Here is a 144,179-nt window from a genome sequence, read left to right as displayed (position 1 = left end):
GTTAATTGAGTCCCTCACCGCTAATCAGAGGCTTCCTGTTGAGTCTGCCAACTGTTGAGTCGCAAGCACCCACGCAACACACAAGCTATATTTGGAGGTTTTGTTTTTGCTAATTTTTTGCATTTTGCTTTGTGTGGCATTTTCGGTTTTTTGACTGTGACTTGACTTGTTCTTCATTTTATGGGACTGACTTGTGACTTCGCTTTTGTGACTGTGGCTTGTGACTTCATTTTTGTGACTTGTTTTTATGATTGTGTAGAACCCAGTTCAGCTACTGGTTGATTGTGTGACTGCAGAAATGGATAAAAGCCCCCCATCCAAACTGACTATCATCAGTGCACGTAAGAAAAAAATATGTTAATTTCATCTAATATACTGTCTTATTTATTTTATAGTACAGTACATTGATTATTGCCTTCATTTTATGGATCAATGGTCTTGTTTTACAGTAAAATTCGTGTTAAATTGCTGTTTTCGGGGGTGTTTTTCATCATCTGGAACGGATCAATACACTTTCCATTACTTTCAATGGGAAAGTCCGCTTCAGGTTAAGAACGCACTTCCGGAACCAATTAAGTACTTAACCTGAGGTACCACTGTATTCTTTTCTGAACTCCCAAGCCTGCTGGAACTCACAGCCATTCAGCTGCTCTTTGAAATGTTGAGCCAGCAACTCGACTGCTCCGTGGGGCTACCATTGTCAAATGGTGATAGACAATGGTGATTACCTGCCCGGGCTGAACAGCTTGGCTGATTTGCGTTTGTATCAACAGCAGGCTGCTGCTAGGCCCTGCCCCTTCAGAATGAGATCTTCAGATTTAATACTCCTTTCCAACTCCCAGAATCTCTGCAGCGTTCTTATCACAGTCCCCAAATTCTTTTCTTTCCAGCAAGAGATTTATGGTCTAATTAAACTTTATTACATTCCATCAGTAACACATACATATCTCAATCTCTTTTTTCTTGTCTGTTGTTTTTAAATGGAAGTGAGGGGAATTTCTCTGTCTTTCCAACACAGTCATACTTGAGCTTCCCCTCCCCATCCTTTCTTCATTTCATATCACACACAGTTTCCATTTTTGCTTGTTAATATGAATCTTACTCCAACGTCCCTTCCTCACTTGTAAATATCTTTTTATATTATATTCCAGAGAGGGTTGCTGAATCATAAATACATAAAAGAAGCTTAGAATAAACAAACCGTGGGTTTTCCTCTCCCCCACCAACTCTCAGGCCAAAGAAAAGCTTATCTCAATTCAAACCTTTGATCCATGTAGCCTGTATATTCAACAGTATGTTGTTGCAAGCCTTTTCCACCACACACTGGTATTTGAAAGCCAATTAAGGATCCAGTCAAATAGACAACCTCTGCTTCTTAATGGCAGCGTAGGAGGGTTTTCGGCAGACAAAGTGCTTTTGCACTCAGCGCCTCCGTGTCTCCCGCATTCCATGCTGAAGCATGCGAGTGAAGGCCCCCCCCCCATCCATGGGGGGAATCTGCAAGGATAATTTGCCCTCTATCATCCTTGTTTTTTGTTCGCCAACAATCCCCCGCTATTGTGGGGGCTGGCTCCATTAAGGCAGGCAGGACCGGAAACCCAGCTTGAAAAAGGTTAGTCACTTCTGACCCAGAGGCTCAATACATGAGATGAGTGATACATATACCACAGAGAAGCCTGTCTCGCCATCTGAGAAAATGCTGCCTCGTGCACTAATAGAAGGGAGTCTGATGACATTTGAAGAATGAACAGGTGTGACATGTGTATGGTGGTAGGTACTTATGAGTGGATGCCTCTTGCTCTATTCAGAATTGTCCTGTGCAAACCAAGCTTTTTCAGAAAAATAGTTTTAAGGAGGGGAAAACTCAGTTCCAAAATTCGAACCTTGTGCCACTCCCCACTCCAATGTTCTCTTTGCTTCCCACTTATGTGGCAGCAGTGGAGTTGGAGATGTCTCATTAGAAGTCTCTCTGAGATGCCCTTCTTAGTGTCTCCGTCCTTTCCTGGAATCTTAAACTTTGCTCCAGGCAGCAGCATCTCCTCTCCAGGAATCCTGAGAAAGCTAGTTTTGCAGGGAACTGGAGTTCTTCTTAGTACAAACATCTGGCATGTGCTGTGCCTCTGCTGAGCATGCTGAAGACAGAAGCATTCAAGGCACCAAGGAGTAAAAGGGGTGCTTTGTTTACATGTTGAGCATCAGTGAAAAAAATGCAAAGTAAGTTCTGCTAACTTCATAATGTAGCTGAGCTTTACGAGTTGAGCAGCTTCACATACCAAGCCAAGTAAATGCAAATTTCAGTGAGGCAAGGCACATTAACTGAGGTACGAAATGTTCAGACCCAATCATGAAAATGTATGCAATGCACATGTAGTTCCAGCCTGAATCTATTCCCATCTTTAAATTGCAAAAGCCTGCAGTCATGGTTTCAGTTTCATATTCTGCTGGCACCTAGCCCTTCTTTTTAGAAAATATGCATGTTTCTTTTACGGTCAGAATAAGGAAGAGTCCCAACTCAAAAGTTTGCATATATCTTACTTGGCCATCATAAAAGTACAGTGGTACCTCAGGTTACAAACGCTTTGAGTTACGTTTTTTTCGGGTTATGAATGATATTAACCCGGAAGTGAGTTTTCCGAGCTCTTGGAGGCCTCACCGCTGCCCAGAGCCAAGCCCAGACATCCGTGGGGCCTACGGAGGCTCCGCAAATGGCCTCCAGCTGCGTGAGCTCTCAGAGGCCTCTGTGAATGCCGGAAGCCAAGCCAATTGTGGAAGAGGACCCTGAGCCCCCATCCAAACAATGACTATCATCAGCACAGGTAAGGAAAAAAACACATTTCCATTTTGTACTGTTTTGCTAATTTCATTTTATGGATCAATGGCCTCTTTAGGTAGTAAAATTCATGTAAAATTGCTGTTTTAGGGGTCGCTTTTCATCGTCTGGTTCCTGTTGAGTGTGTTTCATTTGTTAATTGAGTCCCTCACCGCTAATCAGAGGCTTCCTGTTGAGTCTGCCAACTGTTGAGTCGCAAGCACCCACGCAACACACAAGCTATATTTGGAGGTTTTGTTTTTGCTAATTTTTTGCATTTTGCTTTGTGTGGCATTTTCGGTTTTTTGACTGTGACTTGACTTGTTCTTCATTTTATGGGACTGACTTGTGACTTCGCTTTTGTGACTGTGGCTTGTGACTTCATTTTTGTGACTTGTTTTTATGATTGTGTAGAACCCAGTTCAGCTACTGGTTGATTGTGTGACTGCAGAAATGGATAAAAGCCCCCCATCCAAACTGACTATCATCAGTGCACGTAAGAAAAAAATATGTTAATTTCATCTAATATACTGTCTTATTTATTTTATAGTACAGTACATTGATTATTGCCTTCATTTTATGGATCAATGGTCTTGTTTTACAGTAAAATTCGTGTTAAATTGCTGTTTTCGGGGGTGTTTTTCATCATCTGGAACGGATCAATACACTTTCCATTACTTTCAATGGGAAAGTCCGCTTCAGGTTAAGAACGCACTTCCGGAACCAATTAAGTACTTAACCTGAGGTACCACTGTATTCTTTTCTGAACTCCCAAGCCTGCTGGAACTCACAGCCATTCAGCTGCTCTTTGAAATGTTGAGCCAGCAACTCGACTGCTCCGTGGGGCTACCATTGTCAAATGGTGATAGACAATGGTGATTACCTGCCCGGGCTGAACAGCTTGGCTGATTTGCGTTTGTATCAACAGCAGGCTGCTGCTAGGCCCTGCCCCTTCAGAATGAGATCTTCAGATTTAATACTCCTTTCCAACTCCCAGAATCTCTGCAGCGTTCTTATCACAGTCCCCAAATTCTTTTCTTTCCAGCAAGAGATTTATGGTCTAATTAAACTGTATTACATTCCATCAGTAACACATACATATCTCAATCTCTTTTTTCTTGTCTGTTGTTTTTAAATGGAAGTGAGGGGAATTTCTCTGTCTTTCCAACACAGTCATACTTGAGCTTCCCCTCCCCATCCTTTCTTCATTTCATATCACACACAGTTTCCATTTTTGCTTGTTAATATGAATCTTACTCCAACGTCCCTTCCTCACTTGTAAATATCTTTTTATATTATATTCCAGAGAGGGTTGCTGAATCATAAATACATAAAAGAAGCTTAGAATAAACAAACCGTGGGTTTTCCTCTCCCCCACCAACTCTCAGGCCAAAGAAAAGCTTATCTCAATTCAAACCTTTGATCCATGTAGCCTGTATATTCAACAGTATGTTGTTGCAAGCCTTTTCCACCACACACTGGTAATTGAAAGCCAATTAAGGATCCAGTCAAATAGACAACCTCTGCTTCTTAATGGCAGCGTAGGAGGGTTTTCGGCAGACAAAGTGCTTTTGCACTCAGCGCCTCCGTGTCTCCCGCATTCCATGCTGAAGCATGCGAGTGAAGGCCCCCCCCCATCCATGGGGGGAATTTGCAAGGATAATTTGCCCTCTATCATCCTTGTTTTTTGTTCGCCAACAATCCCCCGCTATTGTGGGGGCTGGCTCCATTAATGCAGGCAGGACCGGAAACCCAGCTTGAAAAAGGTTAGTCGCTTCTGACCCAGAGGCTCAATACATGAGATGAGTGATACATATACCACAGAGAAGCCTATCTCGCCATCTGAGAAAATGCTACCTCGTGCACTAATAGAAGGGAGTCTGATGGCATTTGAAGAATGAACAGGTATGACATGTGTATGGTGGTAGGTACTTATGAGTGGATGCCTCTTGCTCTATTCAGAATTGTCCTGTGCAAACCAAGCTTTTTCAGAAAAATAGTTTTAAGGAGGGGAAAACTCAGTTCCAAAATTCGAACCTTGTGCCACTCCCCACTCCAATGTTCTCTTTGCTTCCCACTTATGTGGCAGCAGTGGAGTTGGAGATCTCTCATTAGAAGTCTCTCTGAGATGCCCTTCTTAGTGTCTCCTTCCTTTCCTGGAATCTTAAACTTTGCTCCAGGCAGCAGCATCTCCTCTCCAGGAATCCTGAGAAAGCTAGTTTTGCAGGGAACTGGAGTTCTTCTTATTACAAACATCTGGCATGTGCTGTGCCTCCGCTGAGCATGTTGAAGACAGAAGCATTCAAGGCACCAAGGAGTAAAAGGGGTGCTTTGTTTACATGTTGAGCATCGGTGAAAAAAATGCAAAGAAAGTTCTGCTAACTTCATAATGTAGCTGAGCATTAAGAGTTGAGGAGCTTCACATACCAAGCCAAGTAAATGCAAATTTCAGTGAGGCAAGGCACATTAACTGGGGTACGAAATGTTCAGACGCGATCATGAAAATGTATGCAATGCACATGTAGTTCCAGCCTGAATCTATTCCCATCTTTAAATTGCAAAAGCCTGCAGTCATGGTTTCAGTGTCATATTCTGCTGGCACCTAGCCCTTCTTTTTAGAAAGTATGCATCTTTCTTTTATGGTCAGAATAAGGAAGAGTCCCAACTCAAAAGTTTGCATATATCTTACTTGGCCATCATAAAAGTACAGTGGTACCTCAGGTTACAAACACTTTGAGTTACGTTTTTTTTGGGTTATGAATGATATTAACCCGGAAGTGAGTTTTCCAAGCTCTTGGAGGCCTCACCGCTGCCCAGAGCCAAGCCCAGACATCCGTGGGGCCTACGGAGGCTCCGCAAATGGCCTCCAGCTGCGTGAGCTCTCAGAGGCCTCCGTGAATGCCGGAAGCCAAGCCAATTGTGGAAGAGGACCCTGAGCCCCCATCCAAACAATGACTATCATCAGCGCAGGTAAGGGGGGGGAAATCACATTTCCATTTTGTACTGTTTTGTTAATTTCATTTTATGGATCAATGGCCTCTTTAGGTAGTAAAATTCATGTAAAATTGCTGTTTTAGGGGTCGCTTTTCATCGTCTGGTTCCTGTTGAGTAGTTTCATTTGTTAATTGAGTCCCTCACTGCTAATCAGAGGCTTCCTGTTGAGTCTGCCAACTGTTGAATCGCAAGCACCCACGCAACACACAAGTTATATTTGGAGGTTTTGTTTTTGCTAATTTTTTGCATTTTGCTTTGTGTGGCGTTTTCGGTTTTTTGACTGTGACTTGACTTGTTCTTCATTTTATGGGACTGACTTGTGACTTGGCTTTTGTGGCTGTGGCTTGTGACTTCATTTTTGTGACTTGTTTTTGTGACTGTGTAGAACCCAGTTCAGCTACTGGTTGATTGTGTGACTGCAGAAATGGATAAAAGCCCCCCATCCAAACTGACTATCATCAGTGCACGTAAGAAAAAAATATGTTAATTTCATCTAAGATACTGCCTTATTTATTTTATAGTACAGTACATTGATTATTGCCTTCATTTTATGGATCAATGGTCTTGTTTTACAGTAAAATTCGTGTTAAATTGCTGTTTTCAGGGGTGTTTTTCATCATCTGGAACGGATCAATACACTTTCCATTACTTTCAATGGGAAAGTCCGCTTCAGGTTAAGAACGCACTTCCGGAACCAATTAAGTACTTAACCTGAGGTACCACTGTATTCTTTTCTGAACTCCCAAGCTGCTGGAACTCACAGCCATTCAGCTGCTCTTTGAAATGCTGAGCCAGCAACTCTACTGCTCCGTGGGGCTACCACTGTCAAACAGTGATAGACAATGGTGATTACCTGCCAGGGCTGAACAGCTTGGCTGATTTGCGTTTGTATCAACAGCAGGCTGCTGCTAGGCCCTGCCCCTTCAGAATGAGCTCTTCAGATTTAATACTCCTTTCCAACTCCCAGAGTCTCTGCAGTGTTCTTATCACAGTCCCCAAATTCTTTTCTTTCCAGCAAGAGATTTATGGTCTAATTAAACTTTATTACAATCCATCAGTAACACATACAAATCTCAATCTCTTTTTTCTTGTCTGTTGTTTTTAAATGGAAGTGAGGGGAATTTCTGTCTTTCCAACACAATCATACTTGAGCTTCCCCTCCCCGTCCTTTCTTCATTTCATATCACACACAGTTTCCATTTTTGCTTGTCAATATGAATATTCCTCCAACGTCCCTTCCTCACTTGTAAATATATTTTTATCTTATATTCCAGAGAAGGTTGCTGAATCATAAATACATAAAAGAAGCTTAGAATAAACAAACCGTGGGTTTTCCTCCCCCCCACCGACTCTCAGGCCAAAGAAAAGCTTATCTCAATTCAAACCTTTGAGCCATGTAGCCTGTATATTCAGCAGTATGTTGTTGCAAGCCTTTTCCACCACACACTGGTAATTGAAAGCCAATTAAGGATCCAGTCAAATAGACAACCTCTGCTTCTTAATGGCAGCGTAGGAGGGTTTTCGGCAGACAAAGTGCTTTTGCACTCAGCGCCTCCGTGTCTCCCGCATTCCATGCTGAAGCATGCGAGTGAAGGCCCCCCCCCATCCATGGGGGGAATCTGCAAGGATAATTTGCCCTCTATCATCCTTGTTTTTTGTTCGCCAACAATCCCCCGCTATTGTGGGGGCTGGCTCCATTAAGGCAGGCAGGGCCGGAAACCCAGCTTGAAAAAGGTTAGTCGCTTCTGACCCAGAGGCTCAATACATGAGATGAGTGATACATATACCACAGAGAAGCCTATCTCGCCATCTGAGAAAATGCTACCTCGTGCACTAATAGAAGGGAGTCTGATGGCATTTGAAGAATGAACAGGTATGACATGTGTATGGTGGTAGGTACTTATGAGTGGATGCCTCTTGCTCTATTCAGAATTGTCCTGTGCAAACCAAGCTTTTTCAGAAAAATAGTTTTAAGGAGGGGAAAACTCAGTTCCAAAATTCGAACCTTGTGCCACTCCCCACTCCAATGTTCTCTTTGCTTCCCACTTATGTGGCAGCAGTGGAGTTGGAGATGTCTCATTAGAAGTCTCTCTGAGATGCCCTTCTTAGTGTCTCCTTCCTTTCCTGGAATCTTAAACTTTGCTCCAGGCAGCAGCATCTCCTCTCCAGGAATCCTGAGAAAGCTAGTTTTGCAGGGAACTGGAGTTCTTCTTAGTACAAACATCTGGCATGTGCTGTGCCTCCGCTGAGCATGTTGAAGACAGAAGCATTCAAGGCACCAAGGAGTAAAAGGGGTGCTTTGTTTAAATGTTGAGCATCGGTGAAAAAAATGCAAAGAAAGTTCTGCTAACTTCATAATGTAGCTGAGCATTAAGAGTTGAGGAGCTTCACATACCAAGCCAAGTAAATGCAAATTTCAGTGAGGCAAGGCACATTAACTGGGGTACGAAATGTTCAGACGCGATCATGAAAATGTATGCAATGCACATGTAGTTCCAGCCTGAATCTATTCCCATCTTTAAATTGCAAAAGCCTGCAGTCATGGTTTCAGTGTCATATTCTGCTGGCACCTAGCCCTTCTTTTTAGAAAGTATGCATCTTTCTTTTATGGTCAGAATAAGGAAGAGTCCCAACTCAAAAGTTTGCATATATCTTACTTGGCCATCATAAAAGTACAGTGGTACCTCAGGTTACAAACACTTTGAGTTACGTTTTTTTTTGGGTTATGAATGATATTAACCCGGAAGTGAGTTTTCCAAGCTCTTGGAGGCCTCACCGCTGCCCAGAGCCAAGCCCAGACATCCGTGGGGCCTACGGAGGCTCCGCAAATGGCCTCCAGCTGCGTGAGCTCTCAGAGGCCTCCGTGAATGCCGGAAGCCAAGCCAATTGTGGAAGAGGACCCTGAGCCCCCATCCAAACAATGACTATCATCAGCGCAGGTAAGGGGGGGAAAATCACATTTCCATTTTGTACTGTTTTGTTAATTTCATTTTATGGATCAATGGCCTCTTTAGGTAGTAAAATTCATGTAAAATTGCTGTTTTAGGGGTCGCTTTTCATCGTCTGGTTCCTGTTGAGTTGTTTCATTTGTTAATTGAGTCCCTCACTGCTAATCAGAGGCTTCCTGTTGAGTCTGCCAACTGTTGAATCGCAAGCACCCACGCAACACACAAGTTATATTTGGAGGTTTTGTTTTTGCTAATTTTTTGCATTTTGCTTTGTGTGGCGTTTTCGGTTTTTTGACTGTGACTTGACTTGTTCTTCATTTTATGGGACTGACTTGTGACTTGGCTTTTGTGGCTGTGGCTTGTGACTTCATTTTTGTGACTTGTTTTTGTGACTGTGTAGAACCCAGTTCAGCTACTGGTTGATTGTGTGACTGCAGAAATGGATAAAAGCCCCCCATCCAAACTGACTATCATCAGTGCACGTAAGAAAAAAATATGTTAATTTTATCTAAGATACTGTCTTATTTATTTTATAGTACAGTACATTGATTATTGCCTTCATTTTATGGATCAATGGTCTTGTTTTACAGTAAAATTCGTGTTAAATTGCTGTTTTCGGGGGTGTTTTTCATCATCTGGAACGGATCAATACACTTTCCATTACTTTCAATGGGAAAGTCCGCTTCAGGTTAAGAACGCACTTCCGGAACCAATTAAGTACTTAACCTGAGGTACCACTGTATTCTTTTCTGAACTCCCAAGCCTGCTGGAACTCACAGCCATTCAGCTGCTCTTTGAAATGTTGAGCCAGCAACTCTACTGCTCCGTGGGGCTACCATTGTCAAATGGTGATAGACAATGGTGATTACCTGCCAGGGCTGAATAGCTTGGCTGATTTGCGTTTGTATCAACAGCAGGCTGCTGCTAGGCCCTCCCCCTTCAGAATGAGATCTTCATGAGCCTGTATGTGGAAGGACAATAGTGGGATTGCAGCTGAGCTAGCAAGGTTTTAGAGGTGATCGCAAGTTGTGTCCCTTGACTTTTCTTATTCCAGACATGCACTGCATAGGAGTTTCTAAAGAGTATGGGAAGTTCTGAAGCATTAATTGCTTCAAAATACTTCCTCCAATCCTGCCAGCGAATGGGATAAAAGGCATCTCGTGGGACAGCAGTAACACCCTTACAGCTTTTGCTGCTTTGGAGGCTATGGATAGAGCACCACCTCATAAAAACGCGAGTCAGGAGCTCTGGGCCCTGGTGCCCCCAGATCCAGCGGTTGTAGTCCACCACAAAGTCCTGCATGCAAAGCTCTATAAACTTGTGTTTGGGCTCAAACGAGAGAAAGGCACCATTAAGTAAATATTTGGACTGCGTACCAAGCACATTGGTGAGGTTATTTAAGTTCTTGAGGACTATGAAGTCTGTGTCTAAATAGATGCCACCAAGTTTCCACATGATGGCGATTCGGCATGCATCAGAAAGGATGGGCAAGAAATATGGCTCCCACCTCTGCTGAGCCACTGAGTACCAGCCAGCGAGGGGGGTGTTAGAGAAAAGGTTAATCAAGTCCAAATGTTTGAATTCAATGTTGGGGAAACAGCTAAGCAAGGAGAAGGCCACATGTTTGGGCAAAGTCTTATTGTAGCTTGCTAAACCCTTCATAAGAACAATGATTCTGGACTCAGGGTGAACCCTGGCTGCTGATTCAACAGAACACATAAACAGGAAGTTTGGATTCATTCGTTCCGATGTCTCTACAAAGTATATGTCTTTGTGTGATGAAGGAGGCCATCTGGATGAAGGAGTGGGAAGAGGAGGACACTTAACCTCTGTAGGCAAACTGTAGTGCTGTCTCTTGTCTTGGGCATCCTGGGTGATTCTCCAGTAGAACATGATACAGATGAAGGACATGAACTTAAAGATGATGATGCACACAGCCCAGAGTTTGTAGTTTGAAGTCAACTTGATTAATTTCAGTATGCAGGTAGGCACTTTCCACATCGTCTACTCACTACAGAGTTTTGAACTTGAAAGAAAACCAAAATGAGCTGCAAGCAAACAAACAAACCAAATGAATTAATAACTTGATTAATAAATAAGGAGTGAAATAAATACAAAGTGGCAACATAAATTGCTGATCATGATTACAACTGAGGTGATCCCCCCCCCCGAAAATTAGCTACCCCTCCCAGTTTGGTGCCATCTGCAAATTTGATGAGCATACCCTCATTTCCTTCATCCAAGTTAGATAATGATGTTGGACAACAACAGGCCCAGGACAGAACCCTGAAGCACCTCACCTGACACTTTGCCCCAGGAAGACGAAGAACCATTCATGAGTACTCTTTGTTCGATCAGTCAACCAGCTACAAATCCACCTAACAGTTATAGAGCCCACATTTTACCAGCTTCCTCACAAGAATATCATGGGGGACTCTGTCAAAAACTTTACTGAAATCAAAATACACTATATCCACAGCATTCCCCTGATCCACCAAGATTGTAACTCAATAAAAAAAGAAAAGACCTTTATAGGACTATTATAGACTATTATAGGACCTTTCCTGGAATCAATGTCAAGCTCACCGGTTAGTAGTTACCTGGGTCTTCTTTTTTCCCTTTTTGAAGATTTTGGAGACAACGTTTGCCCACCTCCAGTCTTCAGGGGCTTCACCTGTTCTCCAAGGATTCTCAAAGATTAAAGGCAATCAACATATCATTGATTCCCATAATCTCTCATCACTAGTCATGCTGACTGGGGCTGAACCCAGCAATACTTGGAGGTGGGAAGATTCTTCTCCAGAGAAATAACCCAGAGATGCATTTTAAATAGGACACATTCTAATCATGTAAAAACACACTGTGGGCTGGATTTAGAAGGCGACTGGGCCAGATCCAGCCCCCAGGCCTTAGTTTGCCTACCTACCCATGCCCTAACCCCTGGAAGGGGATTGGACAGAAGCATCGTGAGCGCCTGGATTCCTTTAACGGAATACCCGATCGCACATTGGGAGGGGCAGGTGTGACAACCTCCCCTCCCCTCCACCTTGAACCAATGCCTAACCGCCAAACCTTACCAAGTTGTGATGATTTGCTACGTGGCAGGCGAAACCCAAGTGGCACCAGCCAATCCGCCAAATGGGAAAATTCCTACCGGGCCCCTGTCCCAAAAGCAGGCGACCCACGACGGCATAGCAAGGTCATAGCAAGACCTTAAATATAGGGAGGGTGGTGAACGAGGCGCTAAGAGGAAGCTCAAAGCTACGTGCAGCGGCATAAATAGGTCCCCCGGCTGCAAATTCTCTCAACCCCATTGGCCAGACTTCTCCCAGCAACCGAGGGACCCAATCGGGTTGTTGTGGCTATCCAATCGCTCCCCCCCAAAACGGTGAGGTCAGTCTTGGAGATCTCACCGGAAACACGTGCCCTCCGTCATGAGGACACGATTTCTAGAACCAGTGGAGGCAGACCACTTACTTTTTTCCTGTGCATGTTCAGACAGGAAAAGGGAAGAGTTATCAATGTGTATCAAGTAACTTCTCCCACCCTTGAGGACAGCAGGATCTAGAACCAATCTAGATTGAAAGTGGCGTGTCAAGGATAAGCGTAGATGATTCCAGATTGGGAAACTACATTTTTGTCCTCCAAATAGCTGTGTGTGTGTGCAGCCTCAATCTACTGGCAAGAGTAGATTATTTTTTCCATTTAACTTCTTTTTTTAAAAAAAAATCCATCCTGAGGAAGTGATCGGCACAACAAAAAAGCTTTCATATGCAACACTGACTAGTCAAAACAAAGGCATCATTTTGATGTGTCTTTTGTCTTTTCCAGCCATGTATTGTCAGGAACAAAAACAGGTTTATTTAGTTACAAGCATGGCTGCTGTTGACTTAGTGGGTCACAAGTTATGGAAATCTGCACCAGTTGCTTCCAGATCTCTTGATCCCAAGCAGAAAAGAAACTTTCTAAAGCATATTAAAAAGAAAAGGCCACAAACAATATTATTTTCTTTCTCATAAACATTTGAAAGAAGGAAATGGATAGATTTTTCATTGGCTCAACATACTATTTCTCAAAGGCAATTTGTCTGGAAATGGCAGTAGTGACTCTTAACCTAAACATTAGAATTTGAAGGCATGACTTTAAAAAATGACAGCACTGATATTAAAAAGTCTTCTCACTTTTCTGTGAGAATATCTGCCCCTGCCTAAACCACAGTGCTGTAATAATTCCTTCCATGCCACTCTCCTGAAAGGAGGGATCCCATGTTTGGAGCAGAGGTGATGAATGGGAGTCATTCCCTCAACATGGCTTTCATATCCAGCCTGAGTACCTGGGCCAGCCAAAGTGAGTACCTGCCTGTTGCCATAAACCATGGAAAGGACTTTAACGAAATACCGTATTTTTTGCTCTATAAGACTCACTTTTCCCCTCCCAAAAAGTAAGGGGAAATGTGTGTGCATCTTATGGAGCGAATGCAGGCTGCGCAGCTATCCCAGAAGCCAGAACAGCAAGAGGGACTGCTGCTTTCACTGCGCAGCGATCCCTCTTGCTGTTCTGGCTTCTGAGATTCAGAATATATTTTTTCTTGTTTTCCTCCTTCAAAAACTAGGTGCGTCTTGTGGTCTGGTGCGTCTTATAGAGCGAAAAATACGGTAATAATAAATGTGTAGGAGAGAATGACTACTTTCTGGAGGAGTTTTATGTATTTATGAAGTACAGAAGAAAGTAAGCATGATAAAAGAAGTCAAATGCAAAAAATCTGCTCTTTTTCCAAAGTTGTTTCTTGACTGCAATGATTGCAAACAGCTTGGAAAGAAGCCGCCAGCCAGCCAAACTGTTTTTCTTGTAAACTCAAAAGGAAAGAATGAGAACAACAGCTTTTAGCAAATAACCCTCACACTTGTTTCTCTGAATTTTTGTACCAAAAGGAGAGCTGGAATGTTTCCCCCAATCCCCTTAATGTTCTCTTTCTTTTAAAAACCATTTTGCTGTGGTTCATTTCCCCATCTCTGCTGCAGTGCCATTTGCAGGGGGGAATGGCCGGTTGTTTTAATTATTATTATTATTATTATTATTATTATTATTATTATTATTATTATTATTATATGTACCCCACCCATCTGCCTGACTGAGTTGCCCCAGCCACTCTGGGCAGCTTCCAGCATATATAAAAACATAGCAAAATGTTAAACCTTTAAAAAGCTTCACCAAACAGGACTGTCTTCAGGTTTAGAATATTCAGCATGGTTTCCACCCAGAAATTCTTCTCCCATGCAGAATGTTAAACAACATTTTATGCAGGCACAGGTTTAACATTCAGCTGGCCATGCATTCAAACCTTGCTCATGCTCAGTAACAACCACTACTAGGCTTTTATTCTTTGTTGGTTTTGCTGCAGCCAGCTAACAACGCGGCTACCCCTCTGGTATCCTCAAGGTGTTTGCTGTGGGATGATGTGAACCACAAAGCTAACCACGTCGTAGGTTCATGTGCAGAAGTTCTGAGATGTTAAGCCTTGCCCTTGATAAAACTCTCATTGGCTGCTGTGCACTACAAGGTCAGGCCACACAAAGCAGCTATTATTCAGTTGGCATCCTTTTCTATCTGGGCCAAATCTCTTGACTGTTTTTTTTATTTAAAAAAAAACCACACGGCTGTGTCCCCCATCCAGGTTTACAACTCACTCTTGGTTTCAGGCTCTTTGATTCTGGAAAGGGCTATTGAGCTTCCAAGCAGTTCTCCACCATGGATGAAAGGCAGCTGAAACCAGTCTGTATCTTCTAGACACGAGGCAGTATTGGCAAAAATGATGCCAACATTACAATAGAACGCTTGAGGCAGGGGTAAAACTAGGCGTAAAGGAGTGGAGAGGGAAAGCCTTGACTGAGTGAAGGGGAGGCTACACTCCTTTCCTTAAATGCAGTGGTTTTGAATAGCCCTATTCTATAGAACAGGGGTCTGCAACCTTTAAGACAAAAAGAGCCACTTGGACCCGTTTCCGAAGGAAAAAAAACTGGGAGCCGCAAAACTCGTCATTATAAAAATAACTTTTTTGTCACCTTTTTATTATTTCTTTGTTTGACCCCTTAGAATTACTCCTCCTCATAGAAATAAACGTTAAATTAACAAGTTACCTTTTTTGTTGTGTGTGTTCTTCACTCCCCTTCAAAACAGTGACCAGCGTACATGCCCCCTTTCAATGCAGTGACCAGCGTACATGCCCCTTACAATGTAGCGGGCGGGTGGGAAGGTGACGTCGGGACGGTGCGTGACTAACGCACGCACCGCCTCCATGCGACGTCACAGCCAGTACAGCGCCCGCCACAGTGGGGAGTGTCGGGGCGCACAATGCGCCTCCTCCCCTCGCTAGTATCTGCCCCGGAGCCGCAGCAAAGGTGTAAAAGAGCCACATGCGGCTCCGGAGCCGCAGGTTGCCGACCCCTGCTATAGAATCATAGAATTCTAGAGATTGTAGAGTCATCCAGTCCAACCCCATGCAGGAATCTCAGCTAAAGCATCCTTGACTGATGGCCATCCAACCTCTGCTTAAAAACTTCCAAGGATGAAGAGTCCACCACCTCCCGAGTATTCCACTGCCAAACAGCTCTGACTGTTAGAAAGTTCTTCCTGAAGTTTAGTTGGAATCTCTTTTCTTGTAACTTCAATCCATTGGTTTGGGTGCTATTCTCCAGAGCACAATATAGTCAAACCTTGGTTCCCGAATGCCTTAGTTGCCAAACAAATCGGCTCCCAAATGCCACAAACCTGGAAGTAAGTGTTCCGGTTTGTGAACATTTTTTGGAAGCCAAATGTCCGACATGGTTACTGCTTGAGTACAGCCAATTGGAAGCCACGCCTTGGTTTTCAAATGGTTTCAGGAGTCGAATGGACTCCTGGAATGGACTTTTTTTAAAAAACATATTTTTATTACATTTTTCAGATACAAACTCCAAAGATATAAGAAATAAGAAAAAAGAAAAGAAAAAAAATGAAAAAAAAACCCAACTTTCCAAACCTTTTTTGTACAACCTACCGGACTTCCCCACATCCTCCTCACCCTGCGTTCTTTACAATAAGAATATCAGCAAATTATTACCTTGTTTCATATCTTATTTTGTACCTTTCAGATATTATGTTTTTGGGTTTAAAATACTTTTTATCAGTTACTTATACCTTAAGTTAAACATAATATTACTTTAAATTTCAACCTTTTCTTACTTATAACTTAGTTTCCTGTTTCACCAAATCTAATTGCTGAAGCTAAAATTTCCAAATCGTGCAAATTCTTAACATTCATACAACTTATAAAATTTTTGTAAATAGTCCTTAAATTTTTTCCAGTTGAATGGGTTAAGTTTGAGAACCAAGGTACTACTGTAGTTGAAACTGACCAGGGAGCTTTTGGTCTAGTAACTACCGCTCCCCCTCTCTTTTCTCATTTCAAAATCTTCCCAAATTCCTCCTGCCGTTGCTCTCATCTTTCCTCCTAAGGTTGCCACTTCTTGAGAAAGAGAGAAATTAAAATACCAATTTTAATTGCACTTGGGTGCGAGTCAACAGATGCAGAAACTGTTTGCAGCTTAGAGAACTGAAGTCAAATCTGGCGACCAAGAATATCAAAAGCAAACTGGTATGCTTTAAACCAACCAACTTACAATCTTAAACTTTGCTCTTTTTTTCTTTGCTAAGCATCACGTTACTCTTTAAAGACATTCCACAATAGCAGAGCATCAGATAACAATAGTTATAGCAGATTCTAAGACCCTGGCGACATTGTAAAGCGGAAAGCTGAGCAGCTTCTTGAACACTGCCAAATCAGATATGGAAGCCCTACCTCCAAGAAGCCAAGTCTTCCTTCTGCCTTTTACTCCAGCTACCTGGTTGCGTTTGCAGTCAGTGCACCTGCAATTTATATGAGAACACTTCGCAGTACAGTTTACAGGAAACGCTTACGCAAGACAGATTTCAGCAATACCACTTAGGCTTAAGCATGCTTTATCTGCCTGTTAGAGTGTATAACTGAAAGAAAGACACACAGTTCAAATGCGCGTGGAGCAGGGTTTATAAACTGCAAGAAAATGGCCGTGTACCCAGTTCCAGAGTTGAGAGGAGTTGCGGCTGGTCACATCAGGCCCCCGGCCCCCAGGGAGCAATGTCTGACCAGGTGGCCAGCAGTTGGGAAATCCCGAAATGGTCGTGTGGAAAGGACTTTGCCTCCAGTCAGACTGGCCTCGTTTGCACATTTTGCCCTACCCATAATAATAGTCACAACTTTGGTGGATAAGGCATTGGGGGGGGGGATGGGAATAAGAAGTCCCAAGGAAAGAAGAATGGATACAAAAACTTATGGAATATGCAGAACTGGTGAAACTTACCCGAAAAATAAGAAATCAAGACAAACTTTTTACAAAAGAATGGGAATGTTTTATTGAATATTTAAAAATTAACTGTAAACAGATAAGAACATTGGCAGGATTGTTGTAATAACCTGCAGTTCCAAATTAACTTAATATAATAAATGAGAAAATTAAGTTACTTTGGAATATGCAGAAAATATTTTTAAAAATAATTTAAGGAACCGCAGACGGAGGGGGAGAGAAGTCAAGTTTTGAGATGTTAAAATGATTGTAAAATTATTGGTGAAACTGAAAATCATAAAAAGATAAGGCTTTAGGTGAAATCCCTTAGTCTAACATCTGGCAGGGTACCACCTCAACCCCACCTCGGAACAGTGTGATCACAGGGGTACCCCGTTGGAGGGGTCTAGTTGGAAGTGTCTGTCCAAAAGCCAAGGCCATCCGTGTAGACCTATGTCTCGTGATGGACACACAAATCCCGAGATCAGCCCTGCCAGGTTTCAGCCCTCCAGCGGGTGGCTGGAAGGGATACACACCCTAAGCCAAATCCTACCTACATCTGGAATCAATAAAGCTGTGGCTAATTTTAAACCCCAAAACATTGTCTTGTCCAGTTTGTTCTCCGTCTTAGGATGGGCCTTTCTCCCAGGGGAGGAGACACTGCTGCTATAAGAATTTTAAGGTCATATATATATATATATATATATATATATATATATATATATATACATACATTTTTATATATATATATGTACATATATATATATATGTACATTTATGATGTTCATAAATGTACCTAGCAAACACATACAAATATGTAAACCACATGTCTGAAACCCACAGAAAAGTCCTGAAACCATTTTCTCTTTCCCAAAATATTTCTCTGCAAGGTCAAAGGAAATGGGAAATCTCCCCATTCTCTCTTTCACAAATCCTGTCTTAAGGGCACATTTAAGATATGAATAGGGCGAGCCTGTGACCTGTGATCTGGATTCAGGAATTGAGTAGTTACCATAACAAAAGAGTGGCCAGGATGCCCAGGTAATCCAATCAGATAGCCTGGCAGACAGGAAGAAACAACACACCCAGATTTCTGCCCCTTTTCTGATGTATTAAGGGGGGTGCTCAAAGGCTACACCCCTTCTGTGATGTATGTATGATGTTTCTGGGGGGTGGTCTTGGACGCCAGGGCGGGCAATTTAAAATGTCTATATAAGGGCTTGCACCCATGGCTCAGGGTTCCTCCCCCCCTCCTGTGTGGGGCAGGGAGCACCCTGTTGCAACAGCTTTAATAAAGATCAGGCTTACTAGCTGCTTTGCTTCTCAATATTCTCTGGTTGGTCTCTGTTATTTTCTCCTACTGATAGAGAACCTACGGAAGGTCTCTGTATGGGCTCTTGGGTACCCCATAAGGGAAAAGGAGCAGTTTTTGTTTACAACACTGCAAGTGGGACTGCAATGCATTTACATTTGTAATCGAACCTACCTACTTTTTGGTGTCAGCTGTGAACAAGTACATTCCATCTGAAGAGCATTTACCGTATTTTTTGCCCTATAGGACGCACTTTTCCCCCTCCAAAAATGAAGGGGAAATGTGTGTGCGTCCTATGGGGCGAATGCAGGCTTTCGCTGAAGCCTGGAGAGCGAGAGGGGTCAGTGCGCACCGACCCCTCTCGTTCTCCAGGCTTCAGGAAGCTCTGCGCAACCCTCGGAAGACCGGCTCCGAGGGTTGTGCAGAGCTGCCTGCAGTCCAGGGATCAGCGCAGCTCTGCGCGGCCACCGGGAGCAGGGCGCGAAGTCCCGCCCCACTCTGCTGTCCACTCACCCCACTCTGCTGCTAGGCCCTGCCCCTTCAGAATGAGATCTTCAGATTTAATACTCCTTTCCAACTCCCAGAATCTCTGCAGCGTTCTTATCACAGTCCCAAAATTCTTTTCTTTCCAGCAAGAGATTTATGGTCTAATTAAACTTTATTACATTCCATCAGTAACACATACAAATCTCAGTCTCTTTTTTCTTGTCTGTTGTTTTTAAATGGAAGTGAGGGGAATTTCTCTGTCTTTCCAACACAGTCATACTTGAGCTTCCCCTCCCCATCCTTTCTTCATTTCATATCACACACAGTTTCCATTTTTGCTTGTTAATATGAATCTTACTCCAACGTCCCTTCCTCACTTGTAAATATCTTTTTATCTTATATTCCAGAGAGGGTTGCTGAATCATAAATACATAAAAGAAGCTTAGAATAAACAAACCGTGGGTTTTCCTCTCCCCCACCGACTCTCAGGCCAAAGAAAAGCTTATCTCAATTCAAACCTTTGATCCATGTAGCCTGTATATTCAGCAGTATGTTGTTGCAAGCCTTTTCCACCACACACTGGTAATTGAAAGCCAATTAAGGATCCAGTCAAACAGACAACCTCTGCTTCTTAATGGCAGCGTAGGAGGGTTTTCGGCAGACAAAGTGCTTTTGCACTCAGCGCCTCCGTGTCTCCCGCATTCCATGCTGAAGCAAGAGTCAGGTACCGAGATGAAATGCGAGTGAAGCCCCCTCCCGCCCATCCATGGGGGGAATCTGCAAGGATAATTTGCCCTCTATCATCCTTGTTTTTTGTTCGCCAACAATCCCCCGCTATTATGGAGGCTGCCTCCATTAAGGCAGGCAGGACCGGAAACCCAGCTTGAAAAAGGTTAGTCGCTTCTGACCCAGAGGCTCAATACATGAGATGAGTGATACATATACCACAGAGAAGCCTGTCTCGCCATCTGAGAAAATGCTACCTCGTGCACTCATAGAAGGGAGTCTGATGGCATTTGAAGAATGAACAGGTATGGCATGTGTATGGTGGTAGATACTTATGAGTGGATGCCTCTTGGTCTATTCAGAATTGTCCTGTGCAAACCAAGCTTTTTCAGAAAAATAGTTTTAAGGAGGGGAAAACTCAGTTCCAAAATTCGAACCTTGTGCCACTCCCCACTCCAATGTTCTCTTTGCTTCCCACTTCTGAGGCAGAAGTGGAGTTGGAGATGTCTCATTAGAAGTCTCTCTGAGATGCCCTTCTTAGTGTCTCCTTCCTTCCCTGGAATCTTAAACTTTGCTCCAGGCAGCAGCATCTCCTCTCCAGGAATCCTGAGAAAGGTAGTTTTGCAGGGAACTGGAGTTCTTCTTAGTACAAACATCTGGCATGTGCTGTGCCTCTGCTGAGCATGCAGAAGACAGAAGCATTCGAGGCACCAAGGAGTAAAAGGGGTGCTTTGTTTACATGTTGAGCATCGGTGAAAAAAATGCAAAGAAAGTTCTGCTAACTTCATAATGTAGCTGAGCATTACGAGTTGAGGAGCTTCACATACCAAGCCAAGTAAATGCAAATTTCAGTGAGGCAAGGCACATTAACTGAGGTACGAAATGTTCAGACGCAATCATGAAAATGTATGCAATGCACATGTAGTTCCAGCCTGAATCTATTCCCATCTTTAAATTGCAAAAGCCTGCAGTCATCGTCTGGTTCCTGTTGAGCGTGTTTCATTTGTTAATTGAGTCCCTCACCGCTAATCAGAGGCTTCCTGTTGAGTCTGCCAACTGTTGAGTCGCAAGCACCCACGCAACACACAAGTTATATTTGGAGGTTTTGTTTTTGCTAATTTTTTGCATTTTGCTTTGTGTGGCGTTTTCGGTTTTTTGACTGTGACTTGACTTGTTCTTCATTTTATGGGACTGACTTGTGACTTCGCTTTTGTGACTGTGGCTTGTGACTTCATTTTTGTGACTTGTTTTTGTGACTGTGTAGAACCCAGTTCAGCTACTGGTTGATTGTGTGACTGCAGAAATGGCTAAAAGCCCCCCATCCAAACTGACTATCATCAGTGCACGTAAGAAAAAAATATGTTAATTTCATCTAAGATACTGTCTTATTTATTTTATAATACAGTACATTGATTATTGCCTTCATTTTATGGATCAATGGTCTTGTTTTACAGTAAAATTCGTGTTAAATTGCTGTTTTGGGGGGCGTTTTTCATCATCTGGAACGGATCAATACACTTTCCATTACTTTCAATGGGAAAGTCCGCTTCAGGTTAAGAACGCACTTCAGGAACCAATTAAGTACTTAACCTGAGGTACCACTGTATTCTTTTCTGAACTCCCAAGCCTGCTGGAACTCACAGCCATTCAGCTGCTCTTTGAAATGTTGAGCCAGCAACTCTACTGCTCCGTGGGGCTACCATTGTCAAATGGTGATAGACAATGGTGATTACCTGCCAGGGCTGAATAGCTTGGCTGATTTGCGTTTGTATCAACAGCAGGCTGCTGCTAGGCCCTCCCCCTTCAGAATGAGATCTTCATGAGCCTGTATGTGGAAGGACAATAGTGGGATTGCAGCTGAGCTAGCAAGGTTTTAGAGGTGATCGCAAGTTGTGTCCCTTGACTTTTCTTATTCCAGACATGCACTGCATAGGAGTTTCTAAAGAGTATGGGAAGTTCTGAAGCATTAATTGCTTCAAAATACTTCCTCCAATCCTGCCAGCGAATGGGATAAAAGGCATCTCGTGGGACAGCAGTAACACCCTTACAGCTTTTGCTGCTTTGGAGGCTATGGATAGAGCACCACCTCATAAAAACGCGAGTCAGGAGCTCTGGGCCCTGGTGCCCCCAGATCCAGCGGTTGTAGTCCACCACAAAGTCCTGCATGCAAAGCTCTATAAACTTGTGTTTGGGCTCAAACGAGAGAAAGGCACCATTAAGCATATATTTGGACTGCGTACCAAGCACATTGGTGAGGTTATTTAAGTTCTTGAGGACTATGAAGTCTGTGTCTAAATAGATGCCACCAAGTTTCCACATGATGGCGATTCGGCATGCATCAGAAAGGATGGGCAAGAAATATGGCTCCCACCTCTGCTGAGCCACTGAGTACCAGCCAGCGAGGGGGGTGTTAGAGAAAAGGTTAATCAAGTCCAAATGTTTGAATTCAATGTTGGGGAAACAGCTAAGCAAGGAGAAGGCCACATGTTTGGGCAAAGTCTTATTGTAGCTTGCTAAACCCTTCATAAGAACAATGATTCTGGACTCAGGGTGAACCCTGGCTGCTGATTCAACAGAACACATAAACAGGAAGTTTGGATTCATTCGTTCCGATGTTTCTACAAAGTATATGTCTTTGTGTGATGAAGGAGGCCATCTGGATGAAGGAGTGGGAAGAGGAGGACACTTAACCTCTGTAGGCAAACTGTAGGGCTGTCTCTTGTCTTGGGCATCCTGGGTGATTCTCCAGTAGAACATGATACAGATGAAGGACATGAACTTAAAGATGATGATGCACACAGCCCAGAGTTTGTAGTTTGAAGTCAACTTGATTAATTTCAGTATGCAGGTAGGCACTTTCCACATCGTCTACTCACTACAGAGTTTTGAACTTGAAGGAAAACCAAAATGAGCTGCAAGCAAACAAACAAACCAAATGAATTAATAACTTGATTAATAAATAAGGAGTGAAATAAATACAAAGTGGCAACATAAATTGCTGATCATGATTACAACTGAGGTGATCCCCCCCCCCCCGAAAATTAGCTACCCCTCCCAGTTTGGTGCCATCTGCAAATTTGATGAGCATACCCTCATTTCCTTCATCCAAGTTAGATAATGATGTTGGACAACAACAGGCCCAGGATAGAACCCTGAAGCACCTCACCTGACACTTTGCCCCAGGAAGACGAAGAACCATTCATGAGTACTCTTTGTTCGATCAGTCAACCAGCTACAAATCCACCTAACAGTCATAGAGCCCACATTGATTCCCATAATCTCTCATCACTAGTCATGCTGACTGGGGCTGAACCCAGCAATACTTGGAGGTGGGAAGATTCTTCTCCAGAGAAATAACCCAGAGATGCATTTTAAATAGGACACATTCTAATCATGTAAAAACACACTGTGGGCTGGATTTAGAAGGCGATTGGGCCAGATCCAGCCCCCAGGCCTTAGTTTGCCTACCTACCCATGCCCTAACCCCTGGAAGGGGATTGGACAGAAGCATGGTGAGCGCCTGGATTCCTTTAACGGAATACCCGATCGCACATTGGGAGGGGCGGGTGTGACAACCTCCCCTCCCCTCCACCTTGAACCAATGCCTAACCGCCAAACCTTTCCAAGTTGTGATGATTTGCTACATGACAGGCGAAACCCAAGTGGCACCAGCCAATCCGCCAAATGGGAAAATTCCTACCGGGCCCCTGTCCCAAAAGCAGACGACCCACGACGGCATAGCAAGGTCATAGCAAGACCTTAAATATAGGGAGGGTGGTGAACGAGGCGCTAAGAGGAAGCTCAAAGCTACGTGCAGCGGCATAAATAGGTCCCCCGGCTGCAAATTCTCTCAACCCCATTGGCCAGACTTCTCCCAGCAACCGAGGGACCCAATCGGGTTGTTGTGGCTATCCAATCGCTCCCCCCCAAAACGGTGAGGTCAGTCTTGGAGATCTCACCGGAAACACGTGCCCTCCGTCATGAGGACACGATTTCTAGAACCAGTGGAGGCAGACCACTTACTTTTTTCCGGTGCATGTTCAGACAGGAAAAGGGAAGAGTTATCAATGTGTATCAAGTAACTTCTCCCACCCTTGAGGACAGCAGGATCTAGAACCAATCTAGATTGAAAGTGGCGTGTCAAGGATGAGCGTAGATGATTCCAGATTGGGAAACTACATTTTTGTCCTCCAAATAGCTGTGTGTGTGTGCAGCCTCAATCTACTGGCAAGAGTAGATTGTTTTTTCCATTTAACTTCTTTTTTTAAAAAAAAATCCATCCTGAGGAAGTGATCGGCACAACAAAAAAGCTTTCATATGCAACACTGACTAGTCAAAACAAAGGCATCATTTTGATGTGTCTTTTGTCTTTTCCAGCCATGTATTGTCGGGAACAAAAACAGGGTTTATTTAGTTACAAGCATGGCTGCTGTTGACTTAGTGGGTCACAAGTTATGGAAATCTGCACCAGTTGCTTCCAGATCTCTTGATCCCAAGCAGAAAAGAAACTTTCTAAAGCATATTGTTATGTACTGAGTTGAATAGGATCCAAACTGAAGCAGTCTGATTGGTCCTAGAACAATAGGATCCAAATTGCAGCAGTCTGATTAGTCCTAGAACAATAGGATTCAGAATGCAGCAGTCTGATTGGTCCTAGAACAATGCAGCAGTATGATTGGTTGGCAGGAACCGCCCAATCCTGCTCCAGATAGAAGTGAATCCACAACCTGATTGGCTTACAGTAGAATTCTGGAATTAGCCAATCATGTGCAGCCCATTGTGTAAATAATGTATATAAAGCAGATACTGTGAGGGGACTTTCATTCATTCCTCCTCACCACTATGAGCTGAATAAAGAGCATGAAATCACTTTGCGACTCTGAGTATATTTCACATATTAAAAAGAAAAGGCCACAGACAATATTATTTTCTTTCTCATAAACATTTGAAAGAAGGAAATGGATAGATTTTTCATTGGCTCAACATACTATTTCTCAAAGGCAATTTGTCTGGAAATGGCAGTAGTGACTGTTAACCTAAACATTAGAATTTGAAGGCATGACTTTAAAAAATGACAGCACTGATATTAAAAAGTCTTCTCACTTTTCTGTGAGAATATCTGCCCCTGCCTGAACCACAGTGCTGTAATAATACCTTCCATGCCACTCTCCTGAAAGGAGGGATCCCATGTTTGGAGCAGAGGTGATGAATGCGAGTCATTCCCTCAACATGGCTTTCATATCCAGCCTGAGCACCTGGGCCAGCCAAAGTGAGTACCTGCCTGTTGCCATAAACCATGGAAAGGACTTTAACAAAATACGGTAATAATAAATGTGTAGGAGAGAATGACTACTTTCTGGAGGAGTTTTATGTATTTATGAAGTACAGAAGAAAGTAAGCATGATAAAAGAAGTCAAATGCAAAAAATCTGCTCTTTTTCCAAAGTTGCTGCAATGATTGCAAACAGCTTGGAAAGAAGCCGCCAGCCAGCCAAACTGTTTTTCTTGTAAACTCAAAAGGAAAGAATGAGAACAACAGCTTTTAGCAAATAACCCTCACACTTGTTTCTCTGAATTTTTGTACCAAAAGGAGAGCTGGAATGTTTCCCCCAATCCCCTTAATGTTCTCTTTCTTTTAAAAACCATTTTGCTGTGGTTCATTTCCCCATCTCTGCTGCAGTGCCATTTGCAGGGGGGGATGGCCGGTTGTTGTTTTATTATTATTATTATTATTTATTATATGTACCCCACCCATCTGCCTGACTGAGTTGCCCCAGCCACTCTGGGCAGCTTCCAGCATATATAAAAACAGCAAAATGTTAAACCTTTAAAAAGCTTCACCAAACAGGTCTGTCTTCAGGTTTAGAATATTCAGCATGGTTTCCACCCAGAAATTCTTCTCCCATGCAGAATGTTAAACAACATTTTATGCAGGCACAGGTTTAACATTCAGCTGGCCATGCATTCAAACCTTGCTCATGCTCAGTAACAACCACTACTAGGCTTTTATTCTTTGCTGGTTTTGCTGCAGCCAGCTAACAACGCGGTTACCCCTCTGGTATCCTCAAGGTGTTTGCTGTGGGATGATGTGAACCACAAAGCTGACCACGTTGTAGGTTCATGTGCAGAAGTTCTGAGATGTTAAGTCCTGCCCTCGATAAAACTCTCATTGGCTTCTGTGCAGTACAAGGTCAGGCCACACAAAGCAGCTATTATTCAGTTGGCATCCTTTTCTATCTGGGCCAAATCTCTTGACTGTTTTTTTTATTTAAAAAAAAACCACACGGCTGTGTCCCCCATCCAGGTTTACAACTCTCTCTTAGTTTCAGGCTCTTTGATTCTGGAAAGGGCTATTGAGCTTCCAAGCAGTTCTCCACCATGGATGAAAGGCAGCTGAAACCAGTCTGTATCTTCTAGACACGAGGCAGTATTAGCAAAAATGATGCCAACATTACAATAGAACGCTTGAGGCAGGGGTAAAACTAGGGGTAAAGGAGTGGAGGGGGAAAGCCTTGACTGAGTAAAGGGGAGGCTACACTCCTTTCCTTAAATGCAGTGGTTTTGAATAGCCCTATTCTATAGAACAGGGGTCTGCAACCTTTAAGACAAAAAGAGCCACTTGGACCCGTTTCCGAAGAAAAAAAACCTGGGAGCCGCAAAACTCGTCATTATAAAAATAACTTTTTTGTCACCTTTTTATTATTTCTTTGTTTGACCCCTTAGAATTACTCCTCCTCATAGAAATAAACGTTAAATTAACAAGTTACCTTTTTTGTTGTGTGTGTTCTTCACTCCCCTTCAAAACAGTGACCAGCGTACATGCCCCGTTTCAATGCAGTGACCAGCGTACATGCCCCTTACAATGTAGCGGGCGGGCGGGAAGGTGGCGTCGGGACGGTGCGTGACTAACTTCAGAATGAGATCTTCATGAGCCTGTATGTGCCCCTTCAGAATGAGATCTTCATGAGCCTGTATGTGGAAGGACAATAGTGGGATTGCAGCTGAGCTAGCAAGGTTTTAGAGGTGATCGCAAGTTGTGTAGATTCCGGTCAGCGCCAGCGATCAATGGCGGATTTCCCTCCGAGCTCCGGAGGGAGTCTGCTCCGCGAGTTCAGGTCCTGCCGCTACGGCGAAGCGGGGACCCTTAAAAATCACAGGCGCGGAAGCCTGTGAACAAGGAGACTCGGCGGGCACCTTTGCGCCCCCACAAAACCGCGAAGGAGCCTTTTCAAAGGCTCCAGAACGGTAGCGGGTGCGTGGCGCGGTGCTGAGAGTCGTCACCCAAGCCCGTGGAGCGAAGCCACGTCGCCATTGTCGGAGAGCGCTGATTCCTTCCTGAAATTTGGATTGGAAATATCTACCCGTGAGTAGGACTTAAAAGAACTACTTGGATTTGAAATTTATTCTATACATTTTGGCCGGAAACGGGAGAGGCATAAAATAAGGAAGTCTGCCTGTAGAAAGATCAAAAGCAAAGAGAGTGTAAAGCTGCAATCGGAGAAGGATTATATAGAAGGCAAGTAAACGTAACATCAAAGCTGAAACCCCCCTCCTATTTGCAGGAATAGGGGGGGAGGAAAGTGTACTTTATAAACCTGCATGAAAAGGAACTTTTTGGGAAAATTTATCTGCCGTTTTAAACCCCTGGAACGGATTGCCTTGATAGGGAAGCCGAATAGAGGACTGTCATTCTGCTAAAGAAAATTTCTTTGAATAGACACTTTATTTAACTTTGGGAAAGATACAAAATTACTGGACTATTAAGACTTAAGTATAAATTTGGGAACTGTTGCAGTGGACCTTTTCGGGACATTGAGGATATTTTGGAGGAGACATTTTGTAGCAAAGACTCTGGAGATTTCCCCCCCCAGAGGACTTTGTTGAAACAGTTACAAACTGGACTTCTATGGCCAAGTTATTGGAACTCTCCACTTGAAAACAATCTACAGGCGTGGGAATGACCTTGGCTTGGTGTGAGAGTGTTATGGATGACGATAGAACTACTAGATCCGGTAAACATTACAAGACTGTCACTCCACATCAGCGAAGGGCTTCAGTTTCAAGTACAGTAACAGCTGCAGCTGGACAAACAAAAGCAAAAACTATGTCATCTGATGCTGTGGCACAAGCTCTTTGTAAAATAAATGAGTCCTTGGAATTTTTGACAAAACAAGGTGCGGAATCCAGTAAACAACTGGCTGAGGTTTCAGCAAAATTAGATTTGAATACAAAAAGCATTAATGAACTGGGAAAGAAGGTGAACTCAAACACACAATCTATTGAAAAGCTCCTAGAAGAATCAGCCACAACTCGTAAGATCGCAGAGGAAGCAAAGGGTATTGCAGTTGCTACCCAGGAAAAGATACCACCAGTCTATAAAAAATTAGAAGATCATGAGTTGGCTTTGTCTATGCTCGAATTGCAAAGAAAGGAGAGAAATTTGAGAATAAGAGCAGTGCCTGAAAGTGAAAAGGATAACCTGGTGGACTTTCTTACAAAAGAATTTTCGGACTTTTGGCAACAGGAGTTAGAGAAGGAAGAATTTAAGATTGTGACTGCTTTTAGATTGGGCAGAAGACAAAATAGAAAGAAACCGGGACTGTCTGATAACCTTAGGATCGAAAGAAGAAAGAGATAAAATATTGAATCTGCACTACCAAAGAACTCTGGAAATTGAAAATTCTTATGTGGAAATTTTTAAGGATATACCCAAGCATATTTTGGATGCAAGAACTTACTATAAAGATTTGGTTGACTTATTGAGAAAGAACAGAATACTCTTCAGGTGGGAATTTCCTCAAGGCCTATCTTTTAAGTACAAGGGAAGGAAAACAAGAATAAAATCAGTGAGCGACAAGGATCAATTTCTACGAGATAACGAAGAAGACCTTTTGAAAGAAGTGGCTGGAGTGGAACCAGGCTCATCAGTAGAAGAAATACCTGACATAGCTAATCTATCATATGGACTGAACCTACCGACAGAAGAAGAACAACAACTCGGGGCAGTAGGAGGGAAGAGTAAATAATCTCATCATGGCTCTGCAACTTCTAAGCTGGAATTGTAATGGTCTGAACCTTCCCTGAAAAAGGAGGAATGTCTGTCATATATTGAAAAAAGAGCAATTGGACTTGATTTGTTTACAAGAAACACATGTGACAAGGCTGCATAGGAAACTACTCATCAATAAAAGATTAGGACAGGAATTTATTTCATCTGATAAAGTTAAGAAAAGAGGAGTGGTAATCTATGCAAAGGAAAAATTATCTCCGAAATTGATGTTTAAGGATGAACAAGGAAGATTTTTGGCAATTGAAATTCAAGTTCAAGGAGAAAAATTTTTGATATTAGGAATTTATGTACCAAATGAAGGGAAGTCAGAATTCTTTAAGAAGTTGCATGAGATTTTACTGGACTATTTGGATTACAACTTAATTTTGATGGGAGACATGAATGGAGTAGTATCTACAAATATGGACAAGGCACAAAGACAGGTAGTCTCTAAAGATGGAAGACTACCAAAGACCTTCTTTGAAATGACTGAAAATATGGACTTGATTGACATTTGGAGAATAAAGAACCCTCTCGAGAGAGAGGGAACTTTCTTTTCTGAAGCAAAAATGACATGGACTAGAATTGACCAAATTTGGGTTACTAGTGGAATGGCACCGAGAATTAAGAAAGTGGAAATCTGCCCAAAAACGTGCTCCGACCATAATGCGGTGAAGATGGAGATGAAACTAACAACAGCTGGCTCTTTCAGATGGAGGATGAATGACACCTTATTCAGAGATGAGGAGGTTTACAGAAAGGCCCAAAAAACACTGAGAGACTATTTTGAAATAAACTTGAAAACAGAGGTCGAAAAGAGAGTAATATGGGACGCAAGTAAAGCTGTTATGCGAGGATTTTTGATACAACAAAATGCAATAAGGAAGAGAAGTCAAAATGAGAAAAAGGATATGATGATGGACAAGATAAAAGAAGGAGAAAAGAAATGAAGATCTAAACCAAAGTCCCAAGAGATCTTGAGAGAGATTAAGTTCTATCAGACACAATATATGGAATTGATGAACCAAGAAATAGAATGGAAAATTAAACAAATGAGACAAAAGACATTTGAATCTGCAGACAAATGTGGTAAACCTCTGGCCTGGCAATTGAAGAAAAGACAAAAATTAAATACGGTTACAAATTTAGAAGTTGAAGGAAGGAACATCTATAAGCCAAATGAGATTAGAAACTGTTTTCAGAGTTATTTTAAAAAACTATATTCACAAGGGCCGGAGAAAGAAAAAGACATAGACGATTTTCTTAAGAAACATGGATTACAAAAAATTTCTCTGCAAAGTAAAATAACTTTAAACCAGAAAATAACTGATCAGGAGATAGAAGATGCCATTCAAAATATGCAACAGGGCAAATCTCCAGGACCGGATGGGTTGATTTCCAGATATTATAAAGCTTTGAAGGAGTGGCTATTACAACCTTTGAAGGAAGTCTGTAATGAAATTTTGGAGGGGGAAAAAGCACCGGAATCGTGGAAAGAAGCTTACATTACACTCATACCGAAAACTGAGACTGAAAAGACTCAACTAAAGAACTACCGCCCTATATCGCTACTCAATGTGGATTACAAAATTTTTGCAGACATTTTGGCAAAAAGATTGAAAAAAGTATTGATGGAGGAGATTCATAAGGACCAAGCAGGCTTTCTCCCAGGAAGACATTTGTCAGACAACGTGAGGAATATAATAGACATTTTGGAATTACTAGAGGTGAATATAAACACTAAGGCAGTAATGATATTTGTGGATGCGGAGAAAGCTTTTGATAACATTTCTTGGAGTTTCATGAAGAAGAATCTACATGGGATGGGGGTAGGCCAAGGATTTGAGAATGGTATGGGTGCAATTTATTCTGAACAGAAGGCGAAGTTAATTGTAAATAATGTGGTAATGGAAGAATTTAAAATAGAAAAAGGGACACGACAGGGGTGCCCAATTTCCCCATTGCTATTTATATCAGTCCTGGAGGTTTTGCTAAATATGATCAGAAGAGACCAGCTGGTTAAAGGGGTACAGGTCGGAGCTAAACAGTACAAATTGAGGGCATTTGCAGATGACTTGGTACTTACTTTACAAGAGCCAGACACTAGTACGAAAAGAGTTTTAGAATTAATCCAAGAATTTGGTCAAGTTGCAGGGTTTAAACTGAACAAACAAAAAACTAAGGTATTGGAGAAAAATTTATCAGGTATAGAAAGGGAGAGGTTCCAGAATGAAACAGGTTTGACTGTGGTTAAGAAAGTGAAATACTTGGGGATTAACATGACATCTAAGAATGTGAATTTATTTAAAGACAATTATGAGAAATGCTGGACAGAAGTTAAAAAAGATCTAGAAATATGGTCAAATTTGAAGCTTTCCTTGTTAGGCTGAATTGCTGTTATTAAGATGAATGTATTGCCTAGAATGCTATTTTTATTTCAAGCATTGCAAATTGTGGACAAGATGGACTGTTTCAAGAGGTGGCAGAAAGACATTTCGAAATTTGTCTGGCAGGGCAAAAAACCCAGAATAAAATTTAAAATTTTAACAGATGCAAAAGAAAGAGGGGGATTTGCCCTGCCGGACTTTAAACTTTATTATGAATCAGCAGCTTTTTGCTGGATGAAAGATTGGCTGCTCCTCGAGAATACAGATATTTTGGATTTGGAAGGATTTAACAATGTATTTGGATGGCATGCATATCTATGGTATGACAAGGTTAAAGCGCATAAGGCTTTTAAAAATCATATCGTTAGGAAAGCACTATATAAGGTTTGGATTAGATATAAAGATTTGTTGGAAAATAAAACCCCAAGATGGTTGTCGCCAATGGAGGCAAAAACTGTGAAAAAGCTCAATATGGAGGCCAAATGGCCAAAATATTGGGAAATTTTGGAACAGGAGGGAGACAAACTGAAATTACAGAGTTTTGAGAAATTGAAAGATAAAGTGCGAGATTGGCTTCATTATTATCAAATAATGGAGGTTTACAAACAAGACAGGAAAATTGGCTTCCAGGTGGAGAAATCCAAATTAGAAACAGAACTGCTAGAACCCAACACTAAGAACTTGTCAAGAATGTATAACTTGCTGTTGAAATGGAATACACAAGATGAAGCAGTGAAATCAGCTATGATAAAGTGGGCACAGGATATTGGTCATAACATTATGTTTGCTGACTGGGAACAGTTGTGGACCACCGGTATGAAATTTACGGCATGTAATGCCTTAAAGGAAAATATTATGAAAATGATTTATAGGTGGTACATGACCCCAGTCAAGCTTGCCAAAATTTACCACTTGTCTGATAATAAATGTTGGATATGTAAAGAAACTGAAGGTACTTTTTTTCACCTTTGGTGGACATGCCCAAAGATTAAGGCCTTCTGGGAAATGATATATAATGAAATGAAAAAGGTACTTAAATGTACTTTCCCTAAGAAACCAGAAGCCTTTCTCCTGGGAATTGTCGGCCAATTGGTGTTAAAGAAAGATAGAACATTTTTCATGTACGCTACAACGGCAGCAAGAATAGTCATCGCAAAGTATTGGAAGACAGAAGACTTACCCACTCTGGAAGAATGGTAGATGAAGGTGACGGACTATATGGCTTTGGCTGAGATGACTGGCAGAATCCGAGACCAGGGGAAAGAGACGGCGGAAGAAGATTGGAAGAAATTTAAAATTTATCTTAAGAAATACTGTAAAATTAATGAGTGCTAAAATGTTATGGGTATAAAAAGTAAGTGGATTACAGCTGTAAAGATTAAGTAGAAGGAAAGAAAAGGAAATAATTAGACAATTAGATAAAATTAAGGGGGAGGATTTGCTGGAATAAATTTAGGAATTGGAATGCAGAAAGGGGAGGTATGGGGAGGTCGCTGAAATAAGTTTTAAGAAAAAAAGGATATGAAACTATACATGTTTGTTTTTGTGTTTGTATGTCTGTATTGTCTGTGTTTATATAAATTGTGAAAAACTAATAAAAAATTTATTTTTTAAAAAAACCAGAAGGTCTCTATATGGGCTCTTGGGTGCCCCATAAGGGAAAAGGAGCAGTTTTTGTTTACAACACTGCAATGCATTTACATTTGTAATCGAACCTACCTACTTTTTGGTGTCAGCTGTGAACAAGTACATTCCATCTGAAGAGCATTTATTTGCCTGTTGCTTTTCTTTCTTTCCCCCTTAAATAGAGTTGTAAGCATTAGGGAATGGCTTCCTGACATTTTAACTTATTGATATAAGGAAATGTCTCTTTGATTGTTATAACAGGCAACGGCCACTAATCCAGTTCTTCCTCCTTTTCCACAACCATGGCACTCGTTTTTATTCTCTTCTCCCTTTCTCAAGTCTCCAGTAAAACTGAAACGCTTGAGGCAAAGTCTTGCCTTTTTCGACAGATGCATTTGGGGAAATGTTGTAACTTTGCACTGGCCTGTTGCTTCTTTCTTCAAAATGCATGCAACCATCATGCAACAACAGGAATACTTCCTTCTCTTCTTCACCATGGCATTGCTTAAACTCAGAAGGCTTTCCCTTGACCATGCCTTTTCCATCAGAAATTGCAGAGGGGGGCATGGAGGAAATGGCAGTGTACACAAGTAATACAGAAAGGGGAATTACATATACACATAGCTGTCAACTTACAGATTTGAAAATAAGGGACGAGCAGCCTCGAAAATAAGGGATCAGCAGCCAAAATAAGGGATCAACAATTACTTTGATAAAATACATATTTTGTTGCATGCAAATGGCTTTAGATACCTATAAGGTCCATAAATTACCATATAGCATATATTCAACACAAAAAACAGCAACAATTTGTTGTTGACAAAGGACAGCTGGACATAGAAAGGGCCCCATTACCTTCAGTAGCTTATTTAAGGGACATAATCAATAAGGGACAGCAGCGGGAGATGGCGCTGGAATAAGGGACTGTCCCGCCAAAGAAGGGACGCTTGACAGCTATGCATATACAAAAATCAGAAAATGGTACTCGCTGTGAGATTGCCACCCTCATGTCATTCCGGGATTGCATCCAAGTTTCTGACATTGCCTAGAGCAGGAGAAACTAACCATGGTCCACAAGTCATGTCAACCCTCCAAAAGATATGGTTCTACCCCCGCAGCCACAGCCAAAACTTGTCATCCAAAATAATTAATTAGGTAAGTAAATGTATATTTTTTATTTTTAAAATATTTTAATGGCTTCTCCTATACTAGGTTCTCTTCAGCAATGCCATTTTTTGTGTGTGAACCTATCTTTGCCATGACCCTTCCAAAATTTGCAGTTTTCACCATGGGCACTTCTAAGCTTTGGTGACACCCACTTTTGCCTCTCAGCCACAGCCAGTTTGACATGTGGCCCAGGAACAGTTGATCATAAGCCCATGTGTGGTCCTCAGCTTGAAAAAAAAATGTATCTTTTTTTTAAAAAAAAACTTTTTAAGTTAGTTTTCCAATATGCCCCCAATAATAGCCAAATTATAACAATAACAATTAATTCCCAAATTATACAATTATCAAAGTGCCAATCAACTTCCAATTAATACATTTTAGTTAAAGTGGCTCCCCACATGATGGTTTGGGTGCATTTTCGATCTTATATCACTGCGTTCCATAATCTTAATTAATATCAGTTACATTTGAGTTATAATAATCCCTTAGTCAACAGCTACATAATTAATTATTGTTACAATATAAAAATTTATAAAATTTCAAGTGACGAACTCAAACCATTATCTTTATTCTGCCCTGCGTGTAAAAACTGTTACATCCATGGAGATTTCTTCTGTCCATATGGTGTTGTCTCTTTTACTTCCCAGCTGTTGTTTTCTCCCATCGTGGCTTCAGGTAGAACTGTTTCTCAGAAGTCTTATCTCTCCGGCCCTTGCTTCGATGTCTCGGAACAGGTGACAGGTTGCTAGAAAACAATCTGTCTCACTAGTAAAACATGTCACAGAATTCCGCCATTTCCCCCTAAGCCTAGGAAAAGGTGGGCAGTTTTTGAATGTGCTGAAAATTTAATACTCCTTTCCAACTCCCAGAATCTCTGCAGCGTTCTTATCACAGTCCCAAAATTCTTTTCTTTCCAGCAAGAGATTTATGGTCTAATTAAACTTTATTACATTCCATCAGTAACACATACAAATCTCAATCTCTTTTTTCTTCTCTGTTGTTTTTAAATGGAAGTGAGGGGAATTTCTCTGTCTTTCCAACACAGTCATACTTGAGCTTCCCCTCCCCATCCTTTCTTCATTTCATATCACACACAGTTTCCATTTTTGCTTGTTAATATGAATCTTACTCCAACGTCCCTTCCTCACTTGTAAATATCTTTTTATCTTATATTCCAGAGAGGGTTGCTGAATCATAAATACATAAAAGAAGCTTAGAATAAACAAACCATGGGTTTTCCTCTCCCCCACCGACTCTCAGGCCAAAGAAAAGCTTATCTCAATTCAAACCTTTGATCCATGTAGCCTGTATATTCAGCAGTATGTTGTTGCAAGCCTTTTCCACCACACACTGGTAATTGAAAGCCAATTAAGGATCCAGTCAAATAGACAACCTCTGCTTCTTAATGGCAGCGTAGGAGGGTTTTCAGCAGACAAAGTGCTTTTGCACTCAGCGCCTCCATGTCTCCCGCATTCCATGCTGAAGCAAGAGTCAGGTACCGAGATGAAATGCGAGTGAAGCCCCCCCCCCCGCCCATCCATGGGGGGAATCTGCAATGATAATTTGTCCTCTATCATCCTTGTTTTTTATTCACCAACAATCCCCCGCTATTGTGGGGGCTGGCTCCATTAAGGCAGGCAGGGCCGGAAACCCAGCTTGAAAAAGGTTAGTCGCTTCTGACCCAGAGGCTCAATACATGAGATGAGTGATACATATACCACAGAGAAGCCTGTCCCGCCATCTGAGAAAATGCTACCTCGTGCACTAATAGAAGGGAGTCTGATGGCATTTGAAGAATGAACAGGTATGACATGTGTATGGTGGTAGGTACTTATGAGTGGATGCCTCTTGCTCTATTCAGAATTGTCCTGTGCAAACCAAGCTTTTTCAGAAAAATAGTTTTAAGGAGGGGAAAACTCAGTTCCAAAATTCGAACCTTGTGCCACTCCCCACTCCAATGTTCTCTTTGCTTCCCACTTATGTGGCAGCAGTGGAGTTGGAGATGTCTCATTAGAAGTCTCTCTGAGATGCCCTTCTTAGTGTCTCCTTCCTTTCCTGGAATCTTAAACTTTGCTCCAGGCAGCAGCATCTCCTCTCCAGGAATCCTGAGAAAGCTAGTTTTGCAGGGAACTGGAGTTCTTCTTAGTACAAACATCTGGCATGTGCTGTGCCTCTGCTGAGCATGCTGAAGACAGAAGCATTCAAGGCACCAAGGAGTAAAAGGGGTGCTTTGTTTAAATGTTGAGCATCGGTGAAAAAAATGCAAAGAAAGTTCTGCTAACTTCATAATGTAGCTGAGCATTACGAGTTGAGCAGCTTCACATATCAAGCCAAGTAAATGTAAATGCAAATTTCAGTGAGGCAAGGCACCTTAACTGAGGTACGAAAGGTTCAGACGCGATCATGAAAATGTATGCAATGCACATGTAGTTCCAGCCTGAATCTATTCCCATCTTTAAATTGCAAAAGCCTGCAGTCATGGTTTCAGTGTCATATTCTGCTGGCACCTAGCCCTTCTTTTTAGAAAATATGCATGTTTCTTTTACGGTCAGAATAAGGAAGAGTCCCAACTCAAAAGTTTGCATATATCTTACTTGGCCATCATAAAAGTACAGTGGTACCTCAGGTTACAAACACTTTGAGTTACGTTTTTTCGGGTTATGAATGATATTAACCCGGAAGTGAGTTTTCGTGTTAAATTCGTGTTAAATTGCTGTTTTCGGGGGTGTTTTTCATCATCTGGAACGGATCAATCCACTTTCCATTGCTTTCAATGGGAAAGTCCGCTTCAGGTTAAGAACGCACTTCCGGAACCAATTAAGAACTTAACCTGAGGTACCACTGTATTCTTTTCTGAACTCCCAAGCCTGCTGGAACTCACAGCCATTCAGCTGCTCTTTGAAATGTTGAGCCAGCAACTCTACTGCTCCGTGGGGCTACCATTGTCAAATAGTGATAGACAATGGTGATTACCTGCCAGGGCTGAACAGCTTGGCTGATTTGCGTTTGTATCAACAGCAGGCTGTTGCTAGGCCCTGCCCCTTCAGAATGAGATCTTCATGAGCCTGTATGTGGAAGGACAATAGTGAGATTGCAGCTGAGCTAGCAAGGTTTTAGAGGTGATCGCAAGTTGTGTCCCTTGACTTTTCTTATTCCAGACATGCACTGCATAGGTGTTTCTAAACAGTATAGGAAGTTCTGAAGCATTAATTACTTCAAAATACTTCCTCCAATCCTGCCAGCGAATGGGATAAAAGGCATCTCGTGGGACAGCAGTAACACCCTTACAGCTTTTGCTGCTTTGGAGGCTATGGATAGAGCACCACCTCTTAAAAATGCGTGTCAGGAGCTGTGGGCCCTGGTGCCCCCAGATCCAGCGGTTGTAGTCCACCACAAAGTCCTGCATGCAAAGCTCTATAAACTTGTGTTTGGGCTCAAACGAGAGAAAGGCACCATTAAGTACATATTTGGACTGCGTACCAAGCACATTGGTGAGGTTATTTAAGTTCTTGAGGACTATGAAGTCTGTGTCTAAATAGATGCCACCAAGTTTCCACATGATGGCGATTCGGCATGCATCAGAAAGGATGGGCAAGAAATATGGCTCCCACCTCTGCTGAGCCACTGAGTACCAGCCAGCGAGGGGGGTGTTAGAGAAAAGGTTAATCAAGTCCAAATGTTTGAATTCAATGTTGGGGAAACAGCTAAGCAAGGAGAAGGCCACATGTTTGGGCAAAGTCTTATTGTAGCTTGCTAAACCCTTCATAAGAACAATGATTCTGGACTCAGGGTGAACCCTGGCTGCTGATTCAACAGAACACATAAACAGGAAGTTTGGATTCATTCGTTCCGATGTTTCTACAAAGTATATGTCTTTGTGTGATGAAGGAGGCCATCTGGATGAAGGAGTGGGAAGAGGAGGACACTTAACCTCTGTAGGCAAACTGTAGTGCTGTCTCTTGTCTTGGGCATCCTGGGTGATTCTCCAGTAGAACATGATACAGATGAAGGACATGAACTTAAAGATGATGATGCACACAGCCCAGAGTTTGTAGTTTGAAGTCAACTTGATTAATTTCAGTATGCAGGTAGGCACTTTCCACATCGTCTACTCACTACAGAGTTTTGAACTTGAAGGAAAACCAAAATGAGCTGCAAGCAAACAAACAAACCAAATGAATTAATAACTTGATTAATAAATAAGGAGTGAAATAAATACAAAGTGGCAACATAAATTGCTGATCATGATTACAACTGAGGTGATCCCCCCCCCCGAAAATTAGCTACCCCTCCCAGTTTGGTGCCATCTGCAAATTTGATGAGCATACCCTCATTTCCTTCATCCAAGTTGGATAATGATGTTGGACAACAACAGGCCCAGGACAGAACCCTGAAGCACCTCACCTGACACTTTGCCCCAGGAAGACGAAGAACCATTCATGAGTACTCTTTGTTCGATCAGTCAACCAGCTACAAATCCACCTAACAGTCATAGAGCCCACATTTTACCAGCTTCCTCACAAGAATATCATGGGGGACTCTGTCAAAAACTTTACTGAAATCAAAATACACTATATCCACAGCATTCCCCTGATCCACCAAGATTGTAACTCAATAAAAAAAGAAAAGAGATTCATCTGGCATGGCTTGTTTTTGAGAAACCCATGCTGGGTCCTGATAATCACAGCATCCTTTTCTAAGTGCTCACTATTACTCTTATAGGACCTTTCCTGGAATCAATGTCAAGCTCACCGGTTAGTAGTTACCTGGGTCTTCTTTTTCAACTTTTTGGAGATTTTGGAGACAACGTTTGCCCACCTCCAGTCTTCAGGGGCTTCACCTGTTCTCCAAGGATTCTCAAAGATTATAGGCAATCAATAGATCATTGATTCCCATAATCTCTCATCACTAGTCATGCTGACTGGGGCTGAACTCAACAATACAAAAAAACTGTCTGTGGACAAATGTCGGCTCCCTCGGCCATTAAAGCGAGATAAGCGCGCAACCCCAGAGTCATCCACGACTGGACTTAACTGTCAGGGATCCCTTCCCTTTTTTTTTTTTTAACCTGGGCAGCACTGGGGCGGGGCAGGGAGGTCAGGGCTGAGTGGAAACACCAGCAGGAGCCTCTGCCAATGTGTCTGTGCAGCCCTGACCTCCCTGCCCAGATCCAGCACTTTTCTGGTAAACCCCGTTCAGGAAAACCGTAGCAAAATTCTGCAACTCTACCCTATCCTGCCAGCTTCTCCTGAAAGCTACCTGGTGTGGAAAAAGAACAATTTGAAAACTACGTTCCAAGCATTTCTGAAGAAATCTCGTTTAGGGTCAAGGGTAATCAGCAGAGGCAGCGAACAATAGTGAGAAAGCATGTAGTTGCTAGTAAAAACTGTACAGGGAGTGCTGCCAAAATTCTTATCAGGAGTACCGGTAATAATGGTCTTAGTTTCCCTTGCAGAATAGTAAGGTATTTTTTAATCATTTTTCCTAACCCCAGACTAGCTCCATTTTCTGCTTCAAAGCCGTTTCCAACCCACTTGTTTCTCGGGGGCAGGGAAGGATTATTAAAATAGTTTTTAGTATGACTCTCTGCAGTTGGGCATAGGGTTGCCAATAGTTCCATTGACCCCTGACTCGATTCTTTTAGCAGCAGCTTTATCTGCCACTGTGATATCCCCCCAAGGCACAGCCCCCCATCATCTCCCAAGACAAACAGTACCACCCAGTATCTGGTGGGAAGGGTACTCACTGTGCAAAGAAACCTTGCAATGGGTCTGCCGTCATACCAGGAAGCAGGAGAACTCAAATAGCAATATTGATTTATGAATTAAAGCTCAACAGCCAGGACTTATCACTCAGGCAACACTAAGGTTCTGACTAGTTTGTGCACAGCTATAGAGCCACACCCAGACCACATACATCTTAAAGAAACAAACCACTCTCACTACCCCCACAACTAAAAAGACCACATTGGTTTCTGTGACAGGAAAAAGATAATTTGCTACTTCTATTGTTTTTATTAATTAAATTTGTACACTGCCCTGCTTTGCAAGCCTCACTGCTACAACTGGAGACTGAAGAGGGTTCCTGGATCCAATTCCCTATTTGACACTGCATCAGAACTCTGAATAAAGTTTATATATTTCTGTACCCCGCAAAAAAGTTTTGGGTCACCCAAAATACTTTTGGATTCCCCTTGAGTGGCTCTACTGCAAAGCGCTGTTTGTGGACATCATCTTTTCCAGCAGGCCCCCTGCTAGAAAAAGGAGGAAAGCAAATACATTCCCTTATCTTGAGTTTGTAGTTAATGCATATGTTTCTTTAAATCACTAGAGCATCTGTGTGTAGCAATCTAGCCAGCATTTGTTTGCCGTTGCCTGTAAAACTCCACTCCTAAAAGCAAAGCCAATTTTTTTGTTCTCTCCCAACTTGTTGAGAAACACACCTCCACACTCAAAAAAGGGTCTTCTTGTGTGTGTGTTTCTTTGTGGCTGATTAGCTGCTCTCCCTGTGCAAAGATCAGAGGGGGCAGGGTTTCTGTTGAGGAAGGTGATTAGCTGTGGGAGGAGCTTATCAGAGCTTGCAGGGCAGCGGCGCACGCAGTTTGATCCATCTTTTAGATTAAGGGAGCTAGTCTCAAACGTTTGTTGGGGGAGACCTAGGGTTTTTTTCTTCACTCTTTTAAGATGGAGGACCACTGTAGCCACCCCCAACGACACGTTTTCAAGATGGAGGGTGAGGGAACAGCTGCAGTCGCCTGCGGTTCCTGCGCAATGTTTGCCATCTTGCCAAAGGTTGCAGGCAGCTTTACCTGCAGCAATTGCATGTTGATTGCCCTCTTAAAAGACAAAGTCCAGCAACTGGAGGAATGTGTAGCTACGCTCCAAAGAATTAGAGAGCTGGAGCTCTTCTTGGAAGCAACAGAGCACACCGTCTCCACCAAGGAGGAGACAGGGGACTCCCCTGAGAAGGAGGCTAGTTCACCAACACAGGAGCCAGATATATGGAGAAATGTGATTCAAAGAAGTAGGAGGCTCAGGGTTCGCTCTGATTGTTTAGAAATACACAATCACTTTGAGGTCCTCTCCCCTAGCATGGAAGACGAAGAGCAGACTCCATTTGAGGATCTCTCCCTCATTACAGTTGATCAGATATGAAGACAATCAGCAAAGTCAGTCCTCAGGGAATGTGCAGGCGACCTTGGAACGGACAGCTCATGGAAGAACCCCAACCAGACCTAAGAGGAGGTGTGTAGTGGTGATAGGGGATTCCCTACTGAGGGGAACAGAAGCAGTGATCTGTGGGCCTGACAAGATGTCTCGGGAAGGGTGCTGTCTCCCGGGGCTAAGATCCAAGATGTAACTGAACGACTGCAAGGAATAATAAAACCCACTGACAAATACCCCTTCCTCTTGGTTCATGTGGGAACCAATGACACTGCAAGCAATAGCCTCCAGAAGATCAAAAGAGACTACGAGGCTCTGGGCAGGAAATTGAAGCAATTAAATGCACAAATTGTCATCTCATCTGTCCTCCCAGTTGAACGATGTGGCCCAGGGAGAGAGGGAAAAATAGTGGAAGTGAACAGCTGGCTTCGCAAATGGTGTAAACAGGAACGGTTTGGATTCTTAAATCACGGACTGCAGTTTCTTGAAGATGGACTTCTGGCAAGCGATGGGCTGCACCTCACAATGGTTGGGAGGAATATTTTTGCCAAAAATCTCAGAAACCTCATCAGGAGGGCTTTAAACTGACTAATGTGGGGGAGGGAGACAGTGCTCCTGAAGGTACTAGTCTATCAATTGATGAAGATGATCATCCAAATGTCATAGACCAAATGGAGCAAACAGTACGCAGACCTAGTGGTGGGAGGGGAAAATCCTTAAATAAGAGACACAGGGGAATGATTAATGGACTTCAATGTCTGTACACTAATGCGCAAAGCATGGGAAATAAACAAGATGAGCTTGAGATCTTGGTACAGCAAACTAAATATGACATAATAGGCATCACTGAAACCTGGTGGGATAAGTCCCATGATTGGAATGTAATAATGGAGGGATACAATCTATTTCAGAGAAACAGACCAGACAAGAAAGGAGGAGGAGTGGCGTTATATGTCAAGGATGTGTATACCTGTGAAGAGATCCAGGATTTAGAACCTCAAAGCCAAAGTGAGAGCATTTGGGTCAAAATTAAGGGAGAGAAGAATAACAGTGACCTCATTGCGGGAGTTTACTATAGATCTCCAAGTCAAACGGAGGACATAGATGATGCCTTCCTGGAACAGATGGCCAAGCATGCAAAAGGAAGGGAGATAGTAGTAATGGGGGACTTCAATTACCCGGATATTTGTTGGGTGTCAAACTCAGCCAAGAGCATAAGGTCAAACAGATTCCTCACTGGCCTTGCAGACAACTTCATTGTCCAGAAAGTGGGAGAAGCAACAAGAGGAACAGCCATTTTAGATCTGGTCCTAACCAATGTTGATGACCTGGTTAGTGGGGTAGAAGTGGAAGGATCATTAGGCGCGAGTGATCATGCTCTTCTGAAGTTTACTATACAGCGGAAAGGAGCAGCCAAGCATACTAGGACTCAATTTCTTGACTTTAAGAAAGCCGACTTCATAAAACTAAGGGAAATGCTGGGTGAGATCCCATGGACAGTAATACTAAAAGGAAAGGGAGTTCATGATGGCTGGGAGTTTGTTAAGAGGGAGATTGTAAAAGCACAACGTCAGGCAATACCAATGAGACGGAAACATGGAAGGTGCCTAAAGAAGCCAGGGTGGCTATCTAAAGAACTTTTAACTGAGTTAAGATTAAAAAAGGATGTGTACAAAAAATGGAAAAGGGGGGAAACCACCAAAGAGAAATTCAAACAAATAGCCAACACATGTAGACACAAAGTCAGAAAAGCTAAAGCACAGAATGAACTCAGGCTTGCTAGAGAGGTTAAAAGCAACAAAAAAGGCTTCTATGGGTATGTTCGTAGCAAAAGGAAGAACAAAGAAACAGTGGGGTCACTCAGAGGAGAAGATGGTGAAATGCAAACAGGGGACACAGAAAGGGCTGAACTCCTCAATGCCTTCTTTGCCTCAGTCTTCTCTGATAAAGAAAACAATGCCCAACCTGAAGAATTTGGAGCAAATGATTCAGCAGAGGAAACACAGCCCAGAATAACTAAGGAGATAGTACAAGAATACTTGGCTAGTTTAGATGTATTCAAGTCTCCAGGGCCAGATGAACTGCATCCAAGAGTATTAAAAGAACTGGCAGATGTGATCTCAGAACCACTGGCAGTCATCTTTGAGAATTCCTGGAGAACAGGCGAAGTCCCGGCAGACTGGAGGAGGGCAAATGTTGTCCCTATTTTCAAAAAGGGGAAAAGAGAGGACCCAAATAATTACCGCCCAGTCAGTCTGACATCAATACCAGGGAAGATTCTGGAGCAGATCATTAAGCAAACAGTCTGTGAGCACCTAGAAAGGAATGCTGTGTTCACCAATAGTCAGCATGGATTTCTGAAAAATAAGTCATGTCAGACTAACCTGATCTCGTTTTTTGACAGAATTACAAGCCTGGTAGATGAAGGGAACGCAGTGGATGTAGCCTACCTTGATTTCAGCAAGGCATTTGACAAGGTGCCCCATGATATTCTTGTAAAGAAGCTGGTAAAATGCGGTCTTGACTATGCTACCACTCAGTGGATTTGTAACTGGCTGGCTGACCGAACCCAAAGGGTGCTCATCAATGGTTCCTCTTCATCCTGGAGAAGAGTGACTAGTGGGGTGCCACAGGGTTCTGTCTTCGGCCCGGTCTTATTCAACATCTTTATCAACGACTTGGATGATGGACTCAAGGGCATCCTGATCAAATTTGCAGATGACACCAAACTGGGAGGGGTGGCTAACACCCCAGAGGACAGGATCACACTTCAAAATGACCTTGACAGATTAGAGAACTGGGCCAAAACAAACAAGATGAATTTTAACAGGGAGAAATGTAAAGTATTGCACTTGGGCAAAAAAAATTAGAGGCACAAATACAAGATGGGTGACACCTGGCTTGAGAGCAGTACATGTGAAAAGGATCTAGGAGTCTTGGTTGACCACAAACTTGACATGAGCCAATAGTGTGACGTGGCAGCTAAAAAAGCCAATGCAATTCTGGGCTGCATCAATAGGAGTATAGCATCTAGATCAAGGGAAGTAATAGTGCCACTGAATTCTGCTCTGGTCAGACCTCACCTGGAGTACTGTGTCCAGTTCTGGGCACCACAGTTCAAGAAGGACACTGACAAACTGGAAAGTGTCCAGAGGAGGGCAACCAAAATGGTCAAAGGCCTGGAAACGATGCCTTATGAGGAACGGCTAAGGGAGCTGGGCATGTTTAGCCTGGAGAAGAGGAGGTTAAGGGGTGATATGATAGCCATGTTCAAATATATAAAAGGATGTCACATAGAGGAGGGAGAAAGGTTGTTTTCTGCTGCTCCAGAGAAGCGGACACGGAGCAATGGATCCAAACTACAAGAAAGAAGATTCCACCTAAACATTAGGAAGAACTTCCTGACAGTAAGAGCTGTTTGACAGTGGAATTTGCTGCCAAGGAGTATGGTGGAGTCTCCTTCTTTGGAGGTCTTTAAGCAGAGGCTTGACAACCATATGTCAGGAGTGCTCTGATGGTGTTTCCTGCTTGGCAGGGGGTTGAACTCGATGGCCCTTGTGGTCTCTTCCAACTCTATGATTCTATTCTATGATTCTATGACTTCCTCTAAATAGTTACTGCATAAATAAAGCCTTTGAATTCCAGAAACTAAGTGATTATTCCAATCAGATTCACTCAGGCTCCAAGGTCTTCTAACATTTAGCTACTCCACAAGTTACACATCCTCTTCTGTGAGATTGTCCCTTCCAAATAACATGTTGAGTCCAACATTTGCTTTTTTACAAGTCACTTATAGAAGTTGGGTTGGTACTGAAGCCATAATGCTTACATTGGTCAAAAATTCACTTTTGTTATGTGATCTTAGAAGGGGTGTGGCTATGATGGCTGTCATGAAGACTTCCTGCTCTTCAGAATGTACTGCCATACCACTGCTCCTTATTGGAGAATCTCCTTGGTGGAGGGGATGCATGATCTGTGATGATCCAAAACTTATTTTGGAGTGCAGACCCTCTTCCTTAGTCATGAGGGCATCATGCCAAAAAACAAAAACAAAAATGAAGCTTTGGACCAGACATGATACCAGGTCATATTGTAGGGGAAAGTCTCCTTGTGGCTGGGCTGTACAATTTGGAGCATGCGAAAACCAAGTGTGGCTTTAGCAAGCAGAGACAGCCCCCTGGTAGTGAACATGTCCCAAGCTTATTTATGGGTACATATATCCCAGTTCCTTATTCACAGGGACACTGGCAATTCTTGATGTGGGACTATCCTGGTTGAAAGAGGCTGTTGGTTTTTTGTATCTTTATTTTAGATCTTGATATTTATGTGGAAATTGCTCGATTTCGTTCTGCATTTTTTAATGTTTCATTTATTGCTTACAACCAGTGCTCTTTTTCTAGGGAAAAACGGTGCCGGGTACTCACCATGAAGTTGTTAAGGAAGTAAGTGCCACATTTCAACATTTGGGAAAGAAATGTGCCAGTACTGAGACAAAGCCCAGGTTTAGGATTTCAGTGTTTGATTATGTGAGGGGGGAGGCTGCCAGTGTGATAGGGAAATAAAGCCCTGCGACCGCAGGAAATAATGTGTCCTTTGAAAACAGAGTTTTGGCGGAAGGCGGGGAGAAATTCCTGTGTGCTGGCTGGGAGAGGCTGCGTGAAGCAAGTAGGTTTCATGGCTGGATTCTTGCTGAAACTATGAGGGGAGCAACAAGAAACACGCTTGGGGTGTAATGCTCTGCCCTCCCTCCATCCATCAAACCTCAGGTGTAAATATGTGTACATCATCCACATTTCTTAAAGACACTACAGACAATGTCTCATTCCAGCGAAACACAAATCCTGGTTAAGTGCCGAGACCCCTGGAATCTTGCTACTGTTCGGCAGAGATTGGGGTGGCAGGGAACAGTATTTTTTCATGTTGCAAGCCACCTTGAGCGTGGTTTGAACTGTGGAAAGACAGCACATACATGTATGAACATATGAAAATGTGAGTTTTCTGAATGATGGGGGGAGAAAACTGGTGTGAGGACATGGGAGGAGAATTTTTATGCATGACTTCTATTTTTTTTTTTTAAGTGGCACTGCTTGCAACACCTGGACAAATTAACACCCTCTTCCAACTAGCAGTGTCCTCTCTCTCCTCACCACCACCACGTTTGTGCGTTTGAGAGTAAAGTAAAAAGAGACTCAATCATTATTCACCCCGCCTGAAAATGCCCCTCTAAATAATTTAGGAAATATAGGGAGCTGCCTCAAAATGAATTAGATCACCCAACCATCAGTTACAGATAGGTAGCCGTGTTGGTCTGCCATAGTCAAAACAAAAAAATTCCTTCCAGTAGCACCTTAAAGACCAACTAAGTTAGTTCTTGGTATGAGCTTTCATGTGCAAGCGAAAGTACGTGTGTGTATCTGAAGAAGTGTGCTTGCACACGAAAGCTCATACCAAGAACTAACTTAGTTGGTCTTTAAGGTGCTACTGGAAGGAATTTTTTTGTTCCAACCATCAGTGTCATCTACACTGACTGGTAGCAGCTCTCAAGGGTTTGAAGGAAGGTGCAGGGGATAGGGGGGGCAATGATATATTCCTTGCCAAGGGTGCAAGAGAGCCCAGGTATGCCTCAATGCTCCCCAGTGGGATCTGGGGAGTTCACTGCATCCCACTGTGCCGCTCAAGCCTGTGTCTGCCAACTTGAAAGGCAGAACGGGTGCCCCTGCCATGGACAATTTGTGCTTGGCTTTTTCTCCTTAATCTGGAAGATTGGCATTAATCAAGATGCGCTCCTGGACTGCCAATGGAATGCAATCAACCAGCTGCCAATAGGGCGGGAGGAAAATGCGGTCAGCTGCAAGAATGATGTAATGAAGATTGACTGTCAGGGACTGGAATGAAGAGGAAGAGGAAGGGTGGAGATCGCCGCCAGCCCCCACTTCTCCTGTAGCTGACAGGGAAGAGGGAGGCCGGGTTGAGTTACAGCCGAGCTGTGAGGGAGATAACAAGGCAGAGACAGGCAAGCAGCCAAGTTATGAGGAGTTAGGAGAAGCAGCGGGGGAGATAGAGCAGCCAGCGGACATGATCCGCCATCCCCTAGAATGCGACATTCATTAAGGGTGCAAGAGCAACGAATGCAGAGGTGTTTGTCCATGGGGGGGGTCTTTGTAGGGTCAGAGGCTGTTGGGAAAGAGGAAAGGGGGAGGAGCCAGAGCGAGCCACTCCATAATGGAGAAAGGACTGGATTCTCTGTCTGCCACCATAATGACTGAATAAATCATAAGCAAAAGCTTTCTTGTTTTCTCCCTGCTTCTTGAAACCATCAGGGGGAGGGAGAGAATTCCTCAAGCCTGACGTTGACGGATGACAACTGAACACTAAATAAGAAATGCTGCAGCTCAGGGAGAAAAGGATCAACGTGTATGTTTGCAACAGGAGCAGGAAACCCGATTTTAAGAAATTGTATTAAAGTAAAGTAATGTGGTTGGATTTGTAATAATTTGGAAAAAAATAATTGGAAAAAAGAGAACCCAGCTATGCCTCTGTCCTCATTCCAGATTTAGAAGATGTGGAACAGGGAGGGAGAACATTGAACGGAATTTAAGTATTTACAGTTCCAGCCTTCCCTTCTCATACGTAGTCACCCATTTCTGGTTAGCGTTTCTATTAATGTTGTTGCAGGATTGAGGGCATTTAAAAAAATCCTACTTTGATTGGCGAATGGTAACTCTCATTCAGCTTTGGGCAGACAACTTCACTTTATTTTCTCCTGTGAAGAGAGATGTTGTGGCAGTTCCATTTTAAAGCCATGAGATTTTTTTTGAAAATAAGAGCCAAGTGTGAACGCTTGACATTTGGACAGAAAATGGAAAAATATATATTTGACTCATTTCAGACTTTTAAGGCAAAGTGTAACATAACAAGAAAAACCAAAACACAGCCATTCTTCAAAATATGTGCTTGTCTGAACTTTGAAATGTAGTTCTCCAAACAACCGTTTACAAAAAATGCATATATATGGGGAAATTATTCATAAGCACAACTGTATTTATATTAATGACAATAACATATAAAAAATGCAGTGTGCTGGGATAAATTGCCTGAAAAAATGTGTACATTACTGCATACAAAAATGTCTTTATTGGGAAAATTTCACACTAAAGTACTGAGGATTTTTTAAATAAAAAAGACAACAATTTGCTGCAGAAATGTGGAGAGCTGAATTTAAGAACGGAAAAAATGAGGAATGGGGAGAATCAAAATTGGCAGCACCTTTCTACAAACGGGTTACTGGCAACAGGATTTCTAAAAAGTATTTTATTCTAAATATAAATGCATACACAAAGGCAAGAAAACAACAAAGTAATAATTACAACTAATTCTGTGTGTGTACAGCCTAATCTTTCTTATTGTTTCTCTCTCCCCAAAATTATATTTAGTCATGTAATGTTTTTTTTTTAAATCTTATTTATATTTTTTTAAAATGAAAATCCTTCAAATAGAACTACGTTTTATTTACTTTTCCTAGAACTGGTGACCACGAACTTTCAAACTGTTCTGACTTTTGATCTTACTTTCTCAATAAGCTCAGATACTCACTTTATCCTGCTATTCTTACAGTGTAGGCAATTCCAAAGTTCTCCATTGTTCAGCTAATAACATTTTTGCAGCTAGCTCTTGTTAAATTCCCAAACAGTGGTGCCTAGTTGGACTGATTCTAGTGCCAAGGACATCGTATGAATGCTGCAGAGCAAAAGAACAAAATAACTTGCATGCACGATATGAGGGGAGAAACCTCCTGGAAGGACTCACAGTTTGTCACTTAAGCTCGGCAGGGCCATTCTTTGTGACTTTCCATTGCTTTCTGTTAAGAAGGTAGGTACAGGTCTGATCCAGCAGGAAAAGATTCTGTTGAGGCATGAAAGCTTGATCTCAACCCTGGGTAGATGTGCGTTTCTTTGGAACTACGATTTGCATGTCTAAGTTCCTCTTTCTCTTGCTGGCTGTTCGTTCACTTTGCTGCCTCCCAATACTCTTCTTTCCCTTTCTCTTTCTGTAAGGGCTTTCAGAGGGAAATTTCTTCTCAGCATTCTCTAATGATTAGTGTGAAAAAGAACCCTCCACCTGGAAGCACCCACAGAACTTAATAACTACTTACGTGTTTAAAAGCATTTATAAACGACTTAATAAAATTTAAATAATTTGTAAGCATTGTACAACACAAAAGAGCAAACAATATCAAGAGAACAAAAATGCTGCATGAAAATGCTGCCAAAACTGTAGTATAAAAACCATACATAAACACACACACACAAGGAATTCAAACAAAGAAAATCAGCGTCCTTTCTTATGGGTCAGGGAATGTGTGCACACAGCAGTTTAGAGCGGATATGATGCACTACTGGTGTACATGCTTTTCATATCACCCACACAATGTTGTCCTAATCAAAATGGCAGCCCCCATGTCCCCCCCCCCCAACATTAAATCAGATTTTCCCAATCTGCAGATAATCCTCTAGAAGAAGAAAAAATAATCCAACATCAATTGGCATGTTACTCCAGTGTGGACACACTGAAGCACATTGCGTGGGTCTGGTTTTGCTTCCTGTGTGTGTAGCGAGGTTTTCACTCTTCCACTGCATGTTACTCCAGTTTCCATCTCTTGTTGCTGGAGTCATAAGCAGAGTCATAACTGAGTTACCTGCATACACATTGTATAATAAAGCAGAATATACAAAACAGATTTTTTTTTAAAGGTTGCATATGGAGGAATAGTATGAAATGGTTTAAACATACAACAAATGATGCGTGCAGCAATGTTTAAATGAAACATTTAATACTATTCCTCCATATATTTGTTTTTCATGGGTCCACTTAGTTTTTGTATGCTGTATAGGCCATACTGTTCCTTTAAGTATATCGTTATAGGAAACACCTGAGGCTTGCTTCATATGTCCTATGCAATTGTGTTGCAAGTATCAGCAGCTACACTATCTAGTGAGCACTGATCTTAGCGTGAATCTTACTTACATATTCTGTTAAAAAGTATCAGGTATGTAACCTTTTTTATATTCTGCTTTATATATTCTGCTTTATTATACAATGTATGCAGGTAGCTCAGTTCATCTGCTGTATGCCTTGTATCTTATTTCCAGCTGATGAAGACTATTACGAAATAGTAGTATCATTCAGGAGATACTGTCCTTTTGAGGCTTTTGAGACGTCTTCTGTTGAAACCTTTGAAAAACTATTGTGAGACTGTCCTTAGACATCTGTTCTGAACACACGGCTTGACGGTCCTTGCTACCACTCTGTTATATTGTACATATGAATCTTGATTGGCTTATTCCTATAATTTGAATGATATCATTATTCTATTAAATATTCTCTACTAACTATTAGGGACGTGGGTGGCGCTGTGGTCTAAACTACAGAGCCTAGGGCTTGCCGATCAGAAGGTCGGCGGTTCGAATCCCCACAACGGGGTGAGCTCCCGTTGTTCGGTCCCAGCTTCTGCACACCTAGCAGTTCAAAAGCATGTCAAGTGCAAGTAGATAAATAGGTACTGCTCCAGTGGGAAGGTAAACGGCGTTTCCGTGCACTGCTCTGGTTCGCCAGAAGTGGCTTAGTCATGCTGGCCACATGACCCAGAAGCTGTCTGCGGATAAACACCGGCTCCCTTGTCCTGTAGAGCGAAATGAGCGCGCAACCCCAGAGCCATTCGCGACTGGACCTAATGGTCAGGGGTACCTTTACCTTTACATACTAACTATTAGCCTACAGGTTGTGTTTGTGTAGTTGTTATTGGTTCTTATTGCAACACATGTGTTTGTTTTTGGTTCGGAGTCGTAAGTGTGGCAGTGCGCAAAACATACTGTTTCGCAGCAGCAGCAGTGCATTGTACAGCATCTTCTAAGAAAGCTGTTGCTACGGCAACGCACAAGGACAGGGTTTGGTCCTGATGCTGAATTCAGCTGGGAAGAGCCGCAGCAATGCTGCCACCACTGACTGGGATGGAGTGCAGGGAGCAAGGGTCACACAGCAGCAAGAGTCATAGACTATATCAATTAAAAATTATATATCTAGCCCTTAGGGCTGCAAAAGTAGTCTTTGAAGTATTTGAAGGCACTAAATTATATTTTACTCTATCAGACAATTGGTCCATTTAGTCCAGTATTACCGTATTTTTTGCACCATAACACTCACTTTTTTCCTCCTAGAAAGTAAGGGGAAATGTCTGTGCGTGTTATGGAGCGAATGCCTGCGGCTGGCGGGGGGAGGGTGTCTGCTGCAGTCATGAGCAGAGGATCCATGGTTCCCCTTCCTTCCCTCCTCCGTAGTTACAAAGCATGGATCCACATGGATCCTCAGGGTTTTTGCATTGGGCTCCTCCAAACTCACTGTCAGATCACATGTCTGTGGCCACAGCATGAACCACAAAAATCATATATCCACTATTTCGTTTAGAATATTTTTTTTTCTTGTTTTCCTCCTCTAAAAACTACGTGCGTGTTATGGTCTGGTGCGTGTTATAGAGCGAAAAATACGGTATTTTCTCCTCAAACCAAGTGACTCTAGCTACTAGAGAAAGTTCACCACTCCCTACCGGGATCAAGTGAATCACAAGATCAGAATACACCAAGGTTTGGAAAGACGATAGTGAATGCTCGTTAATTCGAATCCTTATTCGCCATCCTAATAACTGAAATGCCCCATTCTCACTTGCACAGGCCACCTAAGAAACCTGGGTTCGGTGAGTGGACTGATAACGAAATCAAAGACATTAAAGTAGAGGTTAGGAGAATCTACAGAGAGTCTAGAGAGACAGGCAACTCCCGATTGCCTGATACATATTTTGTTAGAACCAGGCAACTTAGGGAGTCTATCCAGTTTAGCCAGATAAGACACAACCAGGCTTGCTGGGTTTTGCTGCTTTCAGCCATCCTTACCAATGATCATAAGAAATTTTGGAAGGTTATTGCAGACCCCCTGCAGACTCAAGAGCACCCGCTGACATTGATTCCATGTATGCTTTGGGTAGAGCATTTTAAGGCGATCTTTTATGATGATTGTATTCCATCAGACAGCCAAGATCTTGCCCCTTCCTTGACCCTGGTTGAGTGGCCTCCTGTCTCCATTACGGAAGTCAAAAAATTAATTTCTCAGATAAAACTAGGCAAAGCCGCAGGCCCTGATGCCATCCCATCTTAACTACCATATTTTTCACTCTATAACACGCACCCGACCATAACACGCACGTAGTTTTTAGAGGAGGAAAATCCGTAGGCATGCCACCCATAGGCATTTCCTCCATAACACGCACAGACATTTCCCCTTACTTTCTAGGAGGAAAAAAGTGAGTGTTATGGTGCAAAAAATACGGTAATTAAAGCCAAGCCAGACTGGTGGGCTCTGATTCTAGCAGAACTATTCACTGTGGTGGACAGAACTGGAATCATGCCTAATTCATGGCAGAAATCCATAATTATCCCAGTCTTTAAAAAGGGGGACAAAAAGTTACCTTCCAACTATCGACCAATAAGCCTGTTGTCAAATATTGGGAAATTGTATGCAAAATATCTATTATCCAAATTAACTACATGGCTTGACATGAACAACATCATAGGCCCAGAGCAGGCAGGGTTTAGGGGAGGGAAATCCACTTTACGTAACTGTATAGTGTTATCCCATTTAGCCACCAAGTACATGCAGCACCATAAAGAAGGCCTTTAGGTGGCCTTTTTAGATCTTAAGGCTGCTTTTGACTCAGTCCACAGGGGGCTGTTATGGTCCAAACTGGAGTCACTGGGCTTAGACCCTAGGTTACTTTACCTTATTAAAAAGCTTTACTCTAATAATACCTGTCGTGTAAGAATAACTCCAGGGGACGAGGTGTCATACCCTGTTGTTATAAATCAAGGTGTGAAACAGGGTTGTGTTCTTGCTCCCTCTCTTTTTAATCTCTTCTTAAATGACCTTGCCCATTACTAAAACTGGTGGATGCTCACAGCCCAAAACTCAATGCATCAAAAATTCCCATTCTCCTATATGCAGATGATGATGATATGATTCTGCTCTCATGGACTAGAATTAGCTTAAAGCGTTTGTTAAATGCCTGTATCAACTACCTGTCTAGAATGAAAATGAGTATGAATTTCGATAAATGCAAAATAATGGTCTTTGGGAATTCTCGTTAGAGATATAGTTGGGTTTTTGGTGAGAAACACATCCAGCAGGTATTTGAATTCAACTATTTGGGGATCACTTTCCATCACAGGCTCCAGTGGTCTTCTCACTGCGCAGGAGCAGTAAACGCCAGCAAGGTGTCCATGCAGGCCATTTTGTGCTTCTTTGTAACAAGAGGTAACCAACACATCCCTTCTGCCCTCAAGGTTTTTAATGCTAAAGTTAGAGCTCAACTGCTCTATGGAATTCCAATCTGGAGGTTTACCCAGTCAGTGGAATGAGTGCAGGCAGCCTTTCTTTTTAAGATTTTCGCTGTCCCATGTTGCATACCTTACACAGCCCTGTGTTTAGAGGGAGGCCAATATAAGCTAGAGACAGTTGCCTGGACAAGTTTTCTTTTATGCTGGCTAAACATTTGTTTTTCAGCAAACAAAGATACTTTACTTAGCGAAGTTTGTTAGACACCTTCCCGTCCCCAGGGCTACAGCTGTTTTGCACAAAGATACTCCTGATAACCTAGCAGTTCGAAAACATGTCAAAGTACAAGTAGATAAATAGGTACCACTCCGGCAGGAAGGTAAGCGACGTTTCTGTGCAGTCCAGTCATGACCAACTCTGGGGTTGCGGCACTCATCTCGCTTTATTGGCCGAGGGAGCCGGTGTACAGCTTCTGGGTCATGTGGCCAGCATGACTAAGCCGCTTCTGGCGAACCAGAGCAGCGCATGGAAACACCGTTTACCTTCCCACCAGAGCGGTACCTATTTATCTACTTGCACTTTTTGGCATGCTTTCGAACTGCTAGGTTGGCAGGAGCAGGGACCGAGCAACGGGAGCTCACCCCGTCGCAGGGATTTGAACCGCCGACCTGATCGGCAAGTCCTAGGCTCTGTGGTTTAACCCACAGAGCCACCCCTCATAACAGGGGAGAGACCAGGAGCTCACCAAGACAGTAGCTAAGTTCCTCTGTTTGATTTTTTGTAGCTGAAGTACACCCCAGGATCCTGCCCTTGCTGGAGATCCACAGAGATGAAATAGATTGCTCGCCTCTTCTTCCCTCTGGCAAATGACTGTACTGTTGAAACGGTGATGTGATCGCACTGGCTTTTTTATTCTGAATGTTTGTAAGTGATGCCAATAAAGGTTTGATGATGATGGTGATATTATTTTCTTTCATTAGGAGCAGCTACTACACAGGGATCTATTGCTACCAAGGGGGGCTCATGCCTAGAAACCATGAGTCCATGCAGATTTCTACTTGTTCCATGCTTTCCAGGCACAGGTCCAAGCAGTTTTCAGTTTGTCCCCCCCCCCCTTTCCCTTGGAAAGCCCACTCTTTAGCACCACATCGGAACAAATATCAAGCCACATTAAACCTACTTGGTGTTTGCTCCAGTTCAGCAGTAAATATCAGGCATTCCTGGGGGAGAGCAATGGGACAAGCAAACATCTGAACAAGCACGAGGTCCAACTGAGACCTTACGCATGCAAAGTGCACCCTCTTCCACAAAAGTAGGTCCTTCCCTAGAGCTCTGTAGGCAATTCCATGCAGAATCTTCAAAGCCAGAGTAAGATTTCCATTTGTCGGGGTTGGGACTCACGGCTAGCAAAAACAGAACCAATTCTGCACCAGTTTTATACAGGATTGCCTATCTGGTAGCACAAAAAGGATTATTACTATTATTATTATTATTTCCTTCTCAGAGTGTTGCCATTGTTTAACTCCAAGGGACCTATGGCCTTTTCAAAATTAAAACAAGCAGTGGATCTGGTGGGGTTCTCCTCTCTATGCTCTGCCTCCACAATCCAAGGCAGTAAAAGGTAAAGGACCCCTGGACGATTAAGTCCAGTCAAAGGCTACTATGGGGTTGCGGAGCTCATCTCGCTTCAGGCCAAGGGAGCCAGCATTTGTCCACAGATAGCTTTCCAGGTCATGTGGTCATCAGGACTAAACTGCATCTGGTGCAACGGGACACTGTGACGGAAACGAAAGTGCACGGAAATGCCACTTACCTTCCTGCGGGAGTGTTACCTATTTATCTACTTGCACTGATGGGCTTTCGAACTGCTAGGTTGGCAGGAGCAGGGACCGAGCAACGGGAACTCACCCCATTGCTGGGATTCGAACCACTGACCTTCTGATCTGCAAGCCCAAGAGGCTCAGTGGTTTAGACCACATCACTTGTGGATACCAGCTGCTGAAAACCACAGGGCAGGGGAGAGGGCTCTTGTACTTGGTTCTTGAGACCTCTGGCTGGCCACTCTGAGAAGAGGAGGCTGGGCTAGAGGAGGCATTGGTCTGATCCAGAAGGCTCTTCTTATGTTCTCATCCATATTCAAGATAAATGCAGGGAAACTTGGTTGCGTTGTTAATTAGTACTGAAGACAGTACAATAAATTATTCAGTGTCCAATTTTGTATGTCATTATTAACAACGGCAGAATGAGTGATCCTTGAGAGCTTGGCAGGTGTACACGCATTCAATATTTATAAATATTTGTCACGCACTGAAAAATCTATGAACAATAAGGGCAAATGCCCCTACATAGCACTATTGTCAAGCTGTAGTCAATGAGAGTCACTTCTTTGACTTTGCCACTGAACTCCTGATACAGCTATCAATCTTTCGGGTTGATGCGGGCCTGTGATGTGGTCGCTTTAATAAAATTCCCCATGGCTTCTTCCCAAATTGCTCCAGTAAGATGAGTCTCCCAGAGCCCCATTGTTAGAACCACTCAGACATGAGAGGTGTGCGATGTATCATCACTGAAGCAGTCAGATACAATATTTCCTGTTGCTTGCCCAGAGTGGACACACAGGGAAATGTTGCCCCAGACAGGGAGGACATCCTGTCATACCTGCTCTGGAGCCTCCCCTCCCCCCACTGTGTGTGACCAGGTAGATGGGCGTGACCCTGGCAGACCCTATAAAAGGGCTAGTCACAAAGCCATCTTCCTCTCTTTTGCCTTTTTTTGCTCTCTTTTGCTCTCTGCTAGCTCTTAGCCAGCAGCACATGACTCTTCCTTACAGAGGATGGAAGCCCCAAGGTAGAAAGTCTGAGGCCTAGCTCAGACTTCTTTTCTCTACAAATGTTACTGTAACCACAAGATAAAACCAGCCTTGGACTGAATGTAAGTGAACTTTGCTCTCACTTTTAATCAAGACTGTCGCGTTATTAATATTATTTGAAGAGGAAAATAAAAGGGGAAACTGACAAGGAACAAGCCAGACTAGACTAGCCAGACTGGATTGCTCAACTTAAATGATTCTAACGAATTCATCAACTTGCTTCCAGCAATCTGCAAGGGAATGTGCTCTGCTGCTTGCTGACTAGTGTGAGAGAGGAGGGATAATATTTACTAATATATCCTCTCCTACTTTCCTAAACATTCCCACAAGAGATGGGTGGAACATCACTGGGCTCTGAGATGCATGTTACAGAGCAACACAGGAAGGTGTCCATAAAATGGAATCTGAATACGTGGAACTAATCTGCTAAAATGTAAGAACATCCCTCCATTAGTTACACCTACATCCCTTGGAAACCAAAGCAAAAAAAAAAAATTGTCATGAAATTTCCGTGGGGTCTGAATCATAGCTGTCAACTTTTCCCTTTTCTTGCGAGGAATCCTATTCGGAATAAGGGAATTTCCCTTTAAAAAAGCGAAACGTTGACAGCTTTGGTCTGAATGCAACTGATTTGGTCTCTGAATGTTCCTCCCTGAGTCTTATGCTGTGTTGAAATTACTAAGAAAGTGAGCCAGGCAAAATAGGCTAAATCTGTTCACAGCCAGATGGGCAGGGTATAAATTGTTATTGTTATTTTCCATGGTTCTGAAATGTTGGGCCATCTTCAGGTGGACCTCAGCACTACAGTCTGTGGAGTTCCCTCCTCACTCGCCCACCTTGACCTCTGGCGGCGCCGTAGACTTTTGAATGGACCACTGCCAGAACCAGCAACTCCCCACTTGCTAAGTAACGGTGGCCAGGAGACTGAAGTTTGAGGGTTTGCAAATTCATAGAAAAATATTCATGTTGGTTATTTTTAATAATGGGGTTTTTTAAAAGGAGAAATAGAAAGGAGGGGATGAGAGAAGAAAGTTGTAACAGGAAGAATGTAAAAGGAGCAGAGGAAAGGGAGGGTGAGGTATAAGTTATGTAGGAGAAAGGAATACGGAATAACGCGGATCGCTCTGCCCCCTGGGTGCATGGCACGTGCGCCACTCCGGGTGTCTGAGCGGCTAGCTCCACCACTGACCTTGAGGTGGAGGTGGTGTGGGCGAAGAGGAACTGAAAAGTCTTCTCAGCTAAATTTCTCTGGATCAGCAAGTTCTGCCTGAAACAGGGAATGAAAATCCCAGGACCTCCAGAGTAACTGCCTATATTCACTCCAACATTTCTCCTATGAAAATAGGGATGGCCCATTCCATGATGATATTTTTACTATTTATCCCCTCCACATCTTGCTTGGTTGCCCCAACCACTCTGGGCAGCTTCCAACATATATAATAACATAATAAAATACTTTAAACTTTGTTTAAAGACTTCGCTCTGCAGGATTGCCTTCAGACACCTCGGTGTTCAGATCCACACCCTTCAACATTTCTTCAATGAAAATAGGGACATCCTAAAGAAAAGAGGGACATTCCGGGATCAAATCAGAAATCGGGTCTGCTTCCAGTGTGGTGTGGTGTGGTGGTTAAGAGCGGTAGTCTCGTAATCTGGGGAACCGGGTTTGCGTCTCCGCTCCTCCACATGCAGCTGCTGGGTGACCTTGGGCCAGTCACACTTCTCTGAAGTCTCTCAGCCCCACTCACCTCACAGAGTGTTTGTTGTGGGGAGGAAGAAAAAGGAGAATGTTAGCTGCTTTGAGACTCCTTCGGGTAGTGATAAAGCGGGATATCAAATCCAAAACTCCTCTTCTTCTTCTCTAAATCAGGTATGTCCCTGGAAAATAGCGACACTTGGAGGGTCGGTATTCAGTGTGTGGAAAGCTAAACCATGAATTGCTATTTATTTATTCATTCATTCATTCATTCATTCCCCGCCCATCTGGCTGGGTTTCCCCAGTCACTCTGGGCGGCTCCCAACAGAATATTAAAAACAGAATAAAACTTCAAACTTTTACAACTTCCCTAAACAGGGCTGCCTTCAGATGTCTTCTAAAAGTCAGATAGTTGTTTACTTCCTTGACATCTGATGGGATGGCGTTCCACAGGGTGGGCGCCACTACTGAGAAGGCCCTCTGCCTGATTCCCTGTAGCTTTGCTTCTCGCACTGAGGGAACTGCCAGAAGCTCCTCAGATGGGGGTGGAGACGCTCCTTCAGGTCTACTGGGCCGAGGCCATTTAGGGCTTTAAAGATCAACACCAACACTTTGAATTGTGCTCAGAAATGTAGCAGGATTCAATGTAGGTCTTTCAGGACCGGTGTTATATGCAGAGGTGTAGCAAGGCCAGGTGGTACCCGGTGCGGAAATCCCCCCACCCCGCCCTCGACTCCAAAGCCTACAGTGAGCCGGGGGAAGGGGGGAGCTTTGCCACTTTGCCAGCAGCTCCAACAAGCCATCAGGGCCGCCGCTTGCTGTAAGCTTGGGAGTCGCAGGTGGGGGGGGTGCACTGAATGTTACTCCTGTCCTGTCCCCTGCCTGCCTCCTCCAGCTGGGAGCGGGGCAATGGCGGGCAGCATGCCGAATGTCACCGCCCCTCAGGATGACACGCAGGGCAGGCTGCCCCCACCGCACCCACATTGCTCTGCCTCTGGTTACATGGTCTTGATGGCCTCTCCCAGTCACCAGTCTAGCTGCCGCATTCTGGATTAGTTGTAGTTTCTGAGTCACCTTCAAAGGTAGCCCCACGTAGAGCGTATTGCAGTAGTCCAAGCGAGAGATAACCAGAGCATGCACCACTCTGGCAAGACAGTGTGTAGGCAGGTAGGGTGTAGACAGTGGTAGACAGCTGCCCTGGACACAGAATTGACCTGCGCCTCCATGGACAGTTGTGAGTCCAAAATGACTCCCAGGCTGCGCACCTGGTCCTTCAGGGGCACAGTTACCCCATTCAGGACCAGGGAGTCCTCCACACCTGCCTACCCCCTCTCCCCCCAAAACAGTACTTCTGTCTTATCAGGATTCAACCTCAATCTGTTGGCCGCCATCTATCTACAACAACCTCCACACACTCACACAGGACATTTACCGCCTTCACTGGTTCTGGTTTAAAAGAGAGGGAGAGCTTATCACTTTGGCAAAGAAATTTCCCAAGAGGGATAGGATGTCAATATAAAATGACTGTGCCAAACTCTGCCTTCCTCAATTACCATTTTGCCTCTGCCTCTGCACAGCCATGTTGTGACTGGGGGCCTCCGTATTTTCCAGCTCTCTCAAGGGAGACGGGGAGGTCAGATGTTTGAGGACCCCTGGTTAGATGACTGAGAGTCAGCGAACCTTCAAAAGCTTTTCAAGAATGGTTGCGGCAGGGGTGGGGTGGAATTTATAAGAGCCTCCTTAAGACAACAGAATTTTATTTCAAAATGTGCTGATTTGGGCTTGTCATCGAGAAAAATAACTTGATTTGTGGGTGGGGCTGCATATACTATGCATGAGATAATATTTTCCACCCAACCTTCCCATGAGTACAGAATTTCAATGATATTTTTAATACGTAGCAAGGCAGAACATTTTATTAAAATATCCTTTTGTTTTGGAAAAATTGCCAGTCGTTTCCCTTAACTGAAAAAAAATATCTTGACATGTATAGGTATAGATATGCTTCCCCAAGAAGAGCACAAATCTAGTTTACCCTGGTGGGCTCCCATTTTAGCCAAATTATTTCACATATATATTGATCAGTTGTGGAAGCAAAGCATAATAATCCCAATATTTTAAAATGGTTGCAAAACAGACCACACTCCAACATCCTAAGTGCAAATTTTAAAGTGTACAGTGGTGCCCCGCAAGACGAATGCCTCGCAAGACGGAAAACTCGGTAGACGAAAGAGTTTTCCGTTTTGACGGAAAACTCGCTAGACGAAAGAGTTTTCCGTTTTGGAGGTGCTTCACAAAACGAATTTCCTATGGGCTTGCTTCGCAAGACGACAATGTCTTGCGAGTTCCTGCTGGGTTTTTTCCCTTCCCCCCCCCTTTTTCTAAGCCGCTAAGCCGCTTATCAGCTGATCCGATCAGCAGATAAGCCGCTAAAAGCCGCTAATAGCGCTAATCCGCTAATCCGTCAATGGGCTTGCTTCGCAAGACAAAAAAAACGCTAGACGAAGAGAATCACAGAACGGATTCTTTTCGTCTTGTGAGGCACCACTGTATAGTCGATTTCTATTAGATAAATAGGAAGACTGAGCTGAACCACAGGAGCTAATAAAAGAAGAACTAGTCAGCTTCCAAACAAAGATTACAACACGATGGATCAGTCATCTACAGTGTTCATGCCTGCCACAACCTATGACCACAACCTGTCACGTGGGTCTGTTTTTGCTGTTTTAATACATGTCCGTGTCTCACTTTGCTGGCCCTTTGCCTTTAGCTCTCTCCACCCTCTTACCCCTCAGTCTTTCCACTTTTACCTTCTCCCATTCACCTTAAAAGGATGTAATTAATGCAAGCAAAAAAATGTGGTTGTGCCCCTGGTTTGACGCACATTAGTTTGGCTTTAAACCCAGTTTTAGTATCTCAACCCACCGACAGAAACCAAAGTCTATAAGACAAATGCCTTGCTTTATATTATTGTGAGTCTGGTGGGTGACTCCCCCAAACCCTAGAAATTAATAAATGGTAGTTATTTGGAGTATTGAAGGGAAGATTGCAGGTCAGTGGATAAATACAGGCTAAGTTTCCTTTCCAAGCCAGGGCTTCACCTGGAATAAAGGCATTAACATGACAAAAGGTGTTGATGGCCCATCTGACAGGAAACTTGGGTCTGGGCAGAGAGAGGTTGCCAAGTTGGCAGGAACAAGGAGTCTTTGGCAAGGTGTGCTGGGGAGAAGAAGGGGAGAGATCCATCTTGGGCAGGATGGCTGAAGGCTGGCTGACTTGGAGATGTCTTGGACTCCAGAGCTGCATTGCTGTGGGGAACCAATCCTGCCTGAGATGACCATGCTGTAAGATCTGGACTCCTGCCATGAGGACTGAAGGTGTAAACAGCTGAATAAGCCATATTTCTTAAAGCTACAACAGTCTCTGCCACGTTGTCAATTCTCCAAAGGAGAATTCTGGAACCCCCTAGAACCTTGCTACCACTCGGTGGTGCCCCCCCCCAAAAAAAATCACAGAAATGTCAGTGGCTTGTGGAAAGTTTTAATGTAGGAAAGCCATTTTGGTATACAAGTGGTATATAAATTAGTAAATAAGAATAATATTTTGGGGATTTGATACAATGAAAGCATATATGGTCAGGGACATAAATTCTAGATCCACCCCAGCAATTTTTAATATTTCAAGGGGAAAATGAGGAAATGTATTGACACACACAGCCAACATTTCTGTGTGTAAGATGACATAGGGAACACAATTGCAGGGTCAAGAAGCCTTGCGACAGTAGTGAGGAACCTACTTAGGCCTGCTGCCACACCCCTCAAAATGGCCCATGAGGCCATTTCTAGTAAACTCTGCCCAACTGCCAATCATGTGACATCATCTGATGTCACCTGTGAGTCATTTCAATCAACCCTGCCATTTTCTGTGATTTCTTAGCAATGGACTTTACATATCTTACATACATACAGTGGTACCTCAGGCTACAGATGCTTCAGGTTACAGACTCCACTAACCCAGAAATAGTACCTCGGGTTAAGAACTTTGCTTCAGGATGAGAACAGAAATCGTGCAGCGGTGGCACCGCGGCAGCAGCAGGAGGCCCCATTAGCTAAAGTGGTGCTTCAGGTTAAGAACAGTTTCAGGCTAAGAACGGACCTCCAAAACGAATTAAGTTCTTAACCCGAAGTACCACTGTATTATGATTCTATGTACATTTTACATACAATTCCCCCTGATATGTAGGTAAAATATGGGGGGGGTCATCAGACAATCATCCCCACTCATTTTTGCCTCTAGCTTCACCCGCGATTAGAATGCAGTCGCTGGAAGTTTTTCCAGCTTGAATCCAGCCCTCAGGTGGTGTGTTTTTCAAAATAACACCATGTTCAAGAACGGTCACCTAGAAACAGTGTTCAAAAGGAATTACAACCATGAACAGATGTTTCCTTATTATAAAAATCTTTAAAGAGGGTACATTTTCAGGCTGCAGTTGCTTGGAAGCTGGTATCCTGGAGTCTGAATCAGTCAATAATTGTGTGCAAATCTCTCTCTCTCTCTCTCTCTCTCTCTCTCTCTCTGTGTGTGTGTGTGTGTGTGTGTGTATCACCCACTTATTTTCAACTGCCCATTAAATGAGAGCTCTAAATAACACACTGTGTCTGGACTATTTACTGGACTGATGTGAAAAAAAATGTGGACAAAGTCTGGGTTTTGCTATGTGACTCAAATTAAATTGGTTGCCTACAAGGTAACTATTTGCTGCAGCTGCTGGGAAAACCAGGTGGTTAATTTAGCTTCTTTATTGTGTCAGGGAGATCATATGATATAAGTTGTCATGGATTCATCCAATGACCTCCTTCTTTGCTGTGGTCACCCCCACCCTCCATTTTTTGCAATGACAGTGATATCAGTTGTTACATTCATTTCATCATTCTTTTTTGTGGTTTTGTGGTTTTGCAACCTTTTGATTCATACACCTGACCAGAGACTTCTCAGTCTCCCTGCTGGACAATCAGCACAGTGTAGTGGATATTAGTAGACTTCAACCCGGTATATTGAGTTTAAAATCCATCTCCGTTGTCTTTGTCCTATTATCAGTGTTCATTTACAGCACTGATAGGCTTCCCGCTACCTGATAACAAGATAACACAGCTTGCAACATGAAATCAAACAGGTAAAAATGCAACAACTATGGCAAGTAATAATTGCAGAATAAAACTTGAAAAGCTAAGAATGAAAAGTGGATTGAAGAAGATTTAACAGGCTGAGATGGATGTAAAAGACCTGGGGAAATGAAAAGAACTTAGCATGGTACAGAGATCTAAAGTCACACAAGATGGTACAAAGCAAGTACCGTAGATTCCGGCATATTAGGCGACTGGGCGTATAAGACGCCCCCCAACTTTTGCTGTTCAATTTTAGAGTTTGAGAGTTTGAGTGCCGCCAGGGGCATCGTGCGCACCCCTCCGCTGCCTCTGCCATCGCAGCAGCAGCAGCCCAAGGCAAGGCGTTTGGCGGGTGGGCGGGCAGGTGAGCGCCATGCTCGGAAGGACTTCCCGCGTCCCTTTCTGTGGGGAGGGAGGAGGAGCGACGGCAGAAGGGGCGCCTCTGCTCACCGGCTCCCTCTCCTCCTTCCCAACATGTATACCCGGCGTATAAGACGACCCCCAACTTTGGGGGTGATTTTCCAGGGATAAAAAGTTGTCTTGTACTCCGGAACATACAGTACTAGACAAGACTGTGCGGGGGAAAGGGTAAAGGGGACCCCTGACCATTAGGTCCAGTCGTGACTGACTTTGGGGTTGCGGCGCTCATCTTGCTTTATTGGCCGAGGGAGCCGGCGTACAGCTTCTGGGTCATGTGGCCAGCATGACTAAGCTGCTTCTGGCGAACCAGAGCAGCGCTCGGAAACGCTGTTTACCTTCCCGCCGGAGCGGTATCTATTTATCTACTTGCACTTTGACGTGCTTTCGAACTGCTAGATGGGGAGGCTATGCCATAAACCCATTGCCATTACTACCAGCAGCCATCCTGCCAGGCCAGGCAGAAAAGAGCCTCTGGAGAAAATATCAAAGTCTGGTTGGAACATGTGGGAGGGGCAATTCCCACAGGTTAGGGGTGGCTGAATTTGTCTTACACCATACTGCAGAGCTTTCCAAACTTTTTATGTTGGTTGCACACTTTTTAGACATGCATCTTTTCGCAGCACATAATTCAGTTCTACTAGCAAACCAGAACAACTACCAGACTTTTAGAAGACATCTGAAGGCAGCCCAGTTTAGGGAAGCTTTTAATATCTGAAGGACTATTGTATTTTAATATTTTGTTGGAAGCTGCCCAGAGTGGCTGGGGAAACCCAGGCAGATGGGTGGGGTAGGAATAAAAAATCATCATTATTATTATTTGCACAACACATCTACACACTGCAGCCGACACACAGTTTGGAAAGGTTTTTTCCTTCAATCTGGATGCCAACAGTTTGGCAGAGTCCTTTGACAAGCTGAGGTCGCAAACTAGATCATTCAACTCCTTTTGGGAAAATGGATGTGGAGCATCATCTTCAAGAACCACTTCTTCTTCTTCATGTCCTTCAACACTGGAGGCGTCTTTGTCACTAATGTCAGCAAGTTCTCCGAAGATAGGCACTGAAATTTCATCACAACGAGCTACAGGAGGACGTGCTGATTGAAGATCAGGATACTTGAGGCTGCTCCGGTTCTTTCTGTTGATCCAGTCACATCAACAGTGCAGAAGTAGCAGTCAGTGACATGGTTTGCTGGCTCCCTCCAAACCATGGGAATTCCAAAGTTCAGACTCCTCTTGCCATTGGTCCACCCACGTAGAGTCTCGGTGCATGCCTTGCACACCATGTGTGGCGCCCAAGCTTTACACTCCGTGGGGTGGCTGCCCCATTAACTTAGTTTTGACCCCCCAACTTTATGCTTTGCAGCACCAATTTATGGAAGATTTCGAGGTTTTATGACTTCAAACTGATCCCTTTTCGACATAATCACCCTGAACTATCAGACCTGAATACTTCTTGTCATTAAAATAATCATTTCCAATCAAAACAATTATTCGACATGGCATTTTACCCCCACCAACTTCTTCTAAAATGCTCCACACAAGCATACATGTGAACAAAAACGTAACGAGACGACATGTGGCCATACCTCAAAAACTTGACCTGATTGAGCAAAACCAATGTGATTTTTGGATTCAGCACATCAGATTCATCCTAAATCAGCTGAAAAAATGCAGACAACAAGTTTGTTGTTGACCAGTGATGTGTTTCTGTTAAGCATTGTTGGCAGGGACATCCTAAAGGCCTTGAGGGAGGTATTCTGATATGCAACGGCCGCAGCTCGGACTCTGGTGGCAAAGGGGTGGAAGGAACAAGAAGCCCCAACAATAACGGACTGGCATTACAAGCTACAAGAATTTGCTGAAATGGCGCAGTTAACAAATACCCTGAGAGGCAATTCAAAACAAACATTTATGGAAAAGTTGGATAGGTATAAAACATATGTTCAAAAATACAGTAAAGGTTCGCTATCTATGCTAGCATTTGATTGATGTTGGAGTGAGTCTGAGTTGAGAAATAAGATTAAGAGCACATATTGATATAGGAATGTATTAGATAAAATGTAAAGAAATATGCAATAATAAGAGGACATTCATTTGTAAAAAAGGAATATACAACGGGATAGACAGGAACATACAGTGTGTTGGTATGTATATGATTTGGGAGGGGGTTTGTTTTTGTTTTATCTTTGTTCTTTCTTTTTTTGTTGTTGTTTCATTTTCTTTCTGGGTATATAAAATTTGTATATAATTTTTGTATACATGTTGGAAAATATATGATAGTAAGTCCTGTAATGTAATAGGACAATATTTACCGATGTAATATAAGAATGTTAAGAAATAAATAAAATGCAAATTCAAAAAGGAAGGGGGAAAAAGAAAAGTGATGCTGCATAAATCTAAGAGGACCCAGTACAGAGTACAAAGCTAGAATTACAGAATCGTGGAACTGGGGGCCACACCAAAGGCCATCTAGCCCAACCCCCCTGCAATGCAGGAATCACAGTTGAAGAGTCCCGGACAGATGCCGCCCCCCCAAAAAAAATTGCTCTGCTTCAGGACCCTTTGCCTATTGCAGACCAGAATTTTGCTTCCTCTCATATTCAAGATTTTTGTACTTGCATTATTGTATATAAAACAGGGACTTTCCGTATTGTCCTCTAAATGGAGAAATTGATTGGACTTCCGGGTTGACGCGATCTGGAAATGGCGGATTCCCTCCGAGCTCCGGAGGGAATCGGCTCCACTGAGGATGGGTCTTTGCCGCGCCGGCGACGCGGGGACCCTTAAAAACCGCAGGCGTGGAAGCCTGCGGACTGAAGACTCGGCGGGTGCCTTAAGCGCCCCCCCTGATTCGCAAAGAGCCTTTTTAAAGGCTGCGGAGGGGATACGGGGGTGGCGTGGCACTGAGAGTCGATCGCTACCTCGGTGGAGCGAAGCCGCGAGCCATGACCGGAGAGCGCTGACTTCCTTCCTTGAAAATTTGGACTGAAAGAATCACCCGTGAGTAAGACGGATTGGGACTTTATAAAAATTTTACCTTCAATTGGAGACGACCGGGGGGTGTGCTAAAAGGAAATCCGCACCCCCCCTCTTGCAGACCATCTAAGCAACGACACAAGAGATAAGCTGGAGAGTCTACCCTTGGCGGGGTGAGTTAAAAAGGACACTAACTTTCAAGATTTTACTAAAGGAAATTTGGTGCAGGAGAGTGGAGTTTTGGAAACCTTCCTTTTGTTTTAAACAACCCCCCCTCCCGGGCTCGGGAACGTCCTGCCTTTGTGCCTGCGTTAGAGCTGCGGAGTTTGACAGCTGTCAAAGCTGCCAAACGGGCGGTTTAAAGTGAGAAATTGCCATTTAAGATTCCTATGGACTAAGACGAGTCATAATTGAGCTGAAACTGTTGGAAACAAAGTAATAATAATCAGTTAAAGGATTGTTGGTGAAAAGGCAAATAAGTAACCAGATTCCCCCTAGGGGGAACTCTGTGAAACTACAATGGATACAATGGCTGTGGAAGGAAAGTTACTAGTGGAAATCGAAAGGATGTTTCAATTGGTGGGAATCTTACAGGAGCAGAGCTTGGCCATGAACAAACAACTTGAGACTATGACCTTGGGAACAGGCAACTCTGCTCTTTGTATTGAGGACCTTAATGAGAAAGAATCCACAGCTGATTGGGAAACAATATCTACAGAGCTGGAAGAGACTAAACAACAAGAAAAAGAAGAAGTAATCCTGGGAAGCAACAACCAAAAGTTGACATCTGTGGAATACAAGCAAGGAGACGCTGGGAACATATCCACCACAAGTCTGCGAGAGATACAGGAGAAGAAGGAGGAGGCCCCAAGACAAAATGGAGTACAGGAATTTAAAATAAAGAAATATGATTGGGGCCTCCGTTTGGACTTAGACTTGGAAGAAATAGACTTTGTGGAAATACTTCAGCAGCTACCTTTGAATCTTCTTGTCGGAAGAGGACATACTTTGATGGTGAAAGAACTTTTCCCAGATCTGACGACTGCTATAAAGGACTACCAACAGGACAGGCGGAGAGGAACGGAAATAGATTTGAAAGCCTCGGACGTGAGGAACCCAGGCTGAGAACTTCGAATTTGGGTTTTTTATTGGGAAGGGACAAAAACCGGGGATGGGAGGGAGGGAAGAAGAGACTCTTAAAAACTCTTAAGACTTTTAGGTTTGGTTAAGATGACTCTTAATTAAGATAAAATGAAAATCGATGGAAGAGAACTTAAGTCCAACTTATGAAAATTAATTTTTATTATAAAAAAGGAAATAAGATGAATAAGATTGTTAAGAGGAGAAATATCAACTTGCTGACATAATCTTGAAACTGGGATGCATGAGGGGGGGTGGGGGGAAGTCAGGGAACAAGGTTATGAAATGGGGATTTGCTGATTTTATACATGTTTTTGTCTTTTGTTTTTTCTTTGTGTATGTTTTGTCTTTATAAAAGCAGAAAACCAAATAAAAATTTTATAAAAAAAAAAAAACTAAATGGAGAAATTGATTGTTGGTCTTGTGGAGAAGTTAGCTTGCTTGTCTTCAGGGTAAATGATTTAAGAGGAATATTCATAGGAAGCTGCCTTGGATAGAGTCAGACATTGACCCATCCACCTCAGCATCGTCTAAACTGACCGGGTTTCGGACAGGGGACATTCTCTGCCCCAGCTGGAGATGTAATCCAGGATTATCTAGGAGGATGATGATGATAATGCAAAGCAGATTGTCTAATCCTGTGCTATGGACACCCCTAGACTTGGGAGTCTTCTACTGCATCTCAAGGGATGTTGGGATTGTCTCCCTTTGGAAATGGGGCTGAATGAAGAATGAAACATGTATAGAAACATGAACTCCAAAACAGAAGATTCATCTGCAGATAGAACAGCAGGTCTTCAAAGTTCTGAAGAAGCACGGGGGGGGGCAAGTTGGGCCCAGGGTCACAGTGGGTGGGTTGCCATGGTAACAATGGCCTGCCCTCCTTTGTGACATCTCCTGCTTCTCCCTTAAAAGCCACCAACTACAGGTGTCCATTGTGGGTTCGTGAGGAGAGACTGAGAGAGGTGTGTAGGTGCGTTAAGAGAGAAATCAGAGGATTTGGATTTTCTTCTGATTTTGAGGAAGGCGTCAACCATGCGATCAGTTCCAGAACTTCAGGAAGAAGGAAAGTTCAGAGGACTTGTCCTTTGTGGAACAGAGTGGCTCAGGAGACTGAGAAGCGTAATGCCGCTCAAAAAGAGCAGTAAAGTGGCCCCGCTCCAGCCCAAGGAGCAGCCTCCTCTGGCACCACTTGTGACAAAGCTCTTCAAGAACTGCCGAGAGCTTGAAAAGGCAACAGCCCGACACCAGGCCCGTATTAGGCCAGCACCTGAAGAAGAAGACATAATTGTAGAAGATCTCGAATGAGCTGCCTGCGTGACAAGTCAAGGGAAGGTGCTCCGCTTTGGAAGAATTAAAAGGGAGTAAAGGAAGAACGAGGGCAATGAGATCAAGATAACCCTCCAGCCTCTCCTGTGCTGCAGACGCTCAGGACAGAGAGGCGAAGGGAACTAAGTTCCCGCAGGAGGAGTGTTCGCCTCCAGACCAGGAGAGGCAAGTCACCAGAGGATTGTGGCCGCCCTATGCCACGGGGCAGATAAAAGCTGGCCAGCCCCAGTCCCAAGTTGCGGGAGCAACATTATTGGTTGCTAGTTTCTGCCTGAACCCTGTCCTGCTTTCCTGCCTGAGCTCCTGACCCGCCCTGGCTCCCTGCTTGCAAGCCTGTTCCTGACTTCACCCGACTCCCTGCCCTGCACCCAGCTTCAGCTACTACGGACTGCCTCCACGTTGCACCTTTGACCACGGACCGGACTTGGACCTCGCCTCTCGGGTAACCCACGGGACCAGCACAACGGGGAAGGAGGGAGAAAGGATTGAAGAGAAGTGAAAATGCTGGGGACAAAAGGCTGACTGCTGTCTCACCCTTACCGTGCGAGGAAGAAACCAAAAACAATGGAAAAAATTAGGCCCTTTGTGGATTATGTCTATTTCTTTTTGTGTATCTTGTTGGTGCGTAAGCATAAATAAAGCAAAAACAATATGTTTGTCGGGTTGTTGGTTTGTTTGTTTTTTGTATTCTCATTTTATATTGTTACGTTGTGATCTTTGGATGAAGGGTGGTATAGAAATTTAATAATGAATGAATGAATGAATGCTCTCCCCAGGGAAACATTCATGGCACATGATTATAATCAAATAATAGATCTTATTCTAATTGCCCCCACTAAAAGCCTTGCAGTTTTTGCTGTCACCTGTCACTTTCATCACAGTGTTTTTATATGGACATTTAATAAAGAACAATAATCTTTTATCTATACTTGAAGAGTTCAACTTATTCCACAGTCTTACTTGAGAGATTGAATCAAATGCAGCTTTCAGATCAATGAAAGCTAAGTATAGCACACCACCTGGTTTCTTAACATACTTATCTATAAAATGGGCTAGTACAAAGCAATGGTCTGTAGTGGATCTGCTTGTCAAAATCCCGCTTGCTCTTCGGCAAGAATAGCTTCATCAGTTATCCAATCAATTGTTTCAGACAGCTCAACTTGCAAACTTGATTCTGAGCTTCTAGCACATATTAACTATATTGTAGTTTTATTTGTTTGCTTGTTTGTTTTATTTAGTTTTGGTTTCTTTATATGCTATGGCCCACAGAGCAATGAAAAGCATATTAATAGAAAAATACATATGAATTTCTGTTAAGAAATTTAAATAACTTTTATTGTTTCAATATAGTGGTACTTCGGTTTACGAACTTAATCCGTTCTGGAAGTCCATTCTTAAACTGAAATCGTTCTTAAACTGAGGCCTTCTTTCCCTAATGAGGCCTCCCGCCACTGGTGCCCTTCCACCATTTGGATTCCATTCTTAGACCGAGGTAAAGTTCTCAATCCAAGACACTATTTCTGGTTTTGCGGAGTTTGTAAACCAAATCGTTCTTAAACCAGACTGTTCTTAAACCAAGGTACCACTGTATTGATGTATATTATTTATTTATTTATTTATTTATTTATTTATTATAACAGTATATATATCAATCAATTTTTATTACGATCCAGAGACCCAACAAATCATTACAAATCAATACACAATTCATACAGCCTACCTCCAGGTTAAGTATATATATACCACTGTATCATAGAGATAGATCACATCGATTTACGATATAAAAACATAAAACCAAGTTTAAAAACTAGTTAAAAACAAAAAGAAATTAAAAACAAACAACAACAGACCACTGTGGGGCTGTACTCTTAATTGCCTGCACATTAATTGTCTGGCAGAACATAAAAGTTTCCAGCAGATATTTAAAAGCTGGCACAGAAGTTGCCTGTTGGAACTCTGTTGGCAGGGTGTCCCTGGGCTGGGGAAACTAAAGGCTTGATTTGCCAAACAAGCCTCCCCAGTTTGGGGAGTGATGATGTCAGGGATGGAGGTGGAACATCAGGCAATCCCTGATGTATCCTGGACCCAGGTTGTTCAGGGCTTTGAAATCAATTCAAGGACATTGGACCCGGCTTGGTAGCAGATGAGCAGCCAGTACAGCTGTTTTAACATTTGTGCCACATGTTCTCAACCAGAAGCTCCCATCAGCAATCTAGCCAGAGGATTCTGGAGCATCTGAACCAGACCAAGGACAGTTCCACGTAGAGCTCATTTACAGTAATCTAGCCTCAAGGCTAAGGACGCGGGTGGCGCTGTGGGTTAAACCACAGATCCTAGGACTTGCCGATCAGAAGGTCGGTGGTTTGAATCCCTGCGACGGGGTGAGCTCCCGTTGCTCGGTCCCAGCTCCTGCCAACCTAGCAATTCGAAAGCACGTCAAAGTGCAAGTAGATAAATAGGTACCGCTCCGGCAGGAAGGTAAACGGTGTTTCCATGTGCTGCTCTGGTACACCAGAAGCGGCTTAGTCATGCTGGCCACATGACCCAGAAATTATACACCGGCTCCCTCGGCCAGTAAAGCGAGATGAGCACCACAACCCCAGAGTCGTCCGTGACTGGACCTAATGGTCAGGGGTCCCTTTACCTTTCTTTACCTAGCCTCAAGGTTGCCAATGCATGGACTGCAGTGGTCAGGCCATTCCTGTCCAGCAACAACTGTAGTTGGTGAACCAAACAAAGCTGGTCAAAGGCACTCCTAGCCTCAGAGAACACCTGAGCCTCGAGTGACAAATAGGTATCCAGGAATCCCCCCAAGTTATACACTTGCTCCTTCAGAGGGAGTGCAACCCCTTCCAACTTGCCAGTTTCCCAAACATGGGAACCTTTGTCTTCCTGGTCTACCACTGCATCTGGCCACCTGTTTCTCCCGATTCAGCCTCTCCCGATTCAGATATTATAGAGAACCAGAGCTGTGTGATATCAGCATCCTGGTGACACTTTGCTCCCTAATGACCGCACCCAGCAGCTTCATGTAAATAGTTTGAAAACTCACTGCTTTTCCTTGAGAGCATTTTACAAAATTATGCGTATTGTCTCTTGAAAGAGAACCACACATACACGAAGTATTACCACCCCAGCCTTCCTCCCTCCTCTCTGCCCCCTTCTTCTCGCCGATAGCATTTCTAAAGCGATGTTTACAGTTAACGCTAAGGAAAGTCAGGCTTTGTAGAAACTTCCTTCTTTGACATAAAGTTCCTCAATGTGCCTCGGAATGTGGCTTTTGTCTGTTCCATTTTGCACAGAACTTGGAACATTTGGAAAGCTGTATCAGAACAATAAAATCCTGAATGGACATGAACTGGCATGCTCCCAACACAAGGTGTTGTGCAGGGGGCGAGACTATCTTTGCATATGATGAAATGGTGCGTGGAAGCTTTTGCCAAAATACAATGGTTAGTCTTCAAGCGGCCACAAGGTTTTTTGTTGACTTTGCTGCAGCAGACTAACCCAGCTACCCAGTTCAGAGGGTGTTGGAATCCTAGAAGCTAAGATCCAAAGTTGGGACAAGCACTCTTTGGTGAGAAAAACCAAGCAGAGATTTAAAGTCACAGAATATGCAGCAAAGTAAAGAGTGGAGATATAGGCTGTTAGACCTTTAAAATATGCCCTTTCAGGGAGCCCCAAAATGTCCCATTTCCAAGCTATCCCACTTCCCTAGCACAGAGATAGACCAATTCTTATTTTTGCAGTATTAGTGAGGGTAGCTCAGGTAAGTGCTGTATCTCTGAATCATCCACCTTGACCAGAGGTCTGATTTGCCTGCTCCAAAAGCCAAAGGCAGGTTTATTGTTGATTCAGGTGTGAGGTTATTTCGCCCTAAAACCCCCCTTTTAAGGCTGAAATAGCTGGGGTTTCTCTCCCAGAGAGATCCCACGCTTGCATCGGGAATCGCGCTCCACCGGAAGTCAGAATTTTGCTTCCTTCTCATATTCAAGATTTTTGTACTTGCATTATTGTATATAAAACAGGGACTTTCCGTATTGTCCTCTAAATGGAGAAATTGATTGTTGGTCTTGTGGAGAAGTTAGCTTGCTTGTCTTCAGGGTAAATGACTTAAGAGGAATATTCATAGGAAGCTGCCTTGGATAGAGTCAGACATTGACCCATCCACCTCAGGATCGTCTAAACTGACCGGGTTTCGGACAGGGGACATTCTCTGCCCCAGCTGGAGATGTAATCCAGGATTATCTATGAGGATGATGATGATAATGCAAAGCAGATTGTCTAATCCTGTGCTATGGACACCCCTAGACTTGGGAGTCTTCTACTGCATCTCAAGGGATGTTGGGATTGTCTCCCTTTGGAAATGGGGCTGAATGAAGAATGAAACATGTATAGAAACATGAACTCCAAAACAGAAGATTCATCTGCAGATAGAACAGCAGGTCTTCAAAGTTCTGAAGAAACACGGGGGGGGCAAGCTGGGCCCAGGGTCACAGTGGGTGGGTTGCCATGGTAACAATGGCCTGCCCTCCTTTGTGACATCTCCTGCTTCTCCCTTAAAAGCCACCAACTACAGGTGTCCATTGTGGGTTCGTGAGGAGAGACTGAGAGAGGTGTGTAGGTGCGTTAAGAGAGAAATCAGAGGATTTGGATTTTCTTCTAATTTTGAGGAAGGCGTCAACCATGCGATCAGTTCCAGAACTTCAGGAAGAAGGAAAGTTCAGAGGACTTGTCCTTTGTGGAACAGAGTGGCTCAGGAGACTGAGAAGCGTAATGCCGCTCAAAAAGAGCAGTAAAGTGGCCCCGCTCCAGCCCAAGGAGCAGCCTCCTCTGGCGCCACTTGTGACAAAGCTCTTCAAGAACTGCCGAGAGCTTGAAAAGGCAACAGCCCGACACCAGGCCCGTATTAGGCCAGCACCTGAAGAAGAAGACATAATTGTAGAAGATCTCGAATGAGCTGCCTGCGTGACAAGTCAAGGGAAGGTGCTCCGCTTTGGAAGAATTAAAAGGGAGTAAAGGAAGAACGAGGGCAATGAGATCAAGATAACCCTCCAGCCTCTCCTGTGCTGCAGACGCTCAGGACAGAGAGGCGAAGGGAACTAAGTTCCCGCAGGAGGAGTGTTCGCCTCCAGACCAGGAGAGGCAAGTCACCAGAGGATTGTGGCTGCCCTATGCCTCGGGGCAGATAAAAGCTGGCCAGCCCCAGTCCCAAGTTGCGGGAGCAACATTATTGGTTGCTAGTTTCTGCCTGAACCCTGTCCTGCTTTCCTGCCTGAGCTCCTGACCCGCCCTGGCTCCCTGCTTGCAAGCCTGTTCCTGACTTCACCCGACTCCCTGCCCTGCACCCAGCTTCAGCTACTACGGACTGCCTCCACGTTGCACCTTTGACCACGGACCGGACTTGGACCTCGCCTCTCGGGTAACCCACGGGACCAGCACAATGGGGAAGGAGGGAGAAAGGATTGAAGAGAAGTGAAAATGCTGGGGACAAAAGGCTGACTGCCGTCTCACCCTTACCGTGCGAGGAAGAAACCAAAAACAATGGGAAAAAATTAGGCCCTTTGTGGATTATGTCTATTTCTTTTTGTGTATCTTGTTGGTGTATAAGCATAAATAAAGCAAAAACAATATGTTTGCCGGGTTGTTGGTTTGTTTGTTTTTTGTATTCTCATTTTATATTGTTACGTTGTGAACTGCCCTGTGATCTTTGGATGAAGGGTGGTATAGAAATTTAAGAATGAATGAATGAATGAATGAATGCTCTCCCCAGGGAACCATTCATGGCACATGATTATAATCAAATAATAGAACTTATTCTAATTGCCCCCACTAAAAGCCTTGCAGTTTTTGCTGTCACCTGTCACTTTCAGCACAGTGTTTTTATATGGACATTTAATAAAAAACAATAATCTTTTATCTATACTTGAGGAGTTCAACTTATTCCACAGTCTTACTTGAGAGATTGAATCAAATGCAGCTTTCAGATCAATGAAAGCTAAGTATAGCACACCACCTGGTTTCTTAACATACTTATCTATAAAATGGGCTAGTACAAAGCAATGGTCTGTAGTGGATCTGCTTGTGAAAATCCTGCTTGCTCTTCGGTAAGAATAGCTTCATCAGTTATCCAATCAATTGTTTCAGACAGCTCAACTTGCAAACTTGATTCTGAGCTTCTAGCACATATTAACTATATTGTAGTTTTATTTGTTTGCTTGTTTGTTTTATTTAGTTTTGGTTTCTTTATATGTTATGGCCCACAGAGTAATGAGAAGCATATTAATAGAAAAATACATATGAATTTCTGTTAAGAAATTTAAATAACTTTTATTGTTTGCAATATAGTGGTACCTTGGTTTACGAACTTAATCCGTTCTGGAAGTCCATTCTTAAACTGAAATCGTTCTTAAACTGAGGCCTTCTTTCCCTAATGAGGCCTCCCGCCACTGGTGCCCTTCCACCATTTGGATTCCGTTCTTAGACCGAGGTAAAGTTCTCAATCCAATACACTATTTCTGGTTTTGCGGAGTTTGTAAACCAAATTGTTCTTAAACCAGACTGTTCTTAAACCGAGGTACCACTGTATTGATGTATTTATTTATTTATTTATTATAACAGTATATATATCAATCAATCAATCTTTATTATGATCCAGAGACCCAACAAATCATTACAAATCAATACACAATTCATACAGCCTACCTCCAGGTTAAGTATATATATACCACTGTATCATAGAGATAGATCACATCGATTTACGATATAAAAACATAAAACCAAGTTTAAAAACTAGTTAAAAACAAAAGGAAATTAAAAACAAACAACAACAGACCACTGTGGGGCTGTACTCTTAATTGCCTGCACATTAATTGTCTGGCAGAACATAAAAGTTTCCAGCAGATATTTAAAAGCTGGCACAGAAGTTGCCTGTTGAATCTCTGTTGGCAGGGTGTCCCTGGGCTGGGGAAACTAAAGGCTTGATTTGCCAAACAAGCCTCCCCAGTTTGGGGAGTGATGATGTCAGGGATGGAGGTGGAACATCAGGCAATCCCTGATGTATCCTGGACCCAGGTTGTTCAGGGCTTTGAAATCAATTCAAGGACATTGGACCCGGCTTGGTAGCAGATGAGCAGCCAGTACAGCTGTTTTAACATTTGTGCCACATGTTCTCAACCAGAAGCTCCCATCAGCAATCTAGCCAGAGGATTCTGGAGCATCTGAAGCAGACCAAGGACAGTTCCACGTAGAGCTCATTTACAGTAATCTAGCCTCAAGGTTAAGGACGCGGGTGGCGCTGTGGGTTAAACCACAGAGCCTAGGACTTGCCGATCAGAAGGTTGGTGGTTTGAATCCCTGCGACGGGGTGAGCTCCCGTTGCTCGGTCCCAGCTCCTGCCAACCTAGCAGTTCGAAAGCACGTCAAGTGCAAGTAGATAAATAGGTACTGCTCCGGCAGGAAGGTAAACGGTGTTTCCATGTGCTGCTCTGGTTCGCCAGAAGCAGCTTAATCATGCTGGCCACATGACCCAGAAACTATACACCGGCTCCCTCGGCCAGTAAAGCGAGATGAGCACCACAACCCCAGAATCGTCCGTGACTGGACCTAATGGTCAGGGGTCCCTTTAACTTTCTTTACCCAGCCTCAAGGTTGCCAATGCATGGACTGCAGTGGTCAGGCCATTCCTGTCCAGCAACAACCATAGTTGGTGAACTAAACAAAGCTGGTCAAATGCACTCCTAGCCTCAGAGAACACCTGAGCCTCGAGTGACAAATAGGTATCCAGGAATCCCCCCAAGTTATACACTTGCTCCTTCAGAGGGAGTGCAACCCCTTCCAACTTGCCAGTTTCCCAAACATGGGAACCTTTGTCTTCCCGGTCTACCATTTCATCTGGCCACCTGTTTCTCCCGATTCAGCCTCTCCCGATTCAGATATTATAGAGAACCAGAGCTGTGTGATATCAGCATCCTGGTGACACTTTGCTCCCTAATGACCGCACCCAGCAGCTTCATGTAAATAGTTTGAAAACTCACTGCTTTTCCTTGAGAGCATTTTACAAAATTATGCGTATTGTCTCTTGAAAGAGAACCACACATACACGAAGTATTACCACCCCAGCCTTCCGCCCTCCTCTCTGCCCCCTTCTTCTCATCGATAGCATTTCTAAAGCGATGTTTACAGTTAACGCTAAGGAAAGTCAGGCTTTGTAGAAACTTCCTTCTTTGACATAAAGTTCCTCAATGTGCCTCGGAATGTGGCTTTTGTCTGTTCCATTTTGCACAGAACTTGGAACATTTGGAAAGCTGTATCAGAACAATAAAATCCTGAATGGACATGAACTGGCATGCTCCCAACACAAGGTGTTGTGCAGGGGGCGAGACTATCTTTGCATATGATGAAATGGTGCGTGGAAGCTTTTGCCAAAATACAATGGTTAATCTTCAAGCTGCCACAAGTATTTTTGTTGACTTTGCTGCAGCAGACTAACCCAGCTACCCAGTTCAGAGGGTGTTGGAATCCTAGAAGCTAAGATCCAAAGTTGGGACAAGCACTCTTTGGTGAGAAAAACCAAGCAGAGATTTAAAGTCACAGAATATGCAGCAAAGTAAAGAGTGGAGATATAGGCTGTTAGACCTTTAAAATATGCCCTTTCAGGGAGCCCCAAAATGTCCCATTTCCAAGCTATCCCACTTCCCTAGCACAGAGATAGACCAATTCTTATTTTTGCAGTATTAGTGAGGGTAGCTCAGGTAAGTGCTGTATCTCTGAATCATCCACCTTGACCAGAGGTCTGATTTGCCTGCTCCAAAAGCCAAAGGCAGGTTTATTGTTGATTCAGGTGTGAGGTTATTTCGCCCTAAAACCCCCCTTTTAAGGCTGAAATAGCTGGGGTTTCTCTCCCAGAGAGATCCCATCCTTGCATCGGGAATCGCGCTCCACCGGAAGTCAGAATTTTGCTTCCTTCTCATATTCAAGATTTTTGTACTTGCATTATTGTATATAAAACAGGGACTTTCGGTATTGTCCTCTAAATGGAGAAATTGATTGTTGGTCTTGTGGAGAAGTTAGCTTGCTTGTCTTCAGTGTAAATGACTTAAGAGGAATATTCATAGGAAGCTGCCTTGGATAGAGTCAGACATTGACCCATCCACCTCAGCATCGTCTAAACTGACCGGGTTTCGGACAGGGGACATTCTCTGCCCCAGCTGGAGATGTAATCCAGGATTATCTAGGAGGATGATGATGATAATGCAAAGCAGATTGTCTAATCCTGTGCTATGGACACCCCTAGACTTGGGAGTCTTCTACTGCATCTCAAGGGATGTTGGGATTGTCTCCCTTTGGAAATGGGGCTGAATGAAGAATGAAACATGTATAGAAACATGAACTCCAAAACAGAAGATTCATCTGCAGACGGAACAGCAGGTGCTTCAAAGTTCTGAAGAAACACGGGGGGGGGCAAGTTGGGCCCAGGGTCACGGTGGGTGGGTTGCCATGGTAACAATGGCCTGCCCTCCTTTGTGACATCTCCTGCTTCTCCCTTAAAAGCCACCAACTACAGGTGTCCATTGTGGGTTCGTGAGGAGAGACTGAGAGAGGTGTGTAGGTGCGTTAAGAGAGAAATCAGAGGATTTGGATTTTCTTCTGATTTTGAGGAAGGCGTCAACCATGCGATCAGTTCCAGAACTTCAGGAAGAAGGAAAGTTCAGAGGACTTGTCCTTCGTGGAACAGAGTGGCTCAGGAGACTGAGAAGCGTAATGCCGCTCAAAAAGAGCAGTAAAGTGGCCCCGCTCCAGCCCAAGGAGCAGCCTCCTCTGGCACCACTTGTGACAAAGCTCTTCAAGAACTGCCGAGAGCTTGAAAAGGCAACAGCCCGACACCAGGCCCGTATTAGGCCAGCACCTGAAGAAGAAGACATAATTGTAGAAGATCTCGAATGAGCTGCCTGCGTGACAAGTCAAGGGAAGGTGCTCCGCTTTGGAAGAATTAAAAGGGAGTAAAGGAAGAACGAGGGCGATGAGAGCCTCTCCTGTGCTGCAGACGCTCAGGACAGAGAGGCGAAGGGAACTAAGTTCCCGCAGGAGGAGTGTTCGCCTCCAGACCAGGAGAGGCAAGTCACCAGAGGATTGTGGCCGCCCTATGCCACGGGGCAGATAAAAGCTGGCCAGCCCCAGTCCCAAGTTGCGGGAGCAACATTATTGGTTGCTAGTTTCTGCCTGAACCCTGTCCTGCTTTCCTGCCTGAGCTCCTGACCCGCCCTGGCTCCCTGCTTGCAAGCCTGTTCCTGACTTCACCCGACTCCCTGCCCTGCACCCAGCTTCAGCTACTACGGACTGCCTCCACGTTGCACCTTTGACCACGGACCGGACTTGGACCTCGCCTCTCGGGTAACCCACGGGACCAGCACAACGGGGAAGGAGGGAGAAAGGATTGAAGAGAAGTGAAAATGCTGGGGACAAAAGGCTGACCGCTGTCTCACCCTTACCGTGCGAGGAAGAAACCAAAAACAATGGGGGGAAATTAGGCCCTTTGTGGATTATGTCTATTTCTTTTTGTGTATCTTGTTGGTGCGTAAGCATAAATAAAGCAAAAACAATATGTTTGCCGGGTTGTTGGTTTGTTTGTTTTTTGTATTCTCATTTTATATTGTTACGTTGTGAACTGCCCTGTGATCTTTGGATGAAGGGTGGTATAGAAATTTAATAATGAATGAATGAATGAATGAATGAATGAATGAATGAATGAATGAATGCTCTCCCCAGGGAAACATGCATGGCACATGATTATAATCAAATAATAGATCTTATTCTAATTGCCCCCACTAAAAGCCTTGCAGTTTTTGCTGTCACCTATCACTTTTAGCACAGTGTTTTTATATGGACATTTAATAAAGAACAATAATCTTTTATCTATACTTGAAGAGTTCAACTTATTCCACAGTCTTACTTCAGAGATTGAATCACATGCAGCTTTCAGATCAATGAAAGCTAAGTATAGCACACCACCTGGTTTCTTAACACACTTATCTATAAAATGGGCTAGTACAAAGCAATGGTCTATAGTGGATCTGCTTGTCAAAATCTTGCTTGCTCTTCGGCAAGAATAGCTTCATCAGTTATCCAATCAATTGTTTCAGACAGCTCAACTTGCAAACTTGATTCTGAGCTTCTAGCACATATTAACTATATTGTAGTTTTATTTGTTTGCTTGTTTGTTTTATTTAGTTTTGGTTTCTTTATATGTTATGGCCCACAGAGTAATGAGAAGCATATTAATAGAAAAATACATATGAATTTCTGTTAAGAAATTTAAATAACTTTTATTGTTTGCAATATAGTGGTACCTCGGTTTACGAACTTAATCCGTTCTGGAAGTCCATTCTTAAACTGAAATCGTTCTTAAACTGAGGCCTTCTTTCCCTAATGAGGCCTCCCGGCACTGGTGCCCTTCCACCATTTGGATTCCGTTCTTAGACCGAGGTAAAGCTCTCAATCCAAGACACTATTTCTGGTTTTGCGGAGTTTGTAAACCAAATCGTTCTTAAACCAGACTGTTCTTAAACCAAGGTACCACTGTATTGATGTATATTTTTTATTTATTTATTTATTTATTTATTATAACAGTATATATATCAATCAATTTTTATTACGATCCAGAGACCCAACAAATCATTACAAATCAATACACAATTCATACAGCCTACCTCCAGGTTAAGTATATATATACCACTGTATCATAGAGATAGATCACATCGATTTACGATATAAAAACATAAAACCAAGTTTAAAAACTAGTTAAAAACAAAAAGAAATTAAAAACAAACAACAACAGACCACTGTGGGTCTGTACTCTTAATCGCCTGCACATTAATTGTCTGGCAGAACATAAAAGTTTCCAGCAGATATTTAAAAGCTGGCACAGAAGTTGCCTGTTGAATCTCTGTTGGCAGGGTGTCCCTGGGCTGGGGAAACTAAAGGCTTGATTTGCCAAACAAGCCTCCCCAGTTTGGGGAGTGATGATGTCAGGGATGGAGGTGGAACATCAGGCAATCCCTGATGTATCCTGGACCCAGGTTGTTCAGGGCTTTGAAATCAATTCAAGGACATTGGACCCGGCTTGGTAGCAGATGAGCAGCCAGTACAGCTGTTTTAACATTTGTGCCACATGTTCTCAACCAGAAGCTCCCATCAGCAATCTAGCCAGAAGATTCTGGAGCATCTGAACCAGACCAAGGACAGTTCCACGTAGAGCTCATTTACAGTAATCTAGCCTCAAGGTTAAGGACGCGGGTGGCGCTGTGGGTTAAACCACAGAGCCTAGGACTTGCCGATCAGAAGGTCGGTGGTTTGAATCCCTGCGACGGGGTGAGCTCCTGTTGCTTGGTCCCAGCTCCTGCCAACCTAGCAATTTGAAACACGTCAAAGTGCAAGTAGATAAATAGGTACCGCTCCGGCAGGAAGGTAAACGGTGTTTCCATGTGCTGCTCTGGTTCGCCAGAAGCAGCTTAATCATGCTGGCCACATGACCCAGAAACTATACACCGGCTCCCTCAGCCAGTAAAGCGAGATGAGCACCACAACTCCAGAGTCGTCCGTGACTGGACCTAATGGTCAGGGGTCCCTTTACCTTTCTTTACCTAGCCTCAAGGTTGCCAATGCATGGACTGCAGTGGTCAAGCCATTCCTGTCCAGCAACAACTGTAGTTGGTGAACCAAACAAAGCTGGTCAAAGGCACTCCTAGCCTCAGAGAACACCTGAGCCTCGAGTGACAAATAGGTATCCAGGAATCCCCCCAAGTTATACACTTGCTCCTTCAGAGGGAGTGCAACCCCTTCCAACTTGCCAGTTTCCCAAACATGGGAACCTTTGTCTTCCTGGTCTACCACTGCATCTGGCCACCTATTTCTCCCGATTCAGCCTCTCCCGATTCAGATATTATAGAGAACCAGAGCTGTGTGATATCAGCATCCTGGTGACACTTTGCTCCCTAATGACCGCACCCAGCAGCTTCATGTAAATAGTTTGAAAACTCACTGCTTTTCCTTGAGAGCATTTTACAAAATTATGCGTACTGTCTCTTGAAAGAGAACCACACATACACAAAGTATTACCACCCCAGCCTTCCTCCCTCCTCTCTGCCCCCTTCTTCTCATCGATAGCATTTCTAAAGCGATGTTTACAGTTAACGCTAAGGAAAGTCAGGCTTTGTAGAAACTTCCTTCTTTGACATAAAGTTCCTCAATGTGCCTCGGAATGTGGCTTTTGTCTGTTCCATTTTGCACAGAACTTGGAACATTTGGAAAGCTGTATCAGAACAATAAAATCCTGAATGGACATGAACTGGCATGCTCCCAACACAAGGTGTTGTGCAGGGGGCGAGACTATCTTTGCATATGATGAAATGGTGCGTGGAAGCTTTTGCCAAAATACAATGGTTAGTCTTCAAGCTGCCACAAGTATTTTTGTTGACTTTGCTGCAGCAGACTAACCCAGCTACCCAGTTCAGAGGGTGTTGGAATCCTAGAAGCTAAGATCCAAAGTTGGGACAAGCACTCCTTGGTGAGAAAAACCAAGCAGAAATTTAAAGTCACATAATATGCAGCAAAGTAAAGAGTGGAAATATAGGCTGTTAGACCTTTAAAATATGCCCTTTCAGGGAGCCCCAAAATGTCCCGTTTCCAAGCTATCCCACTTCCCTAGCACAGAGATAGACCAATTCTTATTTTTGCAGTATTAGTGAGGGTAGCTCAGGTAAGTGCTGTACCTCTGAATCATCCACCTTGACCAGAGGACACCCGGACTCATCACCAATTGCAGCAACTATGATCACTCCTGGACAGGAATTGTCAAAGTGCATTGGTAACCTCAAGACTTCATTACTGCAATGTGTGCTGTAACGCCGGATCTAGGACAGTGCAGCAAGTTCCCCTGCAAAAAACAAACTATACATTCTAAAAAAACAGACTAACATTGCATTTCACGGGTGATATTATTTCCACTGTACTTTCTCTTAAGTGAAGGTGCACTTACATTACACTTCCTAAATAGGAACAGTTAGGCTGCACTCTTCAAATTATTCTTCCCCTTGACCTTTGCAGCCCTGATTTATTAGGTTATAAAAGTCTCACAGAATACAAACTACATTTCCCCAGATACTTTCCATACTGCAAGCAAGTGAACATAATTTACAATCCCTTGTACAAAGCTGATATTTAGATCCATCAGCACTGAAGCTGTGTACGTGCTGCTAAAATAGCACAAGACTTCCACAGTATACAATGCATAAGTTTTATAGGATGCCTCTGTCAATATAAATCATATTTTACTGTTGGAGGGATAGCCCTGCTTCATCGTGCATTCTTTGCATGGGTGTCGGGTGCCTTCTGAAAGCACAAAATTCTAGCCTGTTTCCGCTCAAGCTCTTCCACCTGTCAGCAGCTTTATACTCAACACATACGGAAGGCTCACATGTAAAAGACTTCTTCCAGTGAAGACTTAAAAAACAAAAAACAGTGCTCTTCTTCTGCATAAGTCCTCCCTATTTCTGACCTCTGGTGGGCTAAAAAGGACATGATAACATGCAGTAAAATAATTATACAAAAATTAAGTTGGCTGCCTGACTAATTGGGAGCACAGTTTTAGCCAACTACATTTTAAAATCTAACTTATTGCAGTCCTGCTTTAATTACTTAACGAGTGCCTTCTACTGTCAAAAGGTGGTCTTTAAAAACTTGTGAATTCATCTAAATGTAACAAAATGGTGCAAACAAAACCCTGAAGAGCTTCTGGCAGTTCCCTCAGTGTGAGAAGCAAAGCTACAGGGAACCAGGCAGAGGGCCTTCTCGGTAGTGGCGCCCGTCCTGTGGAACGCCCTCCCATCAGATGTGAAGGAAATAAGCAGCTGTCTTCTCTTTAAAAGACATCTGAAGGCAGCCCTGTTTAGGGAAGTTTTAAATATTTAATGCTGTATTGTTTTTAACACTCGATTGGAAGCCACCCAGAGTGGCTGGGGAGACTCAGCCAGATGGGCGGGGTAAAAATAATAAATCATTATCATTATCATCATCATCATCATCAAAGATCTCAGAAGGCAGGAAGGAATATGAGGGAATACAGTCTTTCAGATAGCTTGGACCTAAGCCATTTAGGGCTTTATAGGTCATAATCAGCACTTTGAATTGTGCCTGGAAACAGACCAATAGGCCAGTGAAGCTGTTGTAACAAGGGAGTCGTCTGCTCCCTATAACCAGCCCCAGTCAACAATCTGGCCACAGCTCTTTGAGCTAGCTGAAGTTTCTGGCAGCCCCACGCAGAGCACATTACGGTAATCCAAACAGGATGTAGCTAAGGCATATGTCACTTTGGCCAAATCAGACATCTCTGTATGAAATGAGTCTAGTTTTCAGTCATGAACCTCAGTCAGCCGCTCCTTGGCAAGCGACACAAGGCAAAGGCTCAAACCCCACCCCATATTAAGAAAAATTATCTGGGACTGAGCTCAGTATTTCCACACTTCTTCAGCTTTTCCTGGTGGAAAAACAGCATCAGAGTACAAATACCATCCCACCAAGAAAAACCCTTCGTGTTACTTTATGGTTCACTAGAGGCAGAATCATAATACCTCAGGTGTTTTGGAAAACGCCTTGGCGACTTACATTTTCTAATCCTCATAGAATTGCATTTAAATTGAACAAGTGAATGCTGAAATAAAGATTTTAACTGAATGTGAGATACAGACAATAATTCCCTTTTATATCGCTGTCATCTTTATTTATCGTTCTCTCTGCTGGTGAACTTGAGTGACTGGGTGCCAGCAAGTCTGGAAGTAAAACCAGGCCAAGAGTTTCTACTATGGAAGCTGAGCTAACAGAAGATGTAGTGAAACTGTTGGCCACAAACGTCTTCCTCCACACATGCCTGCACATGTGACTCACACCACCAACGTTTTCCTGTTAAACAGAACATCAGTGAAGAGAGGCTCTTTGCTTGGCTGGAGAGGGGGGGAAAGGAGAGAGATTATCACACTTCTGAAAAGTCTCATATCGGAAGCCAGACCGTTATGCATGGCTGATCAGATGCCATTGTGGATGCCACCACCCTCTGGGTATAGACACTGACATCCATGTCACCCTACGATCAGTAGCAGTGTGCATGCAAGCACTGTTATCTTCGTGCAGGTGTTGCCATGGGGGGGGATCATGTGAGCTGCCTCAGTTAACACAGGAAGATAAGAAGAACCTGCTAGATCAGGCCATTGGAGCATCAATGAAGCATGCCGTTCTCGCAGATGACAACCAGCTGCCTGTGGGAATCCTTCGAGCAGGATCCAAGCACACAAGCACGCTCTCCTCCTGGGGTCCACAGCAAATGGTGTTTGGAAGCATTTCTACCCCCATCCATAGTTCTCTCTTCCATTAATTTTTCCTATCCTGTTCGAAAGCCATCCACGTTGGCCATCACTGCACCGCTTGAAGAATTACTTTATTTCTTGGGATATCCACAAGTTTTATTATGAGAGGGAGAAAAACATTTCTTTATCTGCTTTCTCCATGCCATTCATAATTTTATAAATTATTTTACTTGCATTCTCTATAGATTAAAAAGTCTGAAAAGCTGGGGGGAGGGTTCCTGTTGTCATTCTGTCTCTCACAGCTACAATAAACCTACCATTAAAATTACGGACTGGTCATTTCTTCGTCAGGGAGCAAACGGGCAAATTTAGCAGGGGATCAAATACTTTCCCCCCTCACTGTATTTACCACACCTTCCAGCTGTTGATTGGAGAGACAGTGGAATTTGCTGCCAAGGAGTGTGGTGGAGTCTCCTTCTTTGGAGGTCTTTAAGCAGAGGCTTGACAACCATATGTCAGGAGTGCTCTGATGGTGTTTCCTGCTTGGCAGGGGGTTGGACTCGATGGCCCTTGTGGTCTCTTCCAACTCTATCATTCTATGATTCTATGACCTCAGCATTGACACGGAAGTCACCTCCAAACTGAGGAGATCTCAACCCCCAGACTACCTTGGTCAAGCAGTCAGCAGGGCAGTAGGATATCCCTTATGATCAGACACTCAGTAAATGTTGACTGTGACAGAAAGCCCATTTCTCTTCCTAGCTTCCGTAAAAACAAAACTTCTCCTCCTCTCCCAGATGCACATCAGTCATGCCTTGTTCGGAGCTGGACCATCCATGAGGTGGACTCAGGCAACAGAATCCAAGGGGGGCTGCCATGGGGGCTGCCACTGCCACCGCAGAAGTGGGGGAAGCAGTGGTGGCTTCTAGCTTCTGAAGAGGTCCTGTAAGAGCCCCACAAGATTTAGCCAGAACCTGGAAGCTGTTTCTGCCACACAACCCTAGTAAGCAAGGCTTTGGCAGGGCCCCTTCCTGTTTCATCACAGGATGCCACCTCTGGCATGAACGCTGCACAGAGAAACCAGCTGGACCAGAGCTGGGCTCTCTGACTCATCCAAATTTGTCTCTTATAATCAGGTCTCCTTCTTCCAGGATCAAGTCCCGGATTATTGTTGTTTTGTTAGTTGCCAGCAAAATAGGGGGATGTAGGGAAGGAAGGGGCAAGTGAAGCAGTTGCAGTTTGGGGAAGCCGTCCGTTTCCCCTCTCTCCTGCGTGGTTTGACCCACAACAGTTCCCCTTGTCAGGACGTATTTCCTATGCTGAGAAACTGTGCCATCCCCCACCTTCCCTGCCAATTATAGGCTTTGCCAGCGTATACCATCCCTCTCTGCAGCCATTCTGGGACACCTTTCTCAGATTGTGGGCTGCTTCCTTGACACCCCTAAAGACAACAGGTTGTTTGCCTGGCTGAATAAGTTTGGCCAGTACCAATACTGGCAATGTACACAGTCCAACTGAGTGCAGTTCCCTTTTGCCTACACTAACTGGCAGCAGCCACCAAACCGACTGGGAGCAACCACCAGATGAAAATAGTTCAGTATTGACTACACTAACTGGGAACAACCTCTATACAAAAAAAACACAGAGACAGTTCAGCCTCAGAATCCTCTGATTTATCAATGAAATAAACCTCAACATGACACCTGTGTAATTGTCTCTTTGCCTGACTAAATAGCTCTAAAGTGAATCAATTCTAAGCAATTCCTCTACCAAAAACTGACCTCAGTATATGCCAACACCAAACACAAGGAATCGGAAGGTCCCCACAACAGCAGCCAGACCCAAATAACGCTCGGCACCTTTCCACCACTATCAGTACAATGAATGGGCTGGATCACTCGCTCCTCCGCACGGCCTTTAACTATTCATGTAGCGTATTAAAATATGAGTTATCTGCTTCTCTGTCTGCTAACTACCTAGCTAAGCCACAAGTTAAAATCCCTTGGCCCCCAATAAAATCAGCACTCGCCAGCCAAGCCAAGACTCTGGGAGGGGCGGAAAGGGGGTGTTGATGTGCCAGAAAGCCAGGCCCGGGGGGCCTCTAGCTCCCACCAAGTGGTCCAACAGAATGGTGGAGAGGAAGAAGGAGATCGAGGAAGAATGAACCGAGCCCCCGACCCGGAATCAAGCCTCGCCCAAAGCGCAAACAAACGCGGAGCGAAATGGCACTCTAAACTCTTCACTCGCGCGCGCGCAAAAAGAGGTGCGGCGGGGGGCAAAGTGCCTTCAAACACTCGGCGTGGAGCAGGCAAAGGCCAAGATGAGCAAGTTGCCCGGACCTTCTGAAGCGCACACGCACAACCACCAGGCAGAGAGAAAACCGGGACCTTAAGCTCAGGCGCAGCAAGCCGGCGCGAGGAGAAGCGATGCGAGGAGGAAGAAGGCGCAAAACAGCAAGCGCACTCGCGCGCGCCGAGCATCGCAGGTTCTCCGGGACCCAAGTCAGAGAGTCACCGCCAAGCAGCAAAAGACCCGCGACCCCAGGGACGGGGTGGGACGGAGGACGCGCGGAGGAAGGGGCCGGGGAGCCGCCCGGGCGCACGAAGAAGGCGCCTCTGAATTCGTCCTTTTCAAGCCCAGGACCCAACCCGGCCGGCACAAGGACACCTCGCCAGCCCGCACCAAGTTCGCGGGTCACTGAGGGTCACTCACCCACCGCAGGAACTTCAGCTGCGCGCTCCTGCCTGGATTGTAGGCTGGACTCGACGCGCGTGGATGCGCCAAGCGGGGGACGGAGGGGAGAGGCTGCGCAGGCAGGGAACTCCGGGCTGCTGGATCCGACGCAAAGCCAAAAGGCTCGATCCAAAGGTTGCAAGAGAAGATCACCGCGCAGGATCCAGCGATGAAGGGCAAGAATCCAGCGTCGCCCTGCGGCCGCGCCAAAGTTAAATTTCCCACGGTCACGCCCCCTACCGGCGCAGATTAGCCTCCTGCCGGGAGGCAGGAGGGGGTCGCCAACTCCCCACGCCGGATCACTGCAGGGTCCCGGACGCCTGGCCCACCGAAAAAGGGGAGCGGACTTTGGGGGAGTCGTCCGTTTCCCCTTCCTCCTGCGTGGTTTGACCTACAACAGTTCCTCTTGTCGGGAAGTATTTCCTATGCTGAGAAACTGTGCCATCCTCCACTTTCCCTCCCAATTCTATACTAGGCTTTGCCAGCATCTGCCAGCCCTCTCTGCAACCGTTCTCTCCCACCTTTCTCAGATTGTGGGCTGCTTCCTTGACACCCCAAAGGCAGCGCTTTGGTCACTTGCTGAGCAACTCTGGCCAGGACCCATGCTGGCAAGGTACACAGTCCAACTATCCTACAGTCAGATCTCTTGGTTTTAACATAATTCCTTAATCTCAACACAGCAGGCACCAGCGAGTACAGAGAGAAGAATTTTTGCTTTAAGACGAATTCAAAATGTTTTCTTATGCTGTGCCTTTAACCGTTGAGCATAGGAAAATACGACATTCTGAGGGCAGCTATTAATAGTTTGATTTTTTCCCCTGGGGAGAAATATTTATTTAATAAACTAAGTCCAGCTGACATCAACCATATTTAGACCTTAACTCTCACGATGGGGAGGAAGCAAAAAAAGAAGCACACACTCAACAATACTGCCCAAATTATGAACATTAAGTTGTAAACAGCACCTGCCATTCAGAGCTTTCTTCTGCCTGTAATGATGAGACTTTGATACAGTACAAAGGAAGGTGCTGCCTCCAGCCACTATGTGTGTTGTTGTTGTTTAGTCGTTTAGTCGTGTCCGCCTCTTCATGACACCCTGGACCAGAGCACACCAGGCACGCCTGTCTTCCACTGCCTCCCACAGTGTAATACAAACTCAATTCAGCTGAAGCCACTATGTAATACTACTCAATTCAGCTGAAGCCTTGTCAATCTCCAGCTTTATTAATACAAATACTACATTTTCCATGGACATAGCATTGTAGGATTTCTTTATTTCTGTTTCATCTTACAAGGAGCTTACAAGTTTCAACTAGTGCCAGAGACAGATTCAAGTAACTATGGGATTTTACATTTTCAACTTGTAGTAATATACTGTACAGTTACTGATTCTCACTTGCATGCATGAAAGGGTTAGCCAGAGCAGGAAATGATCTCAGTTGCCATGAGAGCAATTAAGCAGGCTCAATGAAATTAGAAGGGCCCCTGAGGGTAATCTAGTCCAACCCCCTGCAATGCAAGAATCTCAAAGCATCCATGACAGGTGGCCATCCAACTCTGCTTAAAAACTTCCAAGGAAGAAGATTCCTTTGACATTTAATACAAATCTCCTTGTCTCAACATAACGGAGAACAACTAGCTATACATATGAAGAGGTTATACTCCACAGTTGTCATTTATTACAGGCTACTTCACTTGGGGCAGAGATTTCTAAACCACAGGCTTAGTCTCTCAGGTTTGGGATGGTTAATTCCTAAATGATACTTTGGCATATTGTCCAACCACTCGCAAAGAATTCAGGAAACTCTTGCAGAGTTACAGTTCCCAGCGCCCTTAACAAATTGTGCTTTTAAATGTCTGGTGTTCTGTACTAGCAAACCCTCCGAGTGAAGTCCCTATGATGGTTGGACGGCGCCTGGTATGCCTCCTTGCGGCAACTCCTGCAGCCAAGATGGTGCCAGATGTATTACACTGGTACCTCGGGTTACAGACGCTTCAGGTTACAGACTCCGCTAACCCAGAAATACTACCTTGGGTTAAGAACTTTGCCTCAGGATGAGAACAGAAATCGCGCGATGGCAGTGGGAGCCCCATTAGCTAAAGTGGTACCTCAGGTTAAGAACAGTTTCAGGTTAAGAACGGACCTCCAGAACGAACTAAGTACGTAACCCAAAGCACCACTGTACTCTGCTTTCCTTTGGGCAACATCAGCCAGGCCAAGAGGGTGGTCTTGTCGTCTGGGCAGCCCAGGATCTCCAGACACCCTGCCCAGGCTTGCACTCCAGGGAGGTCACTTTCGTGCTGCTAACACACCGGTTTGACTCCTCCCCCCCCCCAGAGGGTCACTCCATTCTCTTTCGAGACAGATGGACATCAGCAGCAACAATATTTATAGACATCCTGGATTCTGCAAGTTATAAATCCAAGAACGGTACCAAAAGTGGTTGAGTGCAAGTTGGACTGACTGCACTAAGCAACAAGGAAGGTGGAAGAAGTACAAAAGACCAGGGAGAGAGGGAGATAAATAAATAAAAAGATGAAGCAACTCAGAACTCCAGAACAACTCACTCTCTCCAGAAATGTAGCAGAAAGGTAGAAATTCTTATAAATATTGCTAGGTATTAGATTTCTTGAACAGGTTACAACTGAGTGAAAAACACCAAGCTAATTATGAGATTGCATGACAGAGATTCCAGGCATATTGCCCTCCAAAATAAAATGGATGGATTTGAATACTTTATCAACAGATCTTGGACTGGGTGTGTCTATACCACCCAATGACAGTGTTGTAGTCAACGAGGGCACAATTACTGCTACCGTAATTGAAAACTTTTGGGTGTATAGCAAATAAGAAGAGGAGCTATGTGTCTTCCTGAGCCATGGCAAAACTGGCTGTTGTGTGATGAAATTTCATCTATCAAAGCAATTACTGCTGCTGTGGGCAGGACTTTTGATCAGTCTCATTGCCTTTCACTCCCATATCTATCCTATGATCTGTGATCACAATTAGACAGCTGGCACCAGTCAATGGAAGTGGTGCAGAACAGACCCCTCCCAAACAGCCCGCAGCTGCTCCATGCAGAAATTGGGGTGGTACTTGTGCCGTGCAAAGGAAAATATTGAGAATCCATTTTGAATCTTTCAATTGATTGGGGGGGGGCAGCAGTAGAAGATGCGGATGGCGCTGTGGGTTAAACCACAGAGCCTAGGGCTCGCCGATCAGAAGGTCGGCAGTTCGAATCCCCGTGACGGGGTGAGTTCCCGTTGCTCGGTTCCTGCTCCTGCCAACCTAGCAGTTCAAAAGCACGCCAAAGTGCAAGTAGATAAATAGGTACCACTCTGGCGGGAAGGTAAACGGCATTTCCGTGCGCTGCTCTGGTTTGCTGGCCACATCACCCAGAAGCTGTACGCCAGCTCCTTCGGCCAATAAAGCAAGATGAGCGCCGCAACCCCAGAGTCGGCCACAACTGGACCTAATGGTCAGGGGTCCCTTTACCTTTACCTAGAAGAAAATTGGAGGGTTTCTTTTAGCACATTATTCCAGAATACTAACTGAATAATGGACGATGACGTGTGGCAGCATGCAAAAAAACAACAACACACACACACACACACCTATATCACTCTAAACAGTTAGTGTGGAGAAAGGCCCATAGTCTGTGTCAGCCCAGCCTGGTCTCCTCTGTCTGGGAATTGACTCTCCAGCACAAGCTCTTCCTAGTTCCTGCTCCTTGAACCTCCTTTAAATAGAGATATCAGCAGCTGAGTCTGGGATTTGCAGCAGGCAATGTGTGTGCTCTGCTGCTGACCTATGGCAGGAGTACATTCCAGTCTCCCTTCCCAGGCGAGAATACATCCAGATTACAAAGAATTAAAAGGTACTTTCCAAGTTTCAGTAGAGAGATAATAGCATTGGGGAGAACGAGGGAGAAGGAGAAAGTCCCATGTTTTCCACACTTTTTTCTATACTCAGTTTCAATTACTTAAGATGGCTGTAAAGAAACTAATGTGAAGGTTGCACGAATAAGTTCAGGTACTTTGCATTGAGATAAAGAACCAATTTATTCTTCCCTTCCAATTAGTCAAGGTGGAGGAAATCTCATTTGCGGTGCTGTGGTATGAATTCGAAGAGTGAACCTGATTCACAGCAAAAAATAAAGATTAAAGCACAATATGACTTCATGGACCTGGAACGCAAGAATTCCACCAACATACTTTACTTGAGAATGCTGGCACAACTTCTTCCTGGAACTCAGACATTTGCCATTAAAGGCCCTTGACGTGCCCATCGAGTGTTTGTCTGGAAACCCAGCTTGCTCTCTCTCTTGCTCTCTCTCACAGTTCATATCCCAATTTTTACTCTTATCTTCCCTCTCACCTCTGCCCTAAATGCTTCAACTTCTTTCTTTAAATATTTAATCAGGATCAACTATGCAAATGAGTTCCAGAACAGCAGGAGTGGGGGAATCTCAACCACGTAAATCTGTTATAATAAAACAAAAGAGAATCCTGAAGCACCTTTCTAAGCCATGCTAATTAATGCCTAACCTACAGGTACATATAGAGTCTGGGGCACTTTTCAATCGAACATATAGCATATTTAATGCTCATAAATTTAAAACAAAATGAAAACGTTTTGGTTCTTTTGTTGCATAATTTACTAGCAAAGAGGTTGACTTGGCAATCTAGTCCCTTACGACACCCCTTGTGTGCATATCATCAGATGTGCCTTTATCTACTATGTTTATTCTGTACTTTCTATCAAAAACAGTCAAAAGGTTTAATAATACTGATGAGGAAGCACTCCCTGTTTGAACTGTAGCCAGAGACCAGGCCTGATGGGGAAATGAAGACCTAGCAATAAACCGTCTGTTCTCACATGAGTGTAAATGACAAGTTTCCTGGCCAGCTACATTTCGCCTCTCCTGATAAGAACATCAACGTTATCCTGCTTACTCAGACCAGCTAGTCTAGCTTTTTGTTTTCCAATGCTAGCCAGTCAAAAGTGCCTGGTTACTCACGAGCAGGACGCAACACAATCGTGTCCCTCTGTTGCTGAACCCCAGCCACCTGGAAGATTTACGGCCCCCGTACATGGAGCAGTGTTTAACTATCCTGCACCATGCATTTGTCTGCCTATGTGAGCATCATCAGAGAGAGGACATCTCCACATCTCATGGCAGTAACCCCCCTTGAGTTAGTTGCATGTTGCGCAAATTTGTACTCCTTGTGTTCTTATTCCCCATCCAATCATGACGAAGAAACGCAGTTTCACTGACTGTTCTCAGATCTTGCATGCAAAGCTTTTAACCCTCCAGAGAGCTTTCTCCAGCAGATGTGTGCCTCTTCCACAGTGCAGGAAAAGTCACTGAAGGCCACAACTTCTTCCCACTCCCACCCTCCTGCCCAGAAGGGACGGCATCTCAAAGGCTACACAGCAGCTAGGGCAGCCCCCCTCCTCTCCTCCTTGGTGAGCTTTTTCCAGCTTCAAGCCTTCAAGAAAAGTCTCACCAAAGCAACCCTTGCCAGCCACCTTCAGAAAATAAAGGCTTACCTTCCAAAGCGATGGGCTCTCTTGAGATGGGCACTTCTGGCAGGTGCCAGATGCTTTCGGAACAGACAGCAACTGTTTCTCTGAGTGGCCTCTTTGCCATTTCTCCAAAAAGGAAAAAGCTCCACTCCCAGATAGTGGAGTTGTCATCATTTCCAAGCCCCTTCTAGCCACACCTCTCCCTTTCTTTTTCTTTCCAGCTCAAGTCCTGCTTGCCAGAAAAAATAAATGATACAAGCTGGCCGCTAAGCTCACAGTTGTTATTGTTCTGCGCTTTGTAGGGGAGGCTCTGCACTAGCATCTCCTGCGCCTATGAAAGCAACACAGAGAGTTTTCCACTACTCACCAATGCTTTCAGCTCATCAGTCCAGCAGGTGATTAATTCATCAGCAAATACCGATTAGTGGGTTTTGTTGAGAGCGAGTCCCTGCAAAAAAAAAAAAAATGCTTTAAGGCCTCTCCCAATGCTTACAGACATTTACTAGGAAATTGTAATATGACACTCAAACAAAATCGCCAGCTGTTCCTTCCTCAATTCCTTGCAAATTAAGAGCACCACTGAAGGCAAAGAAAGCTTCATGAGAAATGATGAACTTGGAAACTAAGCCTGTTCTCCCAGCAGCAAAATATCAATTCTTGAGGGGGTATGACTCTTAATGCTCTCAGGAATCCCTGCCAGGTAACAGGTTAATTGGATCTGTTTACAGTAAACAGGTTAATTAGGAGCAGAGCTTTTTTTTTTTCCAGCTGGAGTTCAGCTCCAGCACCTCTCAGGTGTGTGCCATTGCCATTCTAAGAGAGCAAGGAAGAAGTCCGTGGTGGGCTCCAGCCTCTCTTTTTCTAGAAAAATAGCACTGATTAGGACTATTTACACAGATAGCTACTTTAAAGGTCTTCTCTGCCTTTGAAGTGTGGAGCTTACAGTGCTGAGAAAGAAATGTAATTCCTGCACAAACCTCTCACAGTATGGCTAATAATGCAGTCCATTTATCACCAAGTAATTAATAGTACCGCTTAGTGTTTTTGTTGCATATTTCAAGGGTTCAAAATGCTTCACATACTTAGGAATCTTGACAACAGCCCTGAAAGGCAGAGCAGTATTCTCCTCATACTGAAAATTGGGGTTGTGGTCCAGACCACCTCATGACCACCTTTAAAGCCCTAAACACCTTCAGCCCTGTATACCTGAAGGAATATCTGCACGGGGGTCCAGCTCCGAGGGCCTTCTGGTGGTTCTCTCACTGCGAGAAGTGAAGCCACAGAGAACCAGGCAGAGGGCATGCCAGAGGGGCCATGGCCTCGGGCGTGGATTTTTGAGGGGCGTCACTACGCATGGCCCAGCCGGTGCTCCTCATCTGGCGTCAGTGGAACCAATGCTCACAGAGAGGAGCAGCAGGCGAGGCCACTCTGTGTGCACTGACATGGGTGTGCCTGCGCAAATGGCTGGTGGGAAGGGGGCCTCGGCTTTGCTGGCAAGGAGTGTGTCAGGGACTGGGCAGAGGAGGAATGGTGGAGACTGCCTCCCCAGCTGGATCCTTCCAGGGAGGAGGAAGAGGAAGACAGAATTACAACAGGGGTTTGAGGGAGGTCACAGCTCAGAGGAAGATGAGGGGGAAAGTTGGGAAATAATGGCAGAGGAGGAGCAGGCAGAGCTGGAGCAGCAACTGGCTGACACATTGTCACTAGAAAGCATTCCAGACCCACCATCTCCCAGAACCCGGCGAGCTTTAAAAGTAGAAGAGCAAAGAGCTCAAAGACAGAGGGCACGTAGCAGCACCTGTAGAGGAGGTGATGATGACGACGACGAATGAGGAAGTGGGAGGAAAAGGGGGTGGAGATTCACTCAGGACAACACCATTATCCAAGAGGCTGTGTTCCAAAGCCTCTCTCTGTAAATACTGAATAAAAAGCAGATGGTAAGAAACTTTCCTTGTCTTTGTACATTCCTGGGCAACCAGCCATGGGAGTTACATTGCAAACAAAAACAAATTTCTTCCTCATCCCTTTATCTGTGAATCAGTGGATCAAACGAGACCTGACACTGAATCCCATGTTTGAGAGTGTCTTCTTCTTCCTCTTCCTCTTCCTCTTCTTCTTCTTCTTCTTCAAGCCATGACAGAGGTCAAGATCCAGATTAGGGCCACCAGGTAATGACTGAGGGGTTCTGGGCACCACAGTACAAGAAGGATGGATGACACCTGGCTTGTGAAAAGGATTTAGCATGTGAAAAGGATTTAGGAGTCTTGGTTGACCACAAACTTGACATGAGCCAACAGTGTGACGCGGCAGCTAAAAAAGCCAATGCAATTCTGGGCTGCATCAATAGGAGTATAGCATCTAGATCAAGGGAAGTAATAGTGCCACTGTATTCTGCTCTGGTCAGACCTCACCTGAAGTACTGTGTCCAGTTCTGGGCACCACAGTTCAAGAAGGACACTGACAAACTGGAACGTGTCCAGAGGAGGGCAACCAAAATGGTCAAAGGCCTGGAAACGATGCCTTATGAGGAACGGCTAAGGGAGCTGGGCATGTTTAGCCTGGAGAAGAGGAGGTTAAGGGGTGATATGATAGCCATGTTCAAATATATAAAAAGATGTCATATAGAGGAGAGAGAAAGGTTGTTTTCTGCTGCTCCAGAGAAGCGGACACGGAGCAATGGATCCAAACTACAAGAAAGAAGATTCCACCTAAACATTAGGAAAAACTTCCTGACAGTAAGAGCTGTTCGACAGTGGAATTTGCTGCCAAGGAGTGTGGTGGAGTCTCCTACTTTGGAGGTCTTTAAGCAGAGGCTTGACAACCATATGTCAGGAGTGCTCTGATGGTGTTTCCTGCTTGGCAGGGGGTTGGACTCAATGGCCCTTGTGGTCTCTTCCAACTCTATGATTCTATGATTCTATGGTTAAGCTTTTCGCCTGCACCATGTTCCTGAAGCTTATAGCTGCAGCAAATCCAGATCACCTCAGCACAAGGCAGCGTATTCCAAACACAGGATTCAAAGATACATTTAACTGCAACACACATAAAACAGACCGTGACTCCAGAGGGTATACATTGCTTCAAACAATTTGACAAAATCACATTGTCTGCATATATACATATGACTTTTATAATCTGTGCAGATCAAAACTCAGGTCCTCTATCCAGTATGTTTTCTGAGAAATGGGGGGGGGGCCTCAGATTCTCAGTTAAGAGGTAATAAAAGAAAGATAAGGGAGAATAGTCCTTCCTCAGTTACCTCCTCCCCACCCAAGCAAACCTGCAGTGAGGCACAACGGTATCAGCCAGAGCGAGCTGCCATACTCCACCACAGCATCTCAAGGCAAAATTATTCTCACTTTTCACGTAATGTCCAATCTCCATGCAATTTTCAATCTCCATTAGGAGATGAATGATTAATAAGTCATTGTGTGTTAGAGCTTCTCTGCCCTGAAAACAAGGGCAGCAAGAGCAGTCTTTAACCCAGATTATTCTCTATTTATTTAAACTTCGCCTTTAGTCCTGATTGATGATCATAAACACTAAAAATATAGGGGGGAATAATGCAAATTAAATATTTACAACTATATACATATATAAAATCTGCTTAAACCATACAAATAATTACAAATAATTGCATTACTCTAGCTATGACATCAAAGTCTGCCTACCAAAGCTACCCTTTGCTTGGGCAATCCTACTGTGGGTTAGTGATCCCTACACCAGTCCCTACTAACAGGATGTCAAGCTACAGGGGGTTGGGCACCATCCATGACTCTTGGAACTCTTTCCGTTTACTTCGCAGTCCTCCTCCAGATCAGTCTCCCACACCCTAGAATAACCTCCTCTCTTCCTATATTGCTGGCCAGTAAGCGTGTTGTAAACTGCTGCAACTCCACCAGGAGCTCTCCACAAACACTCCCCGCCACCAAACAAGGTAAGCACACATGCCCTTGTTCCAAGGAGAGTTGCTGCAGAAGATCCTCAGCTGAATTCTGAGGGCTGCAGTGGCAAAGGCTTGACTTTGATGAACAAGTCTTGCTCCTCATCCTCCCACCCTGTATATACCCAGAAATCTCAGAGAACCTAGGAAGGGAGGCTCTGGGGCGAACCAATGGGCCAGTTTGTTCCCTGCCATAAGCATGGTTCATAAGAATGGCTCCTCACTTTCACTCAGGGCCTTCAGGTGCTGCAACGGTGGGTGTTTACCTGCTATTCTCAATATCCACCCCTGGGACACTTGTCTCATTCTCAATCAGCAGAGTCCTTCGTAGGCTCTTCATGGTGGAACCAGCTGCTCTAACCACTCTGGAAAGAGTTGCTTTATTTGTTGGTGGCTCTGTAACTTCTCCACTAAAGTATTCTATAATTGCCTGCCCCCCTTGTTTTAAAAATCCAGTGGTATCTCTATGGGCATGGTTTGAAACAGAAATGAAAATGTAGCAAGCAGTATTGCTTTCAGCACTGCATTCCTCCCAAGCCATGTAAGCTGAAATTTATCCCTCCCCGATAAATCTTGTCTCACTGTTTGCAATAAAGGACTCGAAGTTTTTCTTACACATTCTTTCCTTTGGGAAAATGACACCTAGATATTTAAAACTACCAAATTTTAAACCGCCAATTTCAGATGGCATATATTTTGTAGTCTGCTCTGTTCCTTTGGGGGGAACATGAGTTCTGACTTTGTGTAGTTTATCTCTAAGCCAGCAACTTTCTGGAATTTATTCAAAGCCAGAGTTTGGAATTGAGAGTGAAGTGATGGGAGCTAGAGACAAAAGGAGCAAACTGCAGAGTGAGTGAGAGCAACATTTGAGAACCATGTTTGGATTCTCATAGCTGTGGCTATGAGAGAAACAAGACCCTTTTAGGGAACTAGCCTAGTCCCCCTAGTCCACTGACCACCACTACTGCTAAGCACAACACCAAGCTTCACATCAGATCTGATGTCAAAAGGCAGTTCTTGTTGAAATATCCAGTTAATGTCTAGCACTTGCATTCATGAAGAGGCAGACTGAACCCTGAACTCAAGTCTTCAGTGTGGGAGTGGCTTAGCAGGCTCTCAGCAGTCTTTGCCTCCCCCTTTCTCTTCTCTTTGAAGAAGGAGCCATGTGGAATGGCTCCCAGTTCAAGTGACTAAAATATCTCTAAAATGAGATTTCTATACCCTGCATCTTTGCCAACCAAAAGACTACATTATCCTTTTTGTAAGGAAACCAAGTACTTTTCTTATGAAGTCATTTGGAACTTTAATTCTTCTTTTTCATTCTACTGCCAATGAATGTAAAAAGTTTGCTGAGTCTGAAACTGAGTAAAATCTTCATTTATTTGCAAAGCCAAGCTTTTGTGACCTAAGCAGGAACATTTGTTTAAAGGTGGATGAGGACAGATGCAAAATCTAACCATGTTTAAATGTGCTTGGAGCAATCGCCATTGTGCTGAACTCTGCTACTGGAGAGTAGGAATCTTGCTTCCAAACTTGTCTTCCAAACAGTTTTAACATCATATCTAGTTTGACCTTTAGTTCTGGTTCTCCATCCATTATCTTGACTCTGTTCCTTTTCCTGTGTCAGATCATTACATTTTTGGCTTTCACAACTTCATCTGGTCCTTGTTCATTAAGCACAGGAACGCACTGCTCTGAGATAATTGGAGCCATGTGCTTTGTTTCCTTAATTATGATGTTATCATTTACGAAAAACAATTTAAAATGTTGCCATCGATGCACTACAATTAGCAGCCTAAGGCTGCAATCCTAAACATACAGACTCCCCAGACAATTTCCAAATGGCTGTGCAGAGGAAAAGTAAATCCCACCAAACTCATTGGTGCTTCCTCCTGAGTAGACATGGATAAGATGACCATGTAAGTCTGGGTAGCCATAAAGAAGACCTGTGACTGCCTATCCCCTAATAGTCAGTATTGCTGAGAAGTGCAGAGTTCTTTTCTTCTTCATTTTAGACAAATCTCTCATGGCCACAGCTTGGTTGTCATAAAAGGTGTCTGGCTGCAGATTTCAAAAGGTTTCTCATGGGACATGGTACTATTTTTATACTTTCACATCATGGCTACTGACCCAGCAGGCTGTTCTTATGTTCTTTTTGACACAGAGCAGTCATCTGTCACTGCTCTAAATCTTTCCAAAGTTCTTAAGATTCACAGCATTTCCTTTACAAATGCATGTGGAACTTGCATGCACCACAATGGCTGATCTCCTTTCTGTTGATTTGCCACTGTTTAGCATCAGCACGGATAAAAGATCACTGCAACATGCCTCATGTGTCAGCCAAATAAGTGGATGGTTACACAATTATCCATCATACTGTCACGGCCCCAGCCAAGTGACAGGAGGATAAGCAGGCTGAGGGAATCAGCCTCTGGAGAACAGCACCAGACTTCTGAGGCTGAGGCTGGTCAGGAGCCTGCAGAAGTTGAGGATGATACCCCAGCCAGTTCCCTCACCGATGCCTTCTCATGCCCCTGATTTGCTGGAGGAGACAAGACCCTCCAGGACTGCTGCAAGGATTCTGCTAGGCAGGAGGTCATGGAAACATGAAGAAGTTCATTTGCAGGCCAGTGGTTGCATTCTTTGGGGAAGGGGGATGAAGTAGGGGAGGATGGGGTGGAAGAAGAGACTTGTAAGGTCCTCAGTTCACCACTAGCGTTTGTCAGAGCATTTTGCTCACTGGGACTTGTCCATGGTGCTGCAACCACTGACCCACATTGCTTTGTGGGCAAGAGAAATTCTACAGAAGAATTTAAACACCAGAACACCAGGCAAGCCAAAAATACTTTCCACATGAAGGTAATGATAATAATAGTTTTATTATTTGCACCCCACCCATCTGACTGGGTTATCACAGGCACTCGGAGCGGCTTCCAGATTATATAAAAACATAATAAAGCATTTAACATTTTAAATGCTTCCCTATACATTGCTGCCTTCAGATGTCTTCTAAAGGTTATATAGTTACTCATCTCCTTGAATAATAATCATTTCAAGTGATCTTGATTGTTTCATATGTGGACCAGTGTCTCTTGTCTGCAATAAACTGCTAGGTTCATTTAGCTAAATGGCGCTGTCTTAGGAGTGTACTATCTGATTGCTGAATGCATCTAGGGTTGGAAAGAAAGAGTCATAGCAGGCCAGAGTGACTGACTAATGTTCTTAATGGTCAGAAATGGGCTCTTTGTGGATGCTGCGTGTTAGAAGATGACTTTGAGAAACAGCCAGTCCCTGAAATATATGGAAATGCTATTGGAAGGTGACTCATTCTCTCCACACCCACCAACAACTAAGGGGAATGGACTAAGCTCTGTCTGGCAGCAGAGAACCACAATTTAGAGAACAGAGAGACACAGAATGTAAGAGAGTGGGGGGGATGAGTTCTGGAAGCACCTTTGAGTCTATTTGGTCTAGAGCAGAGTTCTTGAACTGCTCGAGTCTGCCTGTAAATCTGCACACAGCACAGATGGCGCAAACACACACTATGTCTCCGGCAGTGTCCCTGGAACTTCTCACCCTGTGGGAGAGTGGGAAGGATGTAACTGTGTTCCAAAGACAAGCTGGAACAACATGTTAAATGGCAATGTTATCCTGACTCAATGCCCAGGAAGGTCAATTCATAAAATAATGGATCCCAAGAATGACCGCATGGATCTACTTGCACTGGCCTTCTCTGGCCACAGTGTACAATGCTGATATCTGTGAGTAATGGACCACCTCATCATTCAAAAGCAGCTGTTATTTTTCCCACTTGTGGAACAGAACATTTACAAACACAATGTTTTCAGAGCTACTTTTCCTTTTACTGTCCCATTTATTCTGTATATGGACTTAATTCTTGGATTAGTGATTCTTGATTTAGATTTGCATTTTATACACTCAATTATGTCTGAGCGGATTTTGATAGATCTAAAATGTGTCATTGCTCATGGCCATATGCTGTGCTTTCGGTGTTGCTACGTCACAATTCATTGTTCCCTCAATTTATAAATAATACACCCCACATTTAGGTGCAATTTTCACAAGGAGGCTCACAGATATAAAATATTGCTATACAGTGAAAGTGGATTGTCATCAGTTAGGTGATTTTAGCCTAAAGCTTGGATGCTACAAAAGGAACTGCGGGTTTTCTGTTGCAAAAGTTATGCCGTATAATTGCTGCTTTTCTCACATCTGAAGTGTTTGACACTTCAAATTGTTAAAATCAGAATTAGAGTATTATTTTCTGAATAATAATCTTCCTTAACTCCACTTGTTACTTTGTTTGTTGCATGGCCCTTACGAAGCTCTGGTTACGATGGCAACTTTCTGCTTTGCTTATTATTTCCTCCTCTTTTTATGGTGTGTTTCTGCCCTTGAAAGTTGTTGATTAACCAACATATGCAATGTCGGCCTGCCACCTGTATTTATGGTACTGTTATCACTAGATCAAAATATCCTGTATGGATTTGAAAAAATAACAGTGCGAGGGTGGACTTTGACAGGTGGGTGAATTTGCTGCTGTGTCTGGGGAGCAAGGTTAACATCCTTAAAATGAATGCCCTGCCCTGTAAAATTTTAGGGCCAGAGGGTGCAGCTTTTGGCCACGATGGTGTGGCTCTCCTTCTTCATTCCATTAAAGGGTTGTTTTATATTGCATTAAAAAAATTAAATAACAACAGTGAAATTGTCTCCGCAAAGCTGGGAATATGTCAGTGTCTAGAATCCAGCAATAGTAGTTTATTTGACTGAGCAGAAAAACAAAACTACAGTGCAGAATTCATGGATCTTACTGCCACATGACAGTCCCTAGGTCAACTGGCTTGAAAGGGGAATTAGGCAAATACATAGATAAGAGGTCTACACATGGCAGTCAGCCATGCTAGCTAAGTGGGTGATCCTTTTTCGGAGGCAGTAAACCAGTTAACTGGAGGAACTGTGGTCTTTAGGCAAGGCTTGTAAGCTTCCCAGAGACATTTGGCTTCTCCCTGTGGGAAACTGGGTCCTGCCCTGTATACGTAGGTCACTGGTCTGATCTGGCAGGGTTCGTCTTCTGTTTTTAACAGTCTTGGAGAGAATCTAGAAGCATATTTTCTTTCAGCCCAACCTGTGGTTTACATAACACCCCTGGAAAACCTCTCAGCACTTCTAAACATTCTTTTAACTTTTCTGAAAATTCATGCCAGTGTTCTGCCTGGGAAGAAACTTCCAGGTTTTGCATCAAATTTTTCTTCAGATCAAGGCCACCAGACATTACTCGTGGCTTGACAAGCTCATGCATGTGGCACACCTTGTGGCCACTATTCTTACTGCAGCTCATTGAGGACTCGATAAACTGCTTGTGTCCGGTCCTCCCTGTGCCACGTGCATGAGCCTGTCAAGCCACGAGCAATGGCTGGTGGGCAACGTTTGGCTTGTTGAGATCCAATTTGCACAAGGGTGCTGTTTTGTAGCCCTGTGTTACAATACATCTGTACATTCCACCCATGAAGAGGCAGTGTTGTGCCCACTCATGAGGCGGGGCAGGGGGGACTACTCTGGACCCTGAGGTATTTGATAACTACCACCCTGTTGGGAGAAGGTGCTTGAGAGGGTGGAAATTGGTTTCAAGCACTCTTGCAGGAAACCAGAAATCTGGATCTATTTCCTTCTGGCTTTGGCCTTGGTCATCCTAATGGATTACATTTATTGGGAGATGGGGAGAGGAATGCACAGAATCATAGAGTTGGAAGGGACCCTGAGTGTCATCTATTCCAGCCCCTGCAATGCAGGGATCTCCCTTAAAGCATCCGTGGCAGATGGCCACTCAACCTCTGTTTAAACCTCAAATGGTGTGTTTCTGCCCTTGAAAGTTGTTGATTAACTTGAAGTCATTGGTTCAAGTCCTATCCTCCAGCGCAGAAGAAAACAAGCTAGTTCCATCTTTCATGGGACAGCCCATCAGATATCTGAAGATGGTTATCGTATCTTCTCTCTGTCTCCTCTTTTCCAGGCTAAACACACCCAGCTCCTTCAACTGTTTCTTATAAAGCTTAGTTTCCAGTCCCTTGATCATCTTGGTTCCCCTCCTCTGCACACCTTCCAGCCTGTCAACATCCTTCATAAACCGTGGTACCCAGAATTGGACATAGTATTCCAGGTGTGGCCTGACCAAGGCAGAATACAGTGTGACTGTTACTTCCCTTGATCTGGACACTATATATCTGTTGATGCAGCCTAGAATAGCATTCGCTTTTTTTGCTGCTGCATCACACTGTCGACTCATGCATTACCATCTTACTTTTGCTCAATCTGTCCATAGCTTTTGCGGTCATGGAGCATGTTATCTTGCTGGACCAGCCTGGTGAGTTGGGAGCAACAGGGTCTATGTTAACATAGGTCTGCTGCTACTTACAGAGATGGTTTCAGAGAGCGGTGCTGGGCCACTATACCTCATCCCGTTGACAGCTGTTGATTTTGTAGGGCTGGAAAGAAAGGAGGGGTCTGTCACATACTCCAGAATCCATGGTTGGAGAAATCAGATGGAAGAATACACTGATACAACTTTGTGCAGTTTTTTAGCCAAGGTTTAATTCAAAGACAAAAATAATTTTGTTTTGCTAGCCTCTGTGAAAAACCACATAATGGCTTTATTGGCATACATTCACCAATGGAGATTTGAGAGTGTTTATGTGGTGCCAGACACTTTAGACCACGGGGAGGAGATATAGTTGAGACGCATTAGTTCTCAAACATCATAAAATCTGCTGTGCTCCCGGGGGCGAGACTGCCAATAAATGAAGAATAAAGTAGTTGTGGTATACGGGGAAACAATGAGGGCAGAAATTGCCAGGGAGTGGGCTCTGTGGGCCTTGGGAGATCTCAGATGATGCCAGACAAATGGGTGCCCGGCATTTGCAACAACATCCCAAATCTCCTGTCAGAGCTAGGCTGGGGACCAGAACTGGATCTGTGCTTAGTGTTCTCCATTCCTGAAGTCAGCTGTTGGAGCTAGCATACAACACAGCTGGGCGAAGCTTCTGCCCTGTTTACCAGCAAGGTAAACCAGGACTCAACTGGGGCTAATGGGAGTGAGAGTCCAACAACCCCCCACCCGGCTTCAAGGCTCTTTCTAAACCAATTCTGAATGTTGCTTTAAGTACAGAATGTGCAGAGCTCTCTTCATCTTTTGATTCTTTCTCTCCTCAGAGGAAATGGTTCCTCAAGGAGGCACAAAACACCCAGGACCCATCTAGCAGCTGTTTTATTTTGTTAAAAGGTGTGTTTGTTTTTAAAGAACAGTTCCTTGCTAAAACACACACACATCAAAACTGCAGGTCTTTTCACCAGGGAACAATATTCTTTTCTGTAAAAGGCTTCCCCGTGGAACTTCCTTCCGGTGCTGGGAAGATGCTCCAGGGCAAATGTTCTAACACTGGTTAACACTGGCGAGGAATTGGCCTAGGGTGTGGCTGTTTGTTTGTGATTGGCTGTGGTGATCTTTGTTTTCATGTGTGAGTGGGGTGGGTGGGTGCACAAGTAAACAGCAGAGTACAATTAAGGGATTCTTTGGTAGGGGAACAAACCTCTCCTGATGGTCACATACCCAATGGATGGAGAGGCATCTGAATTCTCCTCACCTATATACCAGGTGTCTGGCAGGCTTTGTATCCTTACATTTGATCTGAGGAGTGGTCTTAGTATTTTGGCTCTTTTATCATAGTGGAATTTCTGTTTTTGTTTTCCATCAATCCAGCCTGCTTTCAACTGGTGATGATCTGTTGCTCTTGGCTTCCAGAGGGAGCCTTTGGCAGGAATCCTGGAGTTGAGCCTTCTGCTCATTAGCCTTTGAGCAGGCGAGTCTTCCAATTCCAGGTGTGTGTTGCAGTAGTTCAGCAACCCAGTATATGGATCTTTTCCATCTTCCTTGGCCTTAGTCCGTATCTGTTTTGCTATTTGTATGTATTTCTCTGCAAGACCATTGGGTTGTGGGTAGTATGGCCTGCTGGTAGTATGAATGAAACCCCACTTTGTAAATTTGCAGAATTCTTCAGAGAACAATTCATCACAAATGCCATGCCGTGAAAGTGTTGCCTGTGCCTAGTTTATGAGATTATTTTATTTTAAAGAAATTCAGTCATTTCAATGTAGTGGCTGTAATAATAATAATCATCATCATCATCATTTATTATTTATACCCTGCCCATCTGGCTGGGTTTCCCCAGCCACTCTGGGTGGCGTCCAACAAAAGATTAAAATACAATAGTCCGTCAAACATTAAAAGCTTCCCTAAACAGGGCTGCCTTCAGATGTCTTCTAAAAGTTTGGTAGTTATTTTTCTCTTTGACATCTGGTGGGAGGGTGTTCCACAGGGCGGGTGCCACTCCCAAGAAGGCCCTCTGCCCGGTTCCCTGTAACTTGGCTTCTCGCAGTGAGGGAACCGCCAGAAGGCCCTCGGCGCTGGACCTCAGTGTCCGGGCAGAACGATGGGGGTGGAGACGCTCCTTCAGGTATACTGGACCGAGGCTGTTTAGGGCTTTAAAGGTCAGCACCAACACTTTGAATTGTGCTCGGAAACATACTGGGAGCCAATGTAGGTCTTTCAAGACCAGTGTTATGGCGTCTCGGCAGCCACTCCCAGTTAATAATCAGCCATCAGCAAAGTGATGCCTTCTTTCCAGTTCTGTAGCCAGAAGTGCTGCCAGGCTCTGCTAGGCCCCACCAAATTATCATGGTGTTAGGGAACTGACATCGGAGCCAGAGGCGGAGGCAAGGCTCCCAAGTGATGCTGGAGAAGGGCCCAGCAGGGAGAGAGGCAGCTCATCAGCTGGGGAAGGAAATCAGCGTAACACCAGGGATAAAGGGGGGGCAGATGGGGGAATCAGCGAGAGGGCTCCAGGACTCCTCGCCGGAGATCAGCGAGGAGAGCACGGGTCCTCCGATACCCACACCCTCCCTGCGCAGAAGACTTCCGCGCAGGGAGAGTAGGAGGAGACTTGGCGTCAAACAGCTTTTATGCTAGAATAGGTTTAAGAAACGCCCAATGACGGATTCTGCTAGCGACTGAAACAGCCACAAAGTGGAGGGCTGTCCAGACAGAAAAGGTTTAACCAGCCAACCTAGCCAGGAGTGGCGGCAACTTACGCACGAGTAACCCCAATCATTATTACACATGGGTTCTTGGCAAATCGGTTTTTGGTGCTTTGCGCAAGTGCCACAGCTTTTGACCATCTTCTGTGTTTGTGCATTCATGCCAGGGCAGTAGCAGATGCCCTCTCCTCTTTCGAAGGCAGACCATTTTCTACTGTTAGTTCCATCTTATCATTCCAGAAATCGCTTATGGTTGAGGGAACATGATGCCCGTGGACAGGCCATCCTGCACTTGTGGTTTCTTTCAATACAGACGTTGCCTCATGATTGTCTGGTTTCTTCCAATTGGTTTGCGGTTGCAAGAGATGCTGTAACATCAGGCGCAGCTTTTCTTCTAAGTCTTTCTCCTCTTTGGCAGTTTGTCCTTCTACACAGCAGATCGTCTGGAGGGACGGCTTTCCCAGGCTTGTATGTTACTTTTAAATTGTACCATTGAAAAGTTACGTTTGTGCTCTGTAGCGTTGGTGGAGCAGAGAGGCTCAAGGTTACCCTAGGATGCTTTTCGGGATTTATGGTCAGTTTCTGCAGTTACAAAACGTCCACAGAAGTACTGATGAAACTTCTGACTCCCAGCAAAAATAGCAATTAGTTCATTTTCCATTTGGCCCTGATTCTCCTGAGGATGTTGGTGCTTTGGAAGCGTATGCCCCCCCCCCGGGGGGGGGCCTTCCTGGGGTAGGGCTGTCCCAACTGCTTCTTGTGAGGCATCTACCTGCAGTGTTAATTCCATATTTTAATCATAATAATTCAGTTTTGTTTCTTGGGCAATGGCTTCTTTCATGTTCGAAAGTGTCATCTTGACACTGTTGTCCCAGTACCATTCACTGCTTTTTTCCCCCTTTTGTTCTGTTAAGGGGACTGTGATTTTTGTGAGCCTCAGAATGAACTTTGATAGGCATGACACCATCCCAAACACAGCTGCTAGTTCTTTTAGGGATTTTGGCGCTCATAGCTGTATTATGGCTTCCACTTTGTTTGGGTCTGGCTCCCTTTTCAATAATGTGACCAAATTACCATATTTGCTCTTGATCATGGCCACTGGGCCCATCACCTCCTGGCAAATAGAAGGGGAAGAAATGGAGGCAGTGAGAGACTTTACTTTCTTGGGTTCCATGATCACTGCAGATGGTGACAGCAGCCACGAAATTAAAAGACGCCTGCTTCTTGGGAGAAAAGCAATGACAAACCTAGACAGCATCTTAAAAAGCAGAGACATCACCTTGCCGACAAAGGTCCGTATGGTTAAAGCTATGGTTTTCCCAGTAGTGATGTATGGAAGTGAGAGCTGGACCATAAAGAAGGCTGATCGCCAAAGAATTGATGTTTTTGAATTCTGGTGCTGGAGGAGACTCTTGAGAGTCCCATGGACTGCAAGAAGATCAAACCTATCCATTCTTAAGGAAATCAGCCCTGAGTGCTCACTGGAAGGACAGATCCTGAAGCTGAGACTCCAATACCTTGGCCACCTCATGAGAAGAGAAGACTCCCTGGAAAAGACCCTGATGTTGGGAAAGATGGAGGGCACAAGAAGGGGACGACAGAGGATGAGATGGTTGGACAGTGTTCTTGAAGATACGAACATGAGTTTGACCAAACTGCGGGAGCCAGTGGAAGACAGGAGTGCCTGGCGTGCTCTGGTCCATGGGGTCACAAAGAGTCGGACACGACTAAATGACTAAACAACAACAACACAGTCTGCAGTTTGCAGTGGTTTAATGGCGTGAGTAGTTCTATTATGACCAAAGAGTCCTAAATGGCAACTCAACTCCTGACATGTCTTCATCTTTCATGTTTCTGGATATTCTCCTTTCCTCTCAGTTTTTGCATTAAACAGCTTTTGATTTCAGCTGGTGATAAAGCAGACAGCCTGTGCTTTATTATTAAGAGTTATTACAATTGTCTGTCACTCTGGAAAGTTAAGCAATGAATGGTAGGGATGAAGGCGGCTCTTAATGTGGGGCGCACAAAGGCACTGATTTCTGTTCTGCCCCATATTCGTCACATGCAGATCCATTTCTGTTCCACTGCAGTTCAGCTTCTGACAAAAACTACTGATTTCCATTCCAGGCAAATATGTGAACACCAGCCATTTCTGCTGCTGTTTTCTTCAGATTTCTCTTTTAATCCTGGCAGAGAGCCTCTCGCTTCTCGCTCAAAAAACATATTGCCCTGCTGGCAGCATTAAGATAAATTCAACAGTGTAAATAAGTTTTGATGGATGTAATAATGGAAAATTGATTGGTATAGTTTTTCTAAAATATGCAGGGATACAAGATATGTAAAACGAACCATGGAAAGAGGAGAAGGGAAGTCACTGATATCTTATGTAAAATGTTTATTTGAAATTGTAAAACAGGAAATTTAATAAAAATCATATTAAAAAACAACAACAAACAACAAAACAAATTAAAAATTAAAAAAATTGTCCAGTAGCACCTTAGAGACCAACTAAGTTTGTTATGGGTATAAGCTTTCATGTGCATGGTAACTGAAGAAACGGGCATGCACACGAAAGCTTATACCCAGAACAAACTTAGTTGGTCTCTAAGGTGCTACTGGACAATGATTTAATTTGTTTATTTACAGTGGTGCCTCACAAGACGAAAAGAATCCGTTCTGTGATTCTCTTCGTCTAGCGGTTTTTTCATCTTGCGAAGCAAGCCCATTGATGGATTAGCGGATTAGCGCTATTAGCGCTATTAGCGGCTTTTAGTGGCTTATCTGCTGATCGTATCAGCTGATAAGCGGCTTAGCGGCTTAGAAAAGGGGGGGAGGGGGAAAACCAGCAGGAACTCGCAAGACATTGTCGTCTTGCGAAGCAAGCCTGTAGGAGATTTGTTTTGCGAAACACCTCCAAAATGGAAAACTCTTTCGTCTAGCGAGTTTTTCGTCTTGCGAGGCATTCATCTTGTGGGGCACCACTGTATTTCGACTGTGTCAGACCAACACAGCTACCTACCTGAATCAACGAACAACAACACCTTGCCCCAAACACTTCATCAGGACTGTGTGGCTGCATCCAGACATAACATCTTGGTCTTATGTTGCATTTTGTGTTTGTGCCACTCATGTATTGATAGTTTGGGTTGATTGTATTGATCTTAATTTGTAAACCACCCAGAGGGCACAGATGATCGGGTGGCACAGAATAATTAACAATAGCCAACAATAATTAACACAGTTTACTTGAAGGATCATCTTACCACATCTGTACCCAACCGACCACTTCCATCGGCAGAGCTGGCATTTTTACTAGTGCCACGTTATGTTCATTCCACACTTGCAAGAAATTGCCGCACCTGCACTCTGGAACCCGATGCCTATTGACATCAGGAAGGGATCTTCATTGTACCCTTTTCAACATCTGCTTTACAAAAAAAAAAGTTTAGACAAGCCTACCAAGACATGGAGGGATTAAACCACAGAGCCTAGGGCTTGCCGATCAGAAGGTCGACAGTTCGAATCCCTGCGACATTGCTTGGTCCCAGCTCCTGCCAACCTAGCAGTTTGAAAGCACGTCAAAGTGCAAGTAGATAAATAGGTACCGCTCCAGCGGGAAGGTAAATGGCGTTTCTGTGCGCTGCTCTGGTTTACCAGAAGCGGCTTAGTCATGCTGGCCACATGACCCGGAACCTGTACGCCGGCTCCCTCGGCCAGTAAAGCGAGATGAGCACCGCAACCCCAGAGTCGGCCACGACTGGACCTAATGGTCAGGGGTCTCTTTACCTTTACCTTTACCTTTACCAAGACATGCAATTCCACTACATATATTGTTTTTTAAACTTTTTGTTTTATCTGTATTTTGATCATTTTAGTTTATGACCTGCTTTTGAAGTTTTGCTGAATTTATCAGTATTTCCTTATGAATATTTTATATCATTTTATGTTATCTGCTTAGAATGTTGTTCTTATTACGTGGTGTATCCATCTTGTTAATTGATTTCGGGCATCACATGTCCAGGAAGTTTCTCAAAGATGTGATCTCTCAAGCCCACATTCCCAACATGTTCGCACTCCTGTCTCATCAACATCTACAGTGGTTGGCCATGCCCACAGAATGGAAGCTGGCAGGATCCACAAGGACGTGTTCTGCAGAAAGCCGGCTTCAGGCACCAGGCTACTGGCAGACCAACTCCACTTTACAAAGGTGTCTGCTAACATGCCATGAAGACATCCCTGGAAGACGTCTGCAGCACCTGGAGACAGTCAGGTCATGAGTTCATAGTGGTGTTCAGAGGAAGAATTACAGCTGGGCAGAGCCTAGGTCAGGGGTCAGCAACCTTTTTTAGCCATGGGCCAGTCCACCGTCCCTCAGACCATGTGGTGGGCCGGACTATATTTTGAAGGGGGGGGAATGAATGAATTTCTATGCTCCACAAATAACCCAGAGATGCATTTTAAATAAAAGGACACATTCTACTCATGTAAAAACACGCTGATTCCCGGACCATCCGCGGGCCGGATTTAGAAGGCGATTGGGCTGGGTCCAGCACCTGGGCCTTAGGTTTTCTACCCCTGGCCTAGAGCGAAGAAACTCCATGGTGCAGCTGCACAACCAGACATCTTCATCTGCCCCAGCTGCAACAAAACACGTCTCTCCCATATCGGTCTCTACAGCCCCAATAGGGGCTGTAACTCTCTAACAGTTTGACTTCACCCCAAAGGTTGCACCCTTCCATTGTCTCACGAGACAGGCAGATGCCAACAGCAAATCTGAAATGGAAGCAAGCTTCATAACTTCCCATTGAAGCCTTGCTGGAGAAAGAGAGGATTGGGTAATTCAGGTGGGAACCTTCAGCACAGGGGTCTTCATTTGGCCTGCAAGGCCATTTCCTCGAAACCACAATTTGGAGAAATCGCTGTGTCGTCTGCCATGTCTACCCACTATTCAACACTGGCGATGAAGGTGGGATCGGTGGACATCAGAGCACAGCCAGATGCAGCCATCCTCTGAACTGAGCTGAATCACAGAGCGAAATCACTGGACAGAACCAATTCAGAGCTGACTGTTCTGGCTGGAGCACAGTGTTCCATCCATCGCCCTTCACGCCGGCATCGGAATCATGGCTTTGCTCGTGCCTCTACCGCCGTTTGCACCAGCCTCTGAATCATGGGACTCCTACCTCGCTCGGTTCGATTGCTACCTCCAAGCCAACGAGCTGACAGCAGTATCAAAGGAACGGAAGCGAGGCCTGTTTGCGACGCATGGGTGTCCTGATGTCCTTGTCTCCGACAACGGACCGCAGTTCACGTCAGGCACTTTTGAGCGGTATCTTTTGGGACTGGGCATCCGCCATGCCCTAACGGCACCCTTTCATCCATCCAGCAACGGGCAAGCGGAGAGAATGGTGCGCTCGGCAAAAGAGGCACTGGCGCGCCTGGACCGGGGAGACTGGCACAAGCGTGTCGCCGAATACTTGTTCGTGCAACACATCACCCCTCATGCGGCCACAGGGCGGAGTCCTGCTGAACTGCTTATGGGCCTCAGGTCACCGCTCGTCCGGCTGCACCCAGACTTTGCCGTGGCCGAACCCCCAGGCTGTGCCAACGCGCCACGGTCATTTGTTCCAGAAAACCAGGTCTTTTCCCGGAACTATGTGGGGGACATTCCTTGGGTGCCAGCCACAGTAGTGGGAGTCACTGGACCTCGCTCATACCAGGTGGCACTCGAGGACAGACGCTTGTGGCGCTGGCACATAGACCAGCTTAGGCGCAGGGTTGGGGACTTGGACACTACCGTGGTGCCCCCAACTGCGCTTGTGGCTCCAGAAGAGACACTTACAGATGGCGAGGCTCCACCTACACCTCCCTCGCAAACTGCCAGCGTGGAGCCGAACCAAGCCGCTTCAGAGGGTCTGCCAGACGTACCACAGACTCAGACCACTCCACTTGCGGAGGCTCCACCCACAGCAGCGGATCCAGGGGATTTGGTTTCAATGCCACCTAGGGTTGCACCACAGCTTCAGCAAGAATTGTGTGGCCCCCCGGACTTGGCTACCAGTCCCCGGCGGTTTGGCAGAGTTCTCAAGCGCCCAACGTATTTAAAGGACTATGTTGTTGGACATGTATCACTGTTGGTCTAAGTGTGGGAAATGTAACCGATATGCTTTTGTGCCTAATTGAACCATTACGTGTAGTGCTGTGTATAAGGAAACCATTACGATTGTAACTAACGCCTTATCTCGGTGGGGAGGGGTGTTATGTGCTGAAGTTCTCACCCTGGGCCAGCAGGGGGATACTGTAGATAGTTTTCACTCAGGTCCACGTCAGTTATTTTAGGCGGAAAACCCTGGGTTGTTGTTGCTACAATGTTGACAGCCGGCTGCCTATAAAAGCAGGCCGGCTGAGCTGTTTGCTGTTCAGTTCTGTTCCAGCTTACAAAATAAAGAGCTGCTTTGGAGAAATCGCTGTGTAGTCTGCCATGTCTACCCACTATTCAACACCACACACACCTGTCACATCAGGTGGGAGGCAGGTGAAGTTGCGGCTGTCTGTCAACACTACACTCCATTTGCAAATAGCTTGTATTAAACCACCACAAAGAAGGTCCTGTCCTGTATACCAGGCTACTGCATCTCAGGTGCTGGGGTACAAGACCTTCCCCAGATTAAATTAAGCATTTATGATAGATGAAGGGAACGCAGTGGATTTAGCCTACCTTGATTTCAGCAAGGCATTTGACAAGGTGCCCCATGATATTCTTGTAAAGAAGCTGGTAAAATGCGGTCTTGACTATGCTACCACTCAGTGGATTTGTAACTGGCTGACTGACCGAACCCAAAGGGTGCTTATCAATGGTTCCTCTTCATCCTGGAGAAGAGTGACTAGTGGGGTGCCACAGGGTTCTGTCTTGGGCCTGGTCTTATTCAACATCTTTATCAACGACTTGGATGATGGACTCAAGGGCATCCTGATCAAATTTGCAGATGACACCAAACTGGGAGGGGTGGCTAACACCCCAGAGGACAGGATCACACTTCAAAACGACCTTGACAGATGAGAGAACTGGGCAAAAACAAACATGATGAATTTTAACAGGGAGAAATGTAAAGTATTGCACTTGGGCAAAAAAAATGAGAGGCACAAATACAAGATGGGTGACACCTGGCTTGAGAGCAGTGCATGTGAAAAGGATCTAGGAGTCTTGGTTAACCACAAACTTGACATGAGCCAACAGTGTGACGCGGCAGCTAAAAAAGCCAATGCAATTCTGGGCTGCATCAATAGGAGTATAGCATCTAGATCAAGGGAAGTAATAGTGCCACTGTATTCTGCTCTGGTCAGACCTCACCTGGAGTACTGTGTCCAGTTCTGGGCACCACAGTTCAAGAAGGACACTGACAAACTGGAACATGTCCAGAGGAGGGCAACCAAAATGGTCAAAGGCCTGGAAACGATGCCTTATGAGGAACAGCTAAGGGAGCTGGGCATGTTTTGCCTGGAGAAGAGGAGGTTAAGGGGTGATATGATAGCCATGTTCAAATATATAAAAGGATGTCACATAGAGGAGGGAGAAAGGTTGTTTTCTGCTGCTCCAGAGAAGCGGACACGGAACAATGGATCCAAACTACAAGAAAGAAGATTCCACCTAAACATTAGGAAGAACTTCCTGACAGTAAGAGCTGTTTGACAGTGGAATTTGCTGCCAAGGAGTGTGGTGGAGTCTCCTACTTTGGAGGTCTTTAAGCAGAGGCTTGACAACCATATGTCAGGAGTGCTCTGATGGTGTTTCCTGCTTGGCAGGGGGTTGGACTCGATGGCCCTTGTGGTCTCTTCCAACTCTATGATTCTATGATTCTATGATTTGGGCAGCTTCATATGAGAGGTGATGGTGTGGGTAGGTAGATAGATAGATAGATAGATAGATAGATAGATAGATAGATGAGAAAGAAAGAAAGAAAGAAAGAAAGAAAGAAAGAAAGAAAGAAAGAAAGAAAGAAAGAACATTATAAAAGGGAAATAGATTGTGTAATGAAGAATGAAGTGTTCTCGAAGCTCCCAGCATGAGTTTGACCAAACTGCGGGAAGCAGTGGAAGACAGGAGTGCCGGGCGTGCTCTGGTCCAGGGGGTCACAAAGAGTCGGACACGACTAAACGACTAAACAACAACAACAATGAAGAATAGTTTAAAAGAAATACATTGCAAAGTCAATATGCCTGTAGTTTTGTTATAACTGCAAATAAACAAAGAGCGCAGGTTGGCAAAAGCATTTTGTCTTCCCATAAATATTGTTAATGTCAACGTGTGCATCAGTAAAGCTATCTGCTTTTTATGTTAGGTGGAATAGCTTGTTCACAATTATTAGCTAGGGAACTCCTGCACCCAATTAACAAATTGATACCTAACTGCTTGTGTTCTACCTGAGCACGTGATTCTACATATTCAAGTAAGATTGTTTGAGGACTTATTGTATTTCATATCCAGTTATTTCTTTACCTATGTTGAATTTAATAAATGTTAGTGCCCTTACATTCCCAGCAAATGTGCCCAAAAGTTCCAGTTTGCAGCTTACATCTCCTATAAAATAAAAATAAAATTCAATTTTGTCCCAGTTTCATGTGTACATATTTTTATCATGTGTACATATTTTAGACATTTTTCTCCACAGCCCATGTCTAATGAACAGCTTTGATTTTGCTTAAATATCTGTGACAACCATTGTTCAGTGTAAGCCTTTATTTTATTTCTCTTCAAAACTTGGGTCCTGCCTCTCATTTTCCATTAGTCATTTATATACAACAAACCAATAAGCCTTTGGACACTACATTAGGCCTCATCAAAATTTCAAAAGATGTAAGAGCTTTGGATAAATTAGCAGCCATTTTATGCTGTTCAAAACTTTGAATTTTACTATTTTGGGATAAATGAAGCTGCACACTGGGTGCTTTTGTGTCTCAAAATGGGTAGAGATTCGAGAAATAAATCTGGATAATTCACTATGGCAGGGTTGGAGGACTTATAGATTCATAGAATCATAGAGTTGGAAGGAACCCTGCAAATCATAATCCAACCGTCTGCCCTCTGCAATGCAGGGATCTTCTTCTTCTTCTTCTTCTTCTTCTTCTTCTTCTTCTTCTTCTTCTTCTTCTTCTTCTTTGGCGATCCCTCGTAGCTGAGTAAGATTGTCTTCCGTAACACAGTTTTAACAATGAGTCCGTAAGTGACTGTGGAGGCCAATTCTGGACCCACACATCCTTCCACAGTGGGGACATTTGTTCCCGAGCGAGAGTTGATCATGGTGTGGATTTTCCAAGTATTCCTTCCTCTTAGCACATTTCTCCCTTGCGTCCTGAGTTCGAGTGTCTTCAAAGTCCATGACACCTTTGGTTCTGTTCTCCAACTGGAGCGCTTGCAGGCCAGTGTTTCCCAGTTGTCAGTGTTTATACTACATTTTTTTAAATTTGCCTTGAGACAGTCTTTAAACCTCTTTGTTGACCACCAGCATTACGCTTTCCATTTTTAAGTTCGGAATAGAGTAGTTGCTTTGGAAGACGATCATCAGGCATCCGCAGAACATGACCAGTCCAACGAAGTTGATGTTGAAGAATCATTGCTTCAACACTGGTGATCTTTGCTTCATCCAGTACACTGATATTAGTTCACCTATTTTCCCAAGTGATGTGTAAGATTTTTCGCAGACACTGTTGATGGAATCTTTCGAGAAGTTGGAGATGGCGTTTGTAAGTGGTCCATGTTTCACAAGCATACAGTGAGGTTGGTAGTATGATAGCTTTGTCAACAAGCATTTTGGTTTCCCTGCAAATCTCCCACTGCTCAAACACTCTGCACTTCAATCGGGAGAAAGCCGCACTTGCAGAGCTCAGGCGATGCTGAATTTCAGCATCAATGTTGACCTTTGTGGAAAGATAGGCCTAGGTAGGAGAAGTGATCGACATTTTACAACATTACACCATTGAGTTGGATTTGTGGCGCTGCAGAGCGGTTGTTTTGTGCTTGTTGGTGCAGCACTTTGGGTTTTTGGATATTGAGTGAAGGCCAAGCTTTTTGTAAGCTTCTGCAAATATATTTAGGATGGTTTGGAGGTCATCCTCTGAGCATGCACACACTGGAGCCAGTGTGGTGTAGTGGTTAAGAGCGCTAGACTCATAATCTGGTGAACCAGGTTCGCGTCTCTGCTCCTCCACATGCAGCTGCTGGGTGACCTTGGGCCAGTCACACTTCTTTGAAGTCTCTCAGCCCCATTCACCTCACAGAGTGTTTGTTGTGGGGGAGGAAGGGAAAGGAGAATGTTAGCTGTTTTGAGACTCCTTCGGGTAGTGATAAAGTGGGATATCAAATCCAAACTCTTCTTCTACTAATACATTGTCATCGTTCTGGTCCCCTGGGTTTCACTGGACTAGATCTCTCACTATCCCCAACCATTGGTCGTGCTGGTTTTTGCTGATGGGAGTTGGGAGTCCAGCAATATCTATTGGGTCACAGACTCCCCAGCCCTGAACTATAAGATTGGATTTCAAAATGTCATCCTTTCCCAACTAATTAGAGGGCACAACAAAACATATGCCAATGGAAGGGCACCCAGAGAATTCAGCATATGTTAATTACCATACTTGCCCTGTGCTCTAACAATAGTCTATCGCATTGGGTGTCAACCAGTACACAGGGCACCCTGGGGAGACGAGAAACACTTCAGGGGAGCCGGGGGGGGGGCTTTCATTAGCTTGAAGCCCATATATTTCTGAAGAACATTCAGGGCAGCTGGCGGGGGCAGAACAGGGAGGAACGAGGGAATCCCCACTTATGCACGTCATGTAACAGAACCTCAGTGGAAGTGGCTCCCCAAAAAAGAATGTGGGTGGTCAAGGGAGCCATGGACTTAAAAAGGTTGGAAATCACTGCTCTATCAGAGCTCATCCTTACTTGAAAAATTTCAAGCATTTTGGTTTAACCTGAGCCATTCTGAAAGCAAGAAGTCTTTACCCATCTCTAGGGAGATCTGTTTAAGTTACCGGTACTCACTGCAATTAGAATGGCGGCATATTATACAGCTGTATCTGGCATAGCCACTCCTCCTTGAAGCAAACTTTGCAGATGTGTTTAATTTTGCTATGGTGGTTTTTATTTCCAGACATAGTGAGGCCCGGGGCAATACCCTTCGTCTGACCATGCGCTCCATTGAACTCAGTAGCACTTACTTCTGAGTAGACATGGAATACATCGTGAAAACCTTTTGAGAAATTATTGAAGAGGGATAGCAAGAAGACTGAGAATGTAAGTACGTTTTTCATTTTTATTATGAAGATCCTGACCAGCTTGGTGTTAGTCCTTGGTATTAAATCCAGCTCCAAACTAAATAGTAGTTAGGGACTGGGACAATTTTTGCCTCTATAAAAGACTAAGATTGAAAAGCTATACATTTTTAAATAAAGGAGAAACAGCAAAGAGAACAAGGCAACAAAGAAGAAAAAATAGACTGCCTTGGGAATTTTAAAGAAGCTGTGATGTTCCCAGCAGCCGTAATTGCAGCAGTAAGGAGGAAGCAGAGACAGGGATGCCCAGAAGGCATGAGGTTTCTCTGCTTGAGAAGGTACTGACTGTTCCTAGACGTTTCCAGGACGTATGCTGAGCAGACACAGATCTATTTGCATATCTGTTTGTGCGCCTGCAGACACACTCTTACCTCTGATTTACCACAAAGATTAGAACGATCCAGTTGTCAGACGATTTAAGTGGAGCAGCTATTACTACACCTTCCTCTCATTCATTTACATCACGGGTAAGCAACCTAAGGCCCGGGGGCCGGATCCAGCCCAAACGCCTTCTAAATCCAGCCCGCAGATGGTCCGGGAATCAGCGTGTTTTTACATGAGTAGAATGTGTCCTTTTATTTAAACTGCATCTCTGGGTGATTTGTAGCACCTGCCTGGTGTTTTTACATGAACAGAATGTATGCTTTTATTTCAAATGCATCTCTGCGGGGCATTGTACTTTTGTACTGTTTTATTGTTGTTAGCCGCCCTGAGCCCGGCATCGGCTGGGGAGGGCGGGATATAAATAAAATTTATTATTATTATAGAAATTCATTATTATTTTTCAAAATATAGTCCGCCCCCCACAAGGTCTGAGTGACAGTGGACCAGCCCCCTGCTGAAAAAGTTTGCTGACCCTTGATTTATATTTATATCCTGTTTCTAAGCCCAGACTGATTCACAAAGTGGTTTAACATTTAAAGACCCCACTAAAGGTTTCGTATCATGGAAACCGTTATCTTGAATCGGCCAGATTGTACAGTGCACACAGCTCCAAAAGTTTGTTTTTGTTTTGTTTGCTTCAAGAGATGGTTTTGGCAGCAGTTTGATCTGCTTGTCTGGCTATTGTTTTACTCTGGTGACCTATCAAAGGCCAAGGATATGTTCTGCAGTTAATCTCTCTAAACAGAACACAAAATTTGTATTGTCTTCCTCAAGGAATTGTACGCGGCTCTACCCCCCACAGCTTCCCATTTCTAAGTTCAACTTTCTCACACATCCTGTATTTTTCTAGGGAGCCTTTTGAGAACAACCAACCGCTTTGCTATTATTTCCCAATGCCTGCCTTTTTGGTTCGCCATAAATTATGCAATAAGCTCCTAATATTGTTCTCCACTTCTCAGTTCCCCAAGCATTAGATTTCAGAAGCAGCCTTGGTGTTCTTATGAGACCGAAGTGTTGGGAGATTTGCAAATGTAGTGTTGATGAGATCCTCCTGAAGCGGCTCTGTGGGTTGGGAGTTTTGAGCATGATGTTCAAGTGACTCTGCTCCTCCCTGCAAAACTATCAATAGACAGTATCTTTGAGGCTTTCAAGCAACTACCTTGAGATATGGGTCCTTCCACAGATACTTCGTACCCAAATACAGTGGTGCCCCGCAAGACGAATGCCTCGCAAGACGGAAAACTCGCTAGACGAAAGAGTTTTCCGTTTTGGAGGTGCTTCGCAAAACGAATTTCCTATGGGCTTGCTTCGCAAGACGAAAATGTCTTGCGAGTTCCAGCGGGTTTTTTTCCCTTCCCCCCCTTTTTCTAAGCCGCTAAGCCGCTTATCCGCTAAGCCGCTAATAGCGCTAATCCGCTAATCCATCAATGGGCTTGCTTCGCAAGACGAAAAAACCCGCTAGACGAAGAGACTCTCAGAACGGATTCTTTTCGTCTTGCGAGGCACCACCGTACTCCATTTCCCAAGGATCCACAGGGTGAATGTTATCATCTCTGCTTGTGATCATTCTGGCCAGGAATGAGGAATCTGTGGCCCTCCATGTATTCCTGATGACAGGCCATGTTAGATGAGGTCGATGGGAGTCCCCCCCCCCAAAAAAAAAACCTGGATGGCCACAGGTTCTCCACCCCAGCTTTAACCAGTAAAAGGGCCACCAGCTTGCTTTTTGCCCTGTGCCAGAAGGAAGCACAGGGGGGTGCAGGTCAGGATAGGAAAAGTTGGCCGCTTGGGTGGAGCTTCCTCCTCTTTCCCTCTTGCTCAAGGGTTGGGGGAACCAAAAGAGCAGATTTTGGGGACACCTGGTGAGAGGACAGGAAGAAGTTCCACAGCACACAAGAGTGTTGGATGCAACCCTTTCCTTCTGTGAACTTCCATAAATGTATCTTAGGATCCAAGTCACAACAATTAATGCTTGGGTCAAAATAAACACACAAAAATGAGTTAATCACAATCTGCAGGGAACATGAGGTTCTTGACAAGTGGTTCCCTGCAATGAACAGGTAACTCCTAGACAGTTCTTGTTTATAAGTAAATAATGCATCTTGCTGGTTCATTTCATGCTGAGCTGTTGGAAATGGCTTCCTGTTGATCCCATATTCTGTCATTATGCTTTAAACAAGAGGTCTCCTGGTCCTTCAGAACTAGCCCCCTCTATTTTCAGAGTCCATCTGTCTGCTGGTGTGTTTTTGTTTTCATAAAGGCTAAACCCTGAAGAAGCGTGACACTCTCTCTCTCACACACATGCACACACACTTTCCTGCATTCCTGACAGATAGGAATCAAAATTCATGATAATCCACACAACATGAAATTCAATCAGCCAACAGAAAACAAAGCTTCACATGAAAGATTACAATTTATTTCTAAATTTATTGAGCAGCTGTTCAAAGGGCAGCTGTTCAGGGGGGGGGGGATACAGAACTGATACAATGTAGGGTTTTTTGGTGATCTTTCAGGCCACCAAGTTTCCAATTCAGTTTATTTTTAGGAATTATGCTTCCAGGCTGTCTAAAACACAGCCACTCTTTATACATTTATGCACATATTCAGTATTTTGTTCTTAAATCCCAAGATGGTGTTAAAATTCTTACAGAAGTTAACAGCACTAAGAAATTTAAACAGCCTAAGACGAGACTGTTTGGCCCTGCAAGTTTCATAAGTAGATTCTCTCTCTGTATAATATATCTATTTGTGTGCATTTACTTGTACAGATAGAAACACTTTAGTCTTAATTTTATACATCATATTGATTGTTTAAAAGCACTTAAGGAGCCTAAATTGAAATTCAAAAGAAAACTTATCTGTTATGAATAAACAGACCGTCAACACACAAAAGCAAGGTCCTTTAACACAGGACAGGTTGGTATAGGGAACCTAGGGCCTGTCAGATGTTTTGGTCTACAACTCCAATCCTCCCGCTGGCAATGCTGGTTGGGGAAAATGACAGTCTAACAAGTGACAAATTCTCTGCTCTAGGCAAGCCTGTTTACATGGGGAAAAAATAATGCTTCAAATACTACTTCATTTTCCAACTAGAGCATAGCAATTAGCTTCCATTTTGAGACGTTCATCAGTACTAGTTTTAAACTATCAAGACATACCGGATACAATCCAACACACATTCAACCCATTCTTAACTCTGTGTTGAATTGTGGCCTCTTCTATGGGTCTGTTGGGATGATGCACACAACACGCCCTTCTTATTTCGAAGTGCCGCAAGATCAGCAACATTCCTTAGGATTGTACACCAATCCACTCCTCCTTGCAGCCCTGGAAGGTAATGCCCCAAATCCCTTAGGTCTCCCTTACTTCAGACTTTGGAATGCATGTAGTAGCGTAAATATTTTGGAAGGGAAAATCCCACCTTCGATTACCTGAGGAATCGCTCTGTCCAGATACAACTTTCTACCCACCGACTGGATAGGAAAGGGACCAGTTTCATGGCCACTCCAGTATCGCCACGTGTGGAAGGGGCTAAGCAAAAGAGCTAACTTGAGGTTACAGCCAGTGATCTATCACAGACAACTTTTTCTGTAAGGTGACAAGCATATATTATGAAAATAAACTCATTGCTTGTCTATAACTAAATCTGCGTTAAGACATAACTGAATGCTTTGCCTTTCCTGTGTGGCTTCAGAACCAGATTCTCGGCAGTGACGGTGGGGAAACTATTCATAGCACCAAAAAGCCACAAACAGCAGAAGAGACGACACTAATAGAATGAAAGCAGAAGTAATAACAAGTCACTAGGTTAAATGAAAGGTGGCTAGGAACCAGAGAGGACACATGGTAAAAACATACAGGTGTGAAATCAATTAAAACAAAATATTCTACAGCCTTCATTTAAGATTTGCACTATTATCAATGGCAGGTGTGGTGTTTGTTTTTAAAAAGCTCTTCTTCTGTGTATCCAAGTTCAGTTGAATACAAATGGTTAAGAACCATAACGATCCTAAAAGAGAAGGAAATGAAAAGACATGAACAGGTGCTCTCTCTTACAAGGAAGGAAAAATACAAGTTGCATGCACTATTATAATCTGAAACATCGCAAATCGAAATCTCTACCCATTTATTTTGTAATTTAGTGTTTAACAAATGGCCCATATAATGGATTTTGAAAATTAAGATTCAGCTTGTTTTTAAAGAACTGCTGATTTATGTCGTCTTCTAGTACATTAGCTCCTGATACTGGTGATAAGCCAGAGAAGCAAGCTTGAGAAGGAAAAGAATGGGACTTCCCAGTTGCTTGCTGTAGAAAAATCTCCCTGTGGACATGGAACTCTGTGCATTTATGGGGTCAACTTACATTCCTACTGGCAGAAGTCTTCTGGACCTTAACAGATCTGAATTGTTAAAGTCTGCATCTATATTTTATTTTTATTTATTTTGTCCACTTATTTATTAAATTTGTATACCACCCTTCATCCGTAGATCTCAGGGCAGTTCACAATATAAAAATACAATAGAAAAACCACAAAATACATAATAAAATTAAGAACAGCAGCAAACAAATAATCCCCACCTCCTACAATGATTAATAGGGTGCAAAAACTCCCCACCCCTTGTAAAAAAAATGCAGTAGTGTAACAGCTGTACTCTATTCATGTAACAAGACTTATATACTGCTTAATCAAACCTCTAAGTGATGTAAATAAAATATTCATAAGAAAGTATATGTCTTACATAAAACATACATATGTCTTACATAAAACATACAACTACGAAAATAAATGGACTGAAATTTACTCTCCCCCCCCCCCAACTCCATTGTGAAAACACTTAAAATATGGCCAACTGTATGTTCCATGAATAGATCTACACAAATTGTTTTACCTAAAGGGACCCAGCCTTGTTATGGAAGTGACAGAATAAAACCATCAGTTTACACAAGAAGCACGCTCCAGCGTCTCACATACAGGTAAGTCTGCTACTGACAGAAAACTATATAAAACCTGATTTCAAATTTGAAAATGTCCCTTTTGTGTAAGTTTACTAACCTGTATAGAAGTCATGACTCCATTTGCCAGGACAGAAAGCCTTCCAGCCACAGATTTCACCCCTTGTTTAAACTGAGCCATATCAGGAGCAGTGGGCAAGACATGTGAAATATTGTAACTGCCTAAGAATAGAGTGAGAAATAAATTTAGTGGTTATGCCAAAAAAAAAGGTGAGTTCAGGTCTCCTCAGTTAATTTTATCAGACAAATCATTTCAACGTGATTAAAACAACTATCTAAAATCTATGGGACCAAAAGACTAGGGTGCATAATTGTGTTTGTTTAGAAAGAAGGTTTATGGCTGTGACAAACATTAAGAGTTGCATGGCAAAACATGCTCCAAAGTGGTTTCAATATTTACAATCTGAACAGGACCAGTGGCGTAGGGTGGGGGGTGCAGGGGGGGCCGGCCGCACCGGGCGCAACATCTGGGGTTGGGGTTAGGGGGTGCAAATCCATGGGTTAGGGGGCACAAATCCACGGGTTAGGGGGCGCAAATCCACGGGTTAGGGGGACAACCCACGTTACGCCACTGAACAGGACTCAAAATTCAGAAACATTGTTCTAAGCTTGTCCGTTACCCCTTCTTCTTAAGCAATTTTGGAGATGCCCGATAACCTGGAAAGGACGCTCAGCAAAAAATGTGTGAGTGAACTCATCTATCTATCTTTAATGTACCAAACCACCAAACAGTAGTTTGGGTTTGCTATCAATGACTTCTGTAGTTTTACCATTAGATGATAAAAAGCTGGTTTTGCACTGCAATGTTAATATTTTGGGGGAATTCCTGAGCTTCATTTTAAGAAACAAAGATGCTATTTAAAAAGTTACTTAAGAGAAAGTACAATTCTGAACCTGAACACTGCACATAAAAATAATTTAGCAGGAAGTCCCCTCTTTGATTTATAGGAAAATAAGTTCCAGTGAGACTGGGGGAAAGAGCAGATGATTTTTTATTTTATTTTTTGCATCTGTCTGTCTCAAGAGACCACAGAGGGTCCTCCACTTGTGAATTTAAGTGGCTGCACTGGCAGCACTGAAGTGACCTCCCTGGGGCCCAAGTTTGAGCAGTGTGTTTGGATGTCCAGGGCTGTCTGGCTGATGTGGTCCAAAGGAAAGCGCAGCAATACAATGTGGCACCAGCCTGGCTGCAGGAATTACTGGGGAAGTTTACTCCTTAGCCATTTCTTCTCCATTCGAAGATGTTCTGTAAGGCAGCAGTTTAGGATCAGAGTTTTCCTTCTAGAGGAACTACCTTGCCTCTCACTTCCCTCTACAGCACATACAAAAACCGCCTTCTTGACAGCTGTACCCACTGTTGGTCTCATCCGCTCCATCTGTCTTCACATGCAGAGGAAGTCCCTTACTGACTGAGGGTTTGAGACCCATCGGCTCCCCTCACCTGCTTTAGCTGGCCAGTCAGAACCGTCTCCCGGGTTGTGGCTGCTCTTGCCTGCTGACAGCTTCTAGGAGCCACAGGAGAGAGCTGAGTGCAGGGTGGGGACCAAAGCTGGGCAAGCTACTGCAGAAGGAGCACAACATGACCCCAACCAGAGGTACTACCCCTTCTGGAACACGCCACACACCCATTTTCCAGCATCAAAATGAAGAGGGGGATTGAAGGCAAGGGGGGCTAGCCTTTCTCAGTCACAATGATAGTCACATGGCCACATGCCAGCAGCAAGTGTGGCCAAAGTATATGCATGCTCACCCACATGCATACACAGAGGCACATAGCAGGCACTCTCTCACACACACGATCAATATTTCTAGCCAGTCCCATTCCAGCTATTAGATGGGTGAAAATCCTGCCTTTTGCTTGCAGGCAGACAGATTGGGCTCCAACCTTAGCGCTGCAGTGCTTAGAGCTAGGCTAAAAGATAAATTATTCTTCTGCCTGCTCTTTTGAGAGAATCTCTGAAGTGGAATTCAAGAAGACCCCTAAAAATAGAAGAATTTTATCTCCTGATCTAGAGATAAAGCGCCTCATCTGCTCTCTAGAGATCCCGAATGCTGTGGAGGCCGTTGGCGGGCCTCTTCCTGTGTGACTCAACAAGGCAGATGCGGCCAGCGGATTAGTTTCCCCCTTTGATCTACCGTGAGAGTTGCATTCTACAAAGTCGAATAATGAATAAATCTTTAGACTTACAAAACTCAAATGCTGGTACCTAAATAGCAGGGGGGAAATCAGAGTTGCCTCCACTTGATAAATTGTGTAGGAAAATCTGGTACACTTTCATAACATTAAAGATTTCAAATATCTAAACCTGACGTGATCATGTTTTGTGTAAAAGGTACTGGGAAATTTCGTAAAGAACATATACAGCTGAAAATTCTGTTAATCGTAAAACACTATGGATCAATCACTTTTTGTAAAGTTGTCTAGGTTTCATTATATTGTGTTTTTAAAATTATTCATTTTCTCTTGTCATGAACTGCTACAAGACAGCAGTTAACCTCCCTGCTCAGTTTCAGTACGTAGTGCGTGTCATGTTACCAGTCTCTAATGGCTCTCCAGTATTAAATAGCAGGCACTTTAGATTATCCAGTTGCAAGCTTCCTGCTGCAGATATGCACAAAGAGAATTAGACCCTATCAACCTACTATAATCAAGTTTCATGACAATCATTGGTATCTAAAAGGATTTATATAGGACTGTGGACCAGAATACAAAGGTCTTGCTTGTAGCTTTTTTAGCTGTAAACCCAAAGAAGACCCTTTTTGAAAGGCACAACAAAGTCCTTTAGCTGTAAGAGCCACTGTGGTGATAATTTGATAGAAAGTTTTCATTAAATATTAACTTTTTAATCTCTTTTTTGGTGTGCTTTGATAGGAATACCTTTCAATACATAAAACACAAACTCTATGAGAAACAGAGAACTGGGGTGGAAGCAGTGGCGGAGCTTCATGGCACTGGGGGGCGGAGAGCAGGTGGGGGCATGGCTGACACGTGTCCTGGCGCGGGACATGCCACCCGCAGGGGCGGGGCGCCCAGTACGGGCGGGGGGGGGCAGCCGCAATGGCACCCTGCTGGGATCACGCGGCCGGGGGCAGTGCACTCCCCCCCCACTCCTCTTCCTCCACCAGTGGGGGGAATCAGGCTCCAGCCCATAGTAACAGGAGGTTCTAAAATTCAACCCCATAAGGATCAATTACAGTACTAAAGTCACTGGTTGCATCTGGACATGATGATACAATAAAAATCAATATTTAATGGGAATGATCCTAGGTGAATCTTACACTCAGGTGCTCCTACTCTCCCCTCACTTCTTCCAGTGTAGCTGTGAGGAGATTGGCAGCTTTCACTGATTAACAGCACTTTAAAATTGAGAAGACTAGCAGCTTTCACTTCCATTTTTTATTAACGGCAGTTTAGAATTGCACCTGAACCCAGAAGTGTGGATAATCTTGACTATGGTTGTTGGAAGAAGTGAGGTTTATCATCCATGGGCTGAAACTGGCTTGTTTCAAATGAAATGATTACCTTTCAGACAAAACCCTAGTAACTTAAGCATATACACACATACATTACAGTGGTACCTCGGGTTACATACGCTTCAGGTTACAGACTCCACTAACCCAGAAATATTACCTCAGCTTAAGAACTTTGCTTCAGGTTGAGAACAGAAATCACGCAACAGCGGCGTGGCGGCAGCGGGAGGCCCCATTAGCTAAAGTGGTGCTTCAGGTTAAGAACAGTTTCAGGTTAAGAACAGACCTCCGGAACGAATTAAGTTCTTAACCCGAGGTACCACTGTATATATTATTTCCAGTCAGCATTTGAACTGTTCCCTTCACACATAAGGCAAGCAGTAAAACAGACACAATTATTTTTGAGACTAGCTTGATCCGTTTTGGTATTTTACTAAGGACCAATTAACAGAGCCCCAAATGCAGCCTGAAAGACCCCTGTGGGATTAAAACAAGGTCCGCTGTTCCAGTCCGACAGTGGACAACAAGATATCCCTGGGAAGTCTCCAAGCAGGACCTCTCCTCACCTGAAATTCTCAGCAACCAGTACCAAGGGACTTCTTTGACTGACCATGCAAGTAGATCTAAAGCCCAGTACAGCTAGGATCTCCCCAATACTGGATACAGAATTACAGGCAGGGCATTCCAAGTTAAAAAGGAAGGCCTCCATAGTATTAAATCCCACCCAAGAACTTGCTGGTTTTAATTTCATGTTTTCAACACAACCCATTTGTTTAGATAGTAGTGAACTCTATCGACTTCAAGAAACAGGTGCCGTGAACAGTAGCAGGGGCTGCTGTTAGGTGAGAAAGCAGGGGCGCCTGCTCAGGACAGGAGCAAAAAACAGGTCTCAAAATATATAAACAGGCCAATATTAGGATTGCTCATGAAGTATATTCCACCAAGGACTTATTTTCCAGGATGTACGAGGATAGCAGTAAGTTCCATAACTAAAACAACACTGACAGTATGCTGATCAACAGGACACTGTACACAATTCAAAACAGCAAAAATGTTCATCATTTTCCTTTCCCACCTGATGGTTGTTTCTTCTGTTCTTCAAACAAATCAGCTGAACTTATAGCAGAGTTTCCTGAAAGTCTCTCTAACCGAACTCTAGCTTCATACTGCGAAAGAGTTAAGAAGATTTCAACAATGATAATAAACTTACACATGTTTCACATCTAGGTGAGATTATTTCAGCTGTTGCTATGAAGCTGAATATCCTGGTAAAGCCAGTATTTTATTAACTCCAGTTCTTAATTCACTCAAAGTATAGGTTACTAGGAGAAAATCCAAATAGATGCACTTTTCTAAACTGGTTTGAAAGTTTCAATTTTTTTTGAGGGAGGAGAACATCGTCACTCTGATTTCTCTCAAATCACAACTATTTCTACAAGAAAAATTTGCTTCTAGCAATGTGATGTTTCCAAATACCCCACAAACTGGTTATCAATTGCATAAAGGTTTTGCAATTAGTGCAATTTAATTTGCACTTACGTCAGCATGGTCTTGCTTTCCAAAGTACATATCTGATGAAATAGCTTTTACGTTGCCAAATTTCTTCTGGGCTTCATCTGTGCTTGCAGGAGGTTCAAACTCGGCTTTACGACGAGACGAAGGCCTAAAACAACATTGTTCCACATGGTTATATCTGAGAGGATATTGCTTATCAACTTGATAGTGTTAATAGATTTATACTTTTTGTAGTTTTAGCTATTTCATTAGAGCAGCGATTTTAACAACTGTGGCTTCCATCTGCATGGGGGGGGTGGATCTCAAAACAAAACCCTACATATAAACACATCCACGTACTGGTATTTACTGGTAAATAAAGTAGAAAGTTTATAACCAGAGTAAGATTAAGTAGAACTTTCAGAAACCTATTGCTAAAAGTTAATTGAAAAGCTAATACATAAATAGCAATAATGAAGTCAAGCAGAAGTATGCAATATCGTTTTGCTGGAGAATTTTAGTATGGCAATGGTGGTAATTCCAGAAACTGTACATTATGATGCTGGGGAACTAGGTCTGGTCTTAGCATCACTTCTTGGCATGCCAGAGTGTAGTCAACAGCACTGGCGGAGAAACTGACATGTGAGGTCAGAGCACCTCACATGCATTAATTGTTCAGACCCTGGTACGAAATTACCCAATACCCATTCAAAAAATATGCCAAGACTTCCTAGAGTAATCAAATGAAACTTTATTATCCAGCATGACACAAATTTGTTTGTTGTTTACTGTTCGAACAATTTTTTTCTCAAATGTATCTAACATAATTTGAAAATAAATAAAAACTTCATTTTAAAAATTGAACAGTGTCACCTAGTTTATTTCAACTGGTTAGATTTTATAAATATTGAATGTATTATAATCCAGGTGGAACAGGATGCACATAAAAGACATGAATTATCCCAGCTATGTTAGCAACCCAATCATTTTATGTACACAAACATTAGTAAAAAAAATCGGTTTTCACAAGAAGTCTGCTGGGTTCCTTGTGTATCACTTTTATCTACAAACATCAAAAATTTAAGGATCACACTTCCCTGATGTTCTTCCTTCTTCCATTATATATTGATATTAATAAATGGAGAAGATTGAAAATGCACTGCTTAACTGCAACTTTAACCACCATTAAGACACAGACTGATAGATTTGGAAAACCTCTCTTCACATACAGAAACCACAGCAAAGCCCATGATCCCTAGAGTATTAAGCAAGAATCCTTAGTCCAAAATTTAACATTCTACCTTTTAAAAGCTAGGACATGATGGTTGTTGTTTATATTTTTTACAAAATCCCCTCCTGTTCTGGATTTTATATACAATTTTGCTGGCTATTTCTTTATGAGAATACTTTTAGAGGTTTTCATCTACAGTGGTGCCTCGCAAGACGAAATTAATTCGTTCCGCAAGTTTTGCCGTCTAGCGAATTTTTCGTCTTGCGAAGCACGGTTTTAACGGTTTAACAAAGTCGCAAGACGTTTTCGTCTTGCGAAGCAAGCCCATAGGGAAATTCGTCTTGCGAGGCAAATCGAAAACGGAAAAACCTTTCGTCTAGCGAGTTTTTTGTCTTGCGAGGCATTCGTCTTGCGAGGTACCACTGTATTTAGCTGCTTTGTCAATGAATTTCTCATGAGCTCATAACACATAGAGAGACCAAAGACAAAAGGAGTAGCAAATGCTAATCAGTAATATTGCTATATTATATGTTAATGCAGCCTGTGCATAGAAATAAAGGTTTTAACATAGCCACAAGCAGATCGCTGTACTCAATATTCAGTATTTGCCTACTCATAGAATTTCCCAGCTGAATATCTTAGATACAAGTGAGCAGGCTTAGACTACCTGTTTTGCCTCAGCGGTTAAATGGCAGGAGAATTTTATTTGGTTTGCATTTTTAAATAAACTGACCTAATTCACAACTCCTAAATTAATACATGGACTAGACCAGAACATAATTATCCTTCGGATTTAGAATTTCTCCAAATTTGACATGTAAATCTTGTCTGGAAAATGTAGAATAATGGAAGGGACAATGAGGGTCATTTAGTCCAACCCCCTGCAAGGAAGGAATCTCTTTGCCCAGCGTGGAACTCGAACCCACAACCCTGATATTAAGAGTCTCACGCTTTACCGACTGAGCTTTCCCAGATGTAAAATGCATTTTTTAAAACTCAAGTTTTAGAATAAATTAGAAAAGCATATGCTGAGAGAAAATACAACTGTAATTTTAAAATATGAATTTAAATATGACTTTTTCATATCCATTTTTTAAAAATGAGCAGACTATTGCAAAAACAGGATGGAACAGACATCTAAACACATCTGAAATGGACAGAGGCTGGAAGCAAACTGATCTGATCATCCCTAGTTGTGGCTTCTGGTTCCGGTCTGCCTTAATGGAGGCAGCGCCCACGACAGCAGGAGATTGTTGGCAAAGAAAAAACAATGATGATTGAGGGTAATTATCCTTGCAAGTTACCCCCAGGGACAGGGAGGAACAGGCTTCACTCACAGTTTTTACCTGGCTCTCGCTCCGGGCAGGGAGAGGCTGAGTGCAAAAGCACTTGGCTGCCGGTAACTCACCTATGCTGCCATTAAGAAGCAGAGGTTCTCCTGTTAATCAGACCGTAATTTGGACTTTATTATCTACGGACTAAACTGATTAATGCAAAAAGGACTTGGAATTTAACTGGAAGTATAATTGCTCATTTATCTTGAGCCGAACGGAGGGAATCTGCAAACTTGCCAAGGAACTGATAAGGTTCATCAAATCTGACATGGGGAGGGGGGCACCTAAATTATATAATTCGGTATTTGAATGATCAGTATTAGTAATTGTATTATAATTTGGTATTGTTATAACAAGGCTATTATTGGATTGTAACTGAAAATGAGTAAGATTATTATCAGTTCATCCCTAGTTGAAGGTTTATTCACATGAAGGTTTCCTTTAGGTACCTCTCTAAGTAGCTTGAAGGTTTCGAAGACAGAATCGTATCTAAGTCTCTGTTGCCGCTCTCTTTCTTCCAGAAGGAATCAGAATTGTCGTCCCAGTTAGAAAAAGTGCTACTTCTCAATTCGGAGGAATCAAAGTACCTGGGTGGAAAAAGAGAATGTTATTGGACTACTGCTCTGGAGGGTCCCCCTGGCCTTCGCGGGCAGCAAGAACTTGAGCCTTTAGCTGAAAGCGCCCTTGGGAAGGCGATGCTTTCCTCTAGTTCGAGTCCAACGGAAATGCATTTTGTTACTTAGAAAACATTAGGTGATTTTCCAGCACCAGCTCTTCAGGAAACATAAGGGGCTGTGAAGTGTGGGGAAAGTGGAATTCTAGCGGCGGTCATTTTGATTCAAGCCACTAACCTGTTCACATGACCAATTAATGCCATAATAAATCAGGATAGGAATAAGCATCAGGCCTTCTCATGCCTTGCTTCTTCCTGGCTTCTCCTTTCATGCAGGTGCTTCATGTTTAGCCATAGCTTCACATTACCGCCCAACATGGGCTCCTTGTTGCGCCCCAGAATAGTCATGTCTGTAGTCATGCCTGACAAAGGAATTCTCCCCCCAAGGAGGCGAGTATGGTGGCTACATTATTAGGTTTCTGGAGCCAAGTTAAGGCACACTGACTTACCCAGGCCTTTGGTGAAATTTACCGTATTTTTCGTCCCATAGGACGCTCCGTCCCATAGGACGCACCTAGTTTTTTGGGGGCGAAATAAAGGGGAAAAATTTTCCCTTTATTTCCCCCCCAAAAGCAGGTCGGGGAAACCGAACCAGGTCGAGGAACAGCGGGATGGCGGCGCTGCGCCTCCCTGCTGTCCCCCGAGCTTGTGGGGCTGGCCCATGTCTGCGAGGGGTGCTCTGCTTGAGGGCGCCCTGCCCGCCGGGAGGCAGGCTGCTATCCGCAGAGTGGGGAGCCCTGCGGGGAACTCCTGCAGGGCTGCCCACGCTGCGGATGTCTGCCCGGCGCGCGAGTCGCTCTGCTTCAGGGCGCCCCGCCCGCCGGGCAGCAGGCTGCTATCCGCAGCGTGGGGAGCCCTGCGGGGGCCTCCCGCAGGGCTCCCCACGCTGCAGATGTGTTCCCGAAGCGCCGGCCGCTCTGCTTTCAGGGCACCCAGCGCTCCGGGAAGCAGGCTGCTATCCGCAGCCTAGACATCCCTGCAGGACCTCCCGCAGGGCTGCCTAGGCTGCGGATGTGTTCCCGAAGCGCCGGGTGCTCTGCTTTCAGGGCGTCCGACGCTCCGGGAATCAGGCTGCTATCCGCAGCCTAGACAGCCCTGCGGGACCTCCCACAGGGCTGCCTAGGCTGCGGATGTCTTCCTGAAGCCTGGAGAGCAAAAGGGGTCGGTGCGCACCGACCCCTCTCGTTCTCCAAGCTTCAGCGAAAGCCTGCATTCACCCCATAGGACGCACCCAGATTTCCCCTTCATTTTTGGAGGGGGAAAAGTGCGCCCTATAGGGCGAAAAATACGGTAACTGGACTGTCCAAGCTCCTAGGGCTTGTGTGAACAGCTGTTTCATAGTTTTACTGTGTGTGATAGTTTTCAGAAACGTTACTTGGTTTGTTGTAGGTTTTATAATTTTGTTAATTTTGTTAATGTTTACAAGCCACCTTAGGATCTATTTTGATGGGTGGTTTAGGAGTTCCACAAATAAATAATGTGGATGCCAGATTAATGCATACCAAATTAGCCAGGATTCAGAAACTAAGTTTAAACCAGGCTTCCTCAAACTCAACCCTCCAGATATTTTTGGCCTACAACTCCCATGATCCCTAGCTAGCAGGAACAGTGGTCAGGGATGATGGGAGTTGTAGTCTCTAAACATCTGAAGGGCAGTGTTTGAGGAAGCCTGGTTTAAACCATAGTTCAATTGCTGCTTCCTGGTTTCTCTCCCTATACTCGAAAAGGATGCTGCATTTAAGTGCCACAAGATTATGAACACCTTGGCTTATTAAGACCAGAATTTGGTCATGTGAACACAACCAACACCTGCAGAAATGTTAAAAAATAATAAGGAAGGTATTTATGGATATGTGTATCTCATAGATGAACAGGGTTTCAAATCCTCCAAAACTATACGAAAGTCAACATGAAAACAAGGTGTTTCATCGATCTTCCTTCATATCCCCATCTGATCATGACCTTCATTCTTACGATTTTCTAAATTATTAGTACATTGCATCTGCTGAAACTGCTTTCAAGAGTTTGAACTGGAAATACAAAACATTCTGCCACTGCCTAAATGTTTTAATCTTAATCCAACCAAGTAAGTGAAAGTGTTACCTTGAACTAGGGGATGAGAAATATGAGTCGACGTCTTCATTATTATTGTACTTTTTCCTTGGTTTTGCAATTATAGGTGTTTCTTGTTCTATGATCTGCATATCTGAAATTACGGAATGGGAAATGCCACTGGTATGGGAGAGAAGATAGGACTGCGTTAGCAATAAACGGACAAAGAGAAATTCAGTTAAAAGGACAAAGCCCATCTTATGAATTGGATTCTCAGTAAACATCTAATTATAATAGGCCAAGGCCTGATGTAATAATCAAGCTTAATACAACAAATCAAATTTCAGATCTCCTCAGCCACGACAAGATTTTAAAGTAGCTTTAAGGGGAAAAATCTTTCTGCAATCTCATGCTGCTCTAGAGCACTGGGTCTCAAACTGATGCCAAACATCCTAGTGAGGCCAGGACATTCACTATAAATTCTGAAGCTTCTCCCTCACTTATTCCAATGAGTAACTTTATTAGAACATAAAGACAGCTTTGTATTGAAGGGCCTAGAACATGGGTAGGAAAACTAAGGCCCGGGGTCGGATCCAGCCCAATTGCCTTCTAAATCCGGCTCACGGATGGTCCGGGAATCAGCGAGTAGAATGTGTCCTTTTATTTAAAATGTATTTGTGGGTTATTTGTGGGGCCTGCCTGGTGTTTTTACATGAGTAGAATGTGTGCTTTTATTAAAAATGTATCTCTGGGTTATTTGTGGGGCATAGGAATTTGTTCATTATTATTTTTTCAAAATATAGTCTGGCCCCCAAAAGGTCTGAGGGACAGTGGACCGGCCCCCTGCTGAAAATGTTTGCTGACCCCTGGGCCTAGAACATCGAGCAAATGCAGCAGAGATTAATTATGGGATCAGTTTTCAGGGATCAATCCTGCTGTTTATATGGATGTCTGTCACTTCACAAGCTGAATTCCAGTGCCTTCCGCAAGCCATGTCAGTTAGTCTGCTGCAGAAAAGGCAACACGACAGACATACCCAAAGGCCTTCACAATACGGACTACAGCCCACTTCATTTGATGGTGTCCTTCATGCATCTGACAAAGCAGACTAGCAGTATACGTACCAATGTTTATACCACAACAAATAATTAGCCAAGGTATTACAAGGCACTGGAGTTTTTCTGCAGCACACTATATGGATACCTCTCTGGAATTAAAAATTCGTAGCAGCCTTCTCCCTACCCTATTCACCCGTTTTTCATTCATTTTGACTCTGGGCAGAAAAAGGTTTGAGGATTGCCAACTATGTTTTGCCTTGAGAAAATTCTTGGCGGAATAGCATCAGGAACCTTGTGGTAATGCTGAGTGGAAGTACAGATTATGTAATTCATAATATTTATACAAGCCTTGATCTCTTGATATAAGCATTTAAAATTATGCATAATAATAAAAACTACACATACTAAAATCTGATAGAACTCAGTACACTGAGAGGATATTAGTAAGGAAAACCTTCATGGTTTCCTCAGCCTCCAAGTAACTTTTGCCCCTTCCCCTTCATTATTCTCATTAAAGCCCTTATAAGGATCACAAGCCCAAAGGCAACCTCACAAAGGGAAACTGTAAACACAGAGATCAAGAACCAAAGAACAAATGAAAGATCACAGTAATATTTTTGGGGTTTTTTAGCAAAACAAATGGCTTACAAATTGTGATTTGAGGAAAAGGAACCATGATCCCAGCGTGAGCCTTATGCTAAGCCAGGAACCAATAGTTCACTGTTCCTTTTCACCCCAGGATAGGAGTAAAGTGGGAGCAATTTCTGTGTTCATGGTAAACTATTAACTATGGCTCCTTGTGGACACCCTCCTTGAAGGGCTGAACAAATGATGAGGAGCAGGGAGTCAACTTGAGTGGACACGACAAAAGCATAGCTGTCAACCGTCCCTTATTTGGCGGGAAAGTCCCTTATCGCAGCGCCGTGTCCCGCTGCTGTCCCTTATTGATGATGTCCCGTAAATTTCCCGGGTTTCAAAGGAAGCAGCTCCTCTCCCTCCCTCCCTGCCGGCCAGGGAGGAGGGAGGCTCCAACTGTGTTGCTTGGCTGCATTGCTGACCCAATAAGGAGTCTAAGAACGACTGGGGGGTGGAGCTTTCATGCCTTGTGCCAATCAAATCAGCCGCGTTGCCTGGGGACTCGCCTTTGCTCAGCGCTTCCCAGCGGAGAGGTGACAGTGGTTTCCCTTGCTGCATCCCCTTTGCTGGGTTGCTGTGCTGTGGGAACCACCGCTTGAGGCTTCGTTTGGCTGCTGGCTGGGCTTTCTGCCTTTGGCTTGGAGGGGCTCAGAAGTTGAACATACCTGTGCTTGGAAAATCCCTTATTTTGGCTGCTGGTCCCTTATTTTTGAGGCTGCTGGTCCCTTATTTTCAAATCTGTAAGTTGACAGCTATGGACAGAAGTCAGACCTGCCTCTGAAACATGAACTTCCTTTTCCCAAGCAGTTTTTATTGATGATGATGTTGTTGTATTTTTGTATGCTCTATACTACCTTGCTGTATTTTTATGAAATTGTCTATACGTATTTAAATAAGTAAACATTTAGTAATGTAGTTATAATTTATTTTGTTTTAGGCACCCTGCTCTGCGATGGCAATGAAGGAGCAATATATATTTTATTAAAAAAACAACAATACATACCTTCTATTGCTGTTAAATCCCATGCCAAGTCTGTCTACCTCACTTTTCTTTTTACCAGCCATATTTATTTTTTCATCTTTCATCTGAATTTCAAGATCTTTGTAGGCCAGTCGTAATGATGACACCCTAAAAACAGAGCAGAGTCAACGGATTTCAAATGGAAACCTGAATCTCCCCACCCACCCACTGATCAATGCAGGTAACAGTAATAGCAGGTGACCCAAAGTGCCCCCTAAGGTGGGACTGCATGCAACTGTCATATGAGGATTGTGTGGGAAAAGCACACACTGAGCCAAAACCTTTTCTGGCTCTTCCTAACAGAAAAGGCTTTTTCACAGAAGAACACATACACAAGTCAAACATGTTTCTTGTTTCCTGCTTGGCAGGGGGTTGGACTCGATGGCCCTTGTGGTCTCTTCCAACTCTATGATTCTATGATTCTATGATTCTATGTCAGAAGTATAGCCCTGCTCTAGGACGGGGCGGGCGACCTTCCCAAAATGATCTGTGGAGCTGTAGTACAGTCAGGCAAAAGGAGTCAAAAGGCTTACAGAAAGGCACAATGCCATTGGCTGGGCAAGAACAGTGGAGTTTGAGTCTGACCACCTAAGGAAATGATCCTCCGGTAAAAAGGACAGGGCAACGTGATCAGAAGAGCGTTATCCAAAAGCATGGGTTATTGCCTACCAGAGACAGTTAAGTACAGGCCTCCACTTATGCATATTAGGCTCACACATGTGTATATACACACAGTGCCAGGAAATAGTTAAATAAATCAATTCAAACTGCAAAAATGGCTCCCAAAGAGCGGGAAAATCCCAAGCTTGCAATCCCAGGAGCCTTTGCACAGACCTTTGAGGCCTGCGGAGAGTTGGATTTTGAGAAAGGAGGTTTGGAGGGAATGACTGTGGTGGAGTTTGGTGGATTTTTGTGGGTTTCTGAATATTTAGAGGGTGTTTACAGGCTTTTTAGATGGTGTTCCCACTATACGCAATTTCATGTATATATACGCACCACCCAGGAACCTAAGTTCAAAATGTATCTTCACCACTCTGAAAATTCAATGCAAATCACAACACAAAAGGGGGTGGGGGGAGATAATTAACTCAAAAATCTTATTGATGGATATATGTTTAACTGCCTGTTGTACATCTAGCTTTCCACCCTCAGAAGTACAAGAGGCATCCCCCTCCCGGAATGGGGATCTCCACCCTACATTTTCCCTCTGTTGTCCCTGTGCTCCCCTTCCATTACATTGGTACATTCAATTGATCTCCTGCAATAATACAACCCAGAAACCAATGAAAAATTACAGGACATAACATGACCACCAGGTAGTAACTTAGATTGTCAGATACTTATTTAAAAATACTTTGCAAGGGAATAAAAGTTAAGATGAGAAAATAAAGAAATGAAATTGAAATGATTATAATGAATGAATGAATGAATGAACGAACACATATTAATAGGATTAAATTCACGGGAGTTTTTGCAATACAGCTTCTGATCCTGAAGCCATGCAAGTAAGTTGCAAAAGCTTTCGCTCAGCCAACGTGCACTTGACTTTCCAATTACAAAACAAAAAACACACTTACTTTTATCTCTCTCTGACAGCATTAACAAAATCAAGAAGGTAAGAACAATATGCGTCTTCAAAACAAGGTGCAATTTTTGTGTGTGTGACCCATGAATAACCTCCTAAGGGGTCATGAAATGACGGCACAGGTATTCATAAAAGTTTTAACTAAGATGTGTTGAAATGCCAAAATGTTTGCAGGTATATTTTAAAAGGACAAGCTGGGTGCATTGTATTTGAATGTGCTATTCTCCCCAAACACCTTAAACTATCCCTGAAAATAACCGGGGCGGGGGGGTGCAAGGAAAGTATTCAGGGATATATTGCATTAAAGTAAACTATGTAGTCTAGGGGCGGGATCGAACTAATAGTTCCATCTGAATAGGAATTTCTCCTTGCAACTTCCTACATGCCCCTTACATTTGCTCTGGGGATTTCCACAAGCTCATCCTGGAATATGAACTAGATTGCTGGTTTGAGAGAGCCATAATAATTGCTTAAAACTCCTAAAAACGCATTGATGCTGCCGTCTAGTGGCCAACTGAAAAGTAGCTGGGCATTTTAACAGGAGGCTTTCACTTCAAGCAAGTCATTTCTGTTCAGTCAGCTTTGTGTTGAACATCGTCTGAATATCCCTAAATTGCACAATTCAGCCTAGGATTTGTCGGAATCTTATGGACACTCCTTGCTACTTACAAAGGTAAAGGACCCCTGACAGTTAAGTCCAGTCACGAATGACTCTGGGGCTGCGGCGCTCATCTCGCTTGACAGGCCGAGGGAGCCGGCGTTTGTCCGCAGACAGTTTTTCCAGCTCATGTGGCCAACGTGACTAAGCCACTTCTGGCAAAACCAGAGCAGCACACAAAAATGCCGTTTACCTTCCTGCCAGAGCGGTACCTATTTATCTACTTGCACTTAGGGGTGCTTTCGAACTGCTAGGTTGGCAGGAGCAGTGACCGAGAGACGGGAGCTCACCCCTTCGAGGGATTCAAACCGCCGACCTTCTGATCGGCAAGCCCTAGGCTCTGTGATTTAGACCACAGTGCCACCTGCACCCCCATCCTTGCTACTTAGGAATAAATAAATAAATAAATAAAATCCAACTTTAAGGGTGCCAAGAACGAAAACGCTGCACCCATTTGCCTGGAAACCTGCAAGCTTTTTCCACTGACAAGATGCATGCAAATTTCATCCTTAAGGTCTTCAATGGAAGCCCCTGGGTCCCCCAACAACTCCTGGGGCTGGGGCTGACGGGGCGAGGGGTAGTGTTTCAGTCGCTATGCCCAGGCTTTGGAATATCCTCCCAAAGGAGGCCCACTATCCATCCTATCTCTCCCATGGCATTTGGCTACACTGTAAAGATCTTTCTTTCCAGGAAGGATTTTGGTTAATAATAATAATAATAATTTATTATTTGTACCCCGCCCATCTGGCTGGGTTTCCCCAGCCGCTCTGGGCGGCTTCCAACAAAGATGAAAAATACACTAAAATGTCACATATTAAAAACTTCCCTGAACAGGGCGGCCTTCAGATGTCTTCTGAATGTCAGGTAGTTGTTTATTGCTTTGACATCTGATGGGAGGGCGTTCCACAGGGAGGGCGCCACTACCGAGAAGGCCCTCTGACTGGTTCCCTGTAGCTTTGCTTCTCGCAGTGAGGGAACCGCCAGAAGGCCCTCGGAGCTGGACCTCAGCGTCCGGGCAGAACGATGGGGGTGGAGACGCTCCTTCAGGTATACTGGACCGAGGCCGTTTAGGGCTTTAAAGGTCAGCACCAACACTTTGAATTAAGTGTTAAGCATTTCACATTTGTCAGAAGCTGTTATAATCATTTTCTTGGGTGCTTTAATTAGCGTTTTAATCTCATCTGCTTTTTAGCATTCTATTTCTCTAGCCGCCTGTTAAAATGTTTTTTTTAAAAAAATATTTTGCATTTTAAATTGACTGTAAGCGGTCTTGAAGGCAGTATAACATGTTTTGAAATAAAAGGGGGGGTGGCCTAAGGGGGAGCTAGTCCACATTGTGCACGACACACGTTATTGGAATGCCATGGGCATCATCCCCTGCTGGCTGAGGCTGATGGGAGTTTGAGTCCAAGGACATCTGGAAAGGATCACAAGTCTGAGAACATCCTGTTATCACAGCTTGCTCAAACAGCTTTTCAACTCCATCAGCTGCGCTTCAGGCTAAAGGAAAACAGGTGCTTCTTGAAGCATAACAGGTGCTGTCTAAAGCACGGGTACGCAAACGAAGGCTTGGGGGCCGGATCTGGCCCAATCACCTTCTAAATCCGGCCCGCAAACGATTCAAGAATCAGCATGTTTTTACATGAGTAGAATGCGTCCTTTTATTTAAAATGCATCTCTGGGTTATTTGTGGGGCATAGGAATTCATTCACAAGGCCTGAGGGACAGTGGATGAGCCCCCTGCTGAAAAAATTTGCTGACCCCCTGGTCTAAAGCATTCCCCGCATCAAGAACCATTCAGTACAACTACAGTGGTGCCTCGCAAGACGAAATTAATTCGTTCCGCAAGTTTTTTCTTCTTGCGAGTTTTTCGTCTTGCGAAGTACGGTTTCCCATAGGAATGCATTGAAAATCAATTCATGCGTTCCTATGGAAACCGCTTGCCAGGCTGGCGGTGCGGAGAAGGGTTTTTCTCCCCACCGCAAGCCTTCAGGACAGGTACGGGAACAGAGGGGAAGGGGCGCAGCGCTTCTCCTCTGTTCCCGGGGCTTGCGGTGGGAGGAGGGTTTTTCCTCCCCACCGCCAACATTCAGAACAGCATTCTGAATGTTGGCGGTGGGAAGGAAAACCCTCCTCCCACCGCAAGTCTTCAGGACAGCCATCCGAGGGCTGGCGTGGGGAGAAGGGCTTTCCGCCCCACTGCCAGCCTTCGGAGGAGCCTTCCAAAGGCTGGCGCGGGGAGAAGGGCTTTCCGCCCCACCGCCAGCCTTCGGAGGAGGTCCGAGGACAGTGGGGAAGAAGCGCTGCGCTTCCCCGCTGTCCCGGAGATTTCCCTATGGGCTTTCGTCTTGCGAAGGAAGCCCATAGGGAAATTCGTTTTGCGAAGCGCCTCCAAAACGGAAAACCCTTTCATCTAGCGGGTTTTCCGTCTTGCGAGGCGTTCGTCTTGCGAGGTACCACTGTACAAAAATCCAGCTTACGTATTTGCTAAGCAAACATATTATACACGCAAAGTGAGCTACACTTACAGCGGCTCTTCCTTCTCAGTTCTTTTGCTAGCATGCATATCTTCTTTCATTTTATCTACGGCTTGGGCTTGCTTCTCAATTTCATTAAAGCTCTTGCTGCTCATCTTCTGGGCCCCCAAACCACCTTTCTTGGCTCCAAGCTTTAACGAGAAAGATATAAGTCATTTTACAGTCTGAAATGTCAGTGAATAGAAGGAGAGGAGCGGACCAATAAAGTAAACTAAACAAAGGCATCGGTTTGTACAGGTAGGTAAAGAAACTACATGTGCATTTGTTCTGTCACATTGTAAACAAGAAAAGAAAAAAGTTTCAACAATGGCAATGGCCGGCTGAATCAAGACCCAGTTTGCACCTCACAGACAAACCAAACCCCAATTTCTCCTGCACTTCCTGGTTTGTGGTAATCTCAAGTTTTGACACCTAAATGTATTTTGCCTTCAAACCACAACATGAAAAAAGATTCTGGGATTTAGAAGCACACTATAGTTAGCAGTCACCATATGTCTCGCTAGTTCAGATGCCACCATGGCAAAAACTAGTTTGCTCTGAACCAGGAACAGAGGCGAGCATGCCATCCCACAGAACACTCCTGATGGCCAGGCCATGATTTTTCAACAATATGCAGCACTATGAAATGTTAGCACAATGCTTACCAATTGTGGCAAATACTACTCCTTGTACGCTCATGGTCAAATTACATAAAATACAGTGGACCCTCTGGATATGAATTTAATTCATTCCGGGACCCACGTGCGCCCCAAAAAATCCATATCCAGAGGCGCCGCTTCTGCGCATGTGCGAGTGGCGAAACCCAGAAAAATACTTCCAGGTTTGCCACTTTTGCAACCTGAAGTTTACGTTACTCAAGAGTAACGTAACCCAAGGGTCTACTGTACAGATAGAACAAATGTACTCTGTTACCAAGATACAAAAGTCATCTAGGGTGCTATATAACTGCAGAAATACCTCCAGCAAATGGATCACTCCTTTATTCCAATGCAATGCTTCAACATACATATTCCTACATGCATGAAGAACTGAGCCCAAGTGTGAATCCGCAGCTGGGTCTCTATATGTATAGCCTTTAAGTAAACAAACAAAGCTGGAAGCTCGTTAAGTCAGCTCTTTAAAAGGGGACTAGAGAGCTGGATCCAGTCTCTCTTCCATGCCAAATACAGTGGTACCTCAGGTTACATACGCTTCAGGTTACAGACTCCGCTAACCTAGAAATAGTACCTCAGGTTAAGAACTTTGCATCAGGGTGAGAACAGAAATTGTGCTCCAGCGGCGCAGCGGCAGCGGGATGCACCATTAGCTCAAGTGGTGTTTCAGGTTAAGAACAGTCTCAGGTTAAGAATTGACCTCCGGAACGAATTAAGTACTTAACCCAAGGTACCACTGTAGCTAATGAAAAGGATAATCAGCTTTTGAGAAGAGGACTACATGCACGCAGTACTTCTTTTGGGCAGGAGTCCCAATATTTATTTTGGTGTTTTATACCTTTTACCTAAAGAAAAATGGCAGTGTATAAAAATTCAACATAGATCCTATAGAGAAAACTAATTTACAACACCATTAACAGAAGAAAACATGGCACTGAATCACTTACCCCCTTTCTTACTTGATTTGGCTTCTTCTTTATCATTGAGCTGGCCTCTGGAAAGTTAAACACATATTTTGTTATGATCTGTATTTTTTGAGCATGCAAATGGTCTTAACAACAATCTGCACAAAAGCATGATGTATCAGCAAGCTTCCCCCTTTATTTTCCTTAACTGAAATACAGCAGTTTCATTAATAAAGAAATTAGCAGTACAGTGTAGTATGAAATGTCTTATTTTCAACATTAAAATATTAGCTACAGTATAAACAAATACATTTCTGTGAACTACCAAAGGGCGAAGGATATAGCAATTCAGAGAAGTTGTCCAACTGACAAGCATACCTCCTTGATATTTAACCAAAATTGTCAGATTTTACACACTTTTACACACACACGGTAAAGAAGTATGAACAAACTATATGCCCCGGGGCAGAATGGGGAGGGAATCAAGCCACTAGGCACAAATTAGGAAACCAGTTAATAACTTGTATGCCATCTCCAAAAAATTGCTTAGGGAAAGTGTGCTTTTAAAGAACAAGGTACCTAGAGAACAAAATCTTCCTCTCTCTAATGCATTTAGCTTCCACCCTTCAACTCAAAGTTTCAGAATAGAATTTCAGGTCATAAATCTAAACCAGCAGACATTAAATCAGTTGATACACCTTAAGAGCAAAATAATAATAATAATAATAATAATAATAATAATAATAATAATAATTTATTATTTATACCCCGTCCATCTGGCTGGGCCTCCCCAGCCACTCTGGGCGGCTTCCATAGAAACCAAAAATACAATAAAATATCACACGTTAAAAACTTCCCTGAACAGGGCTGCCTTAAGATGTCTTATGAATGTCAGGTTGTTGTTTATCTCTTTGACATCTGATGGGAGGGCGTTCCACTGGGCGGGTGCCACTACCGAGAAGGCCCTCTGCCTGGTTCCCTGTAGCTTTGCTTCTCGCAATGAGGGAACCGCCAGAAGGCCCTCGGAGCTGGACCTCAGTGTCCGGGCAGAACGATGGGGGTGGAGATGCTCCTTCAGGTATACTGGGCCGAGGCCGTTTAGGGCTTTAAAGGTCAACACCAGCACTTTGAATTGTGCTCGGAAACGTACTCGGGAAGGGTGATCTACTCAGTACTAAGAGGAAGACTGGACCCTTCCCCACACCAATAGTTTTTCTTACGCTCTTATTAAAAGGAAATGAGACAAAATCATGGCGGTGACTAGCCATGAAGGTTGCATACAACCTCCAGAATCAGTGACAGGATGTTGCTAGGGAACAAGAGGAGACTGCCCGCATATTCTGCTTGTGGGGATTCCCAGAGGCATCTGTCTGGCACTGTGAGAAAAAGAATTCTGAACTGCATAGGCCTTTGGCCCCATCCAGCAAATCTTTTCTTATGTTCCCAGAGCTGAAATTGTTAATCATGTTT

The 144,179-nt window shown here is 43.9% G+C and overlaps 4 protein-coding genes across 25 annotated transcripts in view; all 4 read right to left on the bottom strand.

The window, feature by feature from the left end:
* Positions 1–7,015: 7,015 nt before the first annotated feature.
* Positions 7,016–10,801, bottom strand: LOC310708032 (lactosylceramide 4-alpha-galactosyltransferase-like). Of its 2 annotated transcripts, none has more exons than XM_083505722.1 (2): positions 9,145–10,801; positions 7,016–9,103 (listed from the first exon to the last, which is right to left on the bottom strand). In XM_083505722.1, exon 1 carries the CDS (start codon positions 10,750–10,752, stop codon positions 9,691–9,693), a length of 1,062 nt encoding a protein of 353 aa, XP_083361848.1. In that variant the 5' UTR covers positions 10,753–10,801; the 3' UTR covers positions 7,016–9,103; positions 9,145–9,690. The 2 variants fall into 2 exon arrangements, with proteins under 2 accessions (XP_083361848.1, XP_083361849.1); XM_083505723.1 differs by having other exon boundaries at positions 8,067–8,873; positions 9,394–10,777.
* Positions 10,802–21,063: 10,262 nt separating this feature from the next.
* Positions 21,064–22,557, bottom strand: LOC310707862 (lactosylceramide 4-alpha-galactosyltransferase-like). The gene has a single exon (XM_083505319.1). The coding sequence runs from the start codon at positions 22,498–22,500 to the stop codon at positions 21,439–21,441; it is 1,062 nt and encodes a 353-aa protein (XP_083361445.1). The 5' UTR covers positions 22,501–22,557; the 3' UTR covers positions 21,064–21,438.
* A 10,829-nt stretch (positions 22,558–33,386) lies between these two features.
* LOC310706996 (lactosylceramide 4-alpha-galactosyltransferase-like) lies at positions 33,387–94,085 on the bottom strand. 7 transcript variants are annotated; one of them, XM_083503533.1, is made up of 3 exons: positions 93,986–94,019; positions 93,643–93,847; positions 33,387–38,015 (listed from the first exon to the last, which is right to left on the bottom strand). In XM_083503533.1, the coding sequence occupies exon 3, from the start codon at positions 37,966–37,968 to the stop codon at positions 36,907–36,909; it is 1,062 nt and encodes a 353-aa protein (XP_083359659.1). In that variant the 5' UTR covers positions 37,969–38,015; positions 93,643–93,847; positions 93,986–94,019; the 3' UTR covers positions 33,387–36,906. The 7 variants fall into 7 exon arrangements, with proteins under 7 accessions (XP_083359659.1, XP_083359660.1, XP_083359658.1 ...); XM_083503534.1 differs by lacking the exon at positions 93,643–93,847 and having other exon boundaries at positions 93,986–94,085; XM_083503532.1 differs by lacking the exon at positions 93,986–94,019 and having other exon boundaries at positions 93,643–93,974.
* A 26,698-nt stretch (positions 94,086–120,783) lies between these two features.
* ARFGAP3 (ARF GTPase activating protein 3) overlaps positions 120,784–144,179 on the bottom strand; it is a 36,022-nt gene continuing 12,626 nt past the window's right edge. For 8 of the 15 annotated variants that reach the window (XM_083503413.1, XM_083503422.1, XM_083503426.1 and 5 more), the window contains 9 exons: positions 142,752–142,798; positions 141,143–141,282; positions 136,354–136,479; positions 133,708–133,836; positions 131,381–131,518; positions 128,412–128,535; positions 127,948–128,038; positions 123,442–123,563; positions 120,784–122,396 (listed from right to left, as the gene is read on the bottom strand). In XM_083503413.1, coding sequence (XP_083359539.1) covers positions 122,379–122,396; positions 123,442–123,563; positions 127,948–128,038; positions 128,412–128,535; positions 131,381–131,518; positions 133,708–133,836; positions 136,354–136,479; positions 141,143–141,282; positions 142,752–142,798 — 935 coding nt within the window. In that variant the 3' untranslated portion in view covers positions 120,784–122,378. Of the gene's footprint in view, positions 122,397–123,441; positions 123,564–127,947; positions 128,039–128,411; positions 128,536–129,097; positions 129,790–130,017; positions 131,519–133,707; positions 133,837–136,353; positions 136,480–141,142; positions 141,283–142,751; positions 142,799–144,179 lie in introns of those variants that run through there. The other 7 variants (XM_083503415.1, XM_083503420.1, XM_083503424.1 and 4 more) reach the window with 2 other exon arrangements.

This window comes from Podarcis liolepis (genome assembly GCF_965112155.1).
Source record: "Podarcis liolepis genome assembly, chromosome: 5".
Taxonomy (NCBI): Eukaryota; Metazoa; Chordata; class Lepidosauria; order Squamata; family Lacertidae; genus Podarcis; species Podarcis liolepis.
This window is presented reverse-complemented; position numbering and strand designations above follow the sequence as displayed.

Bases quoted from the DNA above. Each gene is read 5' to 3' on its own strand.
- LOC310708032 (XM_083505722.1), bottom strand. From the start codon at position 10,752: ATGTGGAAAGTGCCTACCTGCATACTGAAATTAATCAAGTTGACTTCA.
- LOC310707862 (XM_083505319.1), bottom strand. From the start codon at position 22,500: ATGTGGAAAGTGCCTACCTGCATACTGAAATTAATCAAGTTGACTTCA.
- LOC310706996 (XM_083503534.1), bottom strand. From the start codon at position 37,968: ATGTGGAAAGTGCCTACCTGCATACTGAAATTAATCAAGTTGACTTCA.